This window comes from Silurus aristotelis, assembly GCF_946808225.1.
Source record: "Silurus aristotelis genome assembly, chromosome: 1".
Classification (NCBI taxonomy): domain Eukaryota; kingdom Metazoa; phylum Chordata; class Actinopteri; order Siluriformes; family Siluridae; genus Silurus; species Silurus aristotelis.
The window spans coordinates 11,572,084-11,704,678 of NC_139574.1; the positions used below are offsets into that span (position 1 = coordinate 11,572,084).

The 132,595-nt window shown below is 36.1% G+C and overlaps 3 protein-coding genes across 4 annotated transcripts; all 3 read right to left on the reverse strand.

Moving 5' to 3' along the window:
• Positions 1–67,304: 67,304 nt before the first annotated feature.
• Positions 67,305–69,496, reverse strand: LOC310724225 (C-C chemokine receptor type 4-like). The gene is made up of 2 exons (XM_083537979.1): positions 69,378–69,496; positions 67,305–69,285 (listed from the first exon to the last, which is right to left on the reverse strand). The coding sequence occupies exon 2, from the start codon at positions 69,271–69,273 to the stop codon at positions 68,284–68,286; it is 990 nt and encodes a 329-aa protein (XP_083394105.1). The 5' UTR covers positions 69,274–69,285; positions 69,378–69,496; the 3' UTR covers positions 67,305–68,283.
• Positions 69,497–69,775: 279 nt separating this feature from the next.
• On the reverse strand, positions 69,776–106,156 carry LOC310729926 (uncharacterized protein). The gene is made up of 22 exons (XM_083548576.1): positions 106,150–106,156; positions 105,967–106,056; positions 105,368–105,412; positions 105,202–105,255; positions 104,803–104,856; positions 104,543–104,596; positions 104,119–104,172; positions 102,233–102,286; positions 88,058–88,111; positions 81,705–81,749; positions 81,415–81,468; positions 77,344–77,397; positions 77,059–77,112; positions 76,177–76,248; positions 75,946–75,981; positions 75,600–75,644; positions 75,062–75,094; positions 73,968–74,114; positions 73,565–73,619; positions 72,781–72,972; positions 72,617–72,694; positions 69,776–71,006 (listed from the first exon to the last, which is right to left on the reverse strand). The coding sequence occupies exons 15-22, from the start codon at positions 75,973–75,975 to the stop codon at positions 70,816–70,818; spliced, it is 771 nt and encodes a 256-aa protein (XP_083404702.1). The 5' UTR covers positions 75,976–75,981; positions 76,177–76,248; positions 77,059–77,112; positions 77,344–77,397; positions 81,415–81,468; positions 81,705–81,749; positions 88,058–88,111; positions 102,233–102,286; positions 104,119–104,172; positions 104,543–104,596; positions 104,803–104,856; positions 105,202–105,255; positions 105,368–105,412; positions 105,967–106,056; positions 106,150–106,156; the 3' UTR covers positions 69,776–70,815.
• Positions 106,157–106,201: 45 nt separating this feature from the next.
• LOC310729344 (collagen alpha-1(XXI) chain-like) lies at positions 106,202–120,071 on the reverse strand. 2 transcript variants are annotated; one of them, XM_083547452.1, is made up of 7 exons: positions 119,904–120,071; positions 112,173–112,290; positions 111,377–111,937; positions 109,700–109,865; positions 108,617–108,842; positions 106,663–106,836; positions 106,202–106,327 (listed from the first exon to the last, which is right to left on the reverse strand). In XM_083547452.1, exons 2-7 carry the CDS (start codon positions 112,249–112,251, stop codon positions 106,217–106,219), a joined length of 1,317 nt encoding a protein of 438 aa, XP_083403578.1. In that variant the 5' UTR covers positions 112,252–112,290; positions 119,904–120,071; the 3' UTR covers positions 106,202–106,216. The 2 variants fall into 2 exon arrangements, with proteins under 2 accessions (XP_083403578.1, XP_083403579.1); XM_083547453.1 differs by lacking the exon at positions 119,904–120,071 and adding an exon at positions 118,925–119,037.
• Between the last annotated feature and the right edge of the window lie 12,524 nt (positions 120,072–132,595).

A 132,595-nucleotide genomic window follows, 5' to 3' on the forward strand; every position in this document is an offset into this window, starting at 1 on the left:
TGATGGCATCAATTGTGATATTGAAAGTAGACGCTTTGTAATCTGTTTTAACAGAGCATACAGAGAGAAAAGAAGAAGAACCGACTAAAGGACTAAAATGATCATGCAGTGTTGTCTTTATTTAGAGATGAAAAAGAGCTAATTCCCATTGGCAGAAGCAGGTAGTAAAAAGTATTGTGGGTTATCAAGAAAACTGGAAGGTGAGAATTGACCACGATGTTGATTTAAAACCCCTTAGCCTTTAGCGTCGCACCCACGCATGCGAGATCCTATTCTTCGCAGGTGTTAATGTTTAATAATAGATTCAGTTATAAGGGACAAGAGTAAACAAGCTATACAACATTACGTGTATGTAATATGTAGTATTATTTGTGGCAATGGGGGCGTGGCCTGAGTGCCGGTTTGTTAATGGAGGGCGAGGCCGGGTGGAGAAAAGCAGTATGAATGACACACCTAAGGGAGTTTAATGTAATGAGTGTTCTATTCTGCAGTAAATGAAGGGAACAGATAAAAGGAGTGGGAGAATGGCGCTGGAAAGAGAGAGAGACCTGCGAGATTTGTGTGTGTGTGTATTTGCGTAAACAGTGAATTGTACTGATTTGTTCAGAACTGGTCTCTGTCCTAAAAGTGTTCCTTCCCTTTAACCACTTGCTCTCCCACACTGGTGCCGAAACCCCGTGCTGGAAGAGAAGTCTAACACCAGGAAGACTATGCCACAGAGGGAGTGGGACCAGGCCAACAAGCAGTGCCGCAGCCGCTGCTGCGCCACCTTCGTCCTGTGCGGCGAGATGGGACCGGCAGCAAAAACAGGCACACCATCATCTACCACGCCTCTACAGGGAAGTCCTGATGGCATTGTACCCAGGGACAGGCAGTTTCTCTCTCTCTCTTTCATCCTTCTCCACCGACCTTCCCCACCCGCACGCTTCTCGGAATCTGGGAGCACTTTCCACCACCTTCTGCCTCTCATGCGGCAGGGGGGGCGAGTCAGCTCAGGCCGAAGGGTTCCCTGGCCTGAGTTGTGCGTAGGGGGGAAATGTACCAGTGGTGCGCAAGTGGAGGACTGGGCCTGACGGAACAAATGGTAAGAAACACCTGCAGCTGAAAAAACTCATCAGTATGATCTGTATGATCAGTATGACGCCAATAAAGAGGAGAGACGCCAACCTCCAGGAGAGGTCCACCAACAGAGAGACAGAAGGGTCACTGAACGGCGACCAAGCGCTCGGGAAAGACGTGCTGGCCGGCGAGTGAACTTGGTCCACCAGGAAACTCTAGAGAGAAAAAGCACACTGATCTGCGAGTGAGATGGCGGCGAACGTCAAGATAGAAACAGTGTCCCAAACCGTGAGTGTGTGGGTGAGCCCTGGCATGAGTACTGGAAAGGAAAGCAGCGGGGTTAGAATGAAAGAAAATAAAGACAGCTCTGCTTGGTGAACTTTTGCCTGTCTCTCTTTCTTCCAGCGTAGAACCAGTGAGTGTTACATTATCTTTCCAAAGGTCTAAGCCTCACGCATCGATTTTAGATCACTGTTTTTCAATAGAAAACGTATAACAATGTATTTGCCGAATTTGTGTAAGCAGTACACACCAACAACAAGCAAAAAAAAATGCAGTACTTACACTATGATTGTAATAATGAGTCACAAACACATCCACTGCTGCAAATCCCGGTTTATTTTGAAAGATAAGGGTCCACTGAACAACATGCTGCAAAGTATTTTTGGTCCAATCAAACAATAGATGGTTATTCCTTTGTTTACACTTATACTTTGAAGGGTGTATTGTTTGTATATGTTTTGGAATAACTTTAGCAAAAAAAAAAAACATATTTGTGGTAAAATTATATATATACAGTACAGACCAAAAGTTTGGACACACCTTCTCATTCAAAGAGTTTTCTTTATTTTCATGACTATGTAAATTGTAGAGTCACACTGAAGGCATCAAGGGCTATTTGACCAAGAAGGATAGTGATGGGGTGCTGCGCCAGATGACCTGCCCTCCACAGTCACCGGACCTGAACCCAATCGAGATGGTTTAGGGGTGAGCTGGACCGCAGAGTGAAGGCAAAAGGGCCAACAAGTGCCAAGCATCTCTCGGGAAACTCCTTCAAGACTGTTGGAAGACCATTTCAGGTGACTACCTCTTGAAGCTCATCAAGAGAATGCCAAGAGTGTGCAAAGCAGTAATCAAAGCAAAAGGTGGCTACTTTGAAGAACCTACAATATGACATTTTTCAGTTGTTTCACACTTTTTTGTTATGTATATAATTCCATATATAATTCCACATGTGTTAATTCCTAGTTTTGATGCCTTCAGTGTGAATCTACAATTTTCATAGTCATGAAAATAAAGAAAACTTTTTGAATGAGAAGGTGTGTCCAAACTTTTGGTCTGTACTGTATATATATATATATATATATATATATATATATATATATATATATATATATATATATATATATATATATATATATATGTATGTATATATATATATATATATATATATATAAATATATATTATATATATATATATATATATATATATATATATATATATATATATATATATAAACAGACTGACTCACTCACACACTCATCACGAAATCTCAAAAACCACTGAACGGATTGCAATGAAATTTGGAACATACCTTCCTCTTGGGTCTTAGGTGCTCACTAAGAAAGGGTTTTGAAAAATTCGCCCTGGATCGCGGCTAACTCGCGAAAAACCCGATTTCTCATGTATTGTAAATTCTTCGAAATATCAGTACGGATCCTAATTAAACTTAGTACATTGTTTCTTATTAGATGTAAGATGCACAATAAAAATTATTTTCACAGTAGTTCGCCCTGTATCCGTACTACAAAGGGGTAGTACGTTATTTGTTGACGTTACGTTCTGATCTCTGATCATCCAGTCCTGCTCAGTGCTTACTGCTTATTGCCATATTGCTTAGCGTTCTGCCTTCCGTAGCGAAGCACGGGTACTTTCAGCTAGTATATATATATATATATATATATATATATATATATATATATATATATATATATATATATATATATATATATATATATGTATATTATATATATATATGTATATATGTATATATATATATATATATATATATATGTATATATATATATATATATATATATATGTAATATATATATATATATATATATATATATATATATATATATATATATATATATATATATATATATACATATATATATATATATGGCTGGTAGAATATAGTGTAACAAAACAAATGAGACCACCCCACTAAAAAACAGTCAAAGATAGGCAGAATCTTGGGCCTGAGCATCCTCTTTCTCTGCAGGTGTGGTGACGTTTGTTATGAACCACCTATCATTCAACCTTTTATTTCCAGTCAGAAGAATTATGGAAACAACACAATTGATGGAAAATGGAGCCAATGAGTGCCGAATTCTAACGATATATTGGAAGGTATTTGTTCTTAGTTTTATTTCTCTATTTCTCTTCACATGCACTGTAACGCACCTGGCAGGAAGTGGATTGCAGCTCTCGGTTCTGCACAAACAGCTTTTTTCAGCTCATGCTAACTGGGCTTTGTATGCAAAAAAAATGGACTGTCAAAAAATGTGTTTTATCGGAGATTGCATGAAGCAGCGATTAGGAAAATATTCTTGCGTGGAGTACCGACAGCAACCTGGTGATCTGAATGGGAATGGAAAATCTGAGCCTATTTTACATCTGTGAGTTACATATATATACCCTCCTTTACACTTTTATACAATGTTATACGTTTCATTGTCTATTTGTTATTATAAGAGAAATGCCTGGCCACGACTGTAAAACAATAGCTTGTCTGGCTACCTGGCCATCAATATGAATGCCAAATCAATATCAATAGCCAAACATGTATAACAATAGCCTAACGGTCAGCCATTATTTAAATGAGACTGTATGAATGACCACCTGAGTCTAGCAGGTGGCTCTCAAGCAGGGCTTCCTCTGACATAGTCTCAGGTAAATGTTTGTAGGCATCACATTTTTCCTGACATCTTTATAAAATTTGATATATAAACTCATGAGACATGTGGCTTTCAACCCAGTGCTTTTCTGGATTGTTCCAGGACTGATTTCATGTATTTATATACATTAAAAGATTAAATGCAGGAAAAGTATATTCAAGGCACTTCATAATCTTTATAAGCAATACTAACTTTGAATGATGGACAGTAACACCCAAAGTGTCTTCTTTCCAAAGATATCTAAATTGTGTATGTAGCACAATCTTAACATTTATCATATTTTTTAATCATTTAAACATTTAGGTTTAGTTAGGTCATTTTCAGCTGTGAGTCCCAAAAGCGAGGGTAAAGACTAACAGGTTAAAAAGTCCACAGTGCATTAGAAATTAAATATTGGATGTCACTTAAGATTTAAAGACTATAAAGAATGCAAAGTGATTTTGTTACCAATTAATACCAGAATTGTACAAACACTAAATATAGCTTTGATGCACATTCAGTGGCTTGGGAGAGTATTTATTTTTCTATTACAAATTAGAAAAAAAAATTTTTTTGAAGCAATTACAATTTATAGAGTAAAAACACTTAAATCTACTTACCAATATGGGTTGCTATTTAAGGGCAATATTAAATGCAGTATTTTAATAAATGTAACGAAATATAATGGTATAATGAATGAATTATTCATATGAATCATGCCCATAGAGGCCAGCAAATGAGTGCTTGTTTAGTTGTTTATTTATTTTAAAAGCATAAATTGGTACAATGAAAACATTACCAAGTACAATGGCGTACATGACCTTTATATTGTATTTCATTTTCACATTAAAGTGTTTACCAAGTTGAAGCAAAATATAGATGAAATATAGATGTTCTCCTATAAGTGCAAAATATTAGGCTATTTCAAGTTGACCACAGGAGCAAAAATGTGCTTTATTACAAGAAATTAGAGGCTGATAACAAAATCAAACCTAGAATTAATGTGTCACTATTCATATATGTTAAAATACATATCCCAAAGGTACCTGGATAATTCTGATGATATTCCAGTAGATTTTTTAAAGTGTGTATCTGTGCCTTTTTCAGTTTTATTATGTGAATGAAATGTGGAAAAATAAAACATGGAAATGGTCATTTAAATTATAAAAAAAAAAAATTAATGATAAAAATAACTCAAAAGCAAAAAGTTTGTTTCGAGCATGTGTAGCTAGGCACTGTATGTACTTTTCTCAAAATGAGTACAATCTTCTATTACATCGTATAAATCGGTGTATTGGAATGCAGGTTTGGTCTATTAAGACCTCTACACATGTGGCAGTCACGGAGTTGTGATATACAAAGAGATCATTTTTAATAACTTGAATGCCCTAACAAAAAGATCTAACAAAAACCAAAAGTAAAGTGATTTTTCCCCCTCATATTTATGTAACTTTTTTACTTAAATTAACACCTTAAAATGACAGCACTGATTTCTTCTACTTCTGAAATTTTTATTTGTATAGCGATTTTAACAATGAACATTGTCTCAAAGCAGCTTTACATAGATAATGCGGTGATTAAAAATGAATATGTTCTTTATGAGTAAGTTTGTACCTGATGAGCAAGCCGGTGGCGACTGTGGCAAGGAAAAACTCCCCGAGATGGCATAAGGAAGAAACCTTGAAAGGAACCAGATTCAAGAGGGAACCCATCCTCATCTGGGTTACACCAAATGTCCATTTGTGGCAGGTATACGATGTTGCGGGGTGCAGTGATGATAATCAAAAGCGAACTGTATTCCTGAGTCAGTGTAGGAGACTGTTGACATCAACTACAGTCCAATCCATCCTCAAAGCTCCCGTTCTTACTTCTGAATTTCATGGAACCACCCAAGACGTTGATGACAAACCTTCCCCAGCTGCACAGAGTGGCCTCCAGTCAAAGAGAACACTATCCAGAGGCAGGCCTGGACAAAGTGGGAAGATCCACGGAGGGGAGAGGGGCAGGAACAGTGGTCACTGGAGCCTCAGGAGCATGTTTAACTCGACCGAGAGAGAGAGAGAGAGAGAGAGAGAGAGAGAGAGAGAGAGAGAGAGAGAGAGAGAGAGAGAGAGAGAGAGAGAGAGAGAGAGAGAGAGAGAGAGAGAGAGAGAGAGAGAGAGAGAGAGAGAGAGAGAGAGAAGAGGGTGACAGGAAGAGAAGGATATGGATTATTAAGTGTACCTATTGTTGCATGAGAGTTAAAGTCACTGTGCAGTTTGGACTCCGGCAAGACTCGCTATGGCAGCATAACTAAAAGGGAGAACCAGAATGCAACACAGACATGAGGGATCTCTGGGATAAGAGACGGCCCACCACACCACCATCAACAAACCTGAGTGAACGCGTGAATGTGAGGGGACGACAGCATACAAATATCCCAGTTCACCAAACACTCTATATCAATGTTCCCTCCAGATCTGAGCCTTTACCTGAGAAAAAAAATCTACTGATTAAAGGCTTGACTGAATAAATATGTTTTCAACCTTGACTTAAACACTGAGACTGTGTCTGAGTCCCGAACACTGATAGGAAGGCTGTTTCATAACTGCGGGGCTTTATAAGAGAAAGATCTGCCCCCTGCTGTAATCTTCATTATTGGAGGAACCAACAGATAGCCAGCACCTTTTGATCAAAGTAGGCGTGGAGGATCATACTGGTACAGAAGGTTACTCAGATACTGCGGTGCGAGACCGTTAAGTGCTTTATACGTCAGTAGTAGTATTTTATAATCAATGCGAGATTTGATTGGGAGCCAGTGTAGACTAATTAATACAGGGGTGATGTGGTCATATTTCCTAGATCTAGTGAGTACTCTTGCTGCTGCATTCTGAACTAACTGAAGCTTATTTATGCACTTACTCGCACACCCAGACAGTAAAGCGTTACAGTAGTCTAATCTAGAAGTAACAAAAGCATGAACTAGTTTTTCTGCATCCTGTAACGACATCATATTTCTGAAAGAAGGCGATCCTGGTAATATTATTCACGTGAGCCTCAAAGGAAAGACTCAGGTCAATAATCACACCAAGGTCTTTGACAGCTGTAGACGCTGAAACAGAAACACCATCCAGAGATGCTACGTAATCGAAAAGTTTGCTTCTAGCTGCATGTGGTCCTAGTAAAAGTACTTCCGTCTTATCTGAGTTTAGCAGAAGAAAGTTATCGAGCATCCACTGTCTAATGTCCTTTACACATTTTTCAACATTGTTAAGCTGATCTTTCTCATCTGGCTTTGCTGAAATATACAGCTGTGTATCATCAGCATAGCAATGGAATCTAATACCATGTTTATAAATAATTTCTCCAAGAGGCAGCATATATAAAGAGAAAAGCAGGGGGCCTAAGACAGATCCTTGAGGAACACCAAACTTTACCTCAGAGAGTGTGGAGAACTCACCATTTACATCAACAAACTGATAGCGATCAGTCAAATAAGACCTGAGCCAAGAGAAAGCTGTTCCTTTTATTCCAACAACGTTCTCAAGTCTAGCAAGTAGTATAGTGTGATCAATGGTGTCAAAAGCTGCACTAAGGTCGAGCAAAACAAGTAAGGAGACAAAACCCTGATCAGAGGCCAATAACAGGTCATTTACCACCTTAACTAGCGCCATCTCTGTGCTATGATGAGGCCGAAATCCTGACTGATACATTTTAAAAATGTTATTCATGAGTAGGTGTGAGCATAACTGCTGTGCTACAACCTTTTCTAAAATTTTGGATATGAAGGGGAGATTTGATATTGGTCTGTAGTTGGACAGCTGACATGGGTCAAGGTCAGGTTTCTTAATTAGGGGGTGGATAACTGCCAGTTTGAAGGATTTTGGTACAAAACCAGTGCTAATGGAAGAGTTTATTATTTTTAAAACAGGTTCAATTACCTCTGGAATTATCTGTTTAAAGAAACTTGTAGGCAAGGGATCGAGAATGCAGGTTGATGATTTTGATGAGGAAATTAATGAAATTAAGTCATTCTCGTGAATAGGAGTAAAACTTTGTAATTGATTGTCTGTTATAATTACACTGCTGTCTACAGGGTTACTTGTAAAATAATTTGGATTTATATTAACCGTCTAGGGTGAGGGTTAGGATTTTTTGCCTGATGTTTTCAATTTTATTATTAAAAAAGTTCATGAAATCATTATTACCTATTGATGGTGTGCATGTGAGTGCAGTGCTTTTATTCCCTGTTAATTTTGCTACCGTGCTGAATAGAAATCTAGGATTATGCTTGTTATTTTCTATGAGGGTGGAGAAATTTTAAGATAAGAGATTTTCTATAAATTAGGAGGCTCTCCTTCCATGCTATTTGAAATACTGTTCATTTTGTTTGACGCCATTTACGTTCTAATTTTCTAGTGGTCTGTTTTAAGGTGCGTGTATGATCATTATACCACTGTGCTAATTTTTTCTCCCTAATCATTTTGGTCTTAAGGGGAGCTACATCATCAAGGGTATAACGTAATGTTGATTCTAGGTATTCAGTGGCCCAGTCGAGCTTTGCAGGGTCAGACGGAGATCTATCTAATATCGTAATTTCTGGAAGATTATTAATAAAACGCGCTGCTGAAGCTGACGTGAAAGTACGCTTAACACGATAACGTGGTGAAGTAGTAATGCAATGACTGAGGCAAATCAGCCCTGGGGGTCTATAAATAATAATTAGTGGAATTGACTGACTGGACCTGCTTTTGGACACTGAATATTTTATGCTGGTGTAAAGAACTTCAAATGTTTTACATTTGTGTTTAGTCTTTTGTGTGACGCTTAGATTATTATTATAAATAGCTGCGACTCCACCTCCTCTGCCATTTAGACGGGGTTGGTGTATGTAACTATGCCCAGGAGGACTCGCTTCATTTAATGCTAAATATTCATTCGGTTTAATCCATGTTTCTGTTAAACACATTATTTTAAACTCCTGGTCGGTGATAATTTCGTTTATAGTAAGCGCTTTAGACGTGAGAGATCTAATATTCAGCAATCCTATCTTTAGATCAGAGGTGCTGGCTGTGCGTTCAGTCCTATTTAATTTAATGGTAATCAGGTTACTAAAACAGACTTTCTGAGAATTCCTATATTTTGGTTTCGCTCGGGGGACAGACACAGTCTCAATTTGATGGATCCTGAGTGATGACTCTGTGCAGCTAGCAGATGAAATGATTACTCAGAGTTAACAAGTGTATAGATTTCAGATCTAATAACCTGGTAGACATGTCTTACTGTAAGTACCTAGTAAATAATGTAAAAGAACGCTCAATGAATGTCCACAAGAAGATTTTTATTATCAATAACAATGTTCTTTCAGGTGAAGGTTAAAAAATTACAGACCACTACAGACATTATTACCTATTTTTTCACCTATAACAAATAATACTTTTTGGTCAGGTACATATACTGTATACTAGGTAAACTAAAGCATTTTGGGGGACTATATCATTCCATTAATTAATTTATTTGTTTGTTTGTTTGTTTATTTTATTAATTAGTTACACTAACAGTTATACTAGACAGAGCTACACCCACAAGGCTCATATTTTCTCTGTATTCTGTAAACAGATGTTATTAGGCATTATTAGATGTCATTATTACCCTTAACTGTCTATCATATGGCACATTAAATACTATGCACATATTGAAGCATATACATATTTAACTTGCATTACCTGTAACTTCATGTGAATAATTTACTTTGTGAATAATTATTGCAGTGTGACACTATCGCTGTTCAAGCCTATTGGGTTGGTGGTTTTCATACCACTTAAGGGGTACTTTAAAATATAAATATGGAAATGATGAGTCAACAAATGGGTAATTGCCCCATGCTGTATGTAATTACAACTAATAGAAAATGCTACCAAGAGGACTAATAGACAGCAGGGGTGGACAAATGATCAAGCAGATTTTGCATCCTGGCTATTATTTTTTTTTTATTTGTAGTTGCAAGGGTATTTGTAAAAAAAAAAAAAGTATTTCTAGTTGCAAGGGTGTAAAACCCTACTCCTTGTTGATTCAAAAGAACAAAAGTAAATGCTGTGCATTTTAAATAGCGGTGAGACACACCTCAATGCTGTAATTATAGAAAGAGCAAGCACCTCATTCTATAATCCAACACTTGCTGCACTACACAATCAGGTGATTGTTCTTCTGGCTGAGTGTAGCATGGTTGTTACAAATTACATTAATAAGCATGCATGGATGACGAATGATTTCTTTCTACCAGACATGCAGAAAAGATTTTTGTTTCTGAAAACAGGAAGCCATTGTAGCAAACTTGAACAAAAGCCTATGGCTTGTGAGATATGCCACACACAAATCTAAACAAAAATTGTTGGCAGCTTAGCGTTCACATTTCCCTGCATTGAAGATGCCCAGCCATGAATTTTTACAAATTCCACCTTCTTCTAAATGGAAAACATCTACTTTTCTTTTACCTAAACAAGAAAAGGAAAAGAGAATAGTTTGCCCGATATATATTTTATATATATATATATATATATATATATATATATATATATATATATATATATATATATATATATATATATATATATATATATATATATATATATATATATATATATATATATATATATATATATATATATATATATATAATATATATCGGGCAAACTATTCTCTTTTCCTTTATATATATATATAAATGTATATAAATGTGTGTGTATATAAACTCTTATAGTAATTCTAATGACACTTGCCAGTAAAAAGGCTGAAAGGTTAATTAAACAAGTGCTACAAGTATATGCTTGTTTTATTTTAGTCTGTTTTCAAAAATTAGATTGCTAAATGTCATTATGTTATATTCTACTGTACATTTTAGCCAATAAAGCTTTTTTTTTTTTTCTCAGTGGGCTATATACAGAATATACACACACTCAGTATCTCACAAAAGTGAGTACACCCTTCACAATGCAGCAACAATTTTTGTATATTTTCTGAAGGGACAATAGTAAAGAAATAAAAGTTGAATATATTTTAGAGAAGTCAGTGTGCAGCTCGTATTGCAGTATAGATTTACTGTCCAACATACTGTCTTAAATACAGTCATTAGTGTCAGAAAAGCTGGCAACAAAAGTGAGTACATCCTAAGTGATAACAGCTGTACATCTCTTATCAATGCAAAGCCACATGTCCTATTTATCATGTTCATGTTTTTGTCTGCTATACAGGAACATACAAATGTGTATCTTGTATTAGAGCAGTTAAAATTCGGTGCAGCATTGCTTTAGGTTACAGAAGTGGAAGATCTGCTTGTGAGTGCTCATACCATATGCGTCACATTGCAACAAGTAGGTTTGCATGGCCGTCATCCCAGAAGGAAACCTCTCCTGAAGCTGGCTCACAAGAAAGCCTGCCAACAATCTGTCCAAAAGCATTAACTGCTAGAACCATGTTCTGTGGTCTGATGAGATGAAGATAAACTTGTTTGGCTCAGATGATGTCCAGCATGTGTGGTGACGCCTGGGTGAGGAGAACCAAGAAAATTGGGTCTTGCCTACGGTCAAGCATGGTGGTGGTAGCATCATGGTCTGAAGCATGAGTGCTGTTGGCACTGAGGAGCTGTAGTTCATTGAGGGAAACATGGATTCCAACATATATTGTGACATTCAAAAGCAGAACATTATGCCTTCCTTTCAAAAACTGAGCTGAATGCCAGTTTTCCAGCATACTAACAACCCCAAACACACCGCCAAGATGACAACTGCCTTGCTGAGAAAGGTGAAGGTGAGGTTTAGTTGCCAGTTATTTAGACAATATTGGCTGTATGCTGAGTAATTTTTAGAGGACATATTCAATTTTAATTTTTCTACAGTCTTATACAGTCATTTGAGATCATGGAACCATGAACTACTGAGCAACTCATAAAATAGCTTAACATTTGCAATCATCAGAGTTCCAACAACAGCTTCTCCATGCCGGAGCCTTTAAACACTCAAAGAGGTCCAATGTCCAAACTCCACATGAAGTGGGATCCAAATGGCACTTCTTTAAAGGTCCACAAACTTCATGAGGTGGGAAGTGACTGGGGCTGGCGCAACCTCCGGATGCCTCGGGATGGGTAGAGAAAGAGATGCAGTGGAGAGAAATTAGCGTAGCTTCTGTTCATGATATTAACAAGCATAAGTTGATAATCTGCATTTGATCAGATGTACTGGAGCACAAGGATATGATATGTGATGCGTGTTATGTGTAGGATTCGCTAAAAAGATACGTCTACAATCTGCACTTAAACTGGGAGAGTGTGTCTGAGCCCCGATCACTGTCAGGAAGACACTTCCAAAGTTTAGGAGCTAAATGTGAGAATGTTCTACCACCTTTAGTGGACTTTGCTATACTAGCAACTACTAGATATCCGGAGTTTTGAGATCTCAAGGAGCATGACGGATTGTAGCGTGTTAGAATACTGGATAGATACATGGAAGCCAAACCGTTTAGTGTTTTGTAAGTAGGTAGCAGTCATTTGTAGTTGATTCAAAACTTAGGTAGCCAGTGTAGGGATGATAAGATTGGGGTTATATTGTCATATTTTCTCAACCGTCTGAGAACTCTGGCTGCTGCATTCTAGACTAACTGTAGCTTGTTTATTAATGATGCAGGACAACCACCTAGTAATGCATTACAATATTCCAGTCTGGACATCATGAATGTGTGGACGAGCTTCTCTGCATCAGATATAGACATGTTTTTTAGTTTAGCAATATTTCTAAGGTAGAAGAAGGCTGTTTTGGTAAAATGGTTGATATAAATTAGAATTAAAAGGCTAGTTAAAAGGCTAGTTAGTTTCTAAAATAAATCCCAAGTCTTTTACTGTTGAACTAGTATTTACAGTACATCCTTCTAAATGCAGGTTGAAATGCTGGAGCTTCTATGTACTGTTTTTTGGGCCGATGAGCAAAATCTCTGTTTTATCAGAATTTAACAATAAAAAGTTGTCATCTAATATTTAAATTCTTTAACACACTCAGTTATCAGAGCCAATTGAGCTGTATCGTCTGGTTTTGATGAGATATATATATATAGAGTTGGGTATCAAAATGTGAAGTGTATACTCAATTTGTGAGATATATATAATGTATATCACCTAGGGAGATAATCCCAGATGGGTACATCTTTATGCCATTCTTGCTCTTTATCGCAAAATACATGAGAATAAAGATACCCTGCCAATCTCTATACTTCCAGGTTTAATTGTAAAAACCATGTCTGTCTTCAGACTGACATGTATAGTAAGGGTCAGGAAAAGCATGAATCAAGCATTAGGGGATCAGTACTCAACACCAGTTAAAAAAATTTTAACATTTGTGTAAATATAATTTTTAAAAATGTGCATTTACCTCAGTGTGTGTGTGTGTGTGTGTGTGTGTATATGTGTAAAAGTGTTGATTAATTTACTTCTCCAGAAACAATCTAAATGCAAATTGGACCTCTCTCTATCTGTATGTTCCAGGACATAATGAGGTTTGCATTCAAATGGCCTGCTTGTGTTTCATTCGCTGAGAGAACAAAGTTAAAATTTAAGGGAATACCTAGTCACAAACTGGAATTATTGCCATGTTAGATCAGAGAACCGGTCATATCTGTTGTCATAACAGTCAGTCGAGTCTTGCACATCATTATGCATATTGAAGGTATTAGTTATTCTTCAAGCACAGATAATTGCCCATAGATTTCAATCTGTGGAAATGTATTAAACAAATCCCATTATCAATTTTCATTGTTTGTGTTTGTTTTTTGTTTTCCACTACCGATAACTGATGCTGCCCCTGAACCCACAAATAGGTATTAGGCTATCCAGTCCTTATTAGATGCTGCTGAAAGCAGGTCCTAATTTTATTTCCTCAGCATCCTCTTCCTGAAAATGTCAATGCTTAAGACATGAAAATTCAAAACCCTGTCTAGTATTTCACCCTCAAAAGCTTTAATGTATGCTTAACCAGATTGGTGAGGTCAAATCCAACATTTTATTAGATTTTTGTCCATCTCTGACGGTAGTCCATCTCTGAAAAACCTCTTAACCGTGTGGGCATGAATGATTGCACGAGTCTAAACCCTGATGCAAGAGTTCAGCATTCAGGCCACAACCAAACCATAACCTCTGGCTCCCTCACACTAGCATTGATGTTTAAAGCAAAGTGAGATGAGAGCTTTAGCACCTTGGTTCGACTATACCGAGAAAACAATAGGTGGGCAAAGTTAAATGTCAGACACACTCTTAACATGCGTAGACTGATAATCTAATCTAATAAATAGATGTACCAATAACGAGATGTAATAAAGAACCAGGCTGACATTTTGAAATAATTGATTAGATTCGAAGGGTAAAGATAAATAAAAGAACAAATGTGTCATTGAATTCTATCTCGTCAGTACTTGAAAGTCAAATTTATCTGCAGAAAAAGTCATTTACAAAAAGTAAAATACAAATATGAATATAGCTGCAATAACAAACTAGCAACACTAATAGAAATCCATTAACGCGTATTTAGTTATAAATAACCTTTCTTACTGTTTAATTCTTATTTTCTATCCTTTTACACCCACACCCCCACACATAAAAAAGTGCTTGAATTGATGTAAAGAAGCAGAGACGTGTCTATTTTCTCAAATTATACTCTATTTTTAAGCAGTTTCCTCTGGAAGTCCATATTTAACATAAGCTTCAAGACCTATCCTCTAAATTAATCTGAGCAATTCCAACAATTTTAATACTGCCAGAAATGTTCTAAATCCAGTGTAGACTGAAAACTTATTAACATTAGATAATGGGAGATTTTCACACGTTTTGAATTGTGCCTGCTCATACAGGCAATGGAAATAAACCAGTAGGGGAAATGCCTCTGGATATGTTAGCATTTCTATTTGTCCTGAGCACAAACCATAGCCTCAAGACACCAGTGGCCTTCTTAGACGAAAACCTGAAACTGAAAAGTCCAATTGCAATTTTACTTGATAAAGTATTCATGTCTAGAAGGCTTTGCTACCTTCAAAAATGTAATAAGTGAAGAAAAAGTGAGTTAAAATGTCACAAATGCAGCAGTTAGCGATCAAAAGGGGAACTCCATAAATGGCAAAATCTCCTAAAATGCCATTTTGATCCCCCAGCAGACATTTACTGAGAGGGGTTAAGACACAGAGGGCCGAAAAGAAGACCAGAAAAGACCATTTTAGCTAAAGAGCACGATATCACCAGTGTGCGATATTATGAGCCCTACTCTTTCATTATTGATAAATAAAGCTGCTAATCTGAATTGCATTTACTACTGAGGTGCATTTACTATAGTACCTAAAATCTGATGATAAAGATTTTAATATATAATGTAAAAGGAAAGCAAACAATCTCCATTCCATTATATTTCTCTCATCTGACATGCTACAGTGCCAGTTATATGTGGTGACTCTGAAAACCTTCCACACACACCACACACTGTTTTCACTTTCTAGCCCCAGGCCATCATCAAACAGCACAAGCCACTGGGAGGAGAAAGTAACTGCCTGATTCTATCTAGATGTCCAACCAGATGCCCTGATTACTTGGTGCATCACTTAAAGACACTCTGATGTGCCTCCAACCCAATAAGTGCAACCAATTTCACTCTCAGGGATGATCGGCCTCAGGCAACATATGTACAAGTGAGAATTGTGCTCAGCATGAATTTACTAAAGCTAGGCTTCAGACAGCATGAACCAAATGAGAGCTTATTAATTTAAATAATTAATTTGATTTGTTTTGAGCTTTAAACAATGGACATTGTAACAGAACAACTTTACAGAAATACATAAATTCAGGATAGATATTTAAAAATGAATACATGTATCACTATAATTGTATCCCTATTGAGCAATCCAGAGAAAGCAGTGAAAGTCTTTGAGACAATATGAGGAAGAAATCTTGAGAAGAACCATACTTAAAATAGAACTCTTTCAGGTAAACCCAAATAGTGCAATTATAAATAATTCTCTTCTATTATTCTGTACTACATTGACAAAAAGTGCAAAAATTGTGTAACCAGGAGATTCATCACAGCTTTAACATAAAGTCTATGTTTATCAGCTGTTCACTGATTGAGACTTGAGTGCAAAACTGTTAGTGGCAATTGTAGTCCTAAGCCATTGTAGAAAAACTTTTTGTATTAATATTCACTTTGATTACTACATAAGCACTATGTGTTGTTTATGTGAGGTTTAAGGTTTGTGGATACTTGATCACCAAACCAATATGTGTTTTTTTCCAAACTGTTGTGACAAATTTAATTTGACTGAAATCTAAAATGTTGTACTGATCCAAAGTTAAGAAATAATGAAATGAATGCTACTTCAATACATTGGTGCAATAGGTAGCATTGTTGTCACACAGAGTCTCTGCATCACATCTGAGCTCAGGTTTCTGTGTGTTGTCAATTTTCGTGCTTTCCTGTATCTGAGTTTTCCTCCTGCCTCCAAAAACATGTCAGTAGGTGGATTGACTTTGGTAAAATTGCCCCTGGGTGTAAAATGAGTGTGAAAGCTCTGTGTGTGTGTGTGTGTGTGTGTGTGTGTGTGTGTGTGTGTGTGTGTGTGTGTGTGTGTGTGTGTGTGTGTGTGTGTGTGTGTGTGTGTGTGTGCGTGTGTGCGTGCGTGTGTGCGTGTGTGCGTGCGTGTGTGTGTGTGTGTGTGTGTGTGTGTGTGTATCTAAGGGAGCGCAGTGCCATATGATGGACTGGCACATTCCCACCTTGTGACCAGTGTTTCTGGGATAACCTTCAGATATATAGTGACTCTGACCAGGAATACATTGTTACTGGAAATCTATAATTTTTTGCATGATTGACAAAAGTTTGGAATGTTTAATTCAGCCCCATCCATTAAACAGTTCTCTATGTGAATATTAAACTTTTTCAATGTTAAAAATTTATTATAGGACAATGCAAGGTTTTGTTTTCACATATTCAAATGTTTCGAATGACATTAACAGCCATTGCAAAAATATACTTAAATCAGTGCAAGGGCTATAATGAGCATAGCCCAGGTGTACAGTGTGACCCAGTAAATGACAGAAAACCATCCTGGAGTTATTATTATGTCCTACACAAGGGCCATACCATCAATTTATAAATTAATTGATTGTCATGTATCAGTAGCAAGAATGCAAATTGTTAAACCAATACAAACATTTAAACATAGAATTGGTGATTTCAGGCTTTAGATTCACTGAAATGCAGTCTGCCTGTAGTTCGGCCCTCATGCGCAAGTCATAAACTTGCCTTGGCTATACCACCTAAATAGTAGTGTAAAAGTAGCATGTGTGTCAGCAGAAATGCCTTCTTATCCTGACTGGTTAAATTCTGGCAGGCCACATTTTTTTCCTTCCCTTTATGAAGCATGAGAGTCCCAAACTCCTCCTTTCAGCGGGTATTTTATTTAATAGCTGACAAAATGTGAACCAACTATAAAAAGTGTCCTGGTTAAAAAAAAATCACCACTCACACCTTCAATCAGGTGTATTTAATTTATGCACCTATAGTATCATTAAATAAAATAACCTCAAGCAGCAAATTAATCACTTGGAAGTGATAAGCTAGTGCACATTCATGGCTTATTGGCATTCAGGCTGTGCGAGCATCATGAAGCTATGGAAACTCACCATGCTTAAGAAGCAAAGTGACTTTATCTTTGGCACATTTTAAATGGCTTAAGGCTAAGAAAGGCATCAAAGAAACAAATATTTACAATGATGAGGATTCACATAATTAAATCAACTCCACACACAGCAAGGAGTCCAGCTCCCATAGAGTCAATTACCATAGGAAGCCATAGCAGGACCACATAGAATAACACAAAAATGGAATGAAAAATATAACACTGTAAGAATGTACCAACGTCCATGCTACTAATAAAACATGTTTTACAGACCTGATTTTTCTTAATGGTATTTGAATGGCTTATGTAATTTTTTTTATTAATTGTTTGATTTGTAGTTTGATTTCTATGAATTGCATATTTTGAAGTGTTTATTTAATATTTAATTCAGTGCAGTGCAAAACAGTAGTTCACAAGCCTGATGATCTCTGGGTAAATTCAGTTTTTTATCCCTGTGTTCTTGTGCATTCATCCTTTTAAAAATGGATCACATAGCAGCTCTACAAATCTGGGATGGAGATCTGGGATGTAGCAAGATAGAGGTGACAGTGACAAGAAAAAACAATTTAGGGAATAAACTTCCCAACATAGTGATGATTGAAACCAAATTCAGGGCATGTTGGCTCCATTAAATAAATAAATAAATAAATAAAACCAAATTCAGGGCATGTTGGCTCCATTAAATAAATAAATAAATAAATAAATAAAGAAAGAAAGAAAGAAAGAAAGAAAGAAAGAAAGAAAGAAAGAAAGAAAGAAAGAAAGAAAGAAAGAAAGAAAGAAAGAAAGAAAGAAAGAAAGAAATTCAGGATGAAGCAAAATTGTAAAACACATTACAGTTACAATGCCTGTGAAAAGTTTGGAAACACAGAGTTTTCCAAAGTTTTCGTTTTGGAGATAAATAAATGTTCAATTTTTTATTATATTATAGTGAACAAACTAGGTAAAATACAAAAACACACAAGAATTGGACAGTGAATGCCTGGCAAAAAGTTCTGTTTACAGATAAGTCCAAATTTGACATTTTTATCTCTAACAGAAAAACTGATGTACGTCAGACAACAGGAGAGAAAATGTTAGCAAACTGCTTCACCCCCACAGTCAAACATGAAAGCCTAATGTTTTGGAGTTGTTTGAGAGCAGGCAAGGCTGGAGACTTATTCCAGGTAAAAGGAATACTAAACCAACATGGCTACTATTTTATATTTCAATGCCATGCCATTCTATCTTGACTGTGGTTCAATGGAGCAAATTTCACCATACAACAAGATAAAAACAGAAGAAAATTTTCTAATTGAAAAGTTTAAAATTGTCTATCTGATGCTGATCAGATTTAATATTTTGGCATGTAAATTTTTTTTACACAATTTAATAGCGAGAGAGCCACTCTGATTCAGTGACTCACTAATCATTGAAAGTTTGTTCTTTTGTTAGTGAGTTATGTCAGACAACTCCATAAAATCCTGAAAGTATTTCATATTTAATTGTGAATAAATGAGCTTCAACCTGATGACTAAACACATTCTGATGTAATTTTGCTTTGTTTATATATAAAGAGACCTACAGTACCACTAGTTATAGTTTTTCTTACATCGCAAATATGAACTCGGCCAATTAATATTATGAGTCAGTGTTATGCAATGTTGTCCTTGCCAGTGGCTCTTAATGCACTCCTGCATGGGTATGAATAACAGTAGCACTAGTCAGTCAAACTCTCTGATTCACAGTTTCCCTTGCTGTCAGCGAAAAAAAGAAAAACTCCTTCACATCCACACCTTCGTCAGTCTGAATATTTCAGTAGCAGGTGTCATATAAGTCAATGCATCACTTAAGAAAATCAAAAGCATTTGATTAATATGGGGAATAAAAAAAAAAAAGGATATGTTTAGGTTCAGGCATATTGTGCATGGCATACATATTTGGTTATCAGTTTACAGGTTTATTTGGTAGCTTGAGAGGGGAGTTAAATGTCTGTAAATAAAACATTTATAAAGGTTATTTTAGCGTCCACAACCTGAGGACTATTTTTTACTATCTGCCTAAATTATGTTTGAACAGATTTACATCTAACATTTTATTCATTTGGAAGAAAATTTTAGCCCAATACAAGGCAGGATATAATCCAACCACCTGGAAGCAACAGGATGTAAAAAAACATTGTGCAAAATGGTTTAGCCCCCAAGAATAGTTTTGTGAACGCTCAAAAAGCAAAACACTACCTACAGCCGGTGTTTGTGTGTGTGTGTGTGTGTGTGTGTGTGTGTGTGTGTGTGTGTGTGTGTGTGTGTGTGTATGTGTGTATATGTATGTATGTATGTATGTATATATATATATATATATATATATATATATATATATATATATATATATATATATATATATATATATATAGTTTTATAAAGTACCCTTCTAAAATTACCTACAAATCATATAATGAAATAATATAGGTCGCGCAGTGAACAGGACAAAAGCTGTTAGTAGACAAAGCTCTTGGGAAGCTATGCCTGGAGGATCTCATGGAGCTGGTGCTTCAGAGGCTGGTTTGACAGAGCTATAACTCACACTGACAGCAAGCTGGATCCTGTAGCCTGGCACTCTGTGGGCATTGAGCCGACTGGTGCCAATGGCAAGAGTGTACTCCTCCTCACATCAGCTCAAGCAAAGCAACAATATGGTTTAGTGCATCCAAGGGACACAGCAGCTTTTCTGGCATGCTGCCCTGTCTTTACAGGAGGATGTGACACTGCTTAGAACTAATATAATATTAGATTCTGATTTTCCAGGAACACATTTTTACTTAGTTGTACTTTTAATAATACCCAGAAAAAAGCTCTTCTCTGGTCCAAAGCATACCATGGCAATTGCAATAGAATCCTAATTTGTCAGACAGTGTTAATTAATTGGCTTAAACAGCAACACTGACAGTAATTCAAAGTACAGGTTTACTGTATATTAATGGGTATATTAATGGGTGTACATTCTTACACATTTAATATGGAAACAATAAATGTGTAAGAATGTACACCTATTAATATACAAATTAATATACAGTAAAAAAAAAATAAACTTAAAAAAAAAAATTCTTGTCAATGACTACCATTTTTCTTTGTTAAATTGGTAGTCATTGACAATAAAAATTTTAAAAAAGTTTATTTCAAATTCTTAGGGGGATTCTCCAGTGCCAGTACTTTGCACCATTGCTGCTGTTTTCTACCATGGGACAGAAGACTTTAAATGTGAGTGTACTTGTACATTTTTAATAATAAGTTAAATTGACAAATTGCTGTTGTACAGACGGACAGATAGATAGACAGACTGCCAGGTACATAGAAACATATTCAACTTCACTTCAGGGACACATTACATCACCAAGTCACTGCTTTCATGTATATATATATATATATATATATATATATATATATATATATATATATATATATATATATATATATATATATATATATATATATACCCACAAGCATGCCCCAAAGTGTTTTATTTCCATCTTTTAGGCCACAACTAGGCTTATAACTTCCTCTGCTTATAACTTTCTCAATCTATCTGCATGTGTGCTTCAAATAAATTGTGTATGTGTGCACTTGCTGAACATTAAATTTTAATGATTCATTTGCATTCATACGATGGAGGCACTGTACCCCATTAATCAGTTTAATTCCAACACAATATGGTCATGGTGCATTTGAAAAGCTGAAATAAGGAAATGTTCAAATGCAATACAAGACCTGTTTTTGTGTTAAAATAAAAAAAAAAAAACTGTTATTTCAAATGGCATTAAAAATATAGCCCTGGGAAGCAATTAAATCTAAGAGGAAAGTGGTTTATACTTTTTTTTTTAAATATAGGACAGTCTAAGTATCTTTAAAATGATGACTTGTTCGTGTCCCTGTTTTAAATCAACAGGAACCTGTGCATTAAATTATACCCTTATTACAGTGCAAAGATTACTGTGCATTTAAGCCAAGAGCAGTTAATTTCTCATAGGAATAATTACTGTGGGTATTACTGAATACATTCAGAAGGGTCACAAACTAGTGTCAAAGATTTCTGTACTGACGATACAAGTGGCAAAGATCAGATAGCTTTAAAAAGGTGTCAGCTAAATCAATAGGCTAGCAATTTACTTTGGTGTAAAACAACCATGTTATGAATATGATGCTTTTGGGTTAATGTAAGCAATACGGAGAAACTTGTTCAGGTCTAAGTGTTGACAAATCATGCCAGCTGCCTTGGTTGGTACATTAGCACTATTTCCTCTATAAGAACAGCCTCTGTCATTTGTGTGGGTCCTCGGAAACTACAGTCTGGCTTTTTGAAAAGAACCAGAGTCATTATAGTGCACTTTTCATTTTTCTCAATCAACCCCTCCATCAGGAATGTATTCAGCCATCTGAAACACCATGTGGCCTGCTTAACAATCCCACCGGGACCACAGGCGCACTTTTGTGCTTCAAGTAATTAATTTCCCCAGAAAAGCAGCAAAGTCGATTGAAGATCTGCAAAAAGATAGATTAGGCTTTTGTCTGGGCACTGCAATACTGGCAAATGAATGTATGGCCTTGGTTCTTGATTTGTCTGAGATGAAGCCAGCTTTTAGAATTTATTGAGTGTGTAGATGAGGGCAGCTTCATTTATGCAGATAAAGATGATAACATTGTTTTAGCCTCATCAAAATGGTCTTTCTCCTCACCAAAATCAAAATGAAAATATGGAATACAAAATATATACTACCAAACCTGAACCAAGACCCAAACCTAATAAATGCTGGAAATAATATAGGAAAACATTTATAACAATTGCAAGTCATATGCAAATCATGACTTCTATGAGTCAGTGTTATGGGTGAATATTTTACTATATTTACTATAGTTTGAGTTCAGTATGTTGTTTGCCAATATACTGTATAAAAGATGTGACCATCTTAAATAATACATTGGGTTGTTTACCTTTTACTCAGCTTCTGTAATGCTTCTGTAATAGCATGGTGCTGGTGGACATCAGTCATTAGGTCAGAATACCCACTGGAAAGGGATCCAGTTACACTGGAGGGAAAGGGAGGGAGGAAGGAAGGAAGGAATGAAGGAAGAAATGAAAGAAGGGATGAAAAAATGGTAGCAAATTGGGTAGCAGTAAGGCATCACATCTCCTTGATTTAAGTCTGAGCTTCAGTTGTTGTCCCTGTGGTGTTTTGCCTGTTTTCTCAATATTCACATGGATTTCCTCCATGTTCTATAAATATGTAAGTTCAGGAAAGTATTAGTAGTAGATGTTTATTTGTTTGCTTGTTTGTTTTTGTTATTTTTTTAATTCATTAATAGATTCTATAAACAGAGTCCATAAAGAGATTCTGACTATATTAATATACTAAATGTCTAACATTTTTTTTCTCAATGATATGTATTGGTAATTAATAGCTGTTTGAGTATTTGCTATTTAGTAAGTCATCAGCATTTGTATTTACAAAATAGCAACTGAAAACACTGTGTTCATTGACAATACTACTCACGTTCTGTGTGTACTCACTCACAAAGACACACACACACACACACACACACATGCACAGATTGCCCATACGTTAAATCTCTGCAACACATGCTGTTCATTAAATGAGAGAGGATCTTTAGAGGACAGTTGAAATTGTCTGAAGGGAACGACATTATTCATCAGTGGCCGTAGACTGCAAGACATTTCTTCATAACATGCAACTTCACTGCAGCTGTCAGCAGACATGCTGCTGTATGACCCAGGCCTCATCAGCCTCAACATTCTCAACATTCCTGTCTGTTTCTCACCACAGGCCTGCCTCCTACCACACTCATGAGCCAACCGTAAGGTAAACCATCGTCTGTCAGATTTCCTTCATCTCCATACTCCACTGACTACAAAGTAGTTTAACCTTAGGTTCAAAATCCTTCAGTAAATAGGTGTAAATGCTGAAGAGGCGTCTGCACGTTTCACTGAGCAGTTTTCAGCATGAGTGCAAACAGGCCATAGCGTGCCAGTTTCCTGTGTCTGTTTTCTTTATTATCCTGGCTATGCACTGTTTCTGATGAGATCTCTTTTGTATGTGTGTTGCTTTGGGTTACTTTCTGAATACATTACTAAATCCTTAGCTCCCCCACATGTGGCAGATTGCTTTGAACACTACCGGCCAAAAAAAAAACCTGTCTAACATGATCAAATGTATTGCCTACAGTCTTTGGCTCCCCGGCAAATTTTCCTATCTCCCAACCCTGTATTCTATTTCCAGCTTAATATGCAAAAGAAATACATATTACATGTAAGACCTGTTCAGGTGCCACTGCGCAGCCAATATGGGGAAAAATAGCGTTGTCTTTCATCCAACTCCTGCAGGAATGTGTGTGGAATGTGGAAATAACACGACAGACTGTTCTTTGGACTATCATCAGTGTTTAATTAGATATGTAGCATGTATGGTCAATTTGTTTAGTTAGCTATCTTCATTTAAATAACAATGATGACACAAAATTCTTAATTTTTTTCGAGGTAACCTAATGGAAATTGGTTGGAAATATTTTTTTCATTTTTATTTTTTTATGATGGCTTCCATCTGCCACCGTGTGAGAGAAGAGGTAGAATGGGTTGAGTCTTTTTCCTTGCCTGGCAGATGCTCCATGTAGGGCAGTGGCTATAGCTCACTTTCAGTATGTAACACCCCCTTCCCTGGAGTCTGAAGCTTTAGAGGCATGGCCTGGCTGTGGGTTACTGCTGCTGCTGCTGGCTAAATGAGAGCAGTCAGAACTAAAGATGGCCTGGCCCATCCCTCTCTCTCTCTCGCTTTCCTCTCATCTAAAGAAGTGACAGAGCTACAGATCAATCTGTATCTTTGAAGACAATCTTTAAAGGCAAACTGGAGAGACAGCTTCATTCCACTCTCAATTCTGTGCACAGGGCTCTGCCAGACCTAGAATGCATCTCCAAGCTGTCTCATTAGTCGTTGAGCTTCGTCTCAGGGTCCCGCAGTGCAGGTGGAACCAATTTCCAGTCACTGGCATGTTACAGCAAGAGTTCGTCCCAGGCTCTTCACTAATGTCTAGCTTGTCCGATTTTCAGCATGCAACAGCTTTTAAATAAAATCCAGTAAATTCTATAATCACCCTAAAAGAAACAAATCAAACGTTCTTATGAACCAATCTTTATTATGCAGCTGCATAAATGTGTTTGATGTCTTTGATTAAAGTCATGTTTGATGTCTATTTTTAGGGACTTCCAAGGTTATGTGCCTACTTACAATATGTAAACTAGATACTTTGAGATTAACATGTAATACTCTAAGTATGCATACTGCTTTGTTAAAATATGTTCATAAATACTTAATCATGGTCTTTAAATTTTGGGTTTAGGAATCCTCGTATGCATACTGGGACGATTCCTTATGCTACGGGCAATGTAGTGGCTTTTATTTATTTTAGTTTAACGGTAACATTAACCAAAATTGAGCAAGGCTTCATGAGGTCTTCATTAATAACCCATGTTAATGTACTAGTAACATCCACTTATTGCAGACACCAATTCAATGCTCCTTTCTTCTAAATATATATTTTCTGCATAATGTCACATTGGACACTTTTAATGAACGTCATGTATCATATATTAAGGTTAAATTATACCCTTTTTTCTTTATGTGCCAAACAAAAAATGTTAAGTAAATGCTGGCAGGAATTATTAATATTTTGTTCTTTTAATTTTTATTAAATAAAAGAAAATTTGTCAAGCTGAAGAAACATCTGATCGAAAGCAATGCATTCAAGCATATTGTATGAATTTCTCACTTTGCTGTGTTTTACTAATTTGGCATAAATCTGAAAATTTTCTTTTTAAAGGTCACTCAGTGCTATGTCCTTGACCATTGTTACTGATATCAAGTCTCCATGTGGCACAAGGAAAACGGATGGCTTCCTGTCACTTTGTCTTTTGCTAGTGGGAACACAGGGTTAAGGTACTGCAGATACCAGACTTTAGAAATGTAATTACCAGTGACATTGGCAACACCGTCAGCTTTCACTGTCTTTTTATGTTTCCTAAAAGTATATTGTGACATGATTAGATTGACTGTAATGTGCCCACAAAATAAATCTGTCCAAAATTTGTTTGAACACAACTCCACTGAATTACATTGCTAAAAATTTTAGTCTCTCTGCATGAGATAAAAAGAAAAACATTTTGGCAATATGAAATAGTGCAGCAAGTCAGTATTTAGTATGTTTGTTATTTTGTCTGCTAAGTGACCTATCACCGAATGGAAAGATCCTTGCAAGTTTAGCAAAGTTTCCTCAGGGAACAGAGGTGTGTACAAACTGCTGAGTGAATGTCACCTCCTCTACTCTTTGCCTCTGAGACCTTTTGTGGAAGTAAGCTGAAACAAACAATTTGTTTCTCTGACCTTTTCTGATTTAAATTGTGATTCAGCACATGGCACACACGAGTGTGTGCATGAGAGTTTCTACAGGAAAAAGTAACAGGAGCAAATGAGCTTAGGGACTGTGGTGTTAAGAGGGGCATGTGGAATTGCAGTACAGTGATGTCATGAACCAGATCCCAATGGGACATTGTGCATTTACCTGGTGGCTCAAATGATCGATAATATTTAACTTAAAAAAGGAACATTACTTTGATTGATTGTGCTGTTTTGTTTTCAGGCAAAACAGATATTCGTACTTACATGGTTCCAAATTGCGGGCCATGCATTTGGTAACTGGGACTTCGGTGAGGACTTGCTCGACTTAATCCACCTCTTAATACCACCACTATCATGTCGCAATTATAGAAACCATCAATACAATACCAAAACACAATAAAACAAAGCATTGCATTACAGAGAGAGAGGTATGGCTGGCCCTGACCGCCCACCACTGCATGGTTCGAGCATTTCAATAAATACTGCTGCTGCTGCTTATATCATAGATCACTTTGCTTTACTGACTTATTGACACTTCATTTAAGTAATTTAACTCTTCTAAATAATTCACACTTTGTTTCTGTGTTCTCTTTGTGTATAAGCCATGTATTAATCATGATCACTCATTAGCTTTGCTCAAACTATGACTTGTGGTGGCTACTGTTTATTTCAAATGAACCTGACAGGAATTCAAGGGATAACAACTCTTGCCACATTTACATGTACACTTTTTTCATTACTAATTTCTTTTTTTTTCTTCTCATAATTAAGCAACAGCATGAATTTGTAGGCATACTACTGCTGGAAGGTATGAGGAAAAGATGGGTGCAGGAAGCTGAGCTTTTTGGTGGCTGTGCATCTCTAAGGAGCATCTCAGTCCTACCCTTCCCTCCTCCGAAAATCAGAAGCATGTGGATGAAGGTCAATAGTAAGGACTAGTGGAAGGGGGTTGTATTGCTGAAATTTACTGACCTGGAATGGAAACTAAACTTTTGAAGCAGTCGGCGGTCATATACACGTTTTTGTGGAATCATAGAGGGATTTATGGCCCCAAAAGAAGAGGCCGTCAAAAATCCAATTCACCTAATTATGCGTCTCCCCGTTGTTTTTTTACAAACTAGGAAGCTGTCCGGAATATCATGTTGTAGCAAATCAATTCGGTGTTCACAGGACCAAAGTTGTAATAAAGTTTGTGTATATCTTCTTCAAGTCATTGGTTTAAAGCATTTACATTGCAGAATTTTTATTTTGTTTGGTTTATGGAAAAACTTGTCTCACGCCTCTTTAACCAAAAACAATTTCATTCGGTTCAGGCATTTCTTTGGCGATCTAGGAGTTCATATGTAGCATTTTCATTCGGATTGGACTTTTAAACCGTTTACAATGCTCCATGCAAACGCACCTAGTGACTCTGTATCCTGTATATATAAACAACCATGTTATTTCTTCTGTAAACCTTAAATTAAAATATGATTTGCTTACCTAATATAGTGGTTCTTTAAAGTGGGATCCAGAACCCCATAATTGACTGTAAAAGCATAGCTAGATATTCTATTATTTAGCATTTCCTTAAAGAACATCACAGTCCCGCATTTTGAAAATAATTGCGCTTTCTCAGTAAAAAATTTAATGATTTCAAATGACACAGGCCTATAAGTAATGCTTCATTTGGCCCTATTGGGTTCTTGTCAGAAACAAGCTCTATTGAATAGATAATTTAAACGCTTCTTTACTATACACATTTGAATAATGAGAAGGTTTAAATAGTTGAATTATGTGTTATAAACAAATAACATTTAAGCACCCTTTGGCTAATATTGCATAATTAGTAAAATGGGTCATGGGGTCACTTCATTTTCAAAACTAAACAAACCAGTGTAGACATGTAAGGTTAGATATTAAATGATCTAGCAATTAGTCTAATGGTTAAGGACATAAACATCATTACCAAGTTTACACTGTGTGAACAGACAAGTTTCTTGAAATGTTCTGGCAGGCATTAAAGGTACTTGTCATGAATGTTCACTATATATTTTTATTTATAGTGTATCTCTTTTTTATGGGTAGCCAGGTGCCATGCACAAAATAATTGACAGCCAAGGAAACCTCTTTGCAGAGAGGTTTCATGTTGTACAATAGATATCTCACTGCAGTCACAGAGCTTTATGCATAAATATATATTTTTTTCTACTATAGTGATAGCTATCGGGGTGTAAAAGCAGTTTAGCTGAAGTGGTCTCAAAATTGCTTACAGGAGCAAGCAGCTTACTTCATTGATCCAAAGACAGCAGCTATCTTTAAAGAGGTCTTACAATGTCTTATTGACATGTGTATTGGAAGTAGTTTGCTTGGCTCTCGATCCAGACATTTTTCCAGGTAAATTAAAACTGCCATTATGAGCCCAGCACTACAGAAACTATATATATATATATATATATATATATATATATATATATATATATATATATATATATATATATATATATATATATATATATATAAACCCGATTCCAAAAAAGTTGGGACACTGTACAAATTGTGAATAAAAAAGGAATGCAATAATTTACTAATCTCATATTTTATTCACAATAGAATATAGATAACATATCAAATGTTGAAAGTGATTCATTTTGAAATGTCATGCCAAAAATTGGCTCATTTTGGATTCAACGAGAGCTACACATACCAAAAAAGTTGTGATAGTAGCAATAATAGGCCGGAAAAGTTAAATGGACATATAAGGAACAGCTGGAGGAGCAATTTGCAAGTTATTAGGTCAATTGGCAACATGGTTGGGTATAAAAAGAGCCTCTCAGAGTGGCAGTGTCTCTCAGAAGTCAAGATGGGCAGAGGATCACCGATTCCCCCAATGCTGCGGCGAAAAATAGTGGAGCAATATCAGAAAGAAGTTTCTCAGAGAAAAATTGCAAAGAGATTGAAGTTATCATCATCTACAGTGCATAATATCATCCAAAGTTAATTGAATCTGGAACAATCTCTGTGCGTAAGGGTCAAGGCCGGAAAACTATACTGGATGCCCGTGATCTTCAGGCCCTTAGACAGCACTGCATCATATACAGGAATGCTACTGTAATGGAAATCACAAAATGGGCTCAGGAAAATACTTCCAGAAAACATTGTCAGTGAACACAATCCCCAGTGCCATTTATTGTTGCCGGCTAAAACTCTACAGGTCAAAAAAGAAGCCATATCTAAACATGGTCTAGAAGCGTAGGCATTTTCTCTGAGCCAAGGCTCATTTAAAATGGACTGTGGCAAAGTGGAAAACCGTTCTATGGTCAGACGAATCAAAATTCTGCGTTATTTTTGGAAAACTGGGACGCCATGTCATCTGGACTAAAGAGGACAAGGACAACCCAAGTTGTTATCAGCGCTCAGTTCAGTTTCAAGCCTGTTGCATAAGTGCGTGTGGCATGGGCAGCTTACACATCTGGAAAGGCACCATAAATGCTGAAAGGTATATCCAAGTTCTAGAACAACATCTGCTTCCATCCAGATGTCGTCTCTTTCAGGGAAGACCTTGCATTTTCCAACATGACAAAGCCAGACCACATACTGCATCAATTACAACATCATGGCTGCGTAGAAAAAGGATCCAGGTACTGAAATGGCCATCCTTAAGTCCAGATCTTTCGCCCATAGAAAACATTTGGCGCACCATAAAGAGGATGATGCGACAAAGAAGACCTAAGACAGTTAAGCAACTAGAAGCCTGTTTTAGACAAGAATGGGACAACATTCCTATTCCCAAACTTGAGCAACTTGTCACCTCAGTCCACAGACGTTTGCAGACTGTTATAAAAAGAAGAGGGGATGACACACAGTGGTAAACATGGCCTTGTCCTAACTTTTTTAAGATGTGTTGATGCCATGAAATTAAAAATGAACTTATTTTTTACTTAAAATTATACATTTTCTCAGTTTAAACATTTGATATGTCATCTATGTTGTATTCTAAATAAAATATTGGAATTTGAAACTTCCACATCATTGCATTTTGTTTTTATTCACAATTTGTACAGTGTCACAACTTTTTTGGAATCGGGTTTTATATATATATTTCTACATTTATATATTTATATATTCCAACTTTGTGTGTAACAGTTTGGTGACGAACCACATATTGCTGGAAAAGTCAGGCATCCCAATTTTTTTGTCCATATAGTGCTTTATATATTGTGTTTTATTGTGTTTTGTTATGATTTAGACTTCCTTGTTGGGTGGTCAGTGATATTCTTGTATACACCGATCAGCCATAACATTTAAACCACTGAGATTTGAAAAACATTGATTGTCTCGTAACAATGCACCTTTCAAGCGGTAAAATATATTTGGGAGCAAGTGAACAGTCAGTTTTCAAAGTTTATTTGTTTGAAACAGGAGAAATGTGTAAGTGTAAGGATCTGAGTGATTTTCACAAGGTCCATAATGTGATTGATCAGATCATTTCCAAAACAGCAGGTTTTGTGAGGTGTCCCCGGTATACAATGACAAAGTGTTAGTACTAGCGAAAAGTGGTCCAAAGAAGGACAAGTGACTTTCAGGTCCTATCCCTCCTATCTGCTCCTAGCACAAATTGCTGAAAAGGTTAAGTAACTGCAGACCAGTCAAAATGTTAATGCTGACCCCTGTCCACAACCTGAGTGTCAACAATATGGACATTGAATTGAATTAACTTTTACTGTATAGCACTTTTAACAAGGGGCAGTGTCACAAAACAACTTTACTAAAATAAATAGATTGCATGGGTATCAGGACTGAACCATGAAGCAATTGAAGAAGGTGGTCTGATCACATTTTCTTTTGCATCATTTTGATGGTCGTGTGTGTGTGTGTGTGTGTGTGTGTGTGTGTGTGTGTGTGTGTGTGTGTGTGTGTGTGTGTGTCTGTCTTACCTGCGGCAGAGATGCCACTGTGAAAAGAATGCAAGTCAGTGTAGGTACAAACAAGTCCAGTCCATAAAGGCTTACAGGCAGGTAGATGGGTTGAAAGAGGCAGATGTTCCACTGTGGCGACCCATAATGGGAGAAACCGAAAGAAGAAGAAGAAGAAGAAGAGGAAGAAGAAGAAGAAGAAGAAAAGAAATGGAAGTGGATGCAGTTCTCACTAGATAATGGTGTGTTCATAATAACAGATTGCTAGCTGGCTACAGATAATAAGCAATGATTTTGTGGTGTGTAGTAAATTATTACAAGCAAAGTGGATTATTGACCGTAAACAAAAATGACTCAACAGATGCCTATTCAAAACAACAAAAGTAGATTAGAAATACTTCGCCGTAATCTGACACAAGAATTTCAAGAATTTGATTTAGGAATCGGATTGCTATCAGATTAAATGTTATACACAAATAAGTACTAAACAACAGAATGAAATGTTTGTATAATATTACTATAGAAGATCATTATAAGTTCTTGTAAGTTGTTAGACTGTGCTAAGTGGTAATGAAGCAAGAGGTTCAGGGGAAGGTACACTCTCAGGACATCATTCAGTTCTGACCAGTTTTTTGGAGCGTTTCACGGGACTACACGCAAACAGAGAACACTCAGTAGCAAAAACTCCCTCACGTGTGCGATTCTTACCGCTTTTCTGTCCCCGGTCTCACCCTCCATTCACAAACCGGCTCTCGGCCACGCCCCTGCTGCCACAACTATACTGGATTTGTGTCTATTTGCATGAAAGTCCTTACTGTATATCAAACTAAATGAGGGAAATAAAAGTAAGAAAACTAAGACATGTAAGTGTGCTATGTTCACCCTAACCTATCCTAAATTATTAATGATTATAATAGTGTGGTAAAATGACCATGCAAGCACTAACAAATTAGAAATAATAACTAAATTAGCTTTTTAAATAAAAGAGATTAGTGTTTGTTTATCTGGAATGATTGAATTAAAAAAAGTAGGGAGTTAATCCAATTTTGGGGGCTTGAAATGTGGACATTAAACTTCATGTAATCCAGGAGATATTTGAAATACAAGAAAGTATGTGTTACTGTTTTTCTTTGGTAGTTAAAAAACTTTAAGCCCATAAAGTGGAGGATGCCTCAAATGGTGAAAACCTTTAGGCATACATGTGTATCCTCCCTGAAACGGTTCACTGCCTTGCAATGTAGAGTAAAGCTTCTAACAAGAACTCAGTCAGTAAAATGAATATCTTTGTTCTCAAAAGACACTTAACCTAAAAGCGCCTTCTGTCTACATCTAATGAATTATTCACATGTGTATACCGCACATTTTTTGTATTTCATTCAAAGTTACCGCATGCTTTCAAGTAACTTTGACATTGGAAATCTGAACAGCTGTTTTAGTAGCATAAGTAACAATGGGTGAAAGCATTTGATATTTGGAGGGAAGTTAATGAAACATGTTAAATATTTCAGTGGGTGTGAGTGCATAAAAGGAACAATTATCTGCATATTCCCAACAGCAATCAGCAAGCACACTCTAGCTGCATGTTGCAGGGTTGTTTGTATTCAGAAGTACAAAAACTCTTGCATGTAATGGAGCCAGGGGTGAGAAATTGTTTACACTAATCCAATGTCTTACTTTGCTTACTTTCTGCTACTGTGGTGCTGTAAGTGAGATCAGGAAGTATCATATATTTACCAGAAGACAGCATTTGGATCGAAGGCATTAAGCTATATTTGAGCCTTGGGGGGAAAACACAATTCATATTTCAAGCTTAATCAAAGTTCGGCCTGTAACTCAGTGTGGCATTGGTCTAGACATTTGAATTGTTCTGGATTTAATTGATTTGGATAAAACACTGTGACCTAGAATTTAAATAAAAGTGCACTAAAATTATTTACAGTTTTACACAAGAAACAATCTCTTTGTTTACTGCTCCTTTAGAGTGCTTGACATTTTTTTACAGCTACACTCTTAATTATAGATTTGCATATGTTTTAGAAAAACCTAACTCTTAAACACACTGCAAAAATAAGTAATCTTCGACTACTACTACTACTACTAATAATAATAATAATAATAATAATAATAATAATAATGATGATGATGATGACGATAATAACAATAATAATATATTGAATATAGTCAAATATATCTTGTATGAGATCAATGTAAGATCAATAAACCTATTTTTGTACAAGTTTGTAGTTTTCATATTCTGTTCGGCAGATAATATTTTGTTCTTTATACATATAAATGCTTAAAATAAGCAAAATGATCTGCACAAAAAAAGATTTGTAAAGTGTAAAGGAGTACAAATTGCTTAAAATAGGTTTAATAATCTTATATTTGGTTAAATGTCTTGTTGTTTTTAATGCTACAATTAGAGATACTTGATACATTTGACCATATTCTAAATATTGGCATTTATTTATTTATCCTTGCAGTGCAAACATTCTTCTTTAATTAAAAAATTATATATCTTCAAGCATCCAAGTTGCTCATCATCTACTGATTAAAAAAAGGGCACAGTTATCAGTGTATACTGGTGGCTTTGCTGTGCACATCAACAAGGGGAAAATTGCATAAACGTGCAGCAAATTATTTATTAATGCTTTTATTTTGTTCATTGTAAATTATTTAAGAGGCAGATGGATAAATGCATGGATGAAAGGATAGCTAGATGGATGCAAAATATAGCTGACCCAAAATGTCAGTCATATAAATGTTTTTATTTAGTTTTTATTCATTTATATATCTTTACTATATTAAGTAAAAAGTGTTTTAGTATTTAATAGTTATCCATGACCTATATATCATAAGTTTCTATATCTTGTACATATACTAAGATCTTGCTTTTTTTTTTTATTTATTTATTTTTTTTTTATAAACCTACCTAAAACTATAGCCTACATATCACATCACAGTATAGAAGCAATCTTGTAGGGACTACCCTTGTGGGTTTACAGTCCTGAGATGACATCTTTGTTATTTGTACTCTGCAAGGAAACAAGTGTACACGAACATGCCACTAGTTCCAAAGGAACCTGCGCTTGTGGTCTGGAACGAAAGGAAGTAAAAGATCATTCAGACTCAGAAAAGCATAGACACAAAGAGGGGAAGAAACATAAGCAGAAAATGCCGGAGAGATTTGCGAGACAAAAAAAAATCCTACACAACCAGGAGGAGAGGCAGAGGAAAGTGACTGTCAGAATGTGTATGGTAGTGTCAAGCTTATACACGTAAACTGGGGGGAAATGCATTCGAGACCGAATATGTAATGAATTATTTACTGATGTGTTCATTTAGTTAACATTTTTAGGAAGTGCAAGTCAGAAATGTGATTACACAATACATATCAGATTTGGTGAACGGATGCATAATAATTATCTATGAATATAAAACGAACTCAATTATTTAGTATGGAATATTTCCATCTGTGTTATTTTCATCCTGCTTCCGTCATGCAACTGTCAGTAGTTTCTAAAATGATTTTTGTGCTACTAGTTGTTTACATTTCACGTTACACACTATTCATATGGAACCCACCTTCTCTCCTAGAAGTCAGCAATCTTTCATTTTTTATCTTTGGCAGTTGCAAATACTGTATACATAAAATCCATAATGTTGTAAACACAACGTTGTGACATCTTAGTATTCTGATCTTTGCTTTGTTACACTGAATATCAGCTCTGAACCAACTTTTAAAAGCAATACAAATTTTTATTCAGTTGTTTTTAAAAAATAAATAAAAATCTTTTTACAATGTTTTGGTTAAAAAATAAAACATCTAAAAGTAGTTGGTTTTGTCCTATACTAATATACAGTGCCACCAAAATCCTAATGGACCCTGGAGCTTTTCATCCCCTGAAGCTTGCATTGGAGCTGGCATCATGCGTTACCCTTTTCAGCATTGATAGTTTGTTGTATTAGAATCCCACTTGTGTCTGGATTTTAAAAGCGTGAAATGTGAAAGATAGGCACTGATTGATGTGCACAGATGCCCAGCAATGCTCTAGTCATTAAAGCTTTATTTATTAAAGTCTGTTTCGGGCTCATGTGGTTACAGAGTTTGCATGTTCCTTCTTTTTGGAAAAAAAACAAAACAGGAATGGACATGCCAAAAACACAAGATGGCTCAATCAATGACGGCTACTCGTGGTATTAAATGAGATCACTCAGATGTAATATCTATCAGTAGCTTGACAATTAAAGTATGTGTTGATCAATGTATTATATCACAAGGTCTAATGAATGGCATTATAAGAATAATGTGGGGTTAAAGGGGTTAAATTGGTAGCTGCACTTTATTTTTATTTTTTTTACTTTTTTTTTTCTCAGTTCCAAGTCAAGCAAACACTTAACATGTCTGTCAATTTGTGTAATTTGTGTAGGAAATATGGCACATATCATGTTTTTACTACTGATAGTAGGTGCATTGTAATCTATCTAAAAGTCCAATCTGAATGCAAATGTGCTATGTAAACACCTCAGTTGGAATAAAAATGCCTAAACTGAATGAAATTGTTAGCAGTTTGACTGGGGTGAGACAAGCCTTTCTAAAAATCAAACAAAATGGTCAAACATAAAAGGTTAAACCGATTACTTTGTGTATACGCCATCACGTCAAGAGGTCAGGGGTCGTCAAAAAGCAAAATGCCGGTGGCTTAATCAAACAGGAGTTTAACTGACACAACACATTTATCAAATACACTGAATGAATTAAATATAATTCCACGACTGAATAGCAGGGCGGTTAGAAATACAGAATTGTTTAAAATAATAAAAAAAAAAAAAATTGTTTTAAAAGCTGGCGCAAACCGTATCATCGAACAAATCCAAAACAGGTGGAAGACTTGTACGTTTTTTAGTTTCCATTCCAGGTCATTAAACACGAGCAATACAAACTAATCCCACCAGTCCTTACTACGGACCTTCATCCACATGCTTTTGCATGTAACCAAGTCATTCCGATTAAAAGTGCGGACACATGTAAACACCATGTCGGATTAGATAACGTCTCATGTAAACAGTCCACGGAATCTTTTAATCAAAATGATTTTAATCGGAATGACAAAAAAGTGTCCAAGTAAACGTGGCTAGTGTGTCAGTGAAGTGGGTTAAAAAATATCAGGCCAGGTGGAGCTTACAGAGATCCCGAAATTTGAGTTATTTGTTACCTGCACATTCGAAATCAATACAAAAATGCATTGAAATGAGCTACAGCTACAGTTGGAGTATGCAGATACTTCATATAAAGATGATGGGTGTCAGTAGGTGTAAGGCTTCAAAGCGGCACATTCCAAAGAGACGGCCCTTTTGGTTGTCTCTGAGAAACTACATGTTGCTCGATCAGCCAAACTGTTATCTGTACTCATCCTCCTTGACCTTTCAGCAGCATGCGACACAGTCAGCCACAAGACACTCTTGTCTACCCTCAGGAGCCTCGGTATCCATGAAGCAGCAAGGAAATGGTTTGCTTCCTACCTGGAAGGTCACTCATACCAGGTAACATGGAGGGGGGTCCACATCTGCCCCACGCAGACTCTCCACTGGTTTCCCAAAAGGCTCAGTACTTGGACCCCTCCTTTTCTCCCTCTATACCACCTCTATTGGTGAAGTCATATACTCACATAGGTTTTTTTTTACCACTGCTATGCTGTTGACACTCAACTCATCATTTCTTCCCTCCCTCAGATACCACAATTTTCACTCGGATCTCTGCATGCTTGGCAGACATATCTTCCTGGATGAATGCTCATCAACTAAAAATTAACCCTAGCAAAACAGAAATGCTGCTCATTCCAGGTGATTCATCTCCAGGTCAAGATCTCCGAATAACTCTTCATAAATCTCTGCTCTCCCCTTCAGCCACTGCTTGCAACCTGGACTGGAAAAAAACTGGACTACTGCAACTCCCTGCTGGCAGGTCTTCTTCTGAACGCTATTTATTCACTGCAAATGATCCAAAAACTTGTGTTACTTGTGTAACTTGTGTTCAATCTGGCCAGGTTCTCCCAGACCTAACAACTGCTGCGCTCACTTCACTGGCTTCCAGTAACTGCACGTATCAGATTCAAAACATTGATGCTTGCCTACAAAGCCAAAAATGGACCAGCACCCTCTTACCTCAGAGACCTCATTACACCTCACACTGCAGCACGCTGCCTGAGATCCTTCAGCACTGCTTAACTGGTACCACCTTCTCTCAGGGTAAGAGGTAAGTATACTTCAAGGCATACCAGTGTAGATTTATTTATTGCTAGAGACTCAAAGCTCTTTTGTATGTTGCTCTGGACAAGGGCTTCTGCTAAATGCAGCAAATGTAAATGTAAGGCAGTAAGAGCTAGTGCAGACTAAAGTACTACACATACACAGAGAGGCAGCACAATATGTGTACACTATGTGATGCAATACATGCCCAATATTTAGATACCAGTAAATTCAACTTTTTCTAGTATTAGTGTATAGTGTGTATTTATTGTTGTAAATGATAAATTGATAAATCATACATATAGGTTATGCATTTGCAAAAAAAATGTTGCACCTGCGTGTGTGTCTGTGTGTGTCTTGCAGATGTTCCCAGTGAGCCTTACTGTATGTCTTTTTTTGTTTGTTTGTTTATTTGTTTGTTTCTTAATATGCCTGATCAGGTGCTCTGTATGTGTTTGTGTCTGTGTTCATTTGTGTCATATGGAGAGGACCTAAAGTAAGTTAAAACAAGATGATTCCATAAAAGTTCTAAATAATCTCCCCTAATACAATCTGATAATGAGGCTAAAACTTAAAACCATCTATTGATGTTTTATCTTAATAAAACAGAGAACAGCAATCACTCTGCTTGTACGTTTATATGTCTGAAATGCATACATATTCTCAGAAACAGGAAGAACATTCCAATCTAGCAAACCTTTAGATTTAGTAATGATCTAGAAAGTGTGATTCTGCATACCATGTCAACCTTAAGCATCAAAAACAATCTTTTGATGGAAGAAAAGGAATAATTCAAGCAAATGTCTATGATCAGAATATTAAGGGAGAGCGGGGAAAGTTTTGCACACAAGAAGAATAATCAGTGTTTTGTTGACTCTTAAAACCCCTGATTCCAAATTCACCCTGTTACTGCTTCATGCATTTATTGATTATGTACCACAGTGCAGACATCACATAATATTCTAGCTGTTTTTTCTTTGAGGTTAGTAGATTGACATTTGATAATAAGCCCTGTAACAAGGTTAATAAATTATGGAAAGCCAAAGCCTGCGGATAAACAAAGCTACAGGTTACCTTGGAGAACCCAAAGTCATAATGATGTGATGATGGGTCTCGTACTTTGCCACAGCTCATCCAGGTCAAGTCTCTGATCTAGAGTTGTATAACATTTAAATAAAGACTGATAAATAAAATATGTCTGAATTATTTACAGAGAACATTCAATTCAGTTCGTTTTATTTGTCGAGCCCTTTTTAACAATGGGCATTGTCACAAAGAAGCATTACAGATATGGAGATTATGAAGATTATCCCTGTGGCAAGAAAAAACTCCCTGAGATGGTATGACCAAGAAACGTTGAGAGGAACCAGACTCAAAAGTGAACCCATCCTCATCTCGGTGACACCAAATGTCCATTCTTTATAGATCATTTATTAATGATGTGTACGGTGTATATTTCCCATTGGGATGAATAAAGTATCCATCCATCCATCCATCCATCCATCCATCCATCCATCCATCCATCCACTGTTTAGTGATTAGTGCTTCAGACAAACTGCAGTCCTAAGCCGTAGCAAGACCGTTATACAGCTATAATAATTACAATCCAAATCCATTCTCATAGTTATTGAGTTGCTCAGAAATTTTAAGATTATGTTTTTTTAGAGATTAGTATAAAAAGAAAAAAAAAAAAATCTTTATACTAGTGGTGGGCCATGCATTTGGTACCTGGGCCTTCAGTGGGGACTTACCTGACTTAATCCACCTTTTATTACCACCACTATCACGTCGCAATTTTAAAAACCATCAGTATTGCATGTCGTAATCTGTATGTATGTGTATGTGACAAATAAAAAATTTTATTTGATTGATTTAATACTATACAAAAACGCAATATAACAACACGTGGCATTACAGAGAGAGAGGCATTTTGCATATTGAGGGTGAATACCATTTTACTAAAGCAAGTTCCAAACCTTTACACTACAACCGCAACTGTGCACCTACATTATCTGGAGCAGTTCAGAATCAAGATTTGTCTAATAACATAGCAAAAACTTTTTAAATGTAAATAAAATACAACCTACTTTCCAGAGATGCATACTCATAATGCATATTCATATAATTTGCACCGCTCCTCAGAGGCTGTAAGCCAGTGGTACCGCTCGTAGGCACTGGTATGGAAGTGGCTAACAAATCCTTTCCCAGGCTGAGACAAGCTAGCTAGCTTCAGGGTAGAGGAGGGGCGACCTCTCCTCACGATGTCTAGCTTTTCTGAAAAAGTCCGCCTTGAAGTGGATTTTTAAGAATGTCCGAGACCAAATCAATTTATCTTCCTCTGTCAGCCATTGTGGGCATAAAAAAGTCTAACTCAGATGTATTATTGTGTGCTAATCCTTACAGACATGTTTTGCCAGTCGAACTTGGCTGTAACAGTTTCCCTCTGACCAACCAATCAGAGGATGGAAAAATGCTGACACTATTCTGGGCCAGCTAGCTGCCCTGTGAGGCGAATTTGAAATCTGATTGGTTAAAGAAACAGATCCATTGCTAATATAGTTAAAGGTACATTGGCCAACACTAGTAATTCTGTAGGCCCTGATAAATTTAGATTGACATGGCAGCACATAGAGGCTGAAATCTGATTGGACAAAAAATGAAACATCTACATACACATACTGGATGCAGTGCAGCCAAGAGAAACAATGAAGAGAATAAGCTGTTGGGAATAAATGTATACAATTTCATGAAACAAATATTACAACAAATAACTAGAGAAGGCCTTGCTGGCCCTGACAGCCCAACATTGCCTTATACAAAGGCACAGTAGTATTTTAAGTTTTCTACATTAAAAAAATTGCTTGCAAGGTCATTTTCCTCCTTAAGCACGCTCATGCTCCCCAGGCAGGTATTGTATATTTGCTTGCTTCAAAACAAGAGTAATCAATACAAATGTTCTGAACCCTAAACTATAGAATCCCAAGCTTTAGAAAACTACAAGGACCTCGTTAGACTGTGTTTTGGTATAAAGCTAAGCCCATCATTTCATAGAAATCTGAAATTATTTGTCCTTAGGAGATAATACAGCTGAAAATTGAGTTGCTGTACACACTGCACTCCATCTGGCCCAGCCATACTCTAACATTAAAGCTGTATTGATTAGGATTAATGATGCTTGTCACACACTATATAAGTATATTAACAGCGAAACAAATGGCCCAGTAGAAGTGATAAGTGTGCTAGTGAATAGCCCTAGCTGTTTTTGCCATATTTTAGATAGTGCTAAATCAAAACAACGGTTTGATTGATTAATAATTTTTCATGAATTAATTATATATTAAATGTCTGAATGTTAAATGAAAAAATGTACTCTAATTATTTATGACAGGGGGGGTCAGTCCTCTAGATTCTAAATTGCCCTTTGGTGTAAGTGTGTGTACATGGTTCCCTGTGATGTGATGTGGGTTGCGATCCATAGTGAATCCCTGCCCAGTATTTCCAGGCTTCATTATTAAATTAACCTAAAAAGACTGGCCCTTGAAGACAAACGAATAAACAAAATATATTCTCTAGTAAGATAACAACTGTGTGTGCATTGAGACGCATACAGCATTTTCATTTCCAAGAATGATAGTTCTAGAGCTTATAGTTCCTTCCATTTCTTAATGGTTTGTTGGTGTGTCTAAGATAATAACAATGCACGTTTTCTTTTATACAATTCGCCAGCCAATTATACTACCTTTGCCTTGTTTTGCATTTGCGGTGTTGAGATAAAAGGTCACCGCTAACTTTTTCTTATTATCTGAACCTTGTATTTAGACCATTTTTAGGTTTTTTTTTGCAAATTGTCTAATACTGAAAAGAGAAAATGATAATGTAGAAATGTAATGCAATATAAGAAGATGTCTGCACTTAAATACTTTTCCAAATGTAACATTGTTTGTTTCAAGTGCTCCCCTGTTTACATAGTGGTACTGCCTTTTTAAACATTTTCAATTTCTCATTTGGGAGGGAGGGGGTGGGGAATTTAGTGTCCACTCCAGTATTCACTCCTCTATGCATCAATGGCTTTAATGGCAGCCCCTCAGGAGTGCTTGACCCTTCGTCAACACCTGCTTATACCCTAAGGTTTATTTTAGAATTTTCAAGTTTCCACCTTACGCATTAGAAGAATGTCAAAGCTGAACACACACATTAATATAACAGCGGTAGACCTTTAGACACTTTCTCTTTCACCTCCCCTGCACTTGTTTACATAAAAAAAGTTATATAAAAAAGGGCTTTAGTGGTGAAGTGCAAGATTTTGGTTGTTTAAATATTGTGCACAAGTGATGTGTGATTTTAATTGTCAAAATTCAAAACAATGTACTTAGAATTGATTTGAGTTGGGTAATTAAAAAGGCTGATTGCAAAAATATATTACAAAGTAATATGCATGTTTTTGAGAAACACATGCATATTCCTTTTGTTTATATGCAACAAACTTGCCAATTCAATAATATAAAGATTTAATTTGACCAAACAAATACATAAATATACAGATGTACACTTTCTTTCGGCTTCACCCGTTAGGGGTCGCCTAACAGCGGATCCTCCGCATGTTTGATTTGGCACGTTTTTTTTTAACGCTGGATGCCCTTCCTAACGCAACCCTCCCCAATTTATCCGGGCTTGGGACCGGCACTGAGAGTGGCTGGGGATGGTTCCCTGACCGGGGATCGAACCCGGGCTGCATCCTAACCACTAGACCACCAGGGAACCTAAATATACAGATGTATAAAAACCTAATAAATAGTTCAAGCTTATTTTCCTGCCATAGCATTAAAAACATTTGTTCACACTTCTGGCATTTGGACAGTAATTTTTTCCAAACATTTAGCTTCGTTGTGTAAAAATAATTTGTGGAGACACAAAGTTACTTGATTTTTTTTTTTTTTTATTTTTTTTTTTTAATATCACTTCATAAATTCTTTAAAAAAAATGTTTTACTGTCTTCTTATTAGATAAAAAAACATTATGTCATCGCAAACAGCTAATGGCCTGCTATAGTACAAAAAAAAGAGTTTGTGAAACTTTTTAATTACTATTATACCATACTATTAATAACATAAGCATATTAGCATATTATGTCTTTACAAGTTATACCATAAGTTTGCTCACAAATGTGTCATATACAGTATACATTTATCCTCTTTTGTAACACTGAATCAATAATTCATATGAAAAAATACATTGACAAAGTGGAATATGGGAAAACTTTAGTTAAATATACTCAAGTATTTATCCCAGCTGTTATGACATTAAACTACATTGATTGCTTTCAACAAAAATCTGTGGAAGATTTTCTCTGTCAGATATATTTTTTCTTTATTTTTTATAGTAAGTGTTTTAGATCCATGGACCTTAAAGTAGAATGCGGGGTTACGCAGTGGTCCGTGAAGCATAGCCTCAGGGTTTATTTTATTTTTTCTTTTATTACTGCGGTAAAAATCACAACCAACTATTAATCAAAGCTATTGTGCCTATAAATAATGCAACATAAAAATGAAATAAATGCTTAAATAAAATAGGTTCTATGGGTGAGAAAATCAGACATTAAAAATAAATTGCTCAGTATCTTTTTTTTTTAATATTTGTTATTTTTTTTTAGCTATTTGTAGTCCGTATTTAGTTATTACATTAGTACACGACCGAAAAGAAAACGCCTTTCTGATGCTTTTGATACTAATGATAGGTTTGACAAATCTGGGTTTCCCTTTTTCTCTTATTAAACAAATACTAAAGCCTTTTTAGGCATTCATTCATTTTCTCCCGCTTTCTTTTTTAGACATATATGAAAGAAAATTGCTTGAGCAAATTTGTCAAAATACATTTCTAGAAAGAAATGATAAAAGGGAGAGTTTTAAGTGTTTTGTTGTATAACTTAGCGATTTATTTGATTGTATTAATTTCAAGAGAGTTTAAACAGTACAATTCTTATGCGCATTAAACTTCTAAACTTTTTTTTTCAGAGATTTATTTGACATTTACAGTACACACATTCATACAATGTACTGCATGTTTTAGGTACATTTATATCAACGGAAAGCAAAAGTACAATAGAAATGTTTGCATATTATATGCTACCTTCTAATAACATTTGATAATATTGGTTGTGCTTTGGCCTACTCTCTTTATGAATTAATCTATTCTATATACCAAATCTATTTACAATTCTATTTTATTACCGATTTAAATAGTTAGTGTTAGTATGTGATTTACGATACGGCTCTGGTGTTCAAGAGGAAATAATCACCTGATTCCTCTGCATCATTACAAAATTGTTGTGGCAAAAAAAAAAAAAGATTTCAATGTATCAGTATTAGTTTGAATTACAGTGAATTGCATAAGTAATCACCCCTTGAGGATATGGATATATAGTTAAACAAGTTTTACACAATATGTATGAACTAATCAACAACAGCTGAATACTTTTGCAATCACAAGTGCTATTTTTTTTTATTATTATTACTTATATTGCAGTCTAGCAAACTATGTTGAGTTTCTCCCCTGGTGCAAGTTATAAGGGCTATTTTGTGTCATGACATAATCCAAATACACCTGTTAAATTCTTGGTTGTAACATAAAATGTGGAAAAGTTGAAATACCTCTGCAAGGCAAAGGTGAAATAATTTAATTCCTTCATTTCTTTCCCCACATCATTTGGTCGGAGTCATGATGGCAGCAGGCTGAAAAGGTCAGTTGAAGCTTCTTTATCCCCAGCTACACATTCCCATGCCTACTGTGAGATATAATCTCTTGTGAGTCTGCCCTGGGGTCTCTATCCAGTGGGACTTGCCTGATACAGTTCTGGCAGAGCCAACCAGGGACAAAACACAGGTTCCTCTTAGTTCAAAGGAATGGCCTTTCTACACTGGAGCTCTCTTGGCTTGTCGAGTTTCTCACCTTATCATGGAGAGAAAGCAACCCTGCCAAGGAACCTCATTTCCATTGCCTGTACTTGCCACCTTTTTCTTTTTTTTCAGTTACTACCTACAACCTATGACTATATCTGAGGATAAGAGTGTTGATTGACTAGTGAACAACAAGCTTTGCCAGAAAACGTATACTTCTCGGTGTAAAATCAGTATTAACTAGGCAATCCGATTCTGTTCTACCTAGCAAATGGTAATCGACTGGCTCAGGGCTGAACTACTGGCTCACGTTTAGGGCATATGATGTATGACATATCTGAAAACACAAATGATGTGTGCCTGAAATCTTCCACTAAATCAAAACAGACAGGTTTGACTGTCAATTATTATACAGTCTTGCAAAGGTGATACGTAAAATTCCATGCTTCATTTTATGGATTTTATTTATTATATATTTTCTACATACCAAAAATAATTACTGCAGGTAAAAAAAAAAAAAAAAAAAAGCTTTTCTACAGATCAACAATATGAGTTTAAATATTCAGACTGAACATTCTGTTTTATCCACTAGAGTATACACTTACTACTTCCATGTAGCCCAGACCATAATTTTTTTTTCAATATCTCTTGATACTGGATGTACTTCTGATAGACAAATTCTGTTTTTTCAGATCTCACCATTGTACAAAATCACTTTATTTCTACAAGCATATACATTTTCCCCCTTTTTTTGTTAGAGTGCAAAAAGGATGTCATTTTAACCTCTGCCTGCTGCATGCATTAAGCAAGAGATTGTGGATGAAAATTAAGTGAGAAAAGTTCTAAAAATACAAACATTATTGCAATATAAAGTGCAGAGGAGGAATCTGTCAGGATTTTTTTTTCTTGCACTGAAAACCTTTCTTTTATGTCCTTAGCACATTGCACACAGCATTGCCTACAAATCAGACCTGTTCATGGTATTGTATATCATAAAAATATGAGCAAAGTAATCTTCTTATCACTTTGTTGTCAGGTTTATTACCCAACGTGTCTAACGAACTAATCCATTATAACTAATGTTTAATTGCATTCTGGTGATATTTTGGCAAAGGGCAATGCTTGTGTTTTTAAAACAGGCTGGACCATTGTGTGCTGTTTTCCATGTGGAATTGCAAGATGTTTTAAGCATTGAGAGACATTTGAATGTCAGCCAGTGGCTCACAGTAACTCAAAACAACAATGAGGTTTTTATATTTTTTGCAGCGACTCAATTATACCACAATGACAAAGGTCACATTCGGCGCTACTTCATTCCAAACAACTGGCACCTCCCCCGAATAACTGAGGACTGTTTGTCCCTGCACCCCGGAGCAATGAATACATTCCCTGACACCATTTTGAAACACTCCCGCCTCCACACCGAGCCACCTTAATGATGTCGGAGATGCTGGAAAGATACCTGAAGCCCCCAGGCAAAGCTTACCCATTCAGAGCTGGCCTTTTCAATATTTTTTCCTTTTGCATATAACAAGTATCATGTTTTAAACATCACTTATTGTGAGTTGAAATCACAATGAGGCAGAGATAAACACTCCCTGATCTCAGTAGTAGTTTATAATTGCATTCAACGACTGCATGTGGTCAAAAATTCTAACATTTTTATGGTTTTTTTCTGCTATGAGTAATAATATTATAAACTGATTTTACTAAGAGATTAGTAAGTTTAGATTTTCAGAAAATCTCTTGTGTCAGGAGAGTACTGAAATATTGGGGGCATAATTTAGTATCTTTTTGTTTATTTGTTTATTTATAGCTAATCCTGAATGTTAGTGGAAAGTAGTAGCCTGTGGGCAAGATATATACCCACAATTGTATAAGTTGTAAGGATGAGATAAATGCAAATTGATCTGAATAAGTGTGTGTGGTTAATGCGGTAAATGAGACAAACTAGACACAAAGACTAACATTAAGACAAATTAATGAGCTTTTTCTTGTGTCTTGATAAAATAGTGACAAAGTCAAATCACTGACAACTCTTGCATTTAGTTTCAAAAGAAGAGTGAGATTTGGGGATGAGTCATGATTTAGTGGGGATTTCTCCAGTTAAAAGATCCTGTTGTTTTTGAGACACAGGACAACCGATCCCACGTGGTTGAAGTTGGGTAGTACAGAAATCCTGAGGATTTTGAAAGTCACATAGTGTGCATTCATCTTAAAGTGCATCTGCATCACTGTCTCTTTAGATAAAGATGAAGCAAAGGGTAAATACTACTGGCATCTTTATCTGCTGATAGTCTACACTTCAGCCAAAATTAATTCATTTATAAAAGTAACGGGTTACGCACCATACGGTAACGGTAATGAAGTTACTTTATTTTTAACAGTAACGCGTTACAGTATTAGTAACTTTACGCTTTACTGCCCAACACTGTATATATATATATATATATATATATATATATATATATATATATATATATATATATATATATATATATATATATCGAGAGAGAGAGAGAGAGAGAGAGAGAGAGAGAGAGAGAGAGAGAGAGACCAAAAGTTTATATATATTATATATACAGTACAGACCAAAAGTTTGGACACACCTGCTCATTCAAAGAGTTTTCTTTATTTTCATGACTATGAAAATTGTAGATTCACACTGAAGGCCTCAAAACTATGAATTAACACATATGGAATTATATACATAACAAAAAAGTGAGCTGAAAATATGTCATATTGTAGGTTCTTCAAAGTAGGCATCAAGAGAATGCCAAGAGTGTGCAAAGCAGTAATCTAAGCAAAAGGTGGCTACTTTGAAAAACCTACAATATGATATATTTTCAGTTGTTTCACACTTTTTTGTTATGTATATAATTCCATATATAATTCCACATGTGTTAATTCATAGTTTTGATGCCTTCAGTGTGACTCTACAATTTTCATAGTCATGAAAATAAAGAAAACTCTTTGAATGAGAAGGTGTGTCCAAACTTTTGGTCTGTACTGTATATATACACACAGGGCTGTCAAACGATGAAAATCTTTAATCGCATGATTGTCATGAGTAAACTTGTGAGTAATCACAACTTTTTTATCAGTTTTAAATGGACCTTAAATCAATACTTTAGAATTTTTTTAAACTAACATACATAACCAACAACCAATATAGATGCTTTATGCAAATGTATGTTTAAATTAGTGAAACCATACTCAATTTAGAGCATGAAGACAAAATATGTTTGTATATGTTTTTTATAAGTAATTATGGTGTTTTAAAATACGTAAATCATCAGGACACTAAATGAAACTTTTGGTATGTTTCCCCACGGATGGTTTTAATTGCCAGATGTATGCATCATGGCGGATTTTGGTGCTTGAATTGAGATGTGGAAAAGAGGAAGGAGAAAATAAAATGAGAGCTGAGTGCTGCCTGAGTAGATTAGCAATTGAGAAGCAACAGTGAACCTCTACATGTCCCAGTTAACTCTAACACATGGACAAGTGACAGCTATGATACATCACCGACGGAAACCAACGCTACCTGAAAGCGATCAATCTTCACTTTAATTCAAAGCCGCTCTCTTCATCATATTGTCAAAGAGCTTGGACGCTTAGCGTAATGCCCGGGCGCAGTGATGGCTAAAGCAAGCTGTTCCTAGAAAAAAAGATGATTGATAATCTGAGGGCAGAAAAGCTGCCATTGGAATCTTCTCATTTGTTAGAACACTAATGATGACTTTGATTAATCACTGTTGACGTTTCATGAAAACCAAATTTCAATCAAAGTAAAAGGAAATGGGCCTGAAGCGTTGTACTTTTGTCTCACTGAGAAACTCTACTGGTATTCACGCTGTAACATTTCAGAGGCATTCACTTGTCAACATGCCAAAATTGGCACACAAATAAGGAAATCAGGTTTTGACCATGATTTTGTTTTTTACTGTCTACATTTACATGAACACCTGAACACATGCTTATATATGCTTTTATCCAGCAGGAATTATGTGAAAAAAAATTAAATAAAATAAATAAAATTAAATTGAGTGAGTGACAATTCTGTGTGTGGAAATGCCTTCTTGACATGAGAGACCAGAGGAAATAGCACGATTAGTCAAAGCTATGATATAGTAACTTAATCACGCTCTATGGCTGTGGTGAGCAGAATCTTACCATAGCCAAAGCACTTCTAGGCCACAACAGCAGAAGAAAGAAGGGCCTTCTGTCAGCCAAGAACAAAACAAAAATATGAGCCTATCATAGTCAAACGCTTACTCGAGCTCGAAAGTTGAAATGTTTTTTACTTTTTTATTGTCTTTATCTCCCTATTTGTTTCCATGTTAGGCTCAGATTCTTGTTCTAGACAGGAACATGATGACTTCTGCTTTTGTAATCTATCCACCTAAAGTTTTGATATCCCGAGATGTTTTTCTGCTCACCACCGAGTGCTTTATGAGTCAGTATATACTTCTTGTCATCCCAGACCAGTCTGGTCATTTTCCTCTGATCTCTCTTATTAACAAAATGTTTCAGCCTGCAGACCCTCCACTCATATTTCTTGTTTTTCAAACCACCCTGTTTAAACTCCAGAGACTGTTGTGTGTCAAAATCCCAGAAGATTCTAAAGTACACAGATCAGCCTACCTTGCACTAACAACCATGCCATGGTCACAGTGTTCATTTGTTGTTGAAGTGAAAATAAACTCTAGCTTTTGACCTCTATCTGCCTTGTTTATTTATTGTGCTGCTGCCACATGATTGGAACTGCATTAATGAACAGGTGTACAGCTGTACACCTATTTAAGTAAAATTCTTATTCTGCTTTAGTATCTGCTGATCACATCCAGTAAGAAACAAACAGTAAATGCTGTCAATATGCCAAAATATCTCTTAGACCTTGCTAACTAATCACTCAACAACTGTCATGATTGGACCAGTCAGGGAATTATTACATGACATAATTATGTCTAATAATTAACCAACTTAGTTTGCAATCAGATGCAGGACACAAAAAAAGTCTTCAGTGGGTCAGTTCAAAACTAGTGGACAAAGTTTGAAAGTGGATAAATTACCTAATAAAATAATATCAATTACAAAATAGTATTTGTAGGTAAGGCAATACAACTGCTTTGTTCAGCAATTACTACCCCAAAGTAAGATTAAAACTGAATTAGAACAAAAACACATACGTCTTTTCATCTTTGACATTATTTTTTCATGCCTGGAACAAGTTGTCATCACTGTAAAATTCCCATTGGGATGAATAAAGTATCTATCTGTCTCTTAAGTAAATGAATCAAGTAAATCTATTAGATGTCTTTTCTCGATCAGCTAAATGATTGACAAAAATGCCAAATAGAAGATCTTCTACAGAAGCCAACATGGTTCGTGTTGGGAAAATGGTGTTGAATTATTGTAATTTTTCCATAAACTCTCCTACCGTATTTTTTGTTTTGTTTTATTTGGTTTTTTTTGTTTGTTTATAAGTGCCCTCTTACCCTGCAAAAATATTTGACTGGTCTGCATCCACACCGCTGATTGCCAGCTGATGACCCCTGATGTATGGGATGAATAAAATTGACTAGTGTTTATGGTGTGTGAGGAGCCATGCCCTCTCAAAGACATGATCAGCTCCAGTGAAGCAGGCTTATTGGCCTTAAACAGCACAGAGACTTCAACATACCATTTAATAGCCAGTGCCACCCATGGAGAAAATAAGGAGATCTGAAAATTGTTCAACATTATTAACTGATGGGGAAATTTAACTGAGAATGTGAGATGAGAATTCTACTCAGTGGGGTCGTGATTAATGTTTTATACACAGGCGTTCTGTGATGTAGTAATAGAAACAGAAAATAACTTACAGTAAATATTCTCGTTGTGAATTCTACTTTGAAATCCCGCTAATAGTCTGAAGCAAAATAACTGACGTAGTTAAGACGGTTGCATCAGACTCATAGTAAAATAAATAAATAAATAAAAATAATCACATTTAAAATTGTGAGTGAGCGAAAGGGTGTGAGAGAGCATGTGTGTGTCTGTGTTTACCTAAGCCACAAGCCCAGAGCACAAACTACTTTAGTAAACATGCACTTGATTTATTGGTTCAATTATCCTTCATTTCCATTGGACTGATCAGCGGTGTAAAATATTCACGAACGTAAGGCAGAGTTAAATATAATTTAGCTCTGACAGGAGACATAAAGAGTCTGCTCCACATTTTCCTCACTGGGAGGATGATATGTGACTCATAGAGGAACGTTTATAGATGAATACATGAATAAAATACTCATATGAGTGAATGTTCCATCATAAACAGTTTGGTGCTCTCAAATGCCCTAAAAGAGATGGAAGAGTTTGTACTGGTGTTTTATACTTTGCCAATTCAATTCATATACCATGCACAATTTAGAATGCAAGTCTCTGTTCAAATACTTTTGGCAGAAAAAGTTTAATGTCAAAGAAGTAGTTCAGCCAAACAGGCTTTCAAAGGCTTCAGTGTTTAAAAGGCATCAGATTTCAGACAAAGCCTGGCTCTCCTGCAGTGTAAGTCAGAACATTGCTCATCTGGAGGCAATCTCAGCCTAATCAATGTAACAGAGTTGGGTTTTTTTTCATAGAATATGAAAAACAATGCAGTGAACATGCACAGTGCAGGGACTGCACTTTATCCTGGACAAACCAGGGAATTATGTGAGGATCCTGTTCATGGACTTCAGTTTGGCCTTAAACACCATCATCCAAACACTCCTCCAGACCAAACTAGCCCAGCTCTCTGTTTCTAGCTCTACCTGTCAGTGGATCACCAGCTTTTTGACAGATAGGCAACAGCTAGTGAGACTGGGGAAATTCATGTCAAACAGCCATACTATCATCACTGGTGCCCACAGGAATTTGTTCTTTCCCCACTGCTCTTCTCCCTGTACACCAACCACTGCACCTCTACAGACCCCTCTGTCAAGCTCCTGAAGTTTGCAGACAACTCTACTGCCAACAGACTCATTGATAACGGTGATGAATCTGCATACAGAAGCGAGGTTCACCAGCTGGCTGTCTGGTGCAGTCATAACAACCTGAAACTTAATATGGTCAAAACAGTGATCATTGTGGATTTCAGGAGAAACCCTGCTGCACTCCCCCCACTTACCATCATGAACAGCACTGTGAGATCAGTGGAGTTATTCATGCTCCTGGTCACCATGATCTCTCAGGGCCTAAAGTGGGACAATCACATCGACACTATTTTAAAAAAAGCACAACAGAGGATGTGCTTCCTTCGCCAGCTGAGGAAGTTCAACCTGCCACAGGAGCTGCTCACAGTTCTACTTCGCCATTATCGAGTCTGTCCTGTGCACTTCGATAACCGTCTGGTTTGACTCAGCTACAAAATCAGACATCAGAAGACTACAGAGGATGGTTTGAACGGCTGAAAGGATTATTGGTGCTCCCCTGCCCACTTTACAGGAACTGTACACATCCAGAGAGAGAAAAAGGGCTCAGAAAATCACACTGGATCCCTTACATCCAAGCCATATATTTTCTTAACTTTTTCTGTCTGGCTGACACTACAGAGCACCAAGTACCAAGACAGCAGAGGCATAGAAAAAGTTTCTTCCCCCAGGCAATCTACCTCATAAACACTTAATTGCTTTCCCCATTGTGCAATAAAATAAAACATATGCACAATACCACTTTTACCAATCTAAATCTGTACTTTCTGTGCAATAAAAGGAAAAAATAATTTTCTGTGCAGCCTCCCTCCCGTGGGTGTCTCCCTCCATTTCCAGCCGAAAGATCGCTGCGGATGGAGGAGACCCGCCACCTCTCATTAGGCCCCAACGGCTGCAGGGCACTGCTCCAGCCACTCTGGGAAGGTCAGACACCAGCCTCGAGAGATTTCTTGGAAGCTTGGAAAGGCCTACCATGGTGGGACACAAGCAGCAAAGAAGAGTGTGCTTTTTCTGGTACAGAGAACCACCTTCTTGGGCGTAGTGTGGGACTAGACCATGTTGCGGACACAGGTGTCTCCTGCCCGGGTCGAAGTCATCCTCACTGCAGTCAAGAGAGTAAAAGCAGGCCAGTCACTTACTGTGAAGCAGTTCCAGAGGCTGCTCGGTTTCATGGCAGCATCACCCCTCCAGTGGTGGTTAAGAGACAGAGGGTTCTCCCGAAAGGGCAATCTGTTCAGTACTATCAAGGTCTCACAGCAAGCCCTTTAAGCCTCAGAAGTATGGAAAGAACCTGGGAGCTCCTTGTCATCGCGTAACGCTAACAACGGACGCATCACGGGGTGGGGAGTGGTCATGAGCACATAAACTGCCTGGAGATGATGGCCATGTTCTTGGCACTGGAACCCTTCCAACGAGACCTGAGAGGTTACCACGTGTTGGTCCATACGGACAACGGGTCAATGGTCTCGTACATCAACCACCAGGGGGGTCTCCGGTCCCCTGTACAGGCTGGCGTGGCAAATCCTCCTATAGTCCCAGGGAAAACTCCTCTCAATAAGAGCAGTTTACATCCCGGGCCGGTTGAACTGGAGAGCAGACGCCCTTTCAAGGCAATGGCAGAGGCCCGGGGAATGGAGGATCCACCCAGAGGTGGTGGAGCAGATATGGCAGAGATATTACAGAGCCTAGGTGGATCTGTTTGCGACACGGTAAACTTAGCACCATCTCCTCTGGTTCTCCCACCCAGCCCCTCTCCTGGACTTTAGGCATGGCAAGTGCTATCCTTTACCCTTTAAACGGGGTATGTGCCTAAAGTGCCTGCGGCTCCCTCACGACCTGTCATTTTGCAGGCATTCTGTCCTCCAGTGCGAGCACTGGACACATACCTCCACAGGACGAGTCCTCAAAGCGTTTTCGACCTAGCTCGAGTTCCTGAAAGGGAACGTTACTAGGTTACGTATGTAACCCTAGTTCCCTGATGTCAACGGGCAATACTCCTTGCATGCCTGCAGTGCGTTCTCCTTTTTCAGAAGCTGATGTCGCTGCCATAACGCTCCCATTTTGTAGCTTTCTGGTTTGCGTGACTTCGCCCGCCAATAACGTCACGAATGCTTATTGGCCAGATTTTACACATGATTCAGAGCATGAACAACAGGAGGCGTTCCCAAAGCATTTTTGAAGCAGCTCTTGTTCCCTTAGGGAACTAGGGATACATACGTAATCTAGTGACAATTAATATCCTCTTCTAAAACATGTTCACAGCTCCCCTTGAAATTGCCTTTTGGTGAAGTAAAAACAATATTTAACAAAATACAAATGCATTATTTTGGATTAAACAGATCATGTGTCTTTAACAGATAGACAAGCTTCCAAGGGGGTGTCTGTCTGACAACATTTTTGCATTTATGTACTGTAAGTGTAAGTAAGCTGTGAGATCAAATTAAGATAGTAATTAGCAAGGTCTTGCAACAGTCCTTGGTAATGGCCTGCACTGGGTTACAGTACTTTAAATCTGGCTACTAAATATCGGTATAAAATGTGCATGCAGAAAAAAACATGCAAAATAAGAAAAAATAGACATACAGACATTAACATCTTTTATATCATGCCAGAGTTAGAATCAACGGTCTTGTTTGAGTCCTACAGTCTTGTATTTGGAAACTATTTGTTAACAAGCCAACTGAAATCCTAGTAATGTACCTGCAATGGACTTGGGAGTTTTATTTTCTGCTTCTTTAAAGACTCCAGAGTTCTACAGAGAGAACTGAGTTAGAATAAATAGCAGAATTTATTATAAAAAGAAAGAGTAAGATGTGTGTTGTGTGTGTGTGTGCGCGCGTGTGTGTGTGTGCCTGTGTGTGTGTTTGTGTGTATTTAACACTGACTCAATGTGTTTATACCCAGCACATGTCCCCATGGTTTTTGCAATAGCTTAAAATCCTTTAGCTTTGTGTGCCTCTGCAGCATGAGTGGTGTGAAAACGGGGCTAACAGACGAGATCGTGAAAATAAAGAATTAGAAGCTCTGTCGAGTTGTGTTTGTTGTAAAAAAAAAAAAAAAACACTGTGGGCTGTGTACGCTCTCAGAAGCTTACTGGGGACATGAGGAAACCATGCGGGTGCCAGAGTGTTGCGTGCTGTGCCTACAATGCCAAAAAAGAGCCAATTTGAGTGATTTATCCACCACTGACTTCGGTCCATAGAGAGCAAGGGAAAAAATGTGTCCCCACAACCACAGGAAGTACTGCTTTTAGCTGACCTTGGAAAGCCAGAGCTTTAAAAACATGCTAGATTGATGTGGTGCTACTGTGGAACGGTGTAGCTCCTAAGTGACGGGTCTACTCTTCAATGCTGGAGCTGGAATGTGCTGAAAGACAGAAAGGGAAAGCCAGAGAGGGCTTGATTTAAGCAAAATAATTTAGCAATTTGATTTTAAAAATTGATTTTTAGTTATTTTGATTTAGTTAAAGTTATTTTAATCGGGGTGTTTATATGAAAACGTGTTCTTTTTATATGATTCCATGGTTCGGTATAATGAAAGGCTTTTTGAGTATTAATCACTTTTACTTGTTACTGTGTACAAATAATGCAATTTATCCTGATACACTATAAGCCGATAAAAAGACAATGCACAATGTGCACAATTTAAATAATTCCCCTTTATTTAAGGCATCAAATGCATACGCAGAAGCAATGTCTGATTATGCATTTGATAGAGGAGACAGAAGAGCATTCCTGTCCAACTTATCAACAGTCTAAATAAATAAAATGATGCAAATCACGCAAAATCTATGATTTTGCCATTTCACAGCTCAATACCTAACCTGGGAGATGCAGCTACAGGTAAACTGGTAGCTAGCTAAACCAGATAGGCAGATCATCTGTTACAGAATTTTACAGCTGTACTAACCCACTTTGATTTTCAGTGTCAATTGTATGTTTTGTTAAAATAAACAGTATTTAATTGTTGCTACAGCCTATAGGAAACGGTCACAATAATCTTTGCTAGAAACACTTCTTAAACTCAAATGGACTTGCTAGATAACAAACCTAACAGGCTACAATAACATTAGCAGGAAGCTTGCCTTTATTTTAAATATTTTTGATGGTTCACTTGATTATTTTACATAATCTTTCAAAAATTCACTCCTCTATTAAGGAATTATAGGAAAATTGTCAATAAGCATATAAAGGTCATTTATCAGGTAAACACTCAAGAAGTTTCCTAACAGATTATTTATTTAACTATTATGCAAATAATCATTGATTGTTACATTTATTTAAAGTGGATTGTTGTTTTTTACTTTTTACTCAATTCAATGTTCCTTACTATAGTGATTTTAAACTAGTGTTTTAATTCTTACTGCATCAAGTGAAACAAATGATTCTGCTTCACTGTTTTGCTGTAAAGCAAATGTTTCCAATGTGCACTACCTAATTCCATGTAAAGGCACGTTTTACTTCACAGATCAATGCATGGACTACGATTATTAACTTCGACATGCACTTGTTTTGCCGTTTCATTTCGTCCAAATATACAAGAAATGGGTTATGTGAATATTAATAGTTCATTATGTAAAGGGGGAAAAACTACTTACTATTTTTGCTTTATGTAAGTCAGTAAATGTATTTAGTAACTTATAAATAAGGAATAATTACTTTGCACATCCTTTCGCTTCATTAAAATATATCAGTAAAGCTGTAATATAAAAAAACTAATTTCAAAGAGTGGCTCGCAGATGAACTTTGACCCTTTGTGAATTCTCTTGGTGAAATATACTGCCTCGTGTCAAACGTTAATTAACAAATGTGCAACAGCACAAAATGTACGTCACACCCATAAAAACCAAGTTGTAAAAATATGACTTCGGTACAGTGTTTCGGAGCACATCGTACTAAATCAATATGATCAAGATGCGATGTTAAGAATGAGAACTTCAGTATGCAATGCCTTTTCCCCTGCTGTAGCACAGTGTGAACTCTCTGTGGACTTTTACAGGCCAGCTTCTACATCTTGCAGATAGAATAATCGAGACAATGTAGCAGAACAAAATATATGACCGGTTTTGAATTAGTGCAACCTGCCTGCAGCTAAAACAGCTGATTGAAGCTCGACTAAGTTTGGGGGAATGTTAGCAAGGTTAATTGTTGTTTGTGACCTCTTTTTTTTCTGTTATAACATGCTGACACAATGGTGTTGTTTTCTGTTGCTAAACATCTGCCGAAGTAAATTGGAAAATGATATTTTTTCTAATAGACTACCATTATGATCAAATGAAACATGAGGCAAATGTTTATTAAGAGCTGTTATAGAGAGTCTGATCTACAAGCCAACAACACACACACACACACACACACACACACACACACACACACAAACACACACACACTCACTATGATATCTGACAAGTAAAAAAAAAGTAATTTTATTTTTATTTTGCTGGATTTTTTTTTATTTTAATTTTTTTATTATAGTCAGTTCTACAGTGCCAATATGCTTTTTACAGACATATGGAATTCATGTTTTGGATATTTTTGCACTCTGATGCCAGTTGACAGATGGTAACTTGTTTTATACTGTGCACAGCTGTGCCATGTATCCTGTGGCATTTCCAGTATGGTTCTTTTGTTCTTTATTCCTCCAACTAATTATCAGCAGCTCTCAGGTGTCTCATCATCACCATGCACAGTGATCTGCTCAATGAGTGTATGAAAATATAAGTACTACACTGACAGCGGCTATGGATCCTGCTTTTTCCCCATCCTCGAAAATACCATCAAGGCCAAAGTGTGGCATTAGCAAATGGGTTTCTGAATGTGTGTAATGCTTAATTAGTGTAATTAGTCTTCTGCACACTTTTTAAACAAAAAAAAAAGACACAGCCACCAAAGGCGATTATTAAATAAAACGTATAAACGATAATCATTTAATCGAATGCTAATTTAATTTTTTTATTCATCAAAAAATAATCTGTTTTTATATATATATATATATATATATATATATATATATATATATATATATATATATATATATATATATATATATATATATAGTGGCATTGACCAAAAGAAGGTGGAGCTGGAGGTGGCAGAGCTAAGGATGCTGAGATTTTTATTGGAAGTGACTAGGATGGACAGAATTAGAAATTAGTTTTTATATAGTATGAGTATTATGAGTATTTATATACTATATGGCATAATAATATTATAACATTCTAAACTCACTTGTTTAAAAAAACAAACAAATAGAATCTATACAGGTAGTCGCCGACTTACGACCTATGCAACTCACGACCTTTCGACTTTACGACCACAATTGCAAGTATGACAGTAAGAAACAAAATGGTGTAGAGATGATACAAATGGCATAAAATTAACAAAGAAAATTATGATATATACAGTACTAGCTGAAAGTACCCGTGCTTCGCTACGGAAGGCAGAACGCTAAGCAATATGGCAATAAGCAGTAAGCACTGAGCAGGACTGGATGATCAGAGATCAGAACGTAACGTCAATAAATAACGTACTACCCCTTTGTAGTACGGATACAGGGCGAACTACTGTGAAAATGATTTTTATTGTGCATCTTACATCTAATAAGAAACAATGTAGTAAGTTTCATGAGGATCCGTACTGTTATTTCGAAGAATTTACAATGCGTGAGAAATCGGGTTTTTCGCGAGTTAGCCGCGATCCAGGGCAAATTTTTTAAAACCCTTTCTTAGTGAGCACCTAAGACCCAAGAGGAAGGTATGTTCCAAATTTCATTGCAATCCGTTCAGTGGTTTTGGAGATTTCGTGATGAGTGAGTAAGTCAGTCAGTGGTATTTGAGCTTTATATATATATATATAATAATAACAATAATGAAAGAAAATTTCGATAAAATACTACTTAAAGATTTTTATAACATCATTTCACAGTACTGTACATATAGCCTACTCTACTTACGACCAAATCGTGTTACGACCGGTCTGTCGGTCCCAATCGTGGTCGTAAGTAGACGACTACCTGTACTTCTTTTTGAGAATCGAATCCTTTTGATACAATGTCAGTATTGAAAATATCGATACTTTAGGATTGATCCGCCCATCCCTAGTGACCGAGGTGATTCCGCAACCTGATGCTCTTGAGTCACGACAGAAAAGATCAAGTGCGACTGTCGCAAAGTTAGCAAACAGTTTACACATTACCACTTCATTAAACTGGACCATTTTCACACGATGAGAATTATACAGTTTTCGCTTTCCATGCTGATGTTTCACCTTCATCCGTGACACCAGTGTGTTTTCTTTTCACATGCTCGTGCATCACTGTGGTACTTTCATCCCACACAAGCTCCGCTTTGCATAACTTCCTTTGTTGCATTTAATATACCAGTAACCTGTAACTTGAGCAGCCCAACTAATCGATAATGACATTCGTTGACAATGAACTTCATTATCAATTATTATCGATTTTATAAATAAATAAATAAGTCCTAAGATAAAAAATTTTTTTATCCAGGACTATTTAGCCTATCTCTATATATGAATTATTAATTTTAAATAGTGTTATTCTACTGCGAGGAAATTCTTTGCACATTTTTAAAAAACTAATTTTTTATTTACTTTTAGAATAAATCAGAATATTCTGCCAGTAGAATTAGAAAAATGAAAGTTTTTAATTAGTATTAAAAAATCTTATAAGTAGTTCACATTATTTTTGGTTAATAGTAATCTTATAAACAGACAACTAGATGAATTTGATCATATTTTTACTTTCTAAGACCTTTTTTTTTTTTGCACTGTAAAAATTCTTTCGGCTAACATAGACTTCATCAATTTTGTTTATGTTGACACAAATGACAGGATAGAACAGGAACACATGTAAAATTGTAGTTCCATGCTGCTGTTGGTCTAATTCTTTGGTTAATACTAAATAATTACTCATTTGTTCATGCCCAATTCATTTGGTTTTTATACAGTTGCTATTGTACATGGTAATTTTGCTAAATTGTCATATTTTGCAGTGTGTATCTAAAGTAAAGGAGCACAGCAGTGGGTCAGGGAGTGATGATACTATTATTTTGCCAATTTTTATACAAAAAATTTTGCATTGCCACCTGCCAAGACCCTGTGTTAGACCACTTTAAAGGCTAAAATTACAGTCTTTTGATTTCAATTATAATGCTTTCTTCTGACAATCTTATTTTTTAAGTGTTCCATTTTTGTTCTCTTTTGTAAAATGAAGTTAGCCTAAGTTGCTTATGTAACTGTGGCTCTGTGAACTCTAGATGGTGAGAAACACCCGGCTATTTTCATGTACATATGAGGGAATTGCACAATTTAGTGTTAACTGGAAATGTGCACAAACTGAACAAATTAGGATGTCGATGTAGAGAACATGCAATTAGAAAAGTCTGCTATTCGCTAGCAAAAAGATTGTTTTCAAAGTAAGGCATCTTGCATGAGCTTTTAAGAAGCACGTCAAGAGACTTCAGCACAAGGTGAAGATCTCATTTCTGATTTTTGGGGAATCGTGGCAGACGGAGGCACTTCAGTCTTCTCAAAAAGGTCATAATAAGTTTATGAGCCCTGAGGGAGGATATCCACAGTGCTGTCACATGAGGCAATTGCTCCAGTTATGTGAGATGTGGACCTGCTGCTATCCATCAGTCCCAAAAAAAAGGCTAGTATCAGACAGTGCACATGATTGAGTTGATAATGTAGTTACCATCTGTATAACAACCTGGCTAAGAGCATACAAACTGTGGCATAAATACCCACATCCTACACTCAAGGAGAAAAACAGTTACTCATGTTTTAAAAGACTCTGGTAAGAGTTCAAGTACAGACTACACCTTTTTACTCAAGCTAAAGTAAAGAGGTTTGGGCTCTGACTTGTACTAGCCATTAATACTAACTGTTTTAGTGTTATGCTGGTAACTGGACCTCACAAAATATTAATATAGTGATTATAAAAGAATAGCCGAGAAAAGATTATGATGATTAGGTAATCAGGAATGTCTCTGTTCTCAGTCATGTTTACATCTCAGAGTCTGTCTGTCTCAAACATGTTATCCATACTTTTTATTGCCCTTTGTCTTGCTCATTGTTAGCTTATGTCTGTGGTGCATGAGAGCCAGGAAATGATACACCAATCCTAGACTGAAAAAGCCATGCAGTTATAGGAATGGTATATAATGTGAAGAAAAATATTAATCATGAAACAAAATAGGTTCAAACTAAAGTAACAAGCCTGGTCTGCAATTGTAAGAAGTAGAAAGTCCAGATATTTGTGTACAAAAATGTAATGAGTAAAAGTTTAAAGTTGTCCAAAAAATAAACAATGAAGTAAAGTGATGAAGTATTTGTTCTTCGTTACTTTCCATCTGCTGGCAGGCTCTTAAGTTCAAAAGTGGTGAACTGTAGGGAAAAATAAATTCAGAGGAGACTCTACCCTAAACCATAGCCTAAAGGCAGCTTTGCAGGACAGGTCACCTGTTGCTCTGACTTTAGCCACAAGTTGATGCAGATAGCTCTGTATATTGCATATGGATTCAGTAATGTACATGAAGATAAATCTCAACAAGGCCAAAATCCTTTAACACAGCCTAAACAGTTTGAAATGTTGTAAATGTAAATGTTTAAAGTCAAATTTACAAATCCATTTCATTTTTAAAAGGATGTGCATAATGCTATATAGAGGGGTTTAATACAATAGAAGCAATAAACAGTAAATAGATTTACACCTACACGCATCCCATGGACACCAGATACTCTTTTATTAATACAGTTTTTAAAATATTGGTGACATGCCCATCTTCATAATAATACAAAAAAGAGATACAAGGGGGCATCACACCTCTGGGGTTAGATGTTCCAATTCTGATTCTGCCCTGGGGTTGGCATGCTTGTTCTATGCTTTGGTGGTTTCCTATGTGTACACCAGTTTCCTCACCTTAGTTCAAACAAACGCATTGTAGGCTGACTGCCATTTCCAAATTATCCTTAAAGTGTGAATGTGTGTGTGAATGTGCCATGAAACAAGTTGGTATCCTGTCCAGGGTGTCCACCACCTTGTGCCTTGAGTGCCCTGGGATAGTTTCCAGGCTCCCCTGTGACTATGTGTAGGATAAGCAGTATCGAAATTGGATGGGTTTGGTTGCTAAAATTGTTTGGTTGCTAAAATTGTTGCTGAAATTCTTCAAATAACAAAATTTTATTTTTTTCCAGCTGCTTAGCTAGCCAAAATATCCAAAATATCCAAGCCAATTTGCAGCATTTGATGACTGCATTAAAGCTAAATGTTTTTATTATATTTCTTTTTTTTGTTGTTGTTGCCTCCCTTCCATTTTCCCACAATCCTAATGCAGTGCATTCAACAGTGAAACTGGCCAATCATTGCTTTGCCTTAGGAACTTGTGTGTCTCTTAGGTCTACGCTTAGACTCAAACAGACTTCTAAAAGCCTCAGGAGGCATGCATACACTTATATCTACTGGCAAGAAGAGAGCTGATTAAAGCATGGTTTGCTTTTCTGTACACTCAAACATGCCTGCGGAGAGAGGCCCTTTCTGTTTTGAGCTGATTGTGGTTTTTCACTAAAAAAAGATTTTTTTTGGGGGTGGGGGTAGAGAAGATTATCTAAATGTGAATACAGTTTAATGAGTTCTAAGTATTAGATTGTAAGACTCCTTATATCACTTCAGTTAAAAAGTATAAGTGACAGCACAGTCGATTCCATACTTATAATCATGGCTTGGCAGCTACAATAGTGTGCATGCATGCAAGCAAAAATGATGGTACAGGGATCATTTTATGCCTCGTTAAAGAGTAAAGGATATTAAGTAATAGATCACTGATCTAGACAAAAACTTGAAACTTCCTGGGAACTGTGGTGACATTGTATGAGCCAATTTCTTGTAAAACTGTATAATAATTTAACTAGAAAAGAAAAAGATTCAAATAAAAAGCGTTACTCACACCAAAAATTCCTTTTTTTTATGTTCAATATGTAGGCAATGCAGTACATTATTTTATAAGCATCTTGTAAACATCATACTCGATGCTTACACATGCATATACCATCAAGAAATTTGTCACACCACTGTCACCTTTCTTTTATTTTGTTGCTAGATTACCATCCATTGTTGTTGCTATAAGCAGATGCTGATTATCCAACCTGAAATCTGCACAGGGAGACCCAAGCCAGATTGCAATCACAGAGTTGATCGGAATAAAATCTGATTTAGGGTGATAGCCGGCGAGCATCAAGCGTGCTGTGCATATCAAGCCATAGCACCAGAGTTGGAACCAGGGGCAGGAGTTTACCCACATACAAGAATTAATGAGGTTCTGAGCAGGTTATGAAAAGGTTGATTCATTCCATCATTGTACTGTGCCACATCTACTTTGGGTAAACCTAAACAGCTCAAATAATTTGTCTTCAGACTTTGGACAGTAAGTAGCTTATAACTGCATCCATATATATAAGCTTTTTCTATGAATCACTTCCAAATTGTCATTTAAATCCATTTATTTTGTCACATGTATACTTTATTTCTATGTCGCATTGCTTATGCCAAATATATTCCTGTCAAATGAGAAAATATAACTGAGCTTTAGTCATTGATCGACCCTGACCTGCTGTTGTAATGGAACACCGATAGAGAATGTGGCATGCGGATATGCCTGGATAATTTTCCCTACATGCTCATGTCAGAGGTAGAGTCTTGAAAACTGCTTTTATATCAGTAAGGTTTTTTGTGATTTTTTTAAACAGTGAGAACCCTATATTTAAATAAAAAAAAAAATAATAAAAAACAGTAAAACCAAAAGAAAAATAGCTTAGAGTAAGAGGCACATTGGAATCAGGATCCGAGTGGAAGAATGAAACATGAAATTGCAGTCCATTGTGAAGCTGCAGGGCACTATGTATGTCAAGGTACATGCCAGTGTAATCCCATAATTAAGTGAAATTTCGTTTAGAGAAAAATGAGAACATCATGACAGTTCTATTAAAAATAAGAATGGAATACATTAAAGTGGAGTGAGCTCTTCTTTTTTCTTTTCATTCACAGTGAGCGTGCTATGACCTTACTGAATGCTGAAATGTTGAGAAATGCTGCTTACAGTGGAGTTTATACAATTATCTGGATTTTGGGGGGGTTCTGAAATGCCAAGTATTGCTCACTGTGCAAAAATGTAATAAATAAATAATGAAGCGTAGTTAGGACCGGCACCACATGTTCATGAAGGTTAATGAGTCAATCAGTTGTCAATCACTTTAAAAATTTGCTGCTCATGCCTTGAGGTTGGATAACACACACATAGGAACCTGCATCTCCCCCTTCTGCATGAATGAGCTCACACACTCCCACAATTGACTTGTGTCACTGTGATTGACAGGAGAGTTAAAGAAAATTTGTTATTTGTTTTTTGTTTGACTGTGGCATTTTTACTCATGATCTCTAGACATTGGGTCAAAGGTTTCTCTGTTGCTGCACTAAGGAGCCCAGGAAAAACATTTTAGACAATATAAAACCTGCTGTTAACAAGACTTTCTTATGTTTATCCAAGGACTCCTTCTCAAATTTTCTTACACCAAACAAACATTCAACAGACTGTACTGTTTGACTTCATAGCATTAAATAGGGGTTGTACAATACTAACACAAAGGGAAAACATTCCTCTTCAAAAACTCCAGCAACTTGTCTCTTCAGTTCCCAGATGTGTACAGGCTGTTCCCAGATGTACAGTATAGGGTTTGCAACACAGTGGTAAACATGACCCTGTCACAATTTTTTAGGCGACATTGAAACATTTGATATTTTGTATATGTTCAATTAAATGTTCTATGTTCAATTGTGAATAAAATATTGGAGTTGTAGAAGATTTTTATAATTTTCACAATCATCTTACTATCAATGTCATATTGATGAGAAAGTGAGATTAGAAAACTAAATCTGGATACACCAATTTGATTTAAATAGACCTCAAACCCAGGCCACTTTGCTCTATACAATGTCAAGTTTCCTCTTCTCAAACCATTTCTCATGCTTTGCCAGTGCCAGCTGAAAATCTATTTATGAGTTGGATCATGAGGAGTAGGAACAGACTGATAGTTAGTAAACTATGCATTACTTGCTCATGTATGTGTACTGTATCTAAATATGGCATCATCAGTTTTTCAAAATGAATGTGTAAAACTCATGTATGTAAAGGTGTGAAGGAAGACAAGTTCATTTTTAGCACAGCTCTGGGCTGTTTATTTTCACCCATACTTCAGTCATTCCAGTTCACAGTTTATGCACGGTGGCATGTGTGCCCGCCCTCTCTTCATCCACAGCTGACACTCGACCACCCCCTGCTGCAGAGCGAATCAATAATGATGTAAAAAAAAAAAAAGTTTTGACAACCAACTTATGAAACAAAAACTGAGAGTTACTACAGAAATTTAGCTCAGCATGCAATAATCCTGGAGTCTGATCTATCAAAAAGTGATGATTCATTTTGAGTAATACACACAAATGCATACACATGTTTTGGTTGTAAAGTAAATCCAAGGTTTATATGATTGTATTTGTTTCTATTTGTTATGCTTTCTGTTGTAACAGCTTATTTACAGTCAGGTTTCTTGAGAAGAGACATTTAAGTAAAATCTTTGGACTGAGTTCTTGCTTTTGAAGCATTCTTGAAGGCTTTGTCTTTTTTAACTTCAAGAAAAAGAAAGATACAGTGATGATGGAATGACTGTTAAAAGCTGCTGTAAACAACAAACAATATGAGTGCATTTACTTATTAATAAAATTTAAAAAATAGACCTCAGGACATGATTTTATTAATTGTTTTATTTGATTCCCCTGCTTTATATTGGGTCTTCTCACACAACCCTGCCATTGATTAATATTTTTCTGTAACAGCACATCATTTTTGTGCTTTACTTAGCTTACTTAATTAGCTTTATTGGAAACATGCACCAGTGTTCCATGTTTGTTAATATTCCTGGTTTGTTTAACACTCCCACTGGTTCATTAGATAAAAATATCTAAAAATATTAGATAAAAATTCAATGAAATATTTAAAAAGTGCATTGCAAGCATACATTTATACATCCACATGCTAAACTCTGGGTTTTACTGTATCATTAATTAAATTAAATCAGAATTTTATTTATTTTTTTTTCATTTTAAAAGTGTACAAACTTGGTTTAAATCTGTTGGAAGGAGTGTTAATGTTCAACCTGTTGTGAAAATTAAACACAGCTAAAATAAAATTTTAAATATACTTAATGACTATTAATAATTTCTAATCACTGGCATCTATGACACATGACATGATATATCTTAATGTAGCCACATTAATATTAATATATAAAAATATAAACTGGGCAACACCTTATTTGCATATACGCTGCACATCACGTGAACTTGCAATATGTTGCAATTTTTTAAAAACCTAACATAAAGGAATGTATTGCTCATTCAGATATTTGTAAATGCTTGTTTTAAAGTATTTGCAATTAAAATAATTAATTTGCACATTTGTATGTTCAGGACATAAACACATTATATTCAGATAGCACATGACCTGTAATAAAGAAGAACTTGAGGAAAAAAATGTCACAAATGCAGGTAAAATAGACATCGCTCAACACCTGTGTACAAAAAGTGTGTGGGTTGCAATTTACAGTTGACAGTAAATGTTGTGGCAGCCTATTTCTTACAGTTCTGGAGGTCTCACAACATTGCTTAGTCAGTAGGACATTGCTTTCCAAATTATACATTTTGGCCTAAGGGCAGAGTGTATGAGCAATTCAAATGGGAAAGACAAGTTTATTGACATAGTGAAGTTGCAGTTCCTGTAGCGTTCCACACTCAATTTATTTATGACTCTAGATCATATGCTTTTTGGTCACTGACTAACCTGGGAGACAAATCAATTTTTCCCATGTTGCTTGACAAGTAATCTTAGCAAAACACTACCCTTTTCTTCATTCCTTACATGACTTTGCATCATCAAGCAAAATACTTCTGTATTGGTCTAATGAGTCAGCCTTACTTCTTCTTTCTATATGTGAAGTTGACATCTTGGATGCTGCCATGGAACACGACAAGACAATATGTTTTTTTTTTTCTTTTTGTGTGTGTGTCTTTTGTGCTGTGGTTTGGTTATTTTTGGTAGTCAAAAATTCTATTCAAGAATTCTATAAAAGCATATACAAAAAAAAATGAAAGAAATAATTTTTTTGAACGTACATTTCATGGCAAGTGCTTCAGAAAACATGATAAAGTTTAAATAACACTCAAGTCACCACAATACATTTTGTGCAAGTGCAACATTCAGTTTAATGAAGCTACATGAATACATTAGGGGTTGCACACCAAACCCCACACTGTCAACAGAGCGCTATACAGCTGTCAGCTTTTCTAATTGGGACAAATTAAACTTAATGGTTATTTGACAATAATTGGACATATTGAAGTGAATCTACATCAACAGTTAAAACAGCCACATGACAGTAATTTGGGTCGGTCAATACTGTAGCCACTTTTTTGCATTATGTCCAAAACATTACTGTACATATTCCTCAGGGGATTTTAAACAGATATGTCAATAATGAACACATTTTTGCCCACTCATTCACACATTCTGGGTTTAGGAAGGTGGGAGGACACCAATGAACTGAGACGTGCACATATTATACTCTTGTTTGTGCTTATAATCATTTCATCATGATTGGTGTACTTATCAAAAATGTCTTCAACATATGCAATTTATTCTTGTTCACAAAGTTTAAACATTTGAATATGGTAGTACACATTTTTTCATTTTTTTTTTTTATTTTTGTTTCTCTAATTAATGGAATGTTTCATGCATGACCACAAACAGTGTTTAATTTATTAGCTAAACATTGGCTTGCAAATGTATAGGGAACAACACAGCTCAGCAAATCAGTGCGCATCTAATACACAGCTATTTTTATAATCACAATTACTCTTAATCACAGATGTTCTCATCCTACCCAGGGGAGTGTCATTAACTTTTATATTAACTTATGTTAATTATTGACGGATTGAGTAAATGCAGACATCTCTGTGACATTTTTCTTCTTAAAAGTATGAATAAGCATTAGTCACTATTTAATACTTTTACGCCAATTGTCAATCAGAGCGCAATAATCATAACTAACCAACAATGACTGATGATTTAGTATTTTTTCTTTTATTTATTTTGTACTGTAATTTTTATAAACAGGTTTTCCCCATTGTTTGATAGAAGCATTAAAAACAACATGCAATTATAATCAGTAATTGTGCAATAAACACTACAAAACAAAGGCAACAATTCTATCCACAACAAGAAAAAAAATAAAAATAATCTTGTGTGGCAAAAAAATAGTAAATATTGTAAAAGGTAAATTGACTCTATTTTGCCTGCTTTCACAGATTTGTGGAATGATCTTCATGCACATACATTACACACAAACTACTATGTTAGATAAGCAAACTTGTCTACTACAGAATCACAGTTCTGCATTTAATGAACCATCACTAAACAGCGCACATCAACAAAGATAATTAATTAATTAATGTGCATCCAGTGTCCCCCAGATAAGGATGGGTTCCCCTTTGAGTCTGGTTTCTATCACGATTTCTTCCTCATACAACCTCAGGGAGTTTTTCCTTACCACTGTCACCACTGGCTCGCTCATTACAAGATTACAAGATTTCCTTATAAGATAAACTTATAAGGAAAAAATTTATATTTTTTTAACTGATACATTCAAACTTAATAAACTCTTAATCTCTGTAAAGCTGCTTTGGGACAATGTCCAATATTAAAAGTGCTATACATATAAAAATGAATAGAACTGAATGTAGTGCCTACATAGTTTTTGATATGAATTGGACTGTAGAGATATGTTTACTAAATATGTTCTGCGTGAAAATAAAGCTGTGTGTGTGTGTGTGTGTGTGTGTGTGTGTGTGTGTGTGTGTGTGTGTGTGTGTGTGTAAAAAAGGTTTAAAAAGGAGGAACTCTAAGTGACTAACAATAAACTTAATATTGTAGTGATTAGGAAATAATGTTGTTGCTATAACATGAACTACATTAAAATAAATGCTTCCAAATAATTTGTTCCTTTTGCCAGAATATTTCTGAAACACTACAGTGATATTTTTCTTTACTTCATTTACCTAGAAAATGATCTGCTGCTTTCACTGACAAGCAGGTGATTCCTTAAGCACGGTACCTCGTTCACTACAAAGCGGCGTACATGATTTTGGAATTTTCTACCCACAAAAGTGTAGAACAGAGGGTTGATGCAGAAGTATAAATTAGCAATGTTGTGAGTGACATACTGCAGATAGTCTAAGCTGTAATCACAAGGGCCTTTGTTAACATTTTCCTGCATCACTACTATGACATTGTATGGGGTCCAGCACATGAAAAACAGAACCACAATGACAAAAATCAACTTCAGAGGCCTTTGTTTGCTCCTCATCTGAGTTGAAAGAACTCTCAAGCCGATCATGATGTAGCAATATAAGACAACAGCTAATGGAAAGAGGAAAAAAAGTGAAACCTGCGAATAAGTGCGTATTATCTTATGTTGCGGGTTCCCCATGTAAGTACAGGTCATCCCCTGAATAATGTCTCCTTCTAGATCATAATTGATGAAGGTCTCCAAACTAGTGAAGCCACAAACAATCCAGACAGCAGTGGCAGAAATGTAGGCATAGCAGCTCTGCCTCCACTTTGTTGCACCAACCGCATGCACCACAGCCAGGTAACGGTCAAAAGTCATGAGAGTGAGGAACAAGACAGAACTGTAGAAGCCAAGGTGGTAGGTGCCATTCATCAGCTTGCATGCCACTTGACCAAATGACCATTCGGAGCTATGGTACACCGCTTGAAACGGAAGGCCAACAGTAAAAATCAGATTGGAAGCCACCAAGTTGATGAGAAATATATTGGTGACTGTGTTGAGCTTTTCAAACTTAAATATGACAAATAGGACCAGTCCATTTCCCAGCAAACTGATAGTAAATATGACAGTGTAGAAGGGGGGCAACAAATGTGTGCTAAAATTCGTTATGTCCTTCAGGTTACACGGCGGCAAATAAATCATTGTAGAATTTTCATCCTCATCATCCATAGTTGTTGTGGCAAATGTATCCATACTGCAAATAACCTGTTATAAATAACAATTTTAATAGCTAAAAGAGGTATTGTAATGTTATAATAACAGTAAATTAGTTTGGAAGAAAAAAAAGATATACTTACTACAGAGAGATGTTAAGACTGACGAGTTGCCTTTTGTACACAAAACAAGAAGGTTTTGGCCAAAGGACTAGACTGACTAAAGGTTGGTCGGTATAAATAATGCTTTTTAGAACGATGATATATATTGTTGTGTGTGTGTGTGTGTGTGTGTGTGTGTGTGTGTGTGTGTGTGTGTGTGTGTGTGTGTGTGTGTGTGTGTGTGTGTGTGTGTGTGTGTGTGTGTTAAAAAATTTTGACTCATCCATGCATCATCAGCTTCCTCAAACTTCTATTTCACAATCACTACCCTTGTTCTTCTACTTCACAAACACAAAAAAACAGTTTTTTCATATCAGTGTTAATTTTACAACACATACACTACTTTATTTGACCAATTTTCAGACCAAAACAACATAAACTCTCAATAGAACAACATTACATTTTAATTAACTCACTTATTGCAAGAACATTAAACACAAAGTAAAGCTGCAGGATGTATAAGAAAACATGTACAGATTGTAAGATTTATCTATACCCTTAGAATAAAAAATAGGTATCGATGGTGTATTCCCTTTTAGTTAGTTTAAGGGTCCTGCATTTACCAGAAAATTCCAATTGGGTGTAAAAAGGAGGTTCTCTGTGAAGAACCTTTAAATAGCCAGTGATAAAAAGAACAAATAACCCTTTTAGGTACAAAGATTGAACTTTTTTAAAAGACCGTATGATCTGCTGAACAAAAAGAAGTGTATTTGTTTGTTGTCACTGCATAAAAAAAAAAAGAATACATTAAATAAATTACACTTGTGAAAAACTGATTACATTTCAAATAGGATGTAATATGGTGTGTTTTTACACTAACGAAAAGAATAATCTAAATATTTAAACATAAGCCGCATTTGCATACGCATCATTGTTTTAAGAAAAGGATTAAATACTCCTAGAAAAATGCATATAGTTTTTTTTTTTGGTCTTGCATAATGTATGTTCACATGGATGTAGCTTCTTTTGGGCAGTGCATGTGTATATACACCGGAGTCCAAATATTTGTCTTTTAACAATTAAAAATTTATTAATTTTACTTAAATGCTTTACAAATTATGTACCCTTTAAGTACAGTGATAATCTTACATTAACTTCAAAAACATTTCCGGTGGGTCGATCAAGTCACCTTATGTTGCATTCAAGTTTAATATTTGAGTAAGCACAAATTCTGTGTCTCCAAATGTAATACATACAAGTAATGCCCTCCATGTCTGTCAGGAACAAAAGCAATGAATATGCACTGCTCTGAATTCTTAGGCATGCCACTGTCCCTATAAGGCATCTAGAATTACTACATCTAGAATTGGTTTCAGCCATTTATAATTGCTTTCCTGAATGCCATTGAGTAAAGAATTGACCCTGTGCAGTGCAGAGATGCTTCTCATATATAGTCTTTATGCGTGTGTGCACACTTGTGTCAGAAATTGGGGCCTTTGCTGTAGTGCTCTTCCCTGAGATTATAGGCTGAGTAGCAGATGGACATGTCACACACTCCAGCTGGCCCTGGGGCACCTCTTTTGCCTGGGAGGCCCGGAAAGCCAGACTTGCCAGTTGCTCCAGGAGGACCAGGCAATCCAATTCCATCAGTGCCATCCAGACCTGGGAATCCTGTTGTTACCAGAACCAAATAAAACATGACTAAATATATTGTCATAAAATTCTATTTGGTATGCGTTAATTTAGTTTGTTTTATTTTTTGTGGTGTCCAAGTTCAGCCATCGTAGTCATAAAATCAACTTCAGAGGTCTTTGTTTGCTCCTAAATTAAATCAAAAGAACTCTCAAGCCGATCAGCATGTAGCAATATAAGACAACCGCTAATGGAAAAAAAAAAAAAAAAAGGCAATTTATGAATAAGTGCATTATTATCTATTTTCAGGGATCCCTATGTAAGTGCAGGTCAGCCCCTGAAAAATGTCTCCTTCTATATCATAATTAGGGATGGTCTCCAAACTAGTGAAGCCGCAAACGATCCAGACAGCGGGGGTAGAAATGTAGGCAGAGTCAGATGGTTTCTACAGACATGTTTCCACTATAATTTAAAGCTACATGATTGTAAGGATAGAGGATGTAAAATACTACCACAAGCTACTTTTCAAAGAATATTTCATAATGTGGGAAGTCATTGTGTCATTCACCACGAACAAACAGTACTGTAGATTAATATCTCAGCTGCAAGAGCACATTCAGAGAGAATTCAAGGAAATATATGTAGTATGCCTTAAGAACAAAGGTGAACCGACATGGCAAGGTAGTATGAGTATGCAGTTTTGAATGGACTTCAGTGTCTCTGAAGATAGTATTAAATTCTGCCATTTTATCAATATAACACAAAACATTTTAATAAAAATAAAAAAATACAAAAAGTGCACAAAAATGTGTTTGTCATGGTCACTGCGAACAAGATGAAAGAACAAAACCACTTAGTATCTCCACTATAATCTCACTGCACCACATGTTCCAAACAAAAGGAACATGCAGGTGTCTCAAAAACGATAAAACATTAACCAAACCGCCAAACAAACTACTAAATCATACTCTGTATCTTTAACACACCTGATCCTTATAAATTAATGCCTGTAGAAGAACTAAATGTTACAGTAAGGCATATGGAAATAAATTCTCCAGAGTGGTAGAACACAGAACCACATTTTGTCACTGCTGTCATAAAAAAAATAAAGGGAGAAAAACAATGGCAGGAATAACAGTAATTTAGTGGTAGAAATTTTCAATGTAGTTTCATAGCTGCTTTTTATGCTCGCAACTGAACACATCTGTGCTGATGTTAGTGGAGCATTGTGAAAATATGGGCGAAAATTCTGCTAACATTTCCACCTGCTGAGGTTCCTTCTTACCAGAAATGAATAGCCAAAAAAAAAAAAACCTTGTCCTAGTTCTTAAAATGGCTATGTGAATAAATATTATAATGGTGGCCTGAATAAGATATTCTACCCAAATGTTGTATATACATTTAAAATAAATCTTAAAGCAAATCTAAACATAATGTTAACAAGGAGGTGTGATTAATTGTATTGAATATAATCAAATCAGTGCCTTTCATTCCACACAGAGATACAGAATTATACAATAAAAACACGCATAATGAGCATTGCAAATTTGCTTTTAATTTGTTTTGTTTTGCATCTACAAAACACTGTATGCATCAAAATCTGGCACTGTAACATAGCTATAGCATGTGTCAGGTGATCTGATTCTTACCTCTTTCTCCAGGAGCCCCAGGTTGCCCTGGTCTGCTTTCCCCTTTGTGACCTTTGTAGCCTCTCAGTCCCATGTCCCCTAAAGAAAGTTACACACAAAAGATGAATGTAGTCATTATATAACCTAATATACTCTTAACCCTATTTGTCAGAGAATTACGTTACCTTTGACCCCTGGGGGCCCCTGTAAGCCAGGTGAGCCGGGGTAACCCCGAGATCCTGGTCTGCCTGGATAGCCCTGCACTCCGGTCGAGCCTTTGGGACCCTGAGCTCCAGGTGGACCTGGGGGCCCTTTTACTGTCTCACAGGGCTCGCAGGTCCTAGGGATCATCGTCTGCATCAGTTGGGAGAGTTCCTCTGAAGGATATGAGTGCAAAGGAGAATCCTGAACATTGTTACACTGGTGTACACTTCTTCTGGAAAGAAATCGCTTGTGTGTTCTTAGAAAATGTTACAATAAGTACATTTAGTATTTATTCAGCATGATTCAACACATTATTTTAATGATTGCAAAAGTGTTTTGGACTGTTGGACTACTATACTTGGACCAGTACTGTTCTGATACAAAATAATATTTTGTGTTGCATCACGACAAGCCAATTTGTGATAAATTGACATAGTTTATGGCAATACAATTTTAATAAACTTACTGTTATGGTCACTGTGACAAATTTTGTCTGTTTCTTCTAATGTGTTTTATTTTTTTGGATTTTATTAAGGGGGGGGGGAGATTTAGGAAGTTTAGGGTTTAAACTGAATGTAATTGCAGATACAGTAAAAGTATAGAATTCTTTTTAGACTTTGGTTATGTTTATTTCCTGTTTGCTGTTAGTATTCTTTTCTAGCTATACTTTGTTCATACTGCATATATCAACCAAGAAATAGCAAACTGTTCGCAGTTAAGCCCACAGCTGTCCAGCATTTTATTGGGAACTGGTTAGTTACTTACGTCTTAATACGTCTCCACAGAGCTTTTTTAAATGTTCATCGGAAGGAGGCTTTGCCTGAAATACAGATTAGACAACTAGTGAAGTATCATTTCCTCTGATTCATTTAGCATTAGTGTTGCATAACTGAGATCCTGTTTTTAAAATGACTAAATTTTTTTTATTTTGTGTACAGGATTATTATGTTTGTGTACAGGAACAACTATCTTGTAAAATGTTAGTTATTAAAACAAACACTTTTGATTAACTGCTAAAACGGTGTGATTACTTTGTGCACATGTCCATACAACAATTGGTTAAATCGTCTTGAGTAATAATTTTATCGTGATCAGTTACTATGGATCTATGTAGAAATACACTAGAATAAAACTGATATTTGGAGAAATGTACTGCCAAAACCCTCACAGGTTTTCCAGGATGTCCTGGAAGACCAGGATGCCCTGGTGACCCATCCTGTCCTGAAGAACCACGTGGTCCAACTACTCCAATGTGTCCTAGGTCTCCTTTCTTCCCATCAGGTCCTCTAAGCCCAGGATCTCCTGAAGAACCTCTCTAGATTGAAGAGGAAAAAGCTTTTCTGTTACAATGATCAATAGAATCTGTAAGTTTGATCTTTTTTTTCCTTTTTTTTTTTTTATCAGGGCTTCATTCATTGATTTGGCTTACTTTTTAAATTATTTTGTTTTTCTACTCACTCAGATCTTATTAAAGGCTTCAAGTGTTAATTGTTTTTATTAAATGTTGTATGGTTTCAGACACTGTAATCACGTTATTCAAAAATCCCTGATACACTGTTTGTCATCACACAATAAGAATTGACGTTATTTATAAAAGTGTAAGACAGGATCTCTGGATTATCACTGTACAAAAAGCTTGTGACTTAAAAATAAATAATCCCATTTATTTAATAAAGGAAACAGCACCCTACATCTAATAAGTAAAAAAATAAAAATAAAATACAGCCTTACTTACTAGAAATCTCAGTCCACTTTAACTGTTAGTTTTGCAGGTATTGCACAATCCTCTTTTGTGCCTCTATATGCTCTTGTCTAAGGTTTGTGTAGCTTGTATAGCATTTTCTGTCAAACCTGACATTATGACTTCTAACAGCATGTTTAGCTTGTAGTCAGGTAACTGGGCAAGCAGTTTCATTCAGCACATCCTTTGCTTTTCAGAGCTTTGATGCATTCAGCTTTTTGAAACTCAAATATTAAAAAAATGTGCCCCTGAATATATGATGGCCAATTGAAGTCCTATTGATTCTGCATCTTTTCTTGCAGTGTCACTGTAAATGATGGAAAAGCACTAGTGGCTCCAGCACCCCCCATGCACTCTGCAATACAACTGAAGCTCACTGTCAGCCTGTCAAATACAAGCACCCCCATGGACATGACTAGAACGCCTCTGAATTCACAGCTTTCATGTTCCTTCAGTGTTGTTTCCTGTGCTCAATGGGTCGAACAGATTATAATGCAATTTGTAAGTCTGATTCTACAAACCTCTCCTTTGCTACCCCTTTGTCCAGCTTCACCCTGGAAATAGAGTGCAGAAAGAGAGAAAGAAACACAATTGTTAGCATTCATATGTTAATAAAAAAAAATATTTATTTATTTGAAAGATCAGAATTTGAGTTCTCAATGAGATTCGAGAAAGAGAGAAGAAGTAAGAGTGAGCTATAGTTCATATCACACAAATAGAAAGAAACTATTTTCCTCCGTGTCTATTGCTTGGTTTACACTTCCCTTTAATCTGATAAGAGGATTTTTTTATTATTATTTGTCACAAAGAAAGGACTTGTGTCTTCTACAGCTAGACAGCATGTAAAGGGCCAAAAATAATTTCACTGCTTCACTAATAAAACATTCAAATAATTTCCCTAATTCAGTTCAAGTCCATGTCCGTGACTTAATAATGCACTATAATAGCTTTTTGTAATGATCTATAGCTAGGTGATGAATCTCAGTCTGTCAGTCTTTAGTGTCCAAGTCGCATGCATTGTGCTGTCCCCTAGTGGACAGAAGGTGTGTGCGGCCTCACCGGTGGTCCAGGCACCCCAGGTGTTCCCTCACTTCCTTTTTCACCCTGAAAGAGCATGAAAGGTGGTTCCTGTTATGGGGGGTCTCAGACATTAAAAGGGTATCATTAGCATTTAATGCTGAAAAGCAGCCTGAGGTGAAGACTGAAATTTTAGAGCACATGCTGTGACATACAGCGCAGATTTCAACCGGTGCATATAATACATCCATGGCAGCTCTAGTATTTTAGTTCAAGTTATATTCTTTACTATTCAGGCAAGATCTATTAGAGCCACTGCATTCAAAAATGATTTTAACTAATGATCTTTGCTTAAAAGAAAGTGACGCCAATGTAAAATTGTCTCTACCTGGGTGCCTTTTGGACCAGGTTGTCCCATATCCCCCTGTAAAACAGAATTAATATTGTAATGGTAGGTCAAGTGTGAGACTGACAGTAGCAATTTTACAACAGGCTGTACATCTACTCACTGAACTACAATTCCTATAGCAAAGCTGATGCAGACTAAACCCTAAACTAATGAAACATCAACTCTGGGTTTGAATGATTTCTTCTAGACACTTACTATATGATGACTTACCTTATGTCCTTTAAAGCCAGGAGGACCAACAGCACCTTGTACGCCTGAAAAACCTGGCTCTCCATGTGAGCCCTGTCAAAGTTCAAATATATCTGATTGGTTCTGAAGACCCAAAGTCTTTTATTGTATATACTGCAGGTTTGGGATGAGTGCAGTTAAGTGCTTTAAAAAATCTTAATTTAGCAAGAAGCAACATGACTGTAATCCAAAAGTATTCACAGGAAAGAATTGAAGGCGCAGATATAACTATTTAACTTTATCATTTTAAATAGTTTGCAACACTGTTTGATAGCTTATAGCAAGAAAAGAACATGTCGTACTAACAGCGGTATTATTATTCATTAGTAAATGCGTAATTAATGGGTAATTACTCAGTAAATAATAATACAGCAATAGCAAAATGTATTACCAAATCTTACTGTGTGTATCTTCTACTAGCTGAGTGTCAGGAAATATTGCATCTCTCAAGGAGTATGTCTAGCCAGAGTTTACATTTAAAAGACAGTTTCTGTTTCCATGTGCCATGCGAGTTTGTTTTCATTTATGAAATGTCTCCACTCATGTATTTTCATTGTTCATTGGGATCACATGTCTTCATTTCAGATATAACTGTCTTCAATTTTATATATATATATACTGAGTAGTTGGTTTCTTAATTTGACCCTTCATTTGCATTTTTCAAAAAATAGGTAGTTTTGTAGTAATTAACAGTTAAGATGTGAGGTTTCACCAAAGGGAAAATGTGGAAAGATTCTTAATATGCTAATATTTTTATTACAGCTGTAATCCATCACACATACATCAGAAAGCTCTAAAAATTACAAACGGCTTCAATAAAATGGTTTATTCAAAGAACTTTGACTAAGTTTGAATAAATCTCACCTTCAGGCCTGGCAAACCTGGGCGACCGGGTAATCCCTGTGGTCCTGGATTTCCCTATACATGTAGACAGGAATTAACAAACCAAATAATCACACACATATACCTTTGTTATGCATTGTACACAATGTGCACAATGTCCTTACTGTCAGGCATTGCTTAGTAATTTGATTGATAAGAATATAATTTATGGAAAAGAAGAAATGCAATTTCTATATAAATATTCCCACTGGAGACAGTCAACGTATTTGCATAATTGCCAAAGGTAATTTTCAATATCAAACTAACCTTAGGGCCGATTTTTCCGTCTGCTCCAGAGGACCCCGGTGGGCCCTGGATGCCCTGAGATGTTGATGCAGAAAGGACACAGAGTTATATATTTTGTGACTACTGTGCTTGAAGAAGATAACACGGTCTACTGATTTCATGCATTACAAGACAGTCATAGTTACTGAATGAAATTGTTGCTGTTGCTAAAAAAAAAACAAAAAAAAACACAGAAGGCTGACATAGATAATAATGACCTATTTTCGCCATATCATTCATTTGCTGAAGGTATAGCAAAATAAAAAAAATAAAGTACTAGGAATGAAACACATCATGCAATAATACTGAATGTGTTATATTGATACCTTTGGCCTCCTTATAAAGGGAATTTGTAGCCGTCTGTGAAGGTCACATAATCCTTTTTTATTTTATATGTGAAAATACCCATGTGGGTTTTAGAGACTTCAAATTATTCAATATTACTAATTTCAATTCACTATTATTATAAAAAACAGATAGTAACAGCATATTTTTACTTTGTTACTGCATTTAAGTACAATATCTGAGTTCATCAGAGTATTTAAATTTTTTTTAGAAACTTTCACGTCACTACGGTTTGTAATATTTTACTTTTTACTCTAATACAGTTTAGAAAAGCATGTTGTTCATCATATGTTGAAATTAATTCATTCCATTTTTACATCAAATGGACAATTCAGACATTTTACAGCGGATCATCCGTCTCCACACCCCCCTGTCCTCAACATATGCCTCTCTCACACCAACTACCAGCATGTCTTCCCTCACCACATCCATAAACCTCCTCCTTGGCCTTCCTCTTTTCCTCCTTCCTGGTGGCTCCATCTTCAGCAGTCTCCTACCAATATAACTTGTGTCTCTTCTCTGCACATGTCCAAACCATCTCAATCTCGCCTCCTTCACCTTGTCACCAAAACGTCCTACATGCGCTGTCCCTCTAATAAACTCATTTCTAATCTTGTCCATCCTCGTCACTCCCAACGAAAACCTTAACATCTTCAGCTCTGCTACCTCCAGCTCCACCTTCTGTCTTTTACTCAATGCCACTGTCTCTAAACCATAAAACATCTCAGGTCTCACCACAGTCCTATAAACAAGTCAAAATATAAAAGTATATAGTATAATATTTTACTGATGTAATATTTAAGCAGAGTATTAATACTTGCACACAAGTTCAGCAAGGGCGTACTTCATCCCTACTAGATTCACTTATTTTACTTTAGTTAACAGATACAATTTCAAGTCATAACATGGTGAAATGCACCTGCACATGTTTTCTCATTTAGATCATCTGGAATATTATTCAGCTAATTAATTGTGAAATGTTTGTGATCTATGCTTGCTCTAAGGATAGCGGATTGCATATACAGTACAAATTCACTTGAAGAAAGACTTCATCAAATAATATAATTAAAAAAATGCATATAATTAAATAATATAATAAAATGTCAATTGCCCACTGATTTTCCTGTTAAAAACTGCAGGTTAAATGTGTTGGGAAACTATGCCAATTTAGTATCACACTGTGAAATACATTGTGGCCAGCAAGATTGTCTCAGACCAGCACACATTGCAGACACATTAAGACCTAATTTGAGTCAACTGGATCTGCAGGCAGTAAACACAATTCAATTTGTCACTTTGGCCCAGCTCTAAGTCTATCTCCATAGGTGTTCTCAAGATTTTTAGAACTGCTGGGTAGTAATAACATACTGTTTAAAAAAATGCCCTGTTTTAACAGTATTACATGGATGGAAAATAAAATTACACCGCTGAAAATTGCATCATGTAACTCGAAATAAGGAAGCACATCCCCTTCAGGTTTAAACCCAAAAAAAACTTGAGGTGATTACAGCAGACGGTCGAATTTTATACAGTATTATAGAAAAAAAAGTCAGGCTTTCAGTTTGAAAAAGGACAATCAAACTTATGTTGGAAGCATAAAAAAAAAAAAACGCTTGAAATTGTACAAATCAAGTCTCAGTTCATTACAGGCATCATGCTCACGTTAAAAACAGGTTTCACACAGAATGCTACAGCATGCAAGCAACACAGGATCACTTAATGGTGATTGGCCATCAAAGCAATACTACAAAAACTGTTTAATTTATTCATCCAAAGCATTTCATGTTGCTGCCAGCAGTGTGCATGCATCATGTATTCAGTCACACTAAAACAAAGTCTATGCTGAATTTAGCAGGGATTTATACACTCAGCATGCATGTGCTTGATTTATTAGGCATGGTAATGAATTTTTATATTCTTTCTGGTTCATGTGTGCTCATCAAGTGTTATAGTGTCTTAATTCCAAAAATCATTTGCATTCTCTGAGAGGTGCTGAATAATGACAGACCCTGTTTACACCAGGTTGTCTCATGAATCTTGTATCTGCACTGTATCTTGATAATTTTATGCATCATCCATCTGCATTTGGCAGCCAACTTCCTGTGTTGTTTCTCGTTTCCAGCTGTTTTATGCAAACGGCAATTACAGCTGTTTTGTACTTTTCATTTCCTTAACCTCTTTCTTTTTAATTTCTTTATTGTTATTCAATTATCTTTCATATAACACAATAATTGAAATTGAAATTTCTGAGTGACTACACTGAAGATAATGTAGAAAAAGTATGGCTTTGTTTGTCATTTAAAAATATAAACAGTATCAGACATATTGAAGAATTGTGTGACTGGATTTTAATATACTGATTATAATTAAGAAGTATAAAATTCATTATTAAATTATTTAATTAATCTCAAGCATATTATTGCAATTACATGTACATAATCTGCACACGGATATACTATTATTATAAAACACTCAAAAAACAGCCAGGTGTAAAGATATTCTTAATAAATGCTACTCACACGTCCTACAACCAACTAAACTAGACGAACATCAATAGGGTACTATGTTGTTTGCTGACCTCAGTATGCGATAGAGAAATATATGAAAATTATAAATAGATAAATATAACTTCTTGTACCAAAGTTATAAATAGAAATTCATAAAATGATAAATATATTGTCATGCACTGGTACTTTATTTCCTAAATTATTATTTTAAAGCAGACTGCAAAAACTGTTATTAATGAACTTAGGCCTAACCATTAATTATGGCTTTTGCTTCCACCACAAAGACTTGGGATTTTGTTCATGGATTTATTACAGGTGACTCTTTTTATAGCCATTACTATTAGCCAAGCACCTAAAAGTGGCTCGGCCAGCTATAATTAGAATACAGCACAGACAGTAATTTACAACAAAAATACTTTATCCGCCTTTAATAGCTCATATTTCTTCATAATGCAAACCAAGTCAGAAATGATTAATAAGCTAGACATTTGTTTTTATTTCATAAAAAGTTGAATTAGAAATGATCTTTGAACTGTTCTATTATTTTAACACAAATTTAAATTTATTTTAATAAAGTCTTTTAAATTTATATTTGTATCACAAAAATGTATTTCTTGTCTAATCACAAGAAATGCTTATTATAAACATATATGATGTATAAGAATCATATTCATTCAAACTCAGGTTAGAATTAATCTGATTTTATTTAAATATTCATCCGCCCACAAATGCAAATTGTCTTCCACAGATTTTTGTTTGTTCAGTTGTTGTTTTTGTTTGTTTTTTTGTGTTTTTCTATATATTTTTTTTATTTACATTTTTTTTAATTATTTATTTTTTTTGTTGGTGTTGGTGTTAATCTATTACCACAAGATGGCAGCAAGGAAATCAGTTGCATATTATGCATACTATTATGCATACAAATATTGTAGTATTCCATATTGTCCAATAGAGGTCACTCTACTCACTTTCTTTTTTATTAACTTTTTGGTTTTACAGAAATTGAAGCACTGATTTTGTATTAATTTTTGCACAAATTTTGGTTGGGTTATATACCGATTGGCTTTCCTCGTAGTCGCTTTAGGAAGCAGGTTTTAAGCTGGCTGGAATGAATGTGACTGGAATGAACGGATCAGTCGATTCAAACACAAGAACAGATAAAGTGGAAAAGCTGCAGTACTCAGGAGAGATGTTTACTTACTGGAGGTCCTTTAGGTCCAGCAGATCCTTTCTGTCCAGGTGATCCTCTAGCCCCCTAAGCGCCAGACACAAAGTGAAGATCAATACCAATGTGATACCAATATAACAACAACAGGGATTGTGCTTATTTAAATGCAGAATTTTGTGTATAGGAAAATGCTCAAAGAAAATCAATTGTCTGTGCATAATGAAAGCAAAGTGGATATGGATAATAAAAATATAATGGAAGCTTGGATATGGTGTCTTTACTTAAAGAATATTATGTGTCGCATGAGATGTAAATGGTTGTACCGGAGGTCCACTTGGCCCCGCCTCACCAGAAAGTCCACGGATACCCTGAGAAAAACATATGAATGTCACTTACTGCTGTCACATGCTAGTGTTTTGAGTGACAGATATGATGGTGCAGACTGTGAAGAACAGGCCCCATGATGGTCGTGTCATTAATCATGGTCCTCTTCTCTAGCATACATTATTACATTCATCGTCATTCCACTTCATTACCATTAATGACACTAAATTAATTCTACATTCTGGACTTGTTAAGATATTAAACAATTGGATTCTTGCCAAAAGAAATGACAATTACCATACAGACAAATAGATGCAGTACATATATGTAAAATAGGCTCTTTGATTCTTCATCTAGCCTCATTTAGGAAACTTCCTACCTCATCTGTTTCTTTTAGAACAAAGTGCTGATGATACAATTGCACACATGGAATAGCAATCAGGTAGAGAGCTGTTAGAAGAATGTCTGCTGCATAGTGACTAGAAATTCAAACTTTAGAATTACACATATATATATATATATATATATATATATATATATATATATATATATATATATATATATATATATATATATATATATATATATATATATATATATATATGCAGTTAGTAACATTTATGGGTGTGCATGTACAGGGATGTTCCATAGTTCTGTTCTACTACACATACAGTATAACATTATGTAATATTAATAAGAATTGAATTATAATATAACTAAATTTTTGAACATTATAGCTAGTTAAGAATGTTGATTATTTCTCTGATACTTTCTGGAATAATTATGTTTTGAAAAATGCTGTGGCATAATTTTAAAGCTCCCTATCCATCTGACATGTTCTCTATAATGGAGCAAAATCTGAAAACAAGCATTAACCCCTATATTTTCATATATTTTTATATTTTTAATTAGGTATAAAACCTGAGTATGTGTGGTCAAACATCTTCAACACTGGTTACGTTTCTTAATACAAAACCCTATAGAAGAGGGTATCAAACAGGCAAGACCAGCACTTTAGGACATTTAACAAAACCACTTTATCCAAAAAGACATCAGCATTGTGTTTGACCTCTTGCAGCTTTCCTACAGGCTCTTTAACCTCCTGTCATCTGGATCACTGCTGACAATCTCTGTAACAGGCCTCTTCCATAAGGCTGTCAGGTTCTTGAACACCCTGCTGCCAACTCCTGGCAAAACTAAACTAAACATAGCATATAAATCAGCAGCAATATTTACACTTTATAGCACAGTGTCATCTTCTGAATTGTGCTCTTGTCCTTACAGATGTTTTAGGTTGTTTGCTGATGCCAGGACAATTTGCAGTCTAATCAATCATAAAACAATAGTGCACAGTTACTGTGCAGCTACTCAGCACAGCTTTGTTATACCTTTCAAAGTTTGTGCAGCATATTTTTTAGTGGATCTATTGTGATGCCCTGTTCAAGTATTTATTGTATTGTACTGCACATTCAAATCTGATTGAATACAATTATAAAATGATTTGTGTTGTGTGCTGTTGCTTTATGTCCCTGAAACTGAAATGACATTGAATGAGAATAAGAATGTCCTTCACCCGATTGTAGTGGTTTTGTAATCTCTAGTAATGATATTTTAGTTTTGCATTTTGGATATAGTACTTTGCTTAGAAAGTGGCTCATTATAATTTACATTAAAGTGTTCTACCACAATGTCACTATTAAAACATATAAATGTTTATGGTTGAATCGAATGGACTCTAGTGGCGACATTGCAGTAAGAGTAATCAATAATTAATGGTGATATCTGCAACTGTGTAGTTTTCTGATTAATATTTTTTAGATTGTGGTCATCAAAGAAGTGATGAAAGTAAAGGGAATAATTTAGATAAAAAAAACTGTTTCTATTAAATCACTACAATTTAGTTATGCTGCAAAATTAGCAGACTGTATTAATTCACTCATTTATTCTCTCTCTTTCTCTCTCCCTCACACACACACACACACACACACACACACACACACACACACACACACACACACACACACACACACACACAATCACTATGTACTCCTGCTGACTGATGCGGTACTCAAATGTCCAATTGATTTATTTAGCAAGCTCAGTGGTTAAGTTGTTGTATTAGACAGCTACTGATTAGAAAAGTTCAGATCTCAGCATTGCCAGGCTGCCAATGAAGTGCTCTTAAACAAGACTCTTTTCCTCTTCAATTGCTTAGTTCAATCCTGTTTTAACTTTAAGTCACTTTAGATAATAGATATAGTTGTAACTAATTTTCTGTGGTTTTGGATGGTCTCACATAAATACCCTAAAGAGTTATGTTTTAAACTCACCTGGGTACTATTTAAATCTTGTAGTAAAGACATCTGGTCAACACACTTAGAAATAACAGCATTATATTTAATATAATGGCTAACACAACTATTTATCTTTTCAAAACCAATAAAATCCTATCTGGATGCATACATTCACCAAGGAATTCAAATGATGTGTTACTTTCATCATTTTATATTAAGTGCATAAAACTAAATACACATGTCTGATGTGTGTATTTGTAATCATTTGTCCATTTGTACCTTGGAATCACATTGTAGTCATTCTTATGGATGCCAAAAATATAGTGGGTTCACCTTTTAAATATTTTCTGCAGCTTCCTGTTTTGGAAAAAAAAAATGTTTGTTCAAAACAAGGAACAATAATCTTTTTAGTTACATGTGGAAAAGGATGATACACTGAACCTTTCTGCCTGCAGAAAACTATCTAGCTCCAGGTTAATTAAGCATAACAGATCAAGAGACATACGGTGGAACCATAAAGAGTTCTGTTTGCTCATCGAGTTCTCAGAAATGAGTAGAACAACAAGGGGATGAGAGCAGATGTGTCACTTTGAAGTGATGCCTCCCTCATAAACTCTTATTTAATGAGCCATTTTCTGCTGAAAGAAGTGTGCAGATTCCATTTAAAGCTTCCTCCAAATGATCAAATAGTAAGACTAAAGCGATTGCTAAGGGGGATGATACTGAGAGGTAGTGCTCTGTAGAAGTGTGATAGTGAGAGGGAGTTAAAGGTCAGGAATTAAATTACATGAGAAAAATTATACGCTCTCTATTTCGGAAATGTACAACATATGGCATTGCGATAATATTATCATCATTTCAGTGAAATTATAGATTTAGGTATATGACTACAGCCATGCACTTGCTTATATATATTTTTTTTACTTTTATTTAATTACTTTTTAATTTTAATATTTAAATGCATATTATTAAGTAACTACAGTAAAAGAAAAAGGTTATTTTCCAAGCTGTTGCCAAAAAATTGGAAATACAATTGTATAGGATGTCTCTGTATAATATCTAGTATAAAGTTTTTACTGTAATGCAAGTAATGACACCTTACAAAAAGCGAGCTCCATGAAGCCATGGTGTGTGAAGCTTGGTATGGGAGATCTGGAGTGACTTTCGCAGGACTGCGAGGTAGATTATCAGTTCCTTGCCTTAATAATGCACCTGGGACTGAACAGGCAATTAGAGGATGCTATTAAAACAGCAAAGAGCCCTAAATCTGAAATGGGATGTTCAACAAACAGATATAATTGTGCTAGTTCAAGCTAAATCAACTACCTGTTAGTAAGACCCCCTTCCAAATCAATTACTCCAAAATCTGTCAGATCTTTCGTCTTTTATCACTTAGTTGATCATTCATCCAGTTCAAATCTAAACGTTCATCGATCACTGCAGGTGTCCCGCAGGGTTTAGTTCTGGGCCCTTTACTATTCATCTATTATCTATTTATTGCCACTTGGATGTATCTTTCAGAAACAAGGTATCCAATTTCATTGTTATGCTGACGACACCCTCTAAAAATACTTCTGATTTTCCTACACCTTCTCTTTCTAACTGTTGATCTGAAGTTCTTTAACTTGGTTCTCAAATAATTTTCTTAAACTCAACAGTAGTAAAACTAAAATACTCCTTGTCAGGTTAAGAGCTTGGGTGTTATCTTGGCTATCCTGGCTTCCTGTTTAACAGTGCATTTAATATACAAATCCTGCTTTTTGTTTATAAGGCATTACATAACCTGGTTCCTTTATGTTTATCTCACCTACTTCTGACATATATTCCTTCGCAAACTCTTAGATCAATGTCCTCATCCAAACTAGTTCTTCCAAGTATGCGTTTGGCAACAATGGGATCTCAAGCTTTTAGCTACAATGCCCCATACCGGTGGAACTTAGTTCCTCTTGATATCCGCAAGAGCAACTGTGTCTCTACTCAGGCAGGCATATCATTGGCATTGTATGTCTTTATGTTGTATAATATTTCATTATTGTAAACTGTTGTTAATTAGGCGGACGCGGACGGCCTCGGCGAAGGTTTGGGGGTGGAGCGAGACCCTGGGACGGAGGTCTGGGGCGAGGCGACGCCCTCGGTGGGACTATGGAGCGGACTCTGAGGCTGAGCAGCGCCCTTGCCGGTGCCCAGCGTTAACTAAATGCTTCCTTAGAAGCGTAGCCAGGAGCATGGAAGCATGGAAGCACAGGGAGCATGGAAGCACAGGAAACCAGAGAGGTAGGAAGTCCAGGTGATCTATGGTCGTAACTGGTAGATCGGACACTGATGAGGGGAAATGGGGATCTTATAAAGGGGATAGGTAAATGGGGAACAGGTGTAGGTGATTAGTAGGAGTAGGACAGGTGTAGGTGATTAGAAGCAGGGAGAGGCTGAGTGAGAGTGTAAGCCTTGGAGGGAAGCATGGCTGGTGGTTCTCTGACAGTTTTAGAGTTTGGTTAACTGTGGTTTAAAGAAATGACTAAATCTAACATATGTCTATGACTAAATCTAACATACATCTAAACAATACGTGAAATTTAAAACAAAACACTTCAGCAATACAAAACTTACAGTATTCAATAAAGTGATGGGCTGACTATGAAGAAAAACCCAGTCTTCTAAATGCTTAATATTCTGGAGTACTTCAGTGTGAATGAGTTGAGCTGGAGGTTTGTTTGCTGTCCTGTGTAGGACTGTAAATGTGTTTAAACTTGATTCTGTCTGAAAGGTTTTAAATATTAAAAACTGTCTGGCCTTGAGTGAGACTCTCTCAACCTTGGAAGTCAACAAAAGCGAGCACTAATTCACAGCAGATGTTAAAATAGCCACATCAAGATCACTAAAGCTTAAAGACACTTGCATCTACCACTGCTAGAAATGAACCATAGAGAGTGCTTAGGCTTTGTTCAACTGTCACATTCATACAACAGAATTTTGTTTGCAGATGTTCAACTATAGTCACCTTCAGCGTTTCCTTATTTGAAGATGGTCAGAGTGCGGTGTTAAAATGGCACACAACATTCTTTTCAGTTTTTTGCTATTTGTCATGTGTACAGGATGTTTTGACAAGCCAAGACCTTGTAGGTCCATTACGTAAAAAGCCAGCATGTACTGTAAGTGTTGGTGGGATTGGAAAGGAAGATAGAGCTTGACGACATAGTGACATTTTTTGTTGATGTTTTTGGTTGTATTTTGCATTTTCCTCTAAGGTTTGGAAAAGTGGAGCCTTTAGCTGGAAATGCCTGACGTTTAAAACAAAGCTTTGCTTCAGACTTTCATGAAACCACTGCCAATATGTTGTATACTGGAAAATAAACCTGACCATTACCATGACCATAAGTTGCGAAAGGGGACTAAACTAAAAAAACATGAGATTATATGCATTCATTTGCCCGATGACTTTGTTGCTATGTAGTGTGTTTAGCAAACAGTCACGATTACCACTGATTTGGGTTGTAGATCATTCTAAACACAGCGGTAACTCTGGTATGAATGTCAATGAGCGGGACTCTAGCATTACTTTATCTGGTCCACCAGTGCTTATTTTAACTATATGACATACACTTACATTGTTTGCCCCTGCGGTAGGTGTTTAAAGTGGAGCTTTCTAAACCTTTTGTATCTTTTATAAGTGGAAAACATATTGCACAAACCCCCTTAATACAGATTAATGTCATGAACTGTATTTAAATGTGCACGATAACATTTTGTTTGTCATAGAGTTATAAAGCTTTCTATTCCAGAACTGTACACAGGTCCATGTTTACATTATTAATAGGTCTACCTAGTTTAGGGTTATGAGGGTCTTGTTTTTGCAATATTTCTGACAGTGGTTGCTCAACGCCTACATCTTCAGATTCAGTTTGGCACTGTTACAAGAATTATTTTTGCATATAAATCCATAAAATAAGGTTGTGAGCTGTATAAATCAGGTTACACGTGATTAGATGCGTGGCTTCTACACACAATTAGAAAGGTTAGACATTACTAAAAGAAGAAGAAAAGAGAAAGAAACAACTTACTGGTGCACCTTGTGTTCCATCTGTACCTGACTGTCCATCATCTCCCTTATCACCCTGTTAAAGAGAGAGACAGGGATATAAACATCATGCATTCTGGGTTTCAGACATTTTAAACTATATTTAAGACCAGAAGCCCCTTCACACATCATTAATCATATAAGCACTCAAAGCCTTTAGAAGTGAAAAATTGTATTTTGAATAACAAGATTCTTTACATTAATACAGAAATAAAGAAAAACACAAGCAGTTACACAAGTCTCAGTTTTTTACAATACAGACAAAAGAAAAAAGCTATTTAAAGTGCTGAGGATTTGTTCCTTTGCAAAATTACACGTTACAGTAGACACATAAAACCAAGACTTTCAGATGGTAACACAGATACCATGTGCTGGACCAAGGTTTTTCTTTCTCCTTACATTTTTTTCTCAGGTTTAAACCACAGTATACTGTCACACTGTTTTAGCTTTGTAAATTAATTTAGACTTACATGGACACTTTTCTGGTGTTGTTTACTTTTGATTTCTTCGTTTTATTGCTATAATTATTCTTTTTCACAACATTAAATTTTTTTCCCAATGTGCTTCAATTTTCTGTCGTCTGTCTTTGTTAATGTTTAAATCCTGTCTCTGCACTGTCTTTTTTGTGTTGTTGTTATCCAGGCCCCTATTCTAGTTTATCTCTGATCCCTGTTTGTGGTTTATGTATTTGGATACCTCTTTTTTTTTGCCATATCTAAATATGATCTGACTCCTGCTTTGAATTTAGATTTTTATTACATTACACTATCAATATTGTACATTTCCAGATAATGAGATGCCACCTTACATTTTTATGAAATATTATAGATAAAATGTTAATTTAAAAAAATAGCTGGCTATAGAAAACTGCACATATTTCATTCAGTCTATCATAAATTACACTTTATTTTCCACAGTATTAATTTAGTCATTTTGCTGTATTAATTCCCAGATCAGTCTCACAGGACTATAACATACAACTAGGTGTGTATTGGTGCAGATATCCTGCTCTTATTAAAGGAAAATTACAGCTCTTTCAGGATGCTGAGGAACAATTCTCCAGTGGCAACACAAAATTTTTATTTTATCTGTGAAAATGTAATAGGATTGTTCTGCTAAAACAAAAACAAAAAACCAGTGAAGTGCAGAAATGACTTCTTATACTGTCATTTAAAAACACTTACTGTACTTTCAATTATTTTCTTTTCAATTCATTTGAATTTTTATACAAATGAGACAGTAAGACATTTCTGCATGGATACTCATGTTTTGCATAACTTTGGAACAGGAACAGCTTCCTTGTTTATCCTCTTGTTTAGTCTGTACACGTATAGGCCCTAATAAGTGTTGTGTTGTAAACAATATGGCTGCATTTACATTGAACATATACATAATAATTGGATCACAGTAATACATTTATTAAATCCATAGCAAAAAAAGATCATCGCTGCTTTTCTATAAATCCAAATGTTGCAATGTGTCAATGTTTACATTTATGGATTTTGGCAGACATCCTTATCTCATTTATACAACTGAGCGGCTATGAGGCATAGGGGCCAGGGGTGCTGGCTTGCTCATTAGGGACAAACTTACACTTATAAAGAACAATCCTATTAACTAATTCTTACCACATTATCTGTGTGAAGCCACATTGAGGCAATGTCCAATGTTAAAAGCGCTATACAAATAAATTAAATGAATTAAAATGATGTGGCTAGGATTTGAACTCACAACCTTCAGATCCAAAATCCAATGCCTTAACCACTTATCAGCCTTTGTAATCTCATGTTTCTGTGGGGGAAGTTACTTGTATTCAAAACCAGGTTGTGCAGAAGATTAAGTACATTTTCAGGGCCCTATATTTGGAATATATGAACTCTTCATATACAGTTCATAACTCCAAGGCTGCCAATGTTTACAGTACAGTTGTAGAAGTATAAGATGAATATGTTCATTGAAATTTGTATTATTTTACAGACACCCTTAACCAGAGCCACTTACAGTACAAGTGAGCAGTTGAGGGTTAAGGGTCTTGCTAAAGGGTCCAGCAGTGGCAGATTGGTGATGTTAAGATTTAAACATGTGACCTTCCAACGCCACGAGTCCAATGCCTTGACCACTAAGCTACCACCACCCGCTTGTGTTTGAACCTTGAACCGTGTGTTTAAACCTTGAAACACAAGATCTTGCCTATAAGTCTAACACTGCCAATCAACTGTTTTTTCTTTGCTGTCAAATGTAACCTGATGTTGAATAAACACACCTGGTCTTGAAATCCTGTCAAACTCCTTTGAAAGTAACAAATGGGGTGACATTCAGCTTCTGTGTATTTACAGCCATTTTTGTGTCTTTCTATTACATAGGCACAAACATTGATTTTGGCCAGCAAACAGGGTTTTATAATTGCACCCTAGTTCCATTACATAATACAGCTTCATAAAGAAAGTTCAGTGAGGCTTGGCCTGAGCCTTTCAACAAACACTCTAAATGTGAGTCTCTCAGCCTTACCCTCCATGTCTGTAACCCAAAAAATGTTTGGTCTGGTCTAATATACCAAACATATTTACTGTGCAGTCTGTTTACATGGCACAGGTGTGCTGGGAGCTGGAACTGAATTAAAATGCAAGCTGTCTATAGAGAAGGTCTCAAGCACCAGGGCTGCAAATGGATTTCCTATAAAGATGCAGGGCCAACATCGACCTGAAGCAATCCATACTACATTTACACTGAGCAGAAGGTCCTGATCAACAAGCATCACCTGCTAAAAAATAGTGCACTATAATGGTAATAGCTTAGATTATCCCCATGACAAGTGCTTTAGAAAGAAGTGTTGTCAAGCTAAATGATTATATCGCCATAATGGCAGCAACCATGTGTGCACTGTTACAATAAAAAAAAAAACTCATTGTGAAGTAATTCACAGTTACCCATTTTGAATTGTTTTTGTTGGTATTTAGTGTAAATTATTACTGTAGGCATGATGCCAATAAAACACACTGCTTCAAATGCTGCTCCCTACAACTTCCTTCTGCTAACTTAGCAGATATTCTGAAACACCTGTATCACAGTCTACTCTGTAGTGGGCAAAGAAAAACTGACATTGAATTCTGCAAATTAATAAATGATTGAATTTAAAATATATATTAAAAGCAAGCAAAGTTATTCTCACAATGTTCATGCTAGATACCAGTGATGGGTGGTCAAGGCCAACAAAGGCTTCTCTGCTGGCCTAAACAATATCAGAAGCACTGACCTACATTTACAACCTAAATTTTCATATTTGTTCCATGAAATTGTATTAATTTATTCCCAACAGTTTATTCTCTTCATTTTGTAGCGTTTTTCTTGGCTGCATTTCCAGTACGTGTATGTGGATGTTAGATTTTTTGTCCAATTTCGATTTCAGCCCCTATGTGCTGCCCTGTCAATCTAATCTGCCCAGGGCCTGCAAAGTCTGTCCTGCAGGCCCTTTTACCATTTAAAATATTAACAACGTCTCTTTAACCAATCAGATTTTATATTTGCCTCACAGAATAGCCTCAGCATTTTTCTATCCTTTGATTGGTTGGTCAGAGGGAAACTGTTAGAGCCAAGTTCGACTGGTAAAACATGTCTGTAGCACTGCACACATTGATACATCTGAGTTAGACTTTTTTATGCCTACAGAGGAAGAAAGATTGATTTGGTCTTGGACATACATAAAAAATACATTTTCATTTTCATTTAATTTTGCTAGACATCGTAAGGAGAGGTTGGCCAACCCCAAGCTAGCTAGCTTGTCTCAGCCCGGGAAAGGGTTTGTTTGCCGCTTCCAGACCAGTGAATACGAGCAGTACCACTGGATTACAGCCTCTGAGGAATGCTGCAAATTATGAGTCTGCATCTCTGGTAAGTAGGTTGGATTTATTTACATTTTTAATGGTTTTGTCATGTTATTAGACAAATATTGATTCTGAACTGCTTCAGATGTTGTAGTTGGCACAGTTGCAGTTTTAGTGTAGAGGTTTGGAGTCTTAACTGGGTTTTTTGCTTTAGTAAAATGGTATTCACCCTCTATATGTGAAATTCCTCTCTTTCTGTAATGCCATGCGTTGTTATATTGCGTTTTTGTATAGTATTTATGGTGTCTATAATTGCGACGTGATAGTGGTGGTATTAAGAGGTAGATTAAGTCGGGTAAGTCCTCACTGAAGGCCCAGGTACCGAATGCATGGCCCGCCACTGCTACATATATTATACATTTGAAAATTACTGCATGCGCACATTTGAACAATGTAGGGTCATTGCATCACTTTTTAATTCGCATCAAGGTTTACAGGTGTACAGAGATGTATACATTAGATACATAGATACATAGATAATGTTTTGAGACAATGTTCATTCTCAAAAGCGCTATAAAAATAAAATAAATTGAATTGAATAATTAGATAACATTACAGCTCTTATTTCAATCTTAGGATGAATGAATAAAATTCCCGATGTGTATTTACTTCTAATGTTAGAAGTCTAAACGATAATTTTTCTTTCTTCTGAAAGAACCCTTAAAGATTCTATGAACATTTTTCAACCATGTAAATAAAAACTTACAAAAAAATTTTGTTTCGATTACTGAACTATAGGATTACCTATAATTATATTGTAGTCATAATGCAGAAAACTGAATAAAACAATGTGAAACGTACTCTGTCTGTTAAAGCTGATAGGGTTATAGTTAATAGATAACTATTATTCTTGTGTCCTTTTCAATTGCTAAGGAATGATAATTATTGTCGGTTTACCCAATATTGTTTGTAATACTTGCAAATTACTATATCCCCAATGGTTGTCACCTCACATCACCATATCAATTAATAAAAATCATTTGATTAAATACCAGCATCTTTTACTTCAGTTACTATTAGGGTTAGATTTTGTAGAGTCCACCATATAAATTCCTTAATTTAGCCATAAAATATTAGAAAAAGTGCAGTAATAGAAAAAGATTATTAGCTGCACAAATGTCAGAGCCACTCTATTATTAAAAAATAATCATAATAAACACTTTCCGGCCAATCAGAATTGAGGGATGAGAACAAAATGGTTTAGAAATAATTTTAATACAATATTTTTAGGTTTAAAATCCTTTTAGTCAAATGTGTATTTTCTGTAGTGATATATAAAACATATTAGGAACAACACAATTGATATTTGTGCTTTTATAGGCATGCAACGGTGTTGTGGCTGTGTCAGTGGTGGGAATAAAATTGGCTTAAAAGTTTTATACAAAAAAAATAACATTTATTATTGTCCATATAATTATGCATAATTTGAAATAGAATGCACATTCTTTCAAAAGAAATGCTTACTTTAAAGTCACGAATAAATAAAAGAAAAACCATTAGTGCATCCTTTTTTATAATATAAAGCCATGTTGTGGCCAAATTATTATTTCTCGCATTAAAACATTCATATTACATGAAGGCATGAGATATAAAGGTTTGAAATTCTCTGTGCGGTGCCACATTTCAAACAATGAACCGTGTTGTTCTGTATGCTAAATTGGCAAGAGGAGAAAAATAATTGTGCAGTCCAGTGCCTTCTCTGCTTGGCTTCTTTAAAATATTCAAAGGCAAGTAATCTGTTATTTTACACCAGTAAAGTGGTTACAGCCTTAGTTTTATAGGATTATTAACTCAGGTGGAAAATGACAAATGGATATGAGAAAAATTGCCTTATAGTGGTCTATTTAAGATTAAAGAAGGAAAAAATAATGCTGAGCCCAGAGCATCCATTACAATGTAATTGTGTCAGTGTGTGCAGTTTTCCCTGTTTTGACTGTCTTGTCTTTATAACAAGATTAATCAGAACTGTCAGAGGAATTTACTAGCCCGACATTTTGTGTACATTTGGTGTCTGACTTTGCACTTTATGTAAATTTATGTGACTTTAATGTGTTTCTCAAGGCTTAATTTTAAATATTTTTACACATGTGAAAAGAAAAAGCAAGAAAATAGTATTTATGGGTGTGTTTTTTGTATGTTTATGCATTTCAGTCATTTACATGTTGTGAAGGGGGGTGAATGTATTTAACAGTCCTGTATTTCTTGTTTATGTCTGTGTGTGTGTGTGTGTGTGTGTGTGTGTGTGTGTGTGTGTGTGTGTGTGTGTGTGTGTGTGTGTGTGTGTGTGTGTGTGTGTGTGTGTGTGTGTTGGGTCTGCATTACCCCTCAGTTATAAAACCTCATCAGGAAAACCAAGAGGCCACATGAAAGTATAAAAGCCTAAAATGGCCTAGTTATCTAACGCCTTTTCTTTTACATGCAGATTCTGTGGTTTTAAGGGCTTTTAATTTGTTCCACATTTCCTTAAAAAGTAGGTGTCCACCCAGCATACACAACTCAGAGTTATCTGATCTGCTTGTTTTTATTTCTCTCTAGTAGAAGCTCCAATGAAATAAACTATGCCACAGCACAATATTGCACCATAAGTGGGTTTTTGTTATGACTGCATTTTGAGATCAAGTCAAGAATAAAGTATTTCTCTGAAATTAAAGTAAAAGTCCACTTCATCTATTGTCTCACAGCTATGAACCGATCTGAACAACTTTATTGGGGTTCTTTAAGTTTGAAACCTTAAACCTTACTAATAACATAAGCATATACTATATGACTCATATTCCTGTTACATGTGCATGCATATTTAGCCATTTATGTAAATGTGTCACGCACATGTATGCAATCTGCAAAATTTGAAGACAACTACTGTCATCAGACTCAGAATCCGGTTATTGGCCAAGTGTGTTGACACACACAAAGAATTTGGTTCTAGTTGTTAGTGACTTGTTGTTAGAGTACAAACATAAATAACACTATACATTTAGCATGGACTATGCAAGACAAAACACACAAAAATATAGACAGTATGAGTATTAAATAGGAATACAGAGAAATCAGAGAGGAATACAGAGAATACAGAGAGGAATACTAGGTCATGAGCTTCAGATCACACCTTCAACACATATATATATAAATTATATTATATTAAATTAAATTTATATCTATGCCATGTGGCAGACACCCTTATCCCGGGTGAATTACATTGTTCTCTGTTATACACTAGCAATTGTACAATTAGCAGTTTAAGATTAGATTAGATTAAACTTAAATGTCATTGTGCATGGTACATGTACAGGCCAATGAAATGCATTTAGCATCTTACCAGAAGTGCATAAGTGGCCAATTACCATAAATAAATAGCAGTGTAAAAAAAAATAAATAAGGGAATGTGGTTCATATGTACAGGGGTGAGGGTAAATAGGTTTGTGTTGAGGGTTATAATCCCTGTTTAAGGTCATAGCAGTGGCAGCTTACTGGTTCGTATGACCTTCAGAAGTCCAACATCTTAACCACTGAGCTACTACTTTCCGCAATTCTTATCCTGAGTCACATGATTACTGATTAAACCCACCTATTTTAATCAGACTGCTCCTTTAAATAACTTGGACTCTCATTGTTATTTTGCAAAGCATTTTTTCAGCAGTGTCTGTGAATCATTTAAGCCATTATTATCTGTCTTGATTAGTTTTGGACGGTAACCTATTTCATGATTACTCTTGGTAGTTTATGGCTGTTTGCTGATTGTGGGGATATATTTATGCCATTTCTCTGCTACTGTGCATCTTAGGGTTTTTTCATGATGGCTACCTAACAGTATTAATATACAGTCTAACACCAATTTGGTACATTTAAGTATAAGAGAAAAAGATTTTTGGGTTTTCCCTTCAACCTAGTAAGATCAAGAGTAAGATTAAGTTTGGGTATATGAGTAGTAATTCGTTTTATTTCAGAACAAATTTAAAACTGAACAAAAATAAATTCTCTAGGTTATGTGTGTAACCCTAGTTCCCTAAGGGAACGAGACTCTGCATCGGAACACTTTGAGAACACGGCTGCGTTGTTCATGCTCTAAATAATTTGTGTAATCAGTCAAAATTGGAGGCAGGCTGTCACCGGCGGGGTGACGTCATGACAAGGAAGTATAAAACACACATGGAGTGAAGCCAGCATCAACTTCTGTAACCGAGAAGGACGCGCTGAAGGGACGCCAGAGGTGTGGCATAGAGACGCAGCATCTCGTTCCCTCAGGAAACTAGGGTATCACACACACAGTCGCAGAGGTCTTGGAGGGACACTCCAGAGGACCAAGCCTTAGAGGCTGCTACCCTCCGGGTCAAGTGTGCTCTGACCCCGAATGGAGCGGGGAGACCAGAGGACCCGTAAGAGGACGCAATTGCGTCAATAATCCATCTGCTGAGAGTCTGCTTGGAGGGCTGTAGCAGATGAACAATTGTTCCAACTTTCTTGAAGGAACAATCCAGTGCTCTGACCGGGCACAGCCGGTTCAATCTCTCCTGGTCTGGGGTCTGGAGTGAAGGAGGATCGAATGCCTGGAGCCTGACAGGTCGTAGGACGACCGAGGGCACCTTGGAGACGTTACCCGCTCTAGGGTGCATATTATCAGGTTCTCTCCAGAACTCCCGGAAGCAGCACGACCGGGAGAAAGGCATACAGACGTGGCCTCGGCTATGCCTGTGCCATGGCATCTAGTCCCAGCGGAGCTGGAGGATATAGGGAGAACCACAGGAAACAGTGCGACATCTCTAGAGATGCAAACAGGTCTACTTGGGCTTTGCCAAACTTCTCCCAGATCTGCCCCACCACAGGAGGGTGGAGGTGCCACTCCCCAGGTCTGGACCCCTGACTTGATGAAGCTCTCTTGTTTGAGATGACAGTCCTCAGATCTGTCACCTCATGGGGCTTTGGCCCAGAGCGCCATGTGGGATCCTGCACAGGGGGAGAGTGCGTCATGACACTCCGCCTCGGCACTTGCTGGTAGGAAGGCGTGGGTACCATTGGAAAGCCGCAGATTGTTTTTTGGCTTCCTGAAAGCTTTAGACTCCCGAACTAATGGTGTCGCCAAAAAGCCCTGAGGGCGAGAGTGGGGCATCCAGCAGCACGGCCTTGTCCCTATCAGTGATTTCAGACAGGGTGAACCACAGATGTCACGCTGTGGTTAGGGCGGCCATAGACCGGCCAAAAGCCTTAGCAGTATGGCGGAGCTATAGTATCTGGCCGCCCACATCCAACTCCCATAGCAGGTCGGCTTGGTATGCCTATAACCCCGCCATAATGTGCAGACATCCATCGACCTGACCTGCTGAGGCATAAGCCTTCCCCACCAGTGTCGATGTAGTACGCAGGGGCTTAATGGGTAGTGTCGGTGGCTTAAGAGAGGATGCCACACCCGGGGAGCTCGAACTTACATGACTATAGGCACAGAGTGTGTCTGTGGAGATGGAGAGAGATAGGAGAGGGAGAAGAGAAATTGAACAAGACCAAGTAAGACATTTGTCTTGTTTGTTGTAATGAGCCAGCGAGAAAGATAGACCCAGATTTGAACCAAACAAAGTAACACATTTTGTGAGAAAGTAATTCCAATGAAAAACAAGAAAAAGTAAAATTAAAGCAAGGAAATGTAACAAAATATTCTGTCAATCTTCAGCTTTTTTTTTTTGCTTTTCTTTTTACTAATGCTGTAAAAGCGAGAGAAAGATAGAAGGATAATGGAGGTTAGGGAGAGTAAAACATAGTACATAGGAAGAGGGCCGAAAGATGTAAGATATAACGATAATGAGGTATGAAATGTGGGTAGATTGGATGGATAAAGAGATAAAGCGTTGGTTTGAGGCTGTGTGAGTGAAGTACAAATGTAGCTTTAAGAACCCTCCTAAGAGTGCACTTGGCATTCACTGTGTATTTACTGCTGTTATTATAAACAAGACTCGTGACACAGTACAATGCCTCAAGAGGGAATATAGGACACTTAATTACTCACATACAGCACTGTAAGGTGAGTTCCTAAACTGCTGTCTTGTTAATAATTGCACTCTAAAGCTGCTTTGTGCTTCCTAATTATGCAGTGTTAAATACATTTAATGGAAATACCCGAATAGCAACTGCACAATCAGCTTCAGGTCTGAAAGTACAGTAGCTCTGAGGTGGAAAAAACTTTTTTAATATCCGGTACCATATCATGAAATGTGAGGAGAACTTTGAAAGAATCACTGCTTTATATGCAAGATGTTTAGATGGATTATAGGGGGTTGCATGTAATGTGCATCACAATTTCATGTTAAAACACCCACATCAACACCCACATTCACTCACACACTACATACCAAACCAACAGTACAATGTGCTTTAAGTATAGCAAGTAATTGATCCTACAGTAACTGGTGGGAGTACTGCACCATAACTATGTGCTTTCAGACAAATGCAATGAACCATCACTTCTTAAATTTTTAGTGGCAAATATAGGTCTTGTTCAGCACTATAATCTATATGCATTGCACAAATGCACACATATACATTAGTACTACTGTAGAACTAATGCTTTTTGTAATTTAAAAAATTGTCTTAAAAAATAAAGATGTGGGCTATAAGTAGTGTCACTGTCAATCGAAGAATGTTTGTTGCCTGACGAATGTATATTTCCTGATGAATGTTAGTTGCAAAGACAAAAAACATTTTAAAAAGTGTTTTATGCATTTACATTTACGCCTTTTAGCAGATGCCCTTATTCAGAGCAACGTACAATAGTGCTTGGAGTCTATTTTAATGAATAAATCAACAGTGGTTTGTTGGTTACAGACTTAGAATACTGTCAGCCTAATCCTCTATTGACAAGAATTATAGAACACTTTTTTGAAAACAAGTTTCCTGATTATGCATTTTTATAAGGACCATGCCATATAACCATGCTATTATTTAATAAAATAATAGCATTTTAATATCCTAATTTAATGTTAGCAAACAGCAGCACTTAATGCTTTAGCAAAAGGCTCAGAATAAGGTCTTATAACTGCAGCCCTGATTGCTTTGATTTACTGTAATAGAAAGTAACACTTTAAGCCATGCTAAAATAAAATAAAAAATCTCCTTTGAAGTAGTAACAGTAATTATTTAAACTATCTGCTGACTAACTAACCATTATTAAGTTAGAAAGTCAATGTTTGCTGAAGTAACTTATTCTGACTACACACATTGCTTTGTGTTAACTCTGAGTCAGTAGCCAATGCACAGTGTTTGCAAGCTCATTAATCATAAAACTCTATAGCCACTGCATTTCCCATACTGCCAAATAAAGCATAGTACCCTGTTTCATATTTTTACTTGCAGCTGACAAGGTGCATAGCAGGTGTATATTTCATCATTTTTCTGCATAAACAGGGCTGTCTACTCACCCACTACATGTGGCTAGTGGCAATTTAAACAAGCAAACACATTACTTGTAATGCTGTAATGCTTCTCCGTGCATATTTGTGCTTAAGTTCCTCCCTGTATCAAATTTGTAACAGATCATTGGACTCAATTTACACAAAAATACAGTATATCATTTTGAGAGAGATGGATTAGAGTTTGTATCTGTACTGTTTCCTGCTTGTCCATGAAATTCATATTATCACATTCCTCTAAATCTCTTCAGTGCACTTCACCATTACTCACCAATTTGCATCACAGGATGTCAAGGTTATTTTACTTTTCATAGAAATCATCCATTTTTTTAAACAGACTCTTATTTATTATTTATTATAAGCTATATACTGGTAAGCTCTAACTTACAATGTAGATGTGTTCTGGTGACCCTGTCAAAACTTGAAAATACCTTAAGCCTAGCCTACCCAGGAGAAAATGGTGATTAGTATGTGTAGTATACTGTAATTTGTTAATAATTTATTTTAATTTTATAATTACATCACATTACATAATTCAGTAAAGCAGAGCAATTTACATTACTGTAATATATATAATATATATTTTGCGCTCTGTTTCAGTGTCCGACAAGGGCGATAAAAAGGAGAAAGACACAGAAAAAATACACGCTTTAACACAAAGACAACTGAAATCTGTCGACTGCTGGCGAGAGTAAGGCATCTCACAAGGCAGCAGATGCGTACATGCTGGCAGCTCTCTAACATTTCGTACAAGAATTAAATGTAAATATTTTTTTAATTACTTTGGTATCAATATCGTCATCGTAAGATTGGAAAATTGTAAATCCAACCAGCATAATTGGGATTACCTGTGTGTGTGTCAAATTGATTTATTTCTAAAGTTAGTTAGGTTATGTACTTATTAAAAAAAAAAAAAGAACTTACTTTTACTTTTATAAAAAGGACAGTTAAAACTTCTTAAAAGTATGCATACATATATAAGAACAATCATAAAAAAAATCATAACAGCAAACTAATCCTTATTTCCTATCTAAGGATTTCTGTCTGTTATAATTCTGTAAATAATAATTCTGTTATAATTCTGTAATTCTATTTGTTGTAATAACTGGTATCTCTAGGCTAAATTCAGTGTTGTACACCACATCCCAAAGTATCATGTGACCTGCAAACATGGCTGCCACAGACTCCAAAATCCATTACCCACGTTCAGGTTCACTTGATTAATTATCACAGTAAGCTGGACACAATTACACACAAATTCAATATTAGGACTCCTGTTACAACTCACTGACTGCAAAGTATACACTCAGTGTTTTCACAGGTGTCATGAAAGACTTTTTGGTTTTTGGTCCAGTTTCTTTTTTCAGGTTTCACTATCATAGTAGATAACTATATAATAGAATAACAGTTTAGTTAACAAAACAGATGTAGTACACAAACGAGAATGATAGAATGAACAATTCTACGAAATACAGCAAAAGTAAATATACAGTACATTGATTCTCCCTCCCATCATTAACCTTTATGGGATTAGAGTGTATCTTGACTATATCTTTGTTGTTAAAGTTTGCCTGGTGTTTCTTGTTTCCTGGTTTTATGATTATATCTTTTGTCCAATTTAAGTTACTGCTGATTGCCTGTTGCAATTTAGTATTGTTGTTAACCTTGCCCTACCTTTGGGTTTGTACATGCTGCCATCACCAATGTTGGTGTTGTAATATAAATGATAAAAAGAAAAATGGTGGAATTATTAAATATATCAATGACAAAAACATCCTGACCTTTTTTAGCAAACAAAATACCTTTTAACTATCTTTTTTTTTTTTTAAAGAAATATAAACAATTAAAAAAAGAAAGCTTAATCTCAAACAATCCACTCTGTGCCTGTACTTCATTACTGAGTGTAATGTTCCATGAAACTGTAACAAGGCATTTTATTTACTTTTCTTTTGTATGCAAGAAGTGTCGCAAAAAATGGCTATTGATTTTTGAAGTTTTAAAAGAAGAGAATTGAGTTGGATTGGAATGGAATGGAATGAGTGCAATGAGCATAGCCAAAGAATGCAAAAACAAATATAAATATTTAAGTTCAAAAATATAAGCTAAAATTGTATTGCATTTTATTACAAATTGTTGAAAATTTATTATTTTAAGCAGGCATGTCTGTGAACAATTTGCGAGTTAATCTTCTTGAATGGCTTAAGTTAGGGTAGAGAAAAACTATGGTTGGATATTTGATGTTTTTCTACTGTATGTGCAAATACTGGTTTTCTGAGAATAATTACTTTCTAACAGTAGCACCAGATGTTTCCTTTTCATTATTAACCAGGACACAATTAGAGTTATTACTGTAAAAACTGTCTACCTACACTAATAGAGGTGTGGGCTATATATAGCCCATCTCTGTATCTCTTTAATGACAGGAAGTGCCATAAATAACTCAATAAAATAAAACAGCTCAATGCACCAACTGACCAAATTATCAAATAATAAGATGTTATGAAATTAAATAAAAACTACAAATGCATGCACTACAGATAGACCTAAAAGGTCTTGTGCACATTTTACACATGGATGCAAACTCCTCAGATGTGGCTGATTTTTACAGCTGTAGTCATTTAGTAAGAAAAATACATCCTTAAATTGTGTAGACATTTTATTAGACCAGAACAGCACCCACACAGTATATCTATGTTGAACTGCAGCGAGCCTTGTTTGATGCTAATGACTGTGAAATTACTATCCCAGGAGTCCAAAATTGATTCGCATTAAATACGAGTCTCCTCAAAATCTTGTCTGCAATCATCATTCCCACATATCACACTGACAAAGTTCTCATTTTTTATCAACAAAGATTCATTTTAACTGCTTTTAAAACAGACTGACCTTTGGTCCAATTGTGCCGGCTGGTCCTTCACTACCAGGGAGGCCTGGTTCCCCCTGTGTGTGGGAAATGAAGAAAAAACTGGGATAATGAAATGTACTAACAACTTACTCTTAAATGAGCCATATGAAGCACAATTGCATAGATCACACACTGTAGATCCTTTTCCCCTTAATATACTAAGTAAGCTGGGAGAAAGAGGCATAATATGGGAACAGAATTATTACTTTCTCCCATAAATACACACCTTGATTTTGAATAAACACACAAACAGTCTCGGCTATTCAAGCCTTTATTTTCTGAAAGTCTGGAAAGTGTGAAAACATTTGTGGGTATTGTCATGAGTAATAAATGCAGTGAAACATGTTAGTGACAGAGGCTTGCTTTAACTGGCACGATCTAGCCTGAACCATGTGTGGACTTTTTGGGTTTTACAGTGAACAGACGATTGCTTTATGGCAGCTGATATATACAGTACAGACCAAAAGTTTGGACACACCTTCTCATTCAAAGAGTTTTCTTTATTTTCATGACTATGAAAATTGTAGAGTCACACTGAAGGCATCAAAACTATGAATTAACACGTGGAATTATATATGGAATTATATACATAACAAAAAAGTGTGAAACAACTGAAAAATTTCATATTCTAGGTTCTTCAAAGTAGCCACCTTTTGCTTTGATTACTGCTTTGCACACTCTTGGCATTCTCTTGATGCCTACTTTGAAGTTATGTATATAATTCCACGTGTTAATTCATAGTTTTGATGCCTTCAGTGTGACTCTACAATTTTCATAGTCATGAAAATAAAGAAAATTCTTTGAATGAGAAGGTGTGTCCAAACTTTTGGTCTGTACTGTATATACAATATATATAAACTTTTGGTCTGTACTGTATATACAATATATATAAACTTTTGGTCTGTACTGTATATATAATATATATACAGTACAGACCAAAAGTTTGGACACTTTGGTCTGTACTGTATATAGTACATATGTAAAGACATTGCTCACATCCTTAAACTGCTATGTATTCAGAAATTGACAGTATTTTTTCAAGCATATATTTGTATATACAACGTTTAAAATTTTATAAAAAAAAAAATTATATACAGTATAGCTCATTCTTATTTCTGTAATTCAAACCAAGGAGGTGTATTTTATATTATTATATATTATGCTTTGAAAATGATCATGGGGTAAAATTATACAAAGATACTATTAGTAGTTTTTAAGGAAGACGTATAAAATTACAAATCTTTAAGATTTCAGATTTGAACTAATCACAAACTTACATATGTAAAGAGCTACTATAACCTTAACTATTATGTATGTTTTGTGAAAAACAGCGAACTTAAGTACATTTGTAGGTGTGTGTTAGTTAATATCTTCATTAACACATAAACAAAATGTAAACATGGAAACAATAAAAAAAAAAACCTTCATTTAATTTGCTCTATGCAGCTGCATACAAAAGCATAATTGTATGGCATTGGATTAGTTTTATAATTTACACTGATCCTCTTCATCAATTACAGAGCTATGCAGCAAAAATAAACACTAATAATTTCATCTTAGCCCATTTCGATTTATTTGGCATCCATTTCTTTTTTTCGAATCACATTGTAGCACTAGTATGTACAGTATACTGTGTGGCTACAGTTGCCATAACCAGTAGTTGCAAGGTTCCTCAAAAGGTTTCTTTCTTATACCATTTCATGGAGATATTCCTTATCATTGTAAGGAATCCCTGATGGCTCTGGGCTTGAGGAAAAAATATTTATTTGCTAGACTAACTGAATCTACTTCTACCACCACATGTCTGCCTTTAGAACATATCAGTTTTGTTATAATTGTATAAAGGTGAATAATACATGCTATTTACCTTTGTCCCAGGTGCCCCAGGGGGTCCTTGTTCACCTTTGTCACCCTGAGGTCTCTGTTTAGCAAGGTATTGAATGTTTTATCAGTGCATTGTCAAATTTTTCTATCTTGTTTTATTTGTTTGGTGACTGGGTGCAGGCTGGCAAAACTGAGAGCTAAGAGACAGTATATTGTTCCAGAAAATATTTCAGGGCATTCTGCTTAGAATAAAAAGCTAATTTAAATTATAGCTTATAAAAACTGTGTTAAAATGTTCTTACTTGCTACATGTACAAACAAAACAACAATTTCCTCTCCATTTTCTTTGGAATTGATTGGTCTTTCCACTTTTTTCCTGCTCTGGTTCCACATGTCCTTTTAAGTCCATATCAGAATTGTTAATAAAAATTTCACTCTGGGCTTCAAGGATCTGAACAAGATCTTACCTTGGGTCCTGGAGGTCCTTGTTTTCCAGGCAACCCTTGCTGTCCCCTTTCACCCTGTACACACAAAAAAAGGCACATGCTGGAAGCAGAAAAAAATAGTATTCACACTGCCACAACACACACTTGCCTTAAGTCCTTGCTTTCTATAACAATAATTTATCACAATAACACCAACTTGCACACTATCCTCATGGGGCTTTCAGACTAATTTCAATCACTATGAAACTAGAACTGTTCTCATTTATCTTGATTCTACTTACTTTGGAGCCCTTTACTCCTGGGTCACCTTTCGTTCCATGTACACCAACTTCACCCTGCCAGGTGACAAGTAACATAAAGACATTTTTTTGGTCATTAGCTGATTACTGCCCAGTGTCTACCTCTCCTGTATAACACAACAGCTACCAAACAGGGAAAGGGAATGTAAGCACAAGCTTACTCGTTTAAACATAAAACCTCCCACCACATATTTTCAACCTGCTGAACTTGGAGGAAATCTTCTCTCTTTTGCATATGATAATACGATGCATATGAATATCCAGTGTTGTAATGATCGACAGAATCGTACCATTCATCTTAGATTTCATTATGTTTACGGCAAGAACATAATATGTTCAGACAGATTCTGTAAAAGATGTTAAAATGTATTGAAATCTTACCTTTTGACCCAATATACCTGGCTCCCCAGACACTCCTCGCTCACCTTTTATGCCCTTGGAAACAATAATTTTTTCAAAAAGTCAAATAGCAAGTACTGTTGTTGAGTGTCCCACTGCTTTTTTGTCATTGTTTCTGAATCAAATAAAACCAATAGAGAGTACTCACAGGCTTACCATCATGACCAGGAAGTCCACTTTCTCCTTTTTCACCCTGCAGAGTAATTCCGAAATAAAATTACATGTCTGGTTCGCACACAATAGTGTTCATGAAGTGTATTTACCGCGGTCCGAATCTCGTGCCGCCGGTTTATCGCGGAATTGCATTTGCCACATAACTAATTAGTTTTGCTGATTTTCCCTGTTTCTCAAGGACAGCATGATAGATCAAAAACTTATAGGGAATATTTTTTATGGAATTTTATGTTGAAATAATGAAATTTGTTAATAAAAAAATTATAATTAATTATCATTCATTCATTCATTCTTTCCTTCCGCTTATCCGTAATTCGGGTCGCGGGGGCAGCAGTCTAAGCAGGCCCCTGCCTTCGACTGCTGCCCAATCCTCACAGCACCGTCCCTTACGGTCCCTCCTGCAGGTGGTGAGCCCACGGGAAGTAATTAATTATCAAATTAAGTAAAATGTTAATACAGTACAGTACTGTACCGCTTATCACGTTTTTTTGTTTATAGCGGGCAGTTTCGGAACATAATGACCGCGATTAATGGGGGATTACTGTACTTTCATTGAATCTGTGCAATGCTGACCTTTAGCCCAGGTGGTCCAGGTGGTCCAGGGTTCCCCTGACTGCAGTCACACTCCTCTTTTTCTTCAGGTTCCTCTCGGTTTATGGGACACTGAGGGGTAAAGGGAAAACTGCAGCCAGGTGTGGATTCACTCACAAACAAATATTCATATAAAATGCTTATAAAAAAAATAAAACAACGTACCCTTTCATCATCCTATATACATGAAAAAGATGAAAAAAGTTAGATATGCAACAATTCCAGAGTCCTCCTATAGTCTTATCGTTCTGTAAATATCACTTACCACAGAATAAATCTCACATGCAGTTTCTCTTTCACTTTGCATTGGATCACAATACAGTCTTAGTTTTTGGATTCCCAACTGTCACAATAAAGAAAGAAAGAAAGAAAGAAAGAAAGAAAGAAAGAAAGAAAGAAAGAAAGAAAGAAAGAAAGAAAGAAAGAAAGAAAGAAAGAAAGAAAGAAAGAAAGAAAGAAAGAAAGAAAGAAACACATTTATAAATATTGTGTATTCACAATGGACATGTATTTGTAGTGTAAAGATTTCCACTTGCACTGTATGTATTGTATAATAAAAAAAATTGATTTGCAAATGCTGTTCCATATGGCCATTGATTTTGGTTGTTGGATGTACAGTACTTCTGTGTTCATATAAGTCAGATCTCTGAAGTATCTGCACGGTTTACTTCTACTTACAGGAATCGTAGCTTCACTGCTGTACTGTTTAGCGATCTGAGTTTTCCCGTTGATAAAAATGGGCAAGACTGGCTCCAGATCCACTTGCTGGATCACCTGGTCATCTACATAACAGATGACATGACTTTGCCTGACAAGAATCTTCAGCTGGTGCCAGCGTCGATCAAAGAGCCTCTATAATTGAAAGGGAAGACATATAAAGTATATGAAATTAAGAATGGCAGATGTAATACACAGTATTATTACTGGACAAAGTAAATTATTATAATTTACAAAGGGTCTAAATCGACACTGTAAGCGTAGCACCAATATCAATTGGTAGAAAAAGAAAATGTTACACCTCTATTTAGCATTTCAGAGTAATTAAATACTGTAATTGTTTGTGTACACAGCTGACCTCTTGTAGAGACCCTTATAAAAAAGAAAGTAAGAGTAAATTATCTGTCTTATTCAATCTACCTTATTACTTTCCACACTGACTACAAAGTACTGCTTATTGCGACTAATTGTAGGTACCGCTCCCCCTTCCCTTATATCAGAAGGCTGAAACCTGTCAAAATATACATCAATGCATGTTTTGCAAATGCACAATGCAAATGTTTTTATGTTTCTTCCAAAAACATATTAAACAAGTGTTAATTTCGTCTAAAGATAAAGGTGTATCAGATACAATATCCAATAGAATTTATGCAAGTATTTGTAATTTATAATGTCTATCATTATTGTACATTTCTATATAGACAGTCCCAAGGTCTGTATTCATTTAATGAATGATAATTTGATTATCAGTTATGTACCAACTGAAATCTATCTGATACAAAGGATTTTTGTGCACATGAGACATTTGATGGAAGCCCCACGTAGTCAAATTGAAGTGTATTTTATAAAAAACACGTTGTTCATGAATAAACCTCTCACATGGATGCAGCTAAAATCCAGCCTTACACTACCACCACTGTTCAAAATGATTGGATTGAACTTTTCTTTTCCTAAAACAACCAAGAATTGATGCACATCCTGTTCCTTAAATACAGAGCCAAGATGGCAATTATGAAAGGCTTGAAGTACCATGAGCTGAAGTAGCCAACTTTTTTCCTTTTTTGCTGTGTGAACACTGTGATGAAGAGAGGTGGAACTTAGTTTCTTCTTTACTATTGGCTGTTCTTGGTGTAAATAAGGCAAGGAACACTCACCAGTATTACAAAAGAACATTCAGTAAGTAAAAAAATAAATATATATATATATATATATATATATATATATATATATATATATATATATATATATATATATATATATATATATATATATGGAACAGAATCAAGACGACTGTCATGTGTAATAGTGACAGCAAACTAAATAAAGTATACTTAAAAAAAAAATAAAAAAAATAAAAACTTTGAAGACTTAAGTTAAAAATGTCCAGGGTTTTTTTTACCATAGCAAGCATGGAAAGATGGATTGTTTACATACTACAATTTCATTTACTGTCATATTCTCAACCTGTGTGCTTCTATTCCCTGTATGTCAAAAATTGGGAATGTTTAAAATGTTTTAGTAATTAAAGAACATGCTATATGTTTAATTAATTTATAATTACTTTGATTGTTGTGGATAATTATTTCCTGTTACCATTAATGCAATTGTTTCATCACTAGATTATTTTTTGCTCTCTTTGATTCCTTTGGGAAAAGATCTGAAGTAAATTTAAGTTTGTCATGGTACAGAGAACCCACAAAGCCTTCTTTCATAAAAATGTTCTGAGGGGAGAACACTTTGGGAAAAATTTCTACCATTGGCCAATCAGAATTGATTATTCAATAACATTGTGAAATATAAATAAGGTCAATAATCTTAAAAAAGTAAAATAATGTTAAATATGATTTTTTTTAACAGTGGAATGCTGCACATATACTAAACAAGATACAAGAGATTAAAGCAAAACTTTACAAACCTGAACTCCTTGTGCATTAAAAGTAGCCATCTGCACTCCATTTGCCATGTTAGTGGTAGTAAAGGTGACTGAATTCTCCTCTCCGTGCAGCGTCACAGCCACTTGGACTTCTTGATCTTTAGAAAGTACCCTCCACAGATCAAACTTCTCCCTACTAACAGTGCCTTTTAGCTGCAGAGTGGCCACAAACACATAGGATGGAGGAAGACCTTCTGGAAAGATCTCCCTGGTGAACAGCATAAAATTATTCATTCTAATGAGAACATGACTAAAGATTTCATTACTATAGAAAAATATATGGTTGATTCTTCATATTTACACTTTCAGTCAAGATTTGGACACACCCATTTATAGAAAGCTAATCCCCAAGTTTTAGTATTTTACATTGATGACATGAAGACATGAATCAAAGCTATTTTATTTTATAATATTTATAATTAACATTTTATGCAGTGACATGGTGCAATGTAAAGTATAGCATTTTTATCTCACATATCCAAGGTCACAGATTCAGTCATGAGCTTGGGTTACTGTTTGTATTTCCTTCAGGTTCTACAGGTTCCTCGTACTGTCCTTAAGCATGCAAGTGAGTGGTCCGGTGACTTTAAATTGCCCCTAGATTTGAATAAGTGTGTGAATAGGGCCCTGCAAAAAACTGGCAACTGATCCATGGCTGATCTTTGTTCAGTTCAGTGAATGGGAACAGGACTATTACTGAAAATGTTTGTCCTGATTAAGCTTTATACACTTGACATTTTACATTATACATTATACCTTACATTTGGCCTTTTATTGTGGCCAGACTAAGGCAAACCTGGGCAATAATTATGCTGTCTAATCAGCATCTTAATATGCCACACCTATGAGGTGGATGGATTATCTCAGCAAAGGAGACGTGCTCACTAACACAGATTTAGGCTGATTTGTGAACAATATTTGAGAGAAATAGGCCTTTAGTTTACATAGAAAAAGTCTTAGATCTTTGAGTTTAGCTCATGAAAAATGGGGCAAAAACAAAAGTGTTGCGTTTATAATTTTGTTCAGTATATGACTACATGATATTGTATAACTATACAATCTTACTTTGTCTCCTCAGTTATGTCCATCCCTTTGTCCACATAGTATGCTGTCTCTGACAACAAAGATCCCTGTATCTCCTTGGCCTTCTGATGGATTTTCATGCCGAGTATCAGCTCAAAGCCCTTCTCATCCCGAGAGGCCACAGGGATACGTGTAGGACAAACCGATTCTGCAGAACGCCACAAAAAAAAAGCGTGTTTTTGGCAGCCTTCTTTAGCATGCCTTCTTAGTATCTCTAACAGCCTAACATAGACAGTACTGGAGTTAAAATTCTTCTTTTGGCTGCTCCTGTTCGAAGATGCCACATTAAATAATTTGTCTCCATACTACTCTGTCCTCTACATTTGCCTCTTTTAACCAACTACCTGCATATCTTCCTTCACCACACCCATGAACCTCCTTCGATTCCTTCCTCTTTTCCTCCTTTCTGGCAGCTCCATCCCTCACCTTGTCTCCAAATCATCCTACAGTACATGTGCTATCTCTCCAATGAACTCATTTTTAATCCTGTCCATCCTCGTCACTCCCAATAAAAATCTCAACATCTTCAGCTCTGCTACCTCCAGCTCCACCTCCTGTCTTTTACTCAATGCCACTGTCTCTAAACCATACAACATCTCAGGCCTTAATACAGTCCTATAAACTTATAAGCCACCCTTTTCCACCCACTCCATCCTGCCTGCACTCTACTTTTCACCTCTTTCACACACTCTCCATTACTTTGCATTGTTGGCCCTCAGGTAATTAAACTCATCCACTTTCACCACCTCTTCTCCCTGCAACTGCACCACTCCACTGCCCTTCATCTCATTCACACACATGTACTCTGTCTTACTCCTACTCCTACTTACTTCTCAACCTGCTCCCTACTCTCATCACAAATCACAATATCATCCACAAATGTCATAGTCGATGAAGACTCCTGTCTGACCTTGTATGTCAACCTGTCCATCACCACTGCAAACAGAAAAGGGCTCAGAGCCAATCCTTGATGCAATCCCACCTCCACCTTGAACCAGTCTGTCATTCCTACTGCACACTTCATTGCTGTCACACTGTCCTCATACATGTCCTGCACCACCCTCAAATACTTCTCTGCCACACCTGATTTTTTTATTACACAATACCACAACTCCTCTCTCAGCACATTTACATTATTTACATTTGCAGCATTTAGCAGACGCCCTTATCCAGAGTGACGTACAAAAGTGCTTTGAGTCTCTAACAATGAATAAATCTACACTGGTACGCCAGATTACAAACTTAATATAAATATAACTCTTGACCCTGTGGATAAACTTACCAACACACAATGCAACTCCTTCTCTATACTTCTCCATCAACATTCTCAAAGCAAATATTGCATCTGTGGTGCTCTTCCTTGGCATTAAACTATACTGTTGCTCACAGATGGTCACCTCTTCTCTCAGCCTGACTAAGAAAATGGGTTTTAGTTTGTTCATAACTGGGAACAAGAGGTGTCTCACTGGGCTGTTGCACAGACAATTTACTAAAAGATGCTGGATTATAAAGAAAACCACCAAATATAAGTAAAAGTTTCTTACCCGTGTTTAAGGTTAAAAGACCTGAGCACACCTTCACTCTTCCTAAGCGGCATCATATAATATTTTACCAGCTTTCACCAGCTTTCTATTTTTCCCTATTTTTCCCAGGCCTCACCTTCACAAAGCTTCTGCTCCATGGAGTCTCGGATCCGATCGATGGTCGTGTAGTCCTGTGCATACAGCACATAGAAGCTGGATGGTGTGTTAGCGATAGCAACCAGCTCTGAGGTGGTAATCTCAGAGCCCACTCCCACTGCGAATACAGTGATTCCTTGTGCTCGAGCCCCTAAACTAGCATCCGTCACATCATCCTGAGATTTTCCATCAGTCACCACTACGGCAATGCGATTCCTACTGGTGTCACTGCGCTGTGAGGATGCAAACACGTGATCAACTGCAAACTTAATGGCACGTCCTGTCTGTGTGTTTCCTCCCAAGTATCGAATAGCCTGTATAGCTGCAATGAGCTCTTTTGCACCTTCATGAGTGCCGAGAGGGATCTCTAGCCGAGGAGCGTCACTGTACTGCACTACAGCCACCTGGGTGTAATGGGGGCCTACATCAAAGCCACTGGTGATGTTGACAAGCCAGCGCTTGGCAATATCAAAATCCTTGTAGCCTACACTCCAGGAACCATCAACGATGTACACAAGATCATTTGCAGCTGTACTGCAACCTAAACAACATCAGATATAAAGAGGATGAGTTCTCTGCACCTTTACTGGTAGATTTAGAAAGACAGTAAATAACTGTTACTGATGGTTTTTTTTTAAAGATACTAATGAAAATTAGTATAGAACTAAATAGAAGAGGGCAATAACCACTGAAAAAAAGAGTCAAAACATATTTTTACAGATGCATATTATTCTGTTTGTATTGGAAAATAGACAAATAATTAAATTTAAACAAACCTGCTCGAATATCCTCCTTTTCTGTAGAACTTATGAAAGTGAAGAGCATCGGCATCAACAGCAACCTCATTATTAACATTTTTTAAAGTGACGCCTACCACTTTCAGATTTCACTTTCCTGAAAAAAACATTTATAGAAAACATTATAATACTGATATCCTGACAAACATGCTTAAACTATGCTTAAATGGCACAGTAGCAGTAGAGAAAGAAGACAACGAGTAGGTTTTTCCATTGAATAGCTCACAGGACAAAGTATTGCAAGCAAAATTAAACCAAGACAGGCAGACCCATTGAATAAAATTTCTTTCCATTTAACTTATTTAGCTTAATTCAATTGTTTAATTATGTTTATTTTTTGCTGCAAAACGATTGCTTTTTACCTGTGTTTTATTGTCAGTTCTGCTCATGGTCTTTTTTTTTGTTGTTTTATTTAATCATCATGGCATCCATTATATTGAGAATCACATCCTTGGTAAATCTCTTTCATTAGAAAATAAATTTCTTGTTTCAGCAACTACAGTATTTACAGTATTTTACCCTGCTGTAAAAAATACAACTCTGGGGGAAAAAAACAAGAAAGATGCCAGACAGAAGCACACCCTGGATGTGACTACAAGCAAGCATTATTTACATCACGATACACTAATTTACAACACTTCACAAATCTGTTTGCAATGATGTATAGCTTGAAAGAATGATTCATTTTCTGTTCAAAATGTAGCTAACAAAACAAGTCAATCACATTGCCAGCACTAATTTTAAATATGTTTTGAGCATAACTTGTTTGTCAAGCACAGCAACTAAAAAATAATCCACATAGTTCAGCAACTTTTAAAAATAACTTACATCTCTGTAACATGCCTTTATCCTTCTCATACAATGAGTTAAATCTAGATCACTTGAAGTTGCTTTGGTTTGTCACTATGTTGGAATTTATTCTTTCTTGCTTTCTTTATTTCAAGACTGAAGCAGTAAATATTTGGTTTACCACAAATTCGGGTATGTCTTTCACCTACTGCTTTTCTAGTTTAACAGTTATAACCCCAGCCACAAACAAGCAATATACTTTATGTACACAATTACTTCATGACATAAATTACAGCTAAGCACAGAAAACTGCTTAGAAGCAATACATTCTCTCACATATCTATAAAATTACTCCATAAGACTGTCTAGAACAAAGAAAAATAGTAATGCAGGTGTTAACATCATGACCTAAAATGGCATCAATGATATTCCTCACAGCATGAAAATTCATGCTATGGCTTAATGCCAAATAAAGTGTGACAACTGTTAAAATGCCTTGCACCTCTACTCTGACACCAAGGAATGAAGCCTGTGTTAGTACAGACCATGACCTTATCAACAACAAACTGAAAACTGGACAGGACACAAGCATGTACAGCAACCTAACTTGGCAACAGCGTGTGGTTTTAACCTTTTGATTTTAATTATGTCTATCGACCTCCTACTGAAAACTGAGCTTCAGACGGGTACATGGATTTGTATAAAATCGAGCTTTAGTTTTCACATATTACCTTTCTTCTCATTGGCCCTTTAAAATGAAATCTACTGCATGAATTCAAGAAGCTCAGTCAAACAGCATGGAATAAACACCGTCTCTCTTATCTGTCAAAACCTAATAGCAGCAATTGTAAATTTGTTCTGACAAACAAACCTGCATCTGTGTCTTAAAATTTTCACATGACATTAAAACAAGCAGTGATTTGTGGTCAAATTGAAGAATCATCTGTTTATATGCAATCAGCTACAGTGGGGCAAAACTGCCTTTAGTCAGCCACCATTGCAAGTTCTCCCACTTAAAAAGATGAGAAAGGCCTGTAGTTTTCATCATAGGTACACTTCAACTATGAGAGACAAAATGAGAAAAAAAAAATCCAGAAAATCACATTGTCTAATTTTTAAAGAATTTATTTGCAAATTATACGCACAGCTTATTCTCATTATACGCACAGCTTGTGTGTCGCTTGCTTGGGAGTGGAACATGGGAAGTCGGTTCTAAAGGGGGCCACTGTGATCACTGTGCTCGCATGTCTTTGCGCTCGCTCCGCTCCCGCTAAGTAAAGTAAACACTCTACTGGAAAGAAGGCCATCGAGGTGGTCCCTCCATCAAAATGGGATTCCTGGTTCTACAGCTGGTACTTTATAGTTCCCAAAAAGGACATCCTATTTTAGATCTATGTCAGCTGAACCGCTCTCTCATGAGACTCAGGTTTAAGATGCTGACCCTCAAGCAGGTCGTGCTTCAAATTAGAGCCGAGGACTGTCTTGTCACGGTAGATCTAAAGGATGCGTATTTTTATGTATTCATCCTACCTTCTCACAGGAAGTTCCGGAGGTTCACTTTTGGGAAGCTTACCAATACCGAGTTCTTGCGTTTGGCCTTGCCCTTTCACCCTGTACCTTCACAAAATGTGTGGATGCGGTTTGAGTTCTCAGGGCATCCGCATCCTCAACTACACAGACAATTGGTTGATCCTAGCTCAATCAAAACAGTCGGCGGGCCGGCATCGAAATGTCATTCTCGCCCACATGAAGGCGTTGGGGTTTCGGCTGAATGCCGGAAAGAGTGTGCCATATGGGATTCGACTACTTTGCGCACGCAGCTTTCCCCTGCCTGCATTGTGGCCATCCTTATGGCCATCAGGTCAAAGAAGGGCAGCCTTACACTGTCAAGCAGTTCCAGAAACTGCTAGGGCTTCTGGCAGCTTCGTCCAGTGTGATTCAACTTGGCCTGCTGTACATGGGACCCCTTAGTATTGTCTCAGGACCCGTGGGTTCTCACAAAGGGGCAACCCCCTCCGCACCCTCAAGGTCACACGGCAGATCCCCGGTTCCTATCTCTAGGCCCCATGCTGGGAGTCCCCGGTCGTCGCTTAATGCTAACAACAGATGCGTCCCTCACGGGGTGGGAAGCGAGCATGAGTGGTCGCTCCGCCCAAGGTTTGTTGGAAGAGCCCCGTCTACGCTGGCACATCAACTGCCTAGAGATGCTGCCCGTGCTTCTAGCACTTTCCCCTCAGACCTCAGAGGTCACCACGTGTTGGTCTATACGGACAATACTGCGGTGGCCTCCTCCTGCGGTTGTCGCCCTGTTCCCGCTGGTTCTCCCTTACTCCTCCAGTCACGCAACCTGAGGGAACGAGATGCTGCGTCTCTATGCCACACCTCCGGCATCCCTGCAGCGCTTCCTTCTCCCCTATAGAAGCTGCCGCTGCCCTTACTCATATGTGTTTTATACTCCTGGTCGTGACGTCACCCCACCGGTGACGGCCAGCGTCCCATTTTTGACTGATTACACACATTATTTTAGAGCGTGAACACTCGGGCGCATTCCCAAAGCGGTTCGACGCAGCGCCTCATTTCCACAGGGAACTAGGATTACATACGTAACCTAGAGACAATTTTCATCATCCAAGTAGTAATGTTATGCCGACTTTACTCACATTTACTTCTGTTCAGTATACGTTTGTGAAATTTGCTAAAATGCATTTTTGCACAATTAGTTTTACTTGACCAGTACTGAGTAATGCTTACAATTTAGAATGTGTCCCCTGTGGCTGTCAATAAACAAGAAAAAAGATCAACAGTTACACGTTTTAAACCTGAAAGCCACTTTGCCCAAACTGATTACAGTATATGCACAGGCCCAATGATTCATTACACTGGGGAGGATCTGTAAGGATCTTTTTGGAAATGCTCTTACCTGGTACTACTATAGTTCACAAAATACTGTCAGGCTTACACCTACTGTCAGTAGAAATGAATGACCGGAGGGGGGTATAAAAAGCAAAGGCAAGGAATGCCTATTGGCAATTCCTTACACATGCTATTTCAATACAAAAGGCAAAGGTCTGAATTTCAGATATTTCAGGCTGATACAAATAAAGAGGTGGTTGCTGCACATAATGTGCACATCAAATAAATTGAAATAAATTAACTGTTAATAAATGTGACCTGTTTTACTACAGGTAATGGTATAATGTAGAACATTGTAAAAGTGTAATATAGCCAAAATCCGAAAACTAAATATATTTTTAAACTCATCATTCACCAGTTTTGTAAAATCTAGTTTTTCACTCATACCAGCTGAATTGATCTGAAGTCTAAAAGAACTGAATAATTATTTTTAACCAAAGACAAGTTCTCTTCCTGAATCAACAGCAGGTGCAATCTTTAAGTGCTGGAGTCACTTAGTGCCAAACCCCAAAAAAAGCTGTACACACTTGTGCATGAGCAGGTGCCTATGTTAAAGGGGTAAAGCAGATGATTTGAATGAACAAATCCTTAACTCAATCAAACATTTAAAAAGGACTATAAAAATGTAACTCAATCCCATCTGGTGTTTATATAAAACATATGTTGACATCCTAGAGCCTTTAATAACCCAGGTTTGTCTGAGTTTCACTCCACAGCCAGCATCAGCTCAAAGGCATGCTTCTGAAATGCATCTGTTACACAATTGAAGGACTAAATATCTCATGAAGATCTTCATCGGTGCAGCTAATTTACAATTATTCATGTTAAGTTTTTAGATTTATTTTATGACATAATATTCTGCACACTTTACCTAATACTTAATGTAGATATCAATTCAGATAATTTCTAATGCACATTTTCATGCACTCTAAACAGTCATGAGTGTGATGAATAAACTATATAGTATATGAAGTTATATATTAATTATCATACATTTGATCAACATCCTGTAATCAAGAAGTGACACTGGGAATATTTGATTAAGGGATACTTGATGACTAGGGCACAATGCAACTGGAGAGAGAAATTATCCAAAGTATTAAACTTTTAAAATTTAATACACCGATCAGGCATAACATTATGACAAATTGTGTTGGTTCCCAATTGTGTTGGTTCCCCTTTTTCTGCCAAAACAGTTCTGACTAATCGAGCATTAAAAGCAGTAACTTCTTCAGCAATTTGTGCTACAGGAGCTCATCTGTTGTACGGACCACATGGACCAGAATTCGCTCCCCACATGCATCAATGAGCCCTGGCCACTCACGACCCTGTCACTGGTTCACCACTGTTCCTTCCTTAAGCCACTTTTAATAGATACTGACAAATGCTTGACTCATTTGATGCCTGTATTTGCTGAGGCTTGGCCAGGAAAAGAGGAATATTCTTAAAAATATAACAGACCATGAGTGTGCTTATGTTTCTCATAAATATAAAATGGTTTTAAATCTACATTTATACACAAACTTTACAACCAAGTATTTTAAATGACAGTTTAATTTATCATTATTTTAGTTATATATATATAGGACATCCCTGTTTAATGTTATTTAAAACATTTGTTTATTTCAACACCACTTCAACGCCGCACATTTTGAGCAAATCTACTCTATATATGTATATATGTGAGGATACTGATCAGAAACTTTTTCACAAATCTTGATCTGGTGTTTATTGTTTGTACCACCACACAATTGTGACTATAATAAGTTAAAGTCCCAAAGAACTGGGATCCTCAGTCCTTACAAGTCCTAGACATTACACAAATGAGATCATGCTAATAATATGTCAGTATCTACCATTTTGGGTGAAGTACTCCTTAAACACATACATCTGGCTGAAATTAGACTCAGTACAGCAACGCTCATCAAATAACAAATAAACTTAATAATCGCTTTGTCCTTTTCTTGTGATAGTGACTGAACGACAGCTGGTGCACATGTGGCATGTGCCATGTCTTGCCCCTTTTTTGTTTGTTTCTGGTCACACCCAGTGATGGGCTTCTCCACTGGGAGAGAACTTGTGGAGGGCTGATATTTCTCTATACCAGATGTGCTATGGTATGGCAGGACCCTTATAGAATGTATATGATGTTTTGTTTATTTTTGTACAATTTGATTAAAATGTCACAAATCACAAAAAAGTCTAATTAAAAAATTATAAGGTTGGATATAAAAACAGAAATGCATCAACATACAGTATATAGGCAATTTACAACTGAATCAAATTATAAGGTGCCTTGAAAATTCCCACGATTCTCTTTTTTTTCGTCTTCTTTCTTTCTAATTCATATTAAATTAATCACACACTTAATGAACATGGATCATTATATTACTAAGAGAAAAAAAAAAAAATTTCAATGGGAGTAAAGAATTTGCATTGCAGACCACTGAGTATAACAAGCAACTCTCCTGCAACAACATATAAACAATCTTCAGTAAAGGCTAATTTACCAGACTGCATACATACGGTGAACAGGTTCACCACCACCCTTGTTTGATTCTCAAATGCGAGTGAAATTACATAGATTGTTAGCCGTTAGTTGGCTGCAACTTTGAACCTTATCTCCTTTAGCTCAGATAGAAAGCAGGGAGAAAAGAGATCAGTCAGGCTACAACTCACATCAGATATCTTTCACCTATTACACCATCCATGGCTTTTTTTTAAATAAATGAAATAAAAATTTGTGACTTACAGTCAGTAAACAAATAGCAAAATAGACAGAAATACAGTTGTGAAACACAATGTTAGTGTAGTGATGAAACACAAAATGTATATAAAATGTGTTATACAGAAATGTCCATAATGAAAATAAAAATGCTATACCATAAACCGGATGTAGTGTGTAGAGGCTTTAAATGCCTGTTCATTCTGAAATACACCCATATATATTTTCTTAAGTTCTTTGACAGAATACATAGAATACTATTTAAATAGGTTTATTCCATCCTGTATATTGTAGTGTAGTTTACCTTTAAAGCATTCTTTTCACTTGACCTTCTTATGAACACTGAATGTGGCTAGCAAACTGTATTTATCTTCCAAATGAAGGCCAAAAACCTCTCTATGTAGGCATTTTTCTCATACTGTTCACACTGAAAAAGACACGCCGCTATTTTAGTTTGCTCATTTGAACGGGACAAACATAAAGTCAAATGTATTTGAAGGTCAAATGTATTTGTCAGAGAAATGCTTAAAACACAATTAAAACTAAGTACTACAAAATGCTGTATTCAACAGTGCAGTCAAACATGTCAGTTAATACCAGTGCACAACTGGACTGAAATATGTGCTAAAACCAATTACTTGATTTGCACTTGCTCCTTATCCTGGTCATAGAAAACCTTCACAATTCAAAGGTACATTATAGATTTAGATTTATTTAAAACCTAAGGGTTGTTTATTAAATTATTAATTGATAGAAAAGAAAAATACTAAAATTTACAGAACATGGGCCGCTCTTTTGGGGGACGTTTTGCATAATTAGCAGTGATATCATTGACCCATAGAGGGCGGTGCAAGTCAATATCTATCCAATATTCACCATCATCTGCTCGTATGAGCATAAAAATATTAATTCTGAACTCAATAATTTAAATATTAAATTCAAATCAATTGAATTACGTACATTTATTGTCCAAGAGAGAATTACAAACATTAGTTTTTATTATTATTATTATTATTATTATTATTATTATTATTATTATTATTAATAAGTATTATTATAGAAATATAAAAAAAAAAAATCTTGCATTTGCACTCACACACAAAAATAAATAAGTTATTAGGGAATCTTTAAAGTCCCTCTGTGAACTAATACAAATCAACTAAAGAAAACCATTAGCAATTGGAACTGCAATTAATTAATCGAGTAATCAATTAATTAATTATTCATCTCCAGCCCAATACTTAACAGCATGCAGTATGCAGGCAAGCTTTAAGCACACTTACCTTCTTGCTGAAGAGCTTCCAGAACTTGCTATAGTTATGACTTTCGAAACTGCAGACTCTGCTCCAGAGTTACAGCTCGGAGTGCTGCTGTTCCTCTACACACTGCAGTTCCGCGCGCTCTCGCTGGAGGAGGCCATGTCTTCCCTGCGCGCGCTCTTATCCTGCCGCCGAGTGTAACGTCATCAGCGCGCCACCGGCCGCACGCTCCATCCTGCAGTGTTACACACATCTGTACAATCTCACATACATGATCAAGGAACTGCATAGAGCTACAGTGGGGCTTACACTGTGCAGATTATTATTATTATTATAATCAATTATTATCATTATTATTAGTATTATTATTATTATTATTGTCATTATTATTTTTATTATTATTATTATTATTATTATTATTATTATTATTATTATCTGTATACTAGCATAATATTCTTAGTAACTATAGTTGCTACTTCTACAACAACAACATTAATAATAAAAAGTATTAAAGATGGCATTGGTAGTAGTGGTGGCAGAGGTGGTTGTGGTAGTAGTAGTAATATTGGTGGTGGGAGTAGTATTAATGATGGCAAGGGTATTAGTAGTAATACTGGTAGTGGTGGAGGTAGTATTAATGATCGCAAGGGTGGGAGTAGTAGTATTAGAAATAATGCTGGTGTTGGAGGTAGTATTAATGATAGCAAGGGTAGTAGTAGTAGTAGTAGTAGTTGTAGTAGTAGTAGTAGAAATAATGGTAGTGGTGGAGGTAGTATTACTGTTGGTAAGGGTGGTAGTAGTAGTAATGGTAGTGGTGGAGGTAGTATTGATGATAGCAAGGGCAGTAGTAGTAATAGTAGTAATAGTAGTAGTAGTAGTAGTATTAGTAGTAATAATGGTAGTGATGGAGGTAGTATTAATGATAGCAAGGGTAGTAGTAGTAGTAGTAGTAGTAGTAGTAGTAGTAGTAGTAGAAATAATGGAAGTGGTGAAGGTAGTATTAATGTTGGCAAGGGTGGTAGTAGTAGTAAAGGTAGTGATGGAGGTAGTATTAATGATAGCAAGAGTAGTAGTAGTAGTAGTAGTAGTAGTAGTGGTAGTAGTAGTAGAAATAATGGTAGTGGTGGAGGTAGTATTAATGTTGGCAAGGGTGGTGGTAGTAGTAATAGTAATGGTAGTGGCAGAGGTAGTATTAATGATAGCAAGGGTAGTAGTAGTAGTAGTAGTAGTAGTAGTAGTAGTAGTAGTAGTAGTAGTAGTAGTAGTAGTAGTATTAATGATAGCAAGGGTGGTAGTAGTAGTAATGGTAGTGGCAGAGATAGTATTAATGATAGCAAGGTAGTAGTAGTAGTAGTAGTAGTAGTAGTAGTAGTAGTAGTAGTAGTAGTAGTATTAATGATAGCAAGGGTGGTAGTAGTAGTATTGGTAGTGGCAGAGGTAGTATTAATGATAGCAAGGGTAGTAGTAGTAGTAGTAGTAGTAGTAGTAGTAGTAGTAGTAGTAGTAGTAGTAGTAGTAGTAGTATTAATGATAGCAAGGGTGGTAGTAGTAGTAATGGTAGTGGCAGAGGTAGTATTAATGATAGCAAGGGTAGTAGTAGTAGTAGTAGTAGTAGTAGTAGTAGTAGTAGTAGTAGTAGTAATGGTAGTAATGGAGGTAGTATTAATGTTAGCAAGGGTAGTAGTAGTAGTAATGGTAGTGGTGAAGGTAGTATCAATGATAGCATGGTGATAGTCGTAGTAGTATAGGTGTCAGGGAGCTCCCCGGTTCTTCTCCCGTGCGGGAGCTCATCGTCGGCTTACTAATCACACACACCTGACTCTCGTTCATGTGCTCACCACCAACCCATACATAAGCCCCTCATTCACCCTCACTCCCTGTCCTTTATTATCTATGGTTTGGCTGTGCATTTCACGATTCTCCCGTGAGTTTGGTCAGCGTCGCGGTTCTCCAAAGCGCTTCCTAGGATATTACACAGACTGCTTCTCATTTAGTTCTGGACTAGTGGACCGCGCTCTCACCACCGGATCACTTCCCAGTTACTGCGAGTATACGTGTTTTTCTAAAAAAACTCTGTTTGCTTTGACTTCGAGTTTCCACCTCTGTTTCTCGCATAACAATAGGAGGTGGTGGTGGAAGAGGCTTTAGTAGAAGTAATAGTACTGTGGTTGCTGTGAAAGTAGTAGCAGCAGCAGCAGCAGTAGTAGTAGTAGTAATGGGGGTGATTGTTGCTATTTGTTTGCTGCTATAGACTAAATGGCTCCTAATAATAACTAATTAAAATGTATTGTTGATCTTGCTTTCACTTCACACTGCTTAAATTGCAGTGGACCTACATATATACTTTCAAATGGTGGGAGTACACCTTGGATTAAATGCCAGCATACATATTCACACACTCATTCCCTCTCAGGAGCGTGAAAGGGTAGCCAATCCACTTACTTGGATCTTGCTATTACTAAATCTGACACTTCAACAAAAATGACAGGTGTTATTAAACCTTCCTGAAGCTAGGTTATACATACATTACAAACCCTTCTCTTTTTTAAGTCTTCTTTATCACTTGGTTTACTGACAGTTTATTGTTTATAGATTTTGTAAACAGTTGTGTGGCTTCTCAATCATGCAACAGTGTAGATGAGAGTGAGAGTAAATAGATTCTAGTGATTTTTTTTTTTAGAAATGTTTGTCATATTTCTAAAATACAATATGAACTAAAATTCCTTAATAGTTACAGTGGACATGTCTAATGAACACAACAATGAACAAGGCTAACACTTTTATATAATAATAGACTACAATGATATTATATTGTATTAATTACAGTTTTAAAATTAATCCTGAGTCGTACCCACAGTAAAAAGTTGCTGTGACTTTATACCGCCCTCTACAGGTACATGTGAATTCTCAGTTAATTTAAATAATTTTTTTTTTTTTAATGTTCACTGGCTTCTCTCCAATGTGCAATCAAATTTGACTCCTAAGTCCAGGTTCTGAAGTTGGAGGTTTACTACAAATTGGGCTACTTTTTACTGTTTTTAGGTCCAGGCATCAATCTGGTGTCTGCATTCTGTAGGAATTCAGCATTTGGTGTGTCTGACGTGGGATTTTTACTGTTTCCTTATTGTTTCTCACTGCCAGATTTGTATGTGATTATTTTCTAACAATGGATGCACTGTGGGCTTTAATGGTCTCTACTAAAATATTTTTCCTTATATAGGTAGTTCATTAAGAAGTTGTGTTTTTCACTCGATATGTATTGTATACACACCACCCAGACATACAATATTTTACTACAATAATATGTAAACCAACCTGCATGTACATGTTTGTATTTTTGGGAAAATCTATATTAGGTAATAATCAATTTGAATTATTATGGTAAGTTCATAAAAGGTCCAGAGAACATACAGATATTTTCACAAACTATTGAGTTCTGAATTATGCAGGCCAGCATCTTTGTCACAACACTGTTAGAAACCCTTGTTTTCTACCAGAGGTATAGGCTTTGAAATTGACAGGCAGGTATTCCAGATGAAAGTTTGAGCCTTTGGCCTTTCCTTAGCACCACAAGCATTTTTTATGTATTGAACAACTTACTTTTATAAACCCCTACCAAGGAGCAGGTCATTTGGGGCACAACAGCCCCATAGAGAAAATTATCTTTAAAGTTGAAAGGGTCTGTTGACTTGTACATTAAAGAAATATTTAAGTGTTTAAAAGAAATAATAAAAAATAAATCATAGCGTATTCTGCCTGTTCACACAACATGGAAGGACAATAGTACATTCAGGACTATTCACAGAATGCAATTCATCAGAGACACTGTACCAAGATTCACAAATATTATGCCTTTGGAAATTTTCTGCTGCATAATCTTGTGTCCTGGCATTCATGTATGTTACTTTGGCATCCTTTTTTTTTTTCCTACTACCTACCCAAATATCGTGGCAGACCTTCATGCCTTCCTGCCAACAGTATTCACTAATAGTATTTCCTTTCAGACGGAGACTGTGGATTGTGGAACATGACAAAAAGTGTTAATTTGATCTACAAAATCCCCAGATGTCAATCTGAGCATCTCTGAGATGTCCTGGACAAACAAATCAGATCCCTAGAGGCCCCACCTCACTATGTACAGGATTTAAAGTATCTTCTGTTACAGCTAATCAGTTTGTAATGCCTTAAAAAAATGTGCTTATGTGGGCAGACCCTGTAGCCACTGTGCAGAGATCCAGAGTTCCAATCAATGTATGCAGCCCTAGAAAATGTTTGTTTCAGCGTCACCTGCACCACCTGAGCTTTTCCTGTCATAACAGATTACTGCCAAAGCACAGTCCAACACACAGAAAAGGGTACAGCTCCAACTAAAGCGCTGCAAGATTTTCCTTTATATTCTTCAAGCAGTCATTACTGTTCAAAAACCCAAATCACTTATGTGTTGACAGCTTTGGTGGAATGTTAATAAATACATACGTTAATAGGTTTAATGGGATTAATTCTACTCAGCAACAAAAAAAGACATTCAAGCAACCCTGATATATATATATATTCTGCTGATATACTATGGCAGCTCCATATATGCATAATTTGGAAAACATGGTTAACATAGTTTGGGTTTATGGATGTGGTGAGGGAAGACATGCAGGTAGTTGGTTTGAAAGAGGCAGATGTAAAAGACAGGGGGGTATGGAGACGGATGAACCGCTGTGGCGACCCCTAAAGGGAGAAGCCAGAAAAAGATGGTAAACATAGTTTGGAGTGGAAGATCTTGAGTGGACTGCTATAAAGCCTTGACCATAACCATATCGAACATCTTTGGGATGAATTATAACCCTGACTGCACCTGGTTAATGCTAAATAAGCACAAATATCCACAACCACAATCCAAATTCTATTAGAACATCTACCCAGAATAGTGGAGGTCATTATAACAGCAAATGGGGGTCAAATGTGGAATGGGATGTTCAGAAAGCACATAGAAATCTTATGGCCAGGTTTTCACAAACATTTGTCCATATAGTGTAACTTCATACATTTCCAAAATGTGATCATTTTTAAAAGAATCATTAGTTTTTCTATACGCTTGAATGCATGTCCTATTTTGGCCACATTATAACAATGCCTACTACAACTTCGATTTGCTGGCAATTTCTCTCAGTAATTGAAACATCTTTAGCATCTGGGTCACTGCAATTTATTTAAGCCTGGACAAACAGGACATTGTTATGTATGCACCTCTGTGACTAAACTACAACAGACATCACCATTACTCATTGCCAGTTTATTGCTCAGTATTACTTTTATTGAACCCTTCATTTTAAAAGTGCATTGTTTGTATTCAAATGAGACTTTGCCTAATTGAATATGAATACATTTGCTGAATTAATATATTAGTATAGCTGAAATGATAATTAAAAAAAAGCCTTATTAGTTTAATTAAGAAAATTATGCAGTCAAAAATAATTATATAAATTCAAAACTATAGCTATAGCTATCAGAGCTTTTGTGCTTATTGCAAAACCTTTCCGGTCTTGTTTTTTTTAGAATTAGCTATACACTGAAATTTGAGCGTCTTTAACAACGACCTTAAAATATTTTACAATTTCGATGAAGTCAAGCATATAGGAGATAAGAACACTGGTCATAGCAATAGCCTAGTGGCTTGTGAATTGCAAAAGTGACCAGCAGAGGGCAGTAATGTCAAATGTACTGTTTTCAGTGAGTTCATGCTGGAAAAGCTCAGGCTCATCACTTTATAAAAATACAAATTATTGTGAATTTTATTCATTTTAATATCTCATTAGGTCATTATACTGGTGAGTATACTGATGAAACAGAAACCACCCAGATGTTCATACTCATTTGATTACATTTACAGGATCCAAAACATATACAACTTCTATGAATTCAGGTGTAACTGTGTATGTTTGGCTAATACAAATCTCAATTCAGGTGTAAATGTTTGGCCAAATACAAAACTTGTTTCTAAATGCTAGATTTGTTTTGCTCATCGTCTGTTATTCTATGCATAGAAGAGGAAAAATCATAAGAGGATTCATAAATTACCAAATGCGTGTCTGACGCATTCACATACAGTACAGTATGTATGTACATAGTTCACATAAAGGGATGAAAGTAGTGTTATTTGTCATAGGAACGACATGTAAGTATCCAGTGTTATTGCCAGGATTTATTATACATTTCTTAATTAAATAAAACCATATTAAATATCTTTTCTGTCTACAGTTTTGTGAAATATAAAATACGCATTCTTTAAATTCTATGATTAATGGTATCAGTAATACATTTTATCTGGTCCTTGGCAGGTCTTGGAATTAGGAAACTTCAGATGAACAACAGCACATGACATATCACATCGTGTCATCATGTATTTCACAAAAATAAAGCCAAACTCTAGAAGCTATATGTAAAAATGTATTTAATAGCTTGTGGAACCACCCTTAGCATCAATAACTTTTATTACATTAAGAGTCTCTCAAATTACTGTGGAGACATTTTGTCTCACTTGTCTTTACCACATTGCTTCAGTTTATTGATGTTGCGCAGAACTGTATATAGCCTTCATTGCTAGTCAACTTAAAAAGCTAAATCAAGATGTATGTTTATATAACTAGCAAGCGATTTCATTTTAGCTAGCCTACATTTACATTTGCATGCATTGCATTTGGCAGATGCCCTTATCCAGAGTGACTTACAAAGTGATTTGAAGTCTACATCAATAAAAACAATAATATTGGTTTATAAGGACACAAACTAGGAATACTATAAGTCTAAATCTCTATCAGTAGGGAATATATTTTAAAAGGGTTTGACATTTTTTAAATGCTGGAGATCGTCCACAGCAAGTGGAAGTTAATTCTACCACAGAAATGCCAGAACAGAGAAGAATCTCGGAGCTTGTCTTCCTTGTACCCTGAGAGATGATAGATCCTGTCACGCAGTGGTTGAGGATTTAGAGTGCTGCATGGGTGAGATTAGTGCTGAGAGAAAGAGCTACAGTCCCACAGACAAAGCATATTTCGAACAGGGAACAAAAGCAACTTCTCTAAAGAGTTTTCTAACCTACAGTAAAGCCATCCCCTTAATATTGTGGTAAAGCTAAGGTTATTTTTTTCTGGCGAGTTGATGAAATAGCATCAATAGCAGTCCTATTATACCTTAATGTATAAGATTACTACAGTTGTTGTTTTTTCATTTCCCTGAGTTTTTCTTGCTTTTCAATTACATTCAATCTGAAAAGTATTTTACCAATTTACCACCCTTTTTTTTTCTTCTCCATAAGAAGGATTCTTTCAAATTCTGTTACTATAATTTATAAACACAGCAGTGTGCAGAACAATGTACTGAATAAGATAAGCACTTTGCTTTATGATAGTAAGCATATCACTGTGATTAATCTTTATTAGTTTGTGCAAATGTCAGCCTGCTTTTGCTTCTGATGAATCCCAAGAATAGCTAAATATCTGGGTAAAAATCTTATATATGCAGTAATCCACTGCTTTACCGCGGTTCAAATCTCCCACCCCCCGGTTATCGCGGATCTGCATTTGCCACATAATTATTTTGTTTTGCTGAATTTCTCGGTCTTACACCCAAAAACCTATAGGGAATTGTTTTTATAGAGATTTATGTTGAAATAATGAAATATATTAAAAAAAATATAGTTATTTATTTTAAAATGAAGTAAAATGTTAATACAGTACAGTACTGTATACATAAAATAGCATTTTTGGGGTGGCGTCTGTTTATCGTGGTTTTAGAACGTAACCACTGCAATAAACAGGGATTACTGTACTTCATGAAAATAAAATTGCTTTGCTTATTTTCTTGGGTTTTTTTTTTTTGGCTTTTTTGCCTTATTGCAATTTTTCCATGAAAATTACATAAATAAATAATATGTTATATCCTTCATACAACGGCGCATTAAAGGGTTAAGGGCCTTGTTAAGGGGCCCAGGAATGAAATAATTACAAACAATTAAAAAAGTTCTGGCTATATAAAGTTGAAGTGACATGAGGATGTGCAGAATGTGATTGTACATTACCGCCAAGTGTAGTAAAGAACAAATTTGTTTACAGTTCCTTACACAAGGAAAACCTCAGGGTAATGAGGTGTGTGTGTGTGTGTGTGTGTGCGTGTGCGTGTGTGCGTGTGCGTGCGTGCGTGCGTGTGTGTGTGTGGTTGTGGTTGTGGGTGTGTTTGTCTATAGACAGAAGTGTTTAATATGCAGACAAAAGCTGCTAAGTAGCCAGTATGGACTGTCCATATATGAGCAAAATTTTAATGAATGTTCACACCATCATCATTATTCACACTGAATGTTAAAAGTAGTAAGATTTACCGGAAACATATAAAATGTAGTAGCTACAGTTTTTATTATTTGCAGTTAAAGCAAACAGATAGTTTTTATAGAAATTATAGTTAACTTAGATGACTTGAATGAATTGCAGAGCATTAAAGTAAGTCATTGAATATTAAAGAAAGTACAGTGATGCGTTTTATACCTATACTTTATAAGGTACAGCTTATCATTTTTACTGAAACCTACAGGCATTGCCACTTTTATTATACACAATATTTACAAAAAGAACTATCTTATTGAGTCTATACTTTATATTTTTCAGAGTTGATATTTAATATATATTAAGCTCTACTCTTGTTGATTGTGAAACAGTGTACATTCATTGTAAAAAAAAAAATGTTTGACAGAATGGTAAAACAATTTAAACATACCAAAGAAAAGCATGTCTAAAACAAACAAAATAGAAATATTTGATAACTGACCATTGATATTGTGAGAATTTCTGGCTGATTCTTATAAGGATTTTTTTTATTTCAAAAGATACAGCCTCAATTTTGAAAATAAATAAATAAAATACTCAAATAGTTTTCTTTTGGTTACTGAGATGAGTTCTGTATCCTCAATGGAGCTCAGGATCGCAGAATTCATAATGTAAAAGAATCATTTTAATACTGTATGAGCTGATGGTTCTCATTTTATGAAATTCAAACAAATTATTTAAAAACAAAAATTAAATTTAATAAGTATAAGTAATGAAATCACATTTAGTCTTAAACTATAAATATGACCGATCACTTCCAGGTATTTTTTTGTTTTTTTGTGTAGCATTTAAAATTGTCAGTGAAAGTTCCTCAGAAGACCTGCACTGCATTCAATCATTTGACCTCCTACTCATTTGCACAGTACAAACTATATATACTGTAGTAGTATTTAGTAACATAAAGTGTCAAGTTACATTAGTAACATTGTAAGTAAACTCAGAGTCTGTGCATTTTCGGAGTTAATGAACATATCTGACACTGGATGTGCACACAGCTCACTCCTGATCATCTTTGTCTGGACATAAATTTAACAAGTGAAGTTGATGCTGACACACATCTCCTCCCTTCCAAACACTCTTCCATCCAATTGCCATGACAACTAGAATATCGATCTGCCTTAGATTGTCAGTTTTCATGCACTCTCAGAAAAACCCCAGATGAAACATGCACAGAAACACCCACAAATTGCGTGTTAAATTGACTCTAACACCTCTGTGTGTGTGTGTGTGTGTGTGTGTGTGTGTGTGTGTGTGTGTGTGTGTGTGTGTGTGTGTGTGTGTGTGTGTGTGTGTGTGTGTGTGTGTGTGTGTCTGTGTTTTGCCTATGAAAGATTTTGTCAAGTGATTTTATCACCTACTCTAATCAGTCTTTTTTTTTTTTTTTTTTTAAACACAAATCCTGCTACTTCTAAATATTACAATATTACAGAGAACACTGGGGTCTTGTTCATAAATGTAAATATGCTTAAACAGTTCAATTTCTTAACATTAATCTTAATTGTTAATATACTTAATTACCTTACAGAATAGGAACAAATTTACTCCCAAAGTAAATAAAAATATTTTGTTAAATGTGTCACTTTTAGAAATGTTATATACCCTTATGCTAAACATATTTGAGAAATTCTACACAAAATACACCACATTTTTAGCTGATTTGACCTTATTGAGAGTCCAAAGTGTTTAGCTTAATATCTATTTTTTTAAAAAGCAGAAATGTTGTAAAAACAGGAAATATCAGACAAATTTTTGGGGATGTGCTTTCATTTGCATAAATCTGGGAGATTGTATTTGCTTTTTTGCGTTGTTCCGTTGAAAGAAAATTCATTTAAAATCTATTATGTGTTCATGTTACAGCTATATTTTGTCATGATTATCTATTCAGGAATTTCTGTACTGATGTATGATCATGGGAGGGTCAAATCAGTTTGTTTTCCACAGCATTTTCCAAATGTAACACTTTATTTTCAATGCTATATAATCTCTTATTCGAAAACATTGAATGGAAAGAAATAGACTGGAATGGAATTGACTCCAGTCAACAGTCAGCTTGTCTTGTTAGTTTCATAAAATGTGTACATGTAACTTTGATCTTTATCTAGATGTTTCTCCTTGTAAATAGTACCTGTACATTCCCCCAATGCAGAAGCAATTGTCTTTTTGAATGCTTCTAGTTTCTCAGCTTGTTTATAACGTTGTGAATTGCCACTGCATACACACATTTAATGTGCTGACATAACTGACATATCAGTAAGATGTGCCATCTGTGCAAGTCACATCACTGTCAAACCAACTGAGACTTGCTTGACTAAATGAAAGCCTGAAATAATATTCAGTCTTGACTCATAATTTATATGCCACACCACCTTCCTGAAGAAATCACTTTGAGGACTGCAAGGTAAAGATTTATCAAATTTTTGCTACTGATTGTTTAACAGTAAAACATTGTCTTTGCAGGATTCAATCATTCCTTCATTGCTTTATTATTATTATTTTTCCCAATTCCCATACACTAGATAATACTCCATCTGCTGCTTATGTGATACACATGACTGAATTTACTCAAATTGAAAATGCTAACAGACCTCTTCACTCTGATAGACAGACAACAGTGTAATGCCACCCAGGTTTCCAGGTTCACATTCATGCATTCTCAGGCACAGATGGCTGTGTCAAGGTTGGTACTTGCACTTTTGAATGTTTTTACATGAAATGTACTAACTATTCCTATTTTGTGGCACAGTGTCTTTTCAGTGTCATCTCAAAGGTAGTCCATTGTATTCAATAAGCAACGTTTGTTTCCATGTAGCACCTGTGTCCCTATGTTACCTTCACTGCACTTATAGCAGCTCAAGTTCTTTATCATTTGCTAAAATTACTTGTTCATATCCTGTAGTTTTTATTAATAGAAATTAAGCAGACTGGTCCTTTTAGTTTGAGTGTTAGCTCACTTCTCCTGTACTCGGGATAGACAAAATTTCCATCTACTGTAGACATTTGACCAATCTAATAGTTAAAAAAAGACACAAATTAAGTTAAATTACTCTTAGTAGGTTTTTTTGAAAAACCAAATATACCAAAATTAACAAGTATTGGAAAAATGTAAAATGTTTTTTAAGACTTTTTAGTATTTTTTTTGTGCAAATGTGTGACAGCGCCAAAAAAAGAGAAGAAACATACAGAAGCATGACTGGGGCTGAATTCTTTATAGCCCAAAATGTAGATTCATGCCTGCCAGTAGGTGCATTCACATGAGCTTTGTAATCAGTTTAAAAGTCCAATCCGAAAAAAAACGCTCCATATTTACACCTCAATCGGAATAAAAATGCCTAAATCGGATGCAATTGGTTTGAAAGGGGTTGGATTGACCTTTCTTTAAATTCGAACAAAATAAAAATTCTGTCCTGTAAACCCTTTAAACCGATTGCCATTTATAAGACCCAATTCTTGAGGGACAAAATGCACTTTCTTAAATCTCTGTGCGATTTCAGAAGCCTCCTCTTCACCTGGCATCCGTATCAGATCTCGTACCATATTCATCATTCAATTGCAGAATATATACACTAACTTTTTAACTGTGCTCTTGTGAACACCGAATTGATTTGCCCCAACACGGTATTCCGCACTTCCCAGTTTGTATCAAACAACTAATTAATGAATCGATGTGCGCATGTCAGAAAGTCATTCCGATTGAAAGCGCAGGCACATGTTCACACCATGTCGGATTAGATAACCTCTCATGTAAACAGTCCACTGAATTTTTTTACTTGGGAGGATTTTAATCGGAATAACAAAAATATGTAAATGTGGCTAGTGTCACTTGATTAGAGAAACTGAATTACAGAAACTGTAATTAATAAGACATTGATTGAGAGGCATGTCCGTGCAAAGGCAAAGTTGCCGTGCTTAAAGTTATTGTTGGACAGGTTTAACCTTCCCTGTCTTTCATATGACCTATGTATGAAAATTGAACAAAATCCATTCATGTTGCCCTCACCCACTTTAATTTAACTAAATTTCTGTACAAAAATAATGTAATTTCATTTTTAATTTGACAACACAGACAAGTAAAAAAAAAAAAAATGTAAATACAAGAAATTTTACACCTGACCCAATCCTCATCAGATATCAGTAACCACAGGTTAAACCATTGACTGTTTATGAGCTTACCCTTTTTTCTCCTCTAAGCAATATCTGAGATAGGATTTCCATTTCCTCTAATAGGATATTTAGTCACAGTTCACTTTCCACACAATCAGTGAATAGTCAGCTCAAGGGACTTTCAATTTCCTGCCTCGCAGTGCAGACTCGCTGATTTAGCATGAAGAGGAATGCCTTTTTTAAGGTCTG

Bases quoted from the DNA above. Each gene is read 5' to 3' on its own strand.
- LOC310724225 (XM_083537979.1), bottom strand. From the start codon at position 69,273: ATGGATACATTTGCCACAACAACTATGGATGATGAGGATGAAAATTCT.
- LOC310729926 (XM_083548576.1), bottom strand. From the start codon at position 75,975: ATGGGACAACCTGGTCCAAAAGGCACCCAG. The intron at 72,973-73,564 runs GTAAGTAACTAA...CATATCCTTCAG, and splicing joins CTGTGGAGACGTATTAAGAC to AGGAACTCTCCCAACTGATG. The intron at 72,695-72,780 runs GTAACGTAATTC...AACTTTCTTTAG, and splicing joins GGGGCCCCCAGGGGTCAAAG to GGGACATGGGACTGAGAGGC.
- LOC310729344 (XM_083547452.1), bottom strand. From the start codon at position 112,251: ATGTTAATAATGAGGTTGCTGTTGATGCCGATGCTCTTCACTTTCATA. The intron at 111,938-112,172 runs GTTTGTTTAAAT...GATGTTGTTTAG, and splicing joins AAAGGAGGATATTCGAGCAG to GTTGCAGTACAGCTGCAAAT. The intron at 106,328-106,662 runs GTAAGTAGAAGT...TTATTGTGACAG, and splicing joins GCAGTGAAGCTACGATTCCT to TTGGGAATCCAAAAACTAAG.